General features: G+C 42.3%; 1 protein-coding gene across 2 annotated transcripts; it reads right to left on the bottom strand.

Moving 5' to 3' along the window:
- Positions 1–75,289: 75,289 nt before the first annotated feature.
- PDGFA (platelet derived growth factor subunit A) lies at positions 75,290–117,797 on the bottom strand. 2 transcript variants are annotated; one of them, XM_065412519.1, is made up of 7 exons: positions 117,735–117,797; positions 116,055–116,151; positions 107,869–107,973; positions 105,093–105,280; positions 94,490–94,620; positions 79,520–79,533; positions 75,290–75,402 (listed from the first exon to the last, which is right to left on the bottom strand). In XM_065412519.1, the coding sequence occupies exons 1-7, from the start codon at positions 117,795–117,797 to the stop codon at positions 75,290–75,292; spliced, it is 711 nt and encodes a 236-aa protein (XP_065268591.1). The 2 variants fall into 2 exon arrangements, with proteins under 2 accessions (XP_065268591.1, XP_065268592.1); XM_065412520.1 differs by lacking the exons at positions 75,290–75,402; positions 79,520–79,533 and adding an exon at positions 91,059–91,114 and having other exon boundaries at positions 94,494–94,620.
- Between the last annotated feature and the right edge of the window lie 26,382 nt (positions 117,798–144,179).

Genomic DNA, 144,179 nt, shown 5'->3' with positions numbered 1-144,179 from the left:
CTAGTGAAGACCCGCTAAATCAACCGCCGATCGCTCTCCCATTGACTCCTGTACTCCACCTGATCGAGAAGAGTAAGGGAAGTCAACGGGAGAGCATCTCCTGTTGACGTCGCGTAGTGTGGACCCCACGGTAAGTAGATCTAAGCTACGTCGATTTGAGTTACTCTATTCACGTTTAAATGATAGGATGTTCCTTTGACCTCTGAATGATCAGAATACAGCATAGACAGGGACTGTTGATTACATTGTCGACCCTACTCATACATATGTAAATACACAAAAACACAAACATTATCTCCCCACATGTCTTTTGAGGGTTATTTATTTTGCAGGATGTTTAACCCTTTCTAGCCATGCATCACAGAAAGATTACTTTAAATCCAGCAGGGTTTGTTTGTTTTTATAAGAGCTTGCACATGGGAATATCAGTTTGTTCCATATGCAAAACTGCAATCACAGTGCAAGAGACCAAGTTAGGTCCCCTCTGAATATGAGGCCCTTTTTCACCCCTTACTAATGAATCATTCAGGATATTCTGGCCCCAGTTCTTTACAGTGTTGCCATCTCTCATGATTTGATCACAAGTCTCACTCTGTATGATGATTTTCTTAAAGTCCCAGCTTCTGGAAGCATGTGATTAGGTGAGACTCTCAGCTTCCATTTCTTAAATAAGTAAGTTTTTAACCTTTATGGTTGGGAAGAAAAGCTTGAAAACATCACCCAAGTGTAACCTTCAAAATCTAGGAGGCAAATAAAAAGAATCCCAAGTTATGATTTTTAAGTCAATATCATGATTTGGCAGAGAAGGGGGTTTCCTGGTGATTTTTGAATGCCTGGGTAGGCAATATCAGTTCCTTGATTTCAATAGAGTTACTCCGGATAGACACTGGTGTAATGGAGTGCAGAACTTGGCCCACTGGCTCTCTTGTCAATTCAGGAAATTTCTAATTTCCATCCTTTTTGCACCCAACCCTTTGTGTCTCACTCTCTTCCTCATCTCAGATCTTCTTCCCTTTTTATTTCATGCTCTAGATTGTTTCTCATTATCCCCGTGTTGAAAACTAACCTTTTTAAAGAGGTATTTCCTTACTGATGTGACACTGTCATGGTTTTATGGTACTGCAGAATGATTTTATTGTATCTGTTTAATGTTTTACAGCATCTCAAGAACCGTGTGACACACTCAGTGCCACAAGGAGACATTCTGCACCCCATATTTGCCATAGTGATATAATTATGATATGTTATGTACAAGGTATGCCTCCTGATATATCATTCTAAAAGTCTTAATCTGTTGAACATTAATATCCTGTTAAGTTGTATGTGCTATCATTGAAGTTAGCAAGTTTTGCTATGTATGTGCTACTGAAACATGTTGTGAGGTTGGGAACACCCACAAGCAGCCTTTCAGGTTCAACAATAAAATGGCCAAACAATGTTGATGGCCTATTGAGGAAATACACACATTCACGAGGATTATCCCAGGAACTGAATACAGTTGAAACCTCTCAGAAGTAGCACTACACAATGGGAACTGTTTGACCCAGGTCACAGCAAAAGATCTTTCCAGCAAGCTGGAAGAAGATATAAAAGGGGGAAGTGACATCATGACTGGGCCTCACTCCCTCTACAGCTCAACACCTGAAAACACCTGAGAAAAAAGACTGAACTGGGGGAAGTGCTGGTCCCAGGCTGGAAGAGAGGATTCCAGCCTGTTTATAAAACATCTACAAACTGCTGTACTAGCTAAAAGGGTGAGACACTGATTCAAATCCTATCTAGTATATTAGGCTTAGATTGTGTTTTTGTTTATTTGCTAGGTAATCTACATGCATCTGACAAAGTGGGTATTCACCCACGAAAGCTTATGCTCCAATAGGTCTGTTAGTCTATAAGGTGCCACAGGACTCTTTGGACGCATGTACATGTATTCACCCACGAAAGCTTATGCTCCAATAGGTCTGTTAGTCTAAGGTGCCACAGGACTCTTTGTCGCTTTTTACAGATCCAAACTAACACGGCTCCCTCTGCTACTTTGATCTTTTTGCTATCACTTATAATTACCTAAAACAGTGTGGTTTGAGTGAAGTGCTTGGGGAAAAATCTCAGCTCAGTTAACAAAGGCTTTGTGCATATTCCTCTCCACATCAAGGGAGGGGGCGGACTGGGTAATAACTAATATATACTGGTCAGGTTTTTGACCAGGGCAGGGCGGCATAGCTCCAGGGTCCTAGGCTGGGGGTATTTTGGCTGAAGCCTCTCTATTGTTGGTTCATGCAGTGGCTCATAGAGCATTCATGAACACAGCTGGGTATGGCCCCTGCCTGTGGATGTTGGTGGGAGTGCAAGCTTGGAGGGCTTTGCAGCTTGTCACAATGTCGCAGTGTGAGAGGCAACCCAGATTGGTAAAACAGAGGGCTCGGCTGTACTCCAGTTCCAGGTGGCACCCTGGAGGGGGACCCATCACACCATGGTTGGGGGACATTTTAAGAATTAAGATCCTGAAGATAGCCCCTAAATGTGGTCATGTTCCTTATTAATATTTAGTGATAGTCTAATAGTTACTATCCCAGAATTTCAATGTGTACAGACCAGTCAGGATCTATATTTGCATATTTGTCCAATAGCATTATGGGTATTGTTGGCTTATATTATTTAATGTGTTTGTTTTGATTGTACATATTTTATCTGCTTTGGGATTTCAGTTATTTGGACTAGATTAATATTTAATGTTACATGTACTTAAAATAAGAGTCAAGTCAAAGTCAAGGCTTTTGGTAACTCTAACTGCAACAGTGGCCTCTGGATAGAATCTGGCTCAATCTGAAAGGTTTTAATTTCTTATGCACAGGGAGGAATGGAGCCGTATTAGTTCTGGCTGTTCCATGACCATTTGGATATCGTTCTGGCTAATGCTGTGGTACAGAAGGACTACATAACTGAAAGAGCTTTGTACAAATCTTGATTTACTGAGATAAAGAACTCTTCAAAATGTAAAGGAGTAAATCTCTGCTGGAATAATAAAACAGATCATTCTATCAAAGCAGTGTATGTTTGTTCTTTATATTTGCTCTTTAGTCTTGCTAGACTTGGACTTTACTATGCTCAGTTACTGACAATGTAATAAAATATTATCTCCCTCTCCCCCAGATCCCCAAAAGGGGAACTTCCTAGATTTCTTTTCATTAAACACTGCAGAAAGATACTACTCCCCCCAGCTTCCTTCCCTTGAGAAACAGGGTTCTCCTGGGTCTTCTAAGTCTACTGAAATTCATAGCTGGCACACCTGTTTAAAAAAAAATCAGCCTATGAAAAGGGTAGCAGGCTTTTTGGCATAAGGATAAATTATCAGTATAGTACAGTTTGGTTCAGTCTATTTGCTAGGAAGCAACATGAAAGTGAGTGAGCTGAATCAACCAGCTGCTTTTCAGTTCCTCTTTCATTAATCCAGCATATCTCAGCTTGCCTTTCATTCCTTGAAAAGTGAAGAATATCCCTATGTCTACCTTTTGCGAACAAAATGAATAATTTGGCCTTAGGCTATGTATGTGTTCAGAAGTGAAGGGAAAATGTAAACCAAGCACCTAAAGAAAGAAAAACAATCTTTAGAAAGACACTCATCTTAACAATATAAGGGGCTGGAAAGCTGATGACAAAAAAACAAGGAACTTAAAGTGAATGTGCAATCAACTTTGATATGATATAGTTAAAAAGCACACAAAAGCTTTGTGCAAACTAATGAATTGATTTAAGGCTCCACTGGGTGATATACAATGACACAGTATTTATGTAACCTGTAGTTTTCTGTTCACATAGTAATTTCCACCTCCCACCCTGTCAAACAGAAGAAACGTTTTCACCTTAAATCTTAGATGATGATCAGCCCAAATAGCAGGAGAGGATGTATAAATGAAAGTAATTTAGTGAAGTGGGTTTGACTGACATGAAAAGACAATAAAAGTGATGATAATGTTAGGGATATCAAAGTGAAAGCCAGGTGGGGAGACGAGAGCAGGCAAGTTCCCAAGTAAATCTGAAATGCGTTCTTCAATGCTGGGGAAAATCCAGCCATTTATTTTCCAGCTTATCACTCTGTGGGTCAAAAACTATGTATTAAATGCGGAGCACAAAGACCTGCCTTGTCTAACAATTGTGCTTATTATATGGAAGGGGGGGGGGAGAGAGCTTTTTTTAATCCCAACAAATATTTTAGAAAAGATGCTTGAGTTTCTCTTTTTGAAAGAAAATAATGATGCCAAACAAAGACTAATTTGAATCTTGCCTTTTGGGATCTTAGAGGTGTTGTTTATTAAGACATGTTGCATCAATATTCCTAACTGCTTTTGGTTCTCAGTTCTTTGGAAGCCACTGGGGTAGAAACTGCTTAGCATCTCACAGGAGCAAACCACTTGTGTCCTGATGTTTGTCCTCAGGCACCTAGGTCACTGAGGCTGGGATTTTCAGAGGAACCTAACTGAGGTAGATGCCCAAATCTAATGGGAGTTGGGGTATCTAACTCCCATAGGCGCCTTTGGAAATCCCACCAAAGAGCCCAGTGTATCTTCAGCTGAAGTCAGTAGGAGTCTGATAAGGCCCTACTCAATAAGGGACAAATCCTGTGGAGCAGCTAAGTCTGTGGGTAGGAGCGCAAGGGATGATGGGCTGAAAGCCCCTGGCCAGAAAGGAGCTGCATTGCAGCCAATTTTGGTGCTATAGAGCAATCCACAGTGCATCCTGCTGGTTCAGGGGCCTATGACATCTGTCACCTCCCCCCCATACACACACACACACAGCCCCACACCGGAGTGCTGTTAGGTGCAGATCCCCCCACACACCTGCTTCCTGCCCACTTCTTCCTCCAGGCCATTTCCGTGACTTTCAGAACCACCATCTTGCACAGGTAAACCTTGTCTAGCCTCCCGCGATTTTGTTTTCCTTTGTCACGCCGTGTCTCTGTGTAGATTGTGAGCTTCTCAGTGAAGAGACCGCAACCTTCTGTTTTTCTCTAAAGTGCCTGGCTCACTTTTGTGTGTTGACTAAAAATAATAAACCACAAGCACATTAGTTTGGCCTGGGATGCTGTAACATCAGCCATCTTCTAGTGCCTTCCACTCCGATTCAGTGACAGTCCTGTCCACGCTTTATGTCTGTGCCCAACTAAGTGATATCAAAGGGCACAGTTTTCAGATGGGCCTATTTCTGTCCTGTGCTCCTATCCTGCCAAAGAACAGACATCTCAAGCTGAGAATGGGACAAATGACAGCCCTAGAGATTAACTCTTTTCTTTTTGAACATGCAGTCAGGTTTGAACATTGAACTGAGCCCCTCTAGCTTAATCTTGCCAGACTGAAAGAAACAAGAAGTACTTGCCTTTTTAAAAAAAAAGAGACATTATTCGCTAGTCCAGAAAGAGAATGAGGGCTTCTATTCCTGAACTTCTGTTTCTGGGGCTGGTCCAGTGAGTCAGTGGATAGCCCCTCAATGTGCTGCCATGATGGATATACCTGCTTTGAACTCACATCTGTGCTGAGCTGGGAACAAAACGAATGTGATGCTTTGAGCGCCAGAGGTGCAGCTTGGACTGGTCCCCTGGCTGGTGGGGGCACAGAATTGTAGTCTATGGATTAGCAGACCCACAGGATGCAAGGTGGGTCGAAGTGCAAGACTGGAATAGTATAGTGTAGCTCCTCTGTGGGTTGGGGTGTGAAATTCTATCCTCACCCAACCTTTGTGCTCCTCTCCAGTGCACAGCTCATTTACTCCGGCTTGGCTGAGCACCTGTTCTCCCCTATACTTGGTGACGGTAGGACTGGCCCCTGCCTTGAGGAATGAGATTAGATGTCAGCGGTTCTCAAACTGTGGGTCGGGACTCCATAGTCCCAGCATTAGACTTGCTGGGACCCAGGGCTGAAGCTGAAACCCAAGCTCCACCCCTACCCGGGGTGATGGGGCTTGGGCTCCGCCCCCTCCGGGGTCATGTAGTAACTTTGTTGTCAGAAGGAGGTCGTGGTGCAATGAAGTTTGAGAACCCCTGGATTAGATGGAGTAAATTATTTCAGTGGCACTTTTGGAAATTAAAAAGAGCTTTTTGTATATATCTGTCCAGGACTCGGGTCAAGGGACACATGTGTGCAGCCCCATACAGAAAATATCCTCATTTTTATTACAAAGGAGAAAGGGGACTTATAATGAATAGTGCATTTCTTTTGACCTCTCCTCTATGGCAAAGGGCAGACTTTAGTCCATCAGAAGAGATTTTTTTTCATGCACAACCAGAACATGGGCATGCACATCTGAAACAAACTCATCCAGTTGTAGAGCATGGGGCATTTTGTGGTTCTTTTCTGTGAGCTTTTTATTGCTAGCATGAGCCTATAACAAAGTTCACAGCAGAAAAGATTGTACAAATACCTTAAAAATCAGCTTAGAGACAACCCCAGGAAAAACAGTGGCTGTCTAGGGAAATACAGGAGTCCCATACCAGTTCTGGACTAAACCTCCTTTTGTTTGCTTCTGAACCTGATTTTTTGCTGCGGAAAGGATAGCATTAAAGCCTTGAAACTTGAGCTCTAGTTACATGTAAACATTTGAAGGCCCACAAATGCAAAAGGCTGTAAATCATCCTGTCGCTATCGCTGCTGTACAGATCCATCATGGCTTTGTTCAATTTATTCTTAAGGGGAAAAATACCATCTTAATGGGGTTACCATTTTCATTGTACAGTATCCATTTCTACAAACGAATGCCGGGTAATTAAAGTTGACTAAACTTTGCCAACAGAGTGTCAAGGGCAAACTCCAAATCAGTTTAGTCAAATTATGAGCAGATCTTGGTTTCTTCACATATATTAAATAAATATTTGACTCGCTTTTGAATTTTTTAGTCTATAGCCTGATTGTGAATATTCTAAATTTGAGCTGTGTTGTTTAGCTGTGATTGGTCAGATAGGTCACATTATATTGTTTCTGTTCTCTGATTAGCTGATTTGGCAAGTGTAATGGGAACGTGATGTGGGACTTCTGGCTATAACAGCATGAGGCTCTACTGCATGAGCTAGAAACACCAAGTCCATTATTAGCTGGGAGGCAGCAGTCAATGCATAAAACTCTTTATGTGAGCCAGCCACTAGAGGAGGACAAAGAGAGACTTTGTTAGCATGGGTTACACAAGCACTTCCTGCCACAAACTGGGTTTGTCAATCAAAAGCTTGGTTTCCATGACTACTTACAAACGTGACTCATTTGGATGTTTGCTTTCTGTGAACATTCATGCCAGTAAAACACTATCACACAAATGTTCATGGAAAGCAAATGCAAAGGGAATATGAAAATGGCTGAGCCAATTCATTTAAAATCCAAAAAAATATTCCTGGGGATAAAGATTAATTATTCATCCAGGCCTAATTGAATCAATAAACTCCTCCAACAACTATTGGGAATGTTGGAATGAAATGAACGAAGTTAAAAATATAAATGCTTGGCTAATGCCACTGATTTAATACTAGGATTTAACGCTAAGATTCCTCCTATCTCCCTGTAACTAGAATAAATCTTCTCTGGCATCCTCATTCGCCCGTTGATGGAGTACTCTTTTGAGCAATGCTTTTTCAGTGATCAAGGTGATACTGTTCCTCCTTGGAGCACCAGCTCGCTGTGAGGGTTCTGTTAGTGTCATGACTTGTTGGTGATGTATTGCTCTAAAAATGATGCCTTCTACAAAAGAACAGGTCCTGGAGCAGATTTAGCCTTAATTACAGGAAGGAAGGAACAAGAGAGGTATGTGGATACCAGGAGATTTATCATACCAAAATAGAATTTGCATTGCTGTAAGCAGCAGAGTTTAAATAGCGACGCTTTGGAGAGGAAGTCGTGCTAAGCAAATACATGTCCTCCATACAAATACAAAAATCAAGAGATATGCTAGCTGAAAGCCTAGAATACTAGTTCTCTCAGATAGCAGACTGTTTTCTAGCCATATAGAATTAAATACCTATGTGCTTCAATCTCTAACACAATCCAGTGCATCACACTGAGGGTACGTCTTCACTTACATCCGGGTCCGGATGTAAGCAATCGATTTTCTGAGTTCGATTTATCGCGTCTGGTTAAGACGCGATAAATCGATCCCGGATCGATCCCGGAAGTGCCCCGGATCGATCCCGGAAGTGCTCGCCTTCGACGCTGGTACTCCAGCTCGGCGAGCGGAGTACGCAGCATCGACGGGGGAGCCTTCCTGCCGCGTCTGGACCGCGGTAACTTCGGACTAAGGTACTTCGAATTCAGCTACGTTATTAACGTAGCTGAATTTGCGTACCTTAGTCCGAAGTGGGGGGGTTAGTGTAGACCAGCCCTGAGTTCATGACTCAGTATCACGTTTGTAACTTGTTTTTATTAGGGATTTTAGTTTTAAACAACAGCCAGAGAGGTCCCTCTTCCCCTCCCCCAGCCTTTTTGGATAGAGGCACTTCTCAGATTCCCTGCAGTGCTAGTCACCTAAGGAGAATTATGTGATACCCCTTGTAAGTGTAAAGTATCATTAACAGTCCCTATTTTAGCCTGATAATGATGATGACTTGCACTTCTATAGCAGCCTTCGTCCAAAGATCTCCCAGATAAGTCTGTGAGGTAGATACATAATATATCCATTTTACAGATGGGTAAACAGAGTTCATTGGTGTTAAATGACTTGTCTAAGGACAATCAGCAAATCAGTGGCAGTCCCACAAATGAAATCCAAGAGCTCTGATTCCCAGTCCCCCATTCCAACCATAGGATCAACCTATTTCGCAGCAACTCTATTTCACATTTCTCCAGCCTCGTAAAAACACCGTCTCTGGGAGCCAAGCAAATGCAGGATTTAAGTTATTAAAGGATCTTATCATAGAACAGACATCTCAATACTCAGACTTCCTCTATGAATCTGTTTGTTTTGCTCTATCTGGAGAATAAAAGATGTGGGCGTATGAAACATTTATCTGCTAATGAATAATTATCAAACAGTAATGAAGCTGCTGTGTTTTAAAATATGTGATAAGATGTCTGATTTCATGATTCATTTAGAAATATGACAGGGAATTAGGTCTATTTTGTAAGAACTCAGTTTTAAAGCAACCTGCATGAACGGATAATTGTAATTCAATTAGAAATAGACAAAGTGCATGACGAAAACAATGGCTCTTGCATATACGTTTGCATGCATGTGTATGTATAGACATAGACAGCAGGATGATAGCTTCAGTCTATGGAAGCATTGGTATCCCTACCTAATTCATTTAAACACATTCAAATGCTGTTGGGTGGGGGGGAGCTGGTTCCTTAATTAAGTTCATTAAGCAAAGATTTTATTATACTATCCCCTCCATCGATGATGTCAAAGAAGTCATACAATCATAGCACAAAATAAAGGAATAATTAATTTTTGCTGTTTGTTCAATTGTACTGCTTAGGGCTCCGGTTGCTTAACCTAATGGGCCACCCCAGCAAAAGAGCCTAGATCATCTTCTTAATATCAAGTGATGAGGGGAAAGGAGGAGAAATGCCTCTTGTTTGCAGCTCTGTTTTGCTTGCCACCAGTTCCAGATGACCAAACCCATCTAATGTGTGAACTTCAGCCTGGCAGGTCCTGCTGATCCTCATGAGCCAGTACACACCCACTCGACTCGCAAGCCTACATAAAAACCCCACATTCAAAATTCTACACTGAGCCAGCAGGTCACTGAAACTCTTGCAAGTGTGGTAGCCAAGGGAGCAGCTGAAAGGGGGAAAAATCACGTTCAGCCTAGGATCGCTGTGTCATGACTTCGCTGAGAAGTTGATTGCATTGGTAGGGGCAGAGGAGCTTGCTAACTGCCCCAGAAAAACTGAAAGCTAGAGAAGAGAGAGCAGGGCCTGGTACCCCAAAACTTCCTTTAAAGGATCCCTCCAAAGTGTTCAAAGGATAGAGGAAGGAAGACAGGAGAGGAAACATGGGATTGAGACCATAAATAGCACTTTTACATTCCTTTAAAATATCTGAGAGATCTAAGCCCCAAGCCAGTGCCCTTCTACTGAGGTGTAGTGGGCTTGTGACTGGAAGGAGCTAACTGTGGTAGGTTGCCAGGGGCACACTCAGAAGGGATTCCAGGAACCCATAGAGAGACCCTAACCCCCCTCCCCCTCCCGCCGAAGTGTCCTAGCCCTTTTCAGACACAACAGGGCAGACTGGAAAAACAACTAGACTGATCCTCTGTGCCCTGCCAGAGGGCAATGCTATGACCATGGAGTCTAGTCCAGCACGTTAGTTGCAAGTGGGGAAGAATTTCAAACCCCTTTGTCCATCACAGTTCCCAGCTGGGCAAGGGAAGGATTGCTAGGGAAAAGATTGGAGCCTAAGAGAGGAAAAGGGATAGGACACCATAGGCCAACACCGTTCTAAGTATTTCATTAATTTTATTATTGTATTTTATGAAAATCTCTGGCATTCTTGACATGCATGTATGTTGCTGGACAGTTTAAAACAATGATTAAAAAAAGTGGCCCTCATACGTCAAGCGTCAGCCTGGTAATACAGAGTTGGCAAAGAAAAGAAATAATCCAACAAAGAAAAAAAGCTGTTGGAAAAGGATCACATAGGAGCAGGGAGTGGCATGAATTGAATCCTACAGGCAGATAACAAAGTATCTGACTGACAGGAAGGGGGCCCCACAGATGGGATCCCTGAACCAACAAGGTCCTATCTCTAGCCTGGTACAGACCGAGCCCAGATAACTGAGGCAACTGTAATTGCTTTGGAAGGCCATTAATGGGGGGGGAAAGAGGTTCAGATAAAGCATCCTACCTCAGTCATTCAAACCTAGATCACTGTGGGCTTTAGGCACTAGGAAGAGGACTCTGAATAGAAGCTTGGATCTAATCATCTCTCTTAGGTTTTTCTGGGCACTCATCATTACAGTACTGGATGGTCAAATAGCTTAATAAAGATTCACAGACTCATCCATAGTTAATTCCAATGTTGCACCTCTGCTTACTGTGCTGTGGGATTTTTGTTGTTGTTGTAACTCCATCTTCACCTATTGTGGGAAGGGTTTTCTGCAACTTGCTCTGAAAATGGCTGGGGCCAGGCTGAGTCATTCCACAGACTTGGGTTCTCAGCACAGCATGCCTTGTGGCTCTTGAGAGCTTCCTCTTGGTCATCACTAACTGCCCTGCACCACAAAAACAGGGCTGGCTTGGTGGGTCGTGAATACAGAAACCATCTCTGATATCATCAGGCCCCAGTCCATTGAATGAGTCTGACCAGGGCTTTGAATTGGCCCCAGAAATGAACTAGGGAGCCAGTGAAGGGAGCATTGGGGTGGTGTGTCCTCAGCATTTTCCTGCTAAGGAAGTGAGGTATTGCATTATGTATATGCTTGAGTTTCTGTGTTGTCTGCCCCTTCAGCTCCAGATACAATGAGTTACAATAGTACATTGTGGGAGAGATGAGTTTATCCATTACTGCAGCCAGCTCCTCACGCAAGGGGAAAGGGTGGAGTTTCCTGGCAAGCAGGAATTGGATGCATTTCTTGCCATTATTGCTATCTGAGAATCAAAGATTAGGGGATGAGTCCAGTAGGATGCCAAGACTTCATATTGCCTTCACGAACAATGCAGATGCCACCAATGGATGATGAGAGCAGTGTCCTGGCTAGGTCCTTGAAACCTTTCCGCCTTCCCACCAGCATCACTTCAATCTTGCCTGAGTTCCTTCTCAGCCAGATGCTCTTTATCCAGGGGTCAATCTCTTGTAAGCATGATGTTGTCTGTGTGACAACATTGATCACATCTGTGGGAAGGAACCATAAAGCCAGCTGTCATGGAACTATAAAGCTGGGGTGGAGCTGTGGTATCTCACAACCTCTCCAAGGGGGTGCACATAAATATAGAAGAGGAGGCACGTCCAAAGTTCCCAGAAGTGCCTCAGAGAGAGCAAGATGGGGAGAGAATTAGAGGTTAGAACCTGTAACAGCGTGTTTCTCCCACAAGGTCCTCTGAGTTCCATTCCCCCCTTCACAAGTGACCTCTAACATGGCAACCAGCTGCAGGACTGTGCATTAAAAAAAATAAGCACTGCAACCAGAAATAATTGAATATTACATATTTTGCCTCATTCGTGGCTTCCACCAGTCCTCGCATTTTTCTCTCCCTGCTGATGTTTCCTGAGGCTCTCCCAGGGTTTCAGACCCTAGCAAGCTGGAGACATTTAAAAATAAAAATAGCCAGCTTATTCATCAAATAGATTTTTCTAAATTGAAGGGTTTTGAAAGTTCTGTGTACATTGGACACAACAATCACAGATCCCATTTCATTACTGAACCACGTACTGTGCTGACAACCAAAGTGTTCCAGGCCTTTTTCCTTAAAGGCAGATTAAAGGGGAAACATATTTCATGTTATCTGGGTACATTGGACACCAGTTGTGCTTTACTTCCACATAACAAGCTACCCTGACAGCAAAGTCACAGACCTATTTCAGAACATGGGTGTTGGAAGCAGGTGTGTTGACCTTATCTGGCTCAGTCCCTATGGGAGTCTCATAAGGGAGCCTAGCATCCCAGATGTCCCTCCACTTCCAATAATATCATCACCAGCTGTGCTGAGAGGGAAGTTACTTCACTGTGAAATAAACAGAAGAAGCAAAGAAGAAATATATGTGGTGTGGTTTCTGAAAGTTCTCTCTAGGTAAACTGCACATGTTCCATCTGACTGCATACCACAATATGTTTGCAACATCCCAGCTATAAGAACTAACGCAACAGCAAGAAGCTAACACAAGCTTTTCACTTACATTTTCTTTTAAATGTATAAGATCTGTATATGTGGCATATCTCAGGGAAGTTCCTTCTCTCTAGTCCACTGCTATAACATATAACATACAACAAGTCCCAGCGCCATTGCCTTATGAGAGAGTTGAGTACTACCCTCCCCACCCCACAAAGACTTCCTGTCAAGATGAGAAAATCAGTGATGCTACTGAAAGACAAAAATGACCTACCAATAACTGTTCCACAACTAAATCTTCCAAGGAAGATAAGAACCAAAGGAAAAGCAGCAGTATGTGTGCATTGTCTGAGCATAGTGGATTACCCCTAGACTAAACCCTCAAATGACCAGTCTAATTCAAGCCAAAAACCTGTTACACAGTGTGGTGCACTAAAAACGGTGTTAAAAATTGTAAGCTATCACTTGAAATCCTATGGGGTTGTCCTGGTCCTGCAAGCAGGCTAGGGAGCACCGTAGGGAAGCATGTGATTTGGGTCTAGCAATAGTCAATCTGCAAAGAGCCAATCTAGAGTGAGGTGGAGTGAGCTGTGCCTCACTGCCTTAGGGAGCAGCCTGTTTTCTCTCTCTCTGTTTTTGGTTCTTGTATGTTAAGGTTCCAGATTTTAAGAAACAAAGTCATGTTATGTTGTAACCTTCTAGAAAGAGAATTTTATATTTTTATCTAAGTTTTCATTTAGAATGCTGTGACCATAACACCCAATAGCAAAGAATATTATAGACTACCAGTTATTAATCACTGTGGAAGTAACTAATGGTTCTGAGCACACTGTGGAGAAGAATTAATGGCAATGGCCTGCTCACACTCTGTACGTAAAAATCAAATTTCTCAATGCCACATATGTATTGCTGTGGCAGGAATCACCAGGTGGTGCTAGTATACACAGTCTTCCAGGTTCTTTTTCTTAGCATGAAAATAAAAGTTCCTTCTTGAGAAGACGTGCTGTGTGTTGTTGCTAATTTTGTAGTGTAAGGGTCTCGATAGAGGGAGCTGTGTGAGCAGCATGAGAGTGTGCTCTCTGTCTGCATCTTGGATTGGAGTCAATTCTTGTGGTAGAGTTGCTCTCTGGAGACTGGGCATCAGTGTTGGGATGAGATTCCTGAAAAGGGATTGCTTGTATGCTGTTTGTGCCCACCATTGTTCTAGGACTGGTGGATACATCCATGTAAATAAAAAAAATGCACTTAGACTATACCCAGACTCCATGTCACTGATTTCTCCTCTACTGGGAAGCTGATCTGTAAGGCCCCAGATATCTATTTCTTACCACTTATAAGAGGGGCAACAGTATGTATGCCAGTGCTGCCCCTCCATGTGCACAGCACACCTAAAACCATTTGTTTGACCCACCATAAGGGTCCATGGCACGGCTAAGAAGCTCTCTTTCCTTTCAGGGCTTTTATTGTAGCTTCATTCCATTAGTTCCCATGCATATGAAGGGTCAAGGTAAAGTCTTCTTTCATGATAACTACAAAACCATAATGAGAAACCTGGCAGTAATTGTCTGGATACTTTGCCTGTGGAACATATGATTGTCACTTGTTCTGGCAGCAGGTGAGTTTGGTTGTCTGGTCACACGTAAGTACTATGGAGTATGTTGGAAATACTTCTGAATACCTGACAGAGCAGTTAGATTTACAGCCACCATCCCTGGGATTAAACATATGGTCTCTCTCACCAACAGAAGTTGGTCCAATAAAATATGTTACTTCACCCCCTATGCATACTGGGACCAACACAGCTATAACAACACTGTGTACATACAGCTGTAATTTGTATAGATGTACTAGTCATATGATCTTTTACTTCTGTTTATGGACAATTAAACATCTGCTTTCCACAGGGAACTCTCTCTCTCTTGCTTGCTCTCTCTCTCTCTCTCTCTCTAACCCTAAGGTAAAAAAAAAAAAAAAAGTCTAATTTTTTCACACCACATGTTTATGTCTCTTTAAACCTTGCTACAGTCTAAAGTAATCAGCACAAATCAAGCCTTCCCACTAATAATAATAATAGAAGGAGATTTTAGATTGCTGGCCACCTCTATTTCCATGTTATCCTTCTTCCCATCAGTTTAGTGACTGTCTTTACTTTCACTGCTTTCTGAGAGCTATTGGTGAGCTGTTAGCCAACCACGGAGTCCCATTCACTCCATTGGCATTATTTGTGTGGGTTACTGCTCACCAACATGAGCAGGGTATTCACAATCTGGCTCTAAGTTACTCCTGGACTCTTTGGTCCATTTCCAATCATTAGAATGTTTTAAAGTCATGCATCTGTGAAAAATAATTTCCATGCATGCTACAAAACCACAGGAAAAATAACTCGCACATTTGTACTGTCTTGAAAAATAAACCATTTCCAAGGGGAAAAACACATTTAGCAACAAAAATTCCTTATTGTTGCCCAGATTTATTCAAGCTTTACGATGCTCGGAGGTGAAAGTTCATGAACTGAGAGATGCAACACTTTCTCACATTATATTCCTCCATGTTTTCCTTTCCATAATGTGAATTAATCCCTACTGATCACATCATGAAAGGAGATAGATACAAAACTGCAAGCCCAGAAGGTGGAGATATCTCACAGAATTCCTGCACTTAGACTACGGTGGATAGAGAAATTCATAACATTCACTGTAGGTTGCATTTGGGCATAGATTGTTAAACAAGATCGATGCACCCATCCCTATAAATTGTCCATGCGATTTCTTTGCTTCCACACACACACTCAGAGGCTAACTGTACATGGCTAATTAGGACATTTGTATGCACAATTATCTGCAGCAAAGTGCATGCAGTTCCACATATGCATGCCTAACTTGCTTGACAATCTTGCCCTTGTTTCTGACCCTTACACTAAACCCTTTTATCCAGCCTATATTTAAACTCTGCTGAAAAGTTATTGCTCATAAGACTGGATCTGACTTTCAGTGTAGTTTCTATTATAATGCAAGTTAAGTGTGTTCTAAAACTTTTTTTTAGGTTTTATACACACACAAAATCTGCACAAGTTTCGTGTACCTTGAAGCTTTCAAGCAGAGTGAATAAAAGAGACAGCTTGGCTTCTGCTAAGCCATAATTTGGAGATGGAACTCATCCTAAATGGGTGTGTATACATGAGAGGGGAAGAGAGAGCACTAATGATCTCAGGTTGCATCACAGACAAAACAGTTACTCATTGCCATAAGCTAGTGGCTTTACCTGCTTGAGGAATTCCCAGTTCTCTCTATTATTTACAGATAAAGAGCCCCCCCACCACCATTCAACTTGCTATTCTAATTGTCCAACATCATCTTCTCATTTATCAAACACAAACAACTATCCCTAACAGGTTAACTAAAGCATCCCGGGAATTCCTAAATTCCCAGCTCTTAAACCTATCAGTTACAAGCAAAGAGCCAGTGGCTAAACAAATAGCCAAATAATCTTTTAGTGCCCAATTGGCTTTCTATCTATTCTGAAAGTGCCTGTAACTTCAACAGTGATTTATGAACTGCTACTGAAGGACATGCTTGCTAATAAGAGCTGGTTTACACATACCATAGACATGTTAATATACAATAATGCCAAGTTCCTATTATTCTCATTGAGTCCCTGACTCAGCATACCACTTAATCACTTGCTTTGTTTAAGTATGTGCTTAAGTCTCATTGACTTCCATAGGCCCTAGTGCTTCAGGTAGTTTAGCATGTACCTTACTTTGAGAAAATAGGTAGTCCCATTGTAGAAAATAGGACTATTCATGACTCCAGATCTTCAAGGTACTTAAACACATCTCATATATGCTTGAAGTTAAGATCATGCTCAGGTACCTTGCTGAATCAGGACTATACTTGAGAAGAGAGGAGCAAACACTCACACTTGCAAACATTGCCTACTTCTTATAGATATTTCAATTTAGGTGGACCAAATTATTTTTTAATTTACACCATGTAAATCTGGAATAGTTCCACTCATGTCAATGGAGTTACTCCAGTTTGCACTACATGAATGAGAGAATTTGGCTTCATATCTGTGAAAATGTTAAATGTGTGATCTCTCAAAACAGTCTCTCTCTCTCTCCAAATTATTTATTTGTATTACCATCCATAGCTCCTAAGAGCCCTACCCATGGACCAGAATCCCATTGTACTAGGTGGTGTATGCGTCTACAACAACTATAGGATTTTAATATTGGCCCTGTATATTTTACTGTTTTAAGCATATTAGTAATGCAGTTGATCCTGGAAGTGTTGTGGTCATAAAGAATGATTTGGTTAAACTCATGGGAAGGGCACCAAAAATTGTATTAACAAATGTCCATAATAAAAGTATTGGATTTAAGTTAAGGATTTCTGTAATAACAAGGAACAAAATGTATCAAGAGTATCCATTCCTCAGTATGACAATAACTAGGGAGAGATCACAAAAAGTGTAGAGGTTCAGTTCTGCTAAGGGTCCATGCACGGAAGTCTTCGCTGCTTTGTAGCTTGTGTGGTAATTTACACTTGTGCAAAATAGGTGCAAAATTCTACCAGATCAGGATAGTGGTCTTGTACACCCTCTAGGCATAGGTGAAAATGACAACAAAAATTACAGGCTAGGAGAGAATGAGGCATAAAGGCAGATGTTTAACTGAAACTCACCAAACGCTTTGTGATCAAAAAATTTGACTAAAAATGCATTTATAGCAGGGTTTCTGGTATATCCTGGTTCTAATCTAGTCAAAAATACCCCAGCAAAAAAGGTTTTCTCATACTTTTACAGCAAAGCAAGAAGCAGAGATCCAAACACAACAACGAAAGCAAATTTTAAAAAAATAACTAAACATCGGGTTTGGATTTTAGTAATGGGTAAGAGTTGAGTTCCTTCTTATTTTATCTAAGCTATTTTGTCTATTTCTTCTTACATATAGATCAGTAACTACAAAGTGTCTTTATTGTATCTAGTCTGAATATTCATTGGACTGTTAAATATTTATATATATAAAGAATCTGTATATATGCAATCTATACAGTAATAAAATGGCCACAGTCCAATATATGAGTTTATCCATTGCATATTAGTAAATATTAGGCAGAATATAAGTGATCTCAGCTGAGAAACTCCATAATTTTAGACACCTGAGGAATTCCAATGCCTTGCAATGCAGGACATGAAATAACATGCAACTTGTGCTGTCATTATGGCTTGCTTGAGAGATTTAGATAAAGGGGGGAAAGTGCCAAAAGCAAAGTAGCACTACAGAGGCACAGATAAAAAGTGTTTTCAGTTTTGGTTTTTGTTGGTGCTTTTTTTAAAGGTTTTTTCCCCCGATGAAATTTTTTTCCATCTGAGTCATCTTCACACTCAATTCTCAGTGTTTGGTGGATCTTTGCACAATTTATCACCAACATGTATTCTCAGCTGCCCAGTCTGACTTGGATACTCAAATGCACAATCAGTATTCCAGCAACAGCTAGCTCTGTTTTCAGGGGGTAGAAACTGAGTGGTGTGATTCGGTATGGTAAAAAACACCCCATTCTGTCTGGAGTTGGGTGCATTTGGGAATATGGAAGAATCCTGAAAAGCTGCCACTAAGCATCCGCAGCCCAAAAGAGACCTCACTTAACTCCCTTTTCACGGATCAATGTGTGAGGATCTGACAGCATAATGTGTGGGCTCTGAGAAGCACGAGTTTTCGGCTTCATTTTTATTTTTAAAGGAACTATTATACACAAAGTATTTCCACTCAGGTGCTCACTATTATAGCCAGGGAATGCTGGGCATTATGAAATAGGGACAGCATTTGTCTGTGGCACAGGAGCTTTTCATAGACATAGATGTCAGGGCCAGAAGAGACCACTGTGATCATTTTGTCTGACCTCCTGTATAACACAGGCCGTAGGACTTCCCCCAAATAATTCCTTTTGAACTAGTTTAAGCCCTTCCCTAAGAAAAATTCAAACCCCATCTCAAGTGTTAGTCAGAGAATGGTAGTGCTATTGTTTCTGGGTGGCCAGCTGAAGAAGAAGCAGAGAGGATCTTCTATTAGGTAGGATCTGGGCTGAGACTAGCAATGCCTCCAGTCCTGCTGCAGAACACAACTGGCTCCAGGGCAGTCAGAAACATTTCTGTTCAGGTAATGGAGACTGTTTCAGGAGGAATAGGGAAACAAAGAGGAGAAGAATGGCGGGTGAATGAAGAGAAAGTGAAGACTGTATGGGAGACTTAAAGAGAGAGGGGAGAGAAAGTCAGAATGTAAAAAGGAAGATGGAAAATGTGGAAAAAGACCAATGAAGGAGCAAACAAGATAGATGTGTGTACTCCAAACTCAGTAGCACCAGGTCCATGTGGGTGGACTGGGAGAAGAAGCCTGGGCCATGCTCTTCCTTCCATAGGTACACTATGGGCTGGGTCTCTGCAAGTCAGGAGGAAATAGCCTAATGGCCATGTGCCGTGGAATCCTGCTGCTGGAGCCCACAGGAATCTCTCTGTATAAGGTAATGCTGATCCCAGTGGAATGGGATTGCAGGGTCACCCTCTTCCTGTTGGTATTAGCAATCTACACATGATACACTACAGAGGGCCAGATCCTTAGCTTGTGCAAATCGGCATAGCTCCATTAAAAGTCATGCAGACTATTCAACTCCTTGTTAGAAAATTTTCTTCTGGCATTCAGCTTAAATTTCCCATTGCTTATATTCATCCTGGATCATAATCTTGGGCATCCCCCAGGCAACTTTTGCCTTTTTTGTTGCTTTTATGAATGAATCCAAGAATTCACCCTTGATCAGTGGCATTTCCCATCTGTTTACCTTCAGCAGAAAATATCTTTTACCAATAACTGCTTTTCACAGCTGACCAAACTTGCAAACCACTGCAACCTCAACAGCTACAAAGATGTGATTTTAGAGGGCCAGAGTGCTGCTTGGTTCTATATCCTCAATTTGCTCATCCAAAGGATCACACATACATCTGTGGATTTAAATTGGTGAGAATCCATATCTCAAGGAATGCACAAGCAGAAAATTTAACTGAGCCCTATGGTGAACCCCTGTAGGGATGAGGAGACAGATAACCTCTGAAGAAAAGCGATCAGGATTGCAGGACAGAGCAAATTTCATTGGGATATTTTTCATACTTTAACATTAGTCTCTTTCTTTCATTGGGAAATGTGCTGGGTGACAGCAACATTAGGTCAGTTAGGGTCAAAAAGTTTTGGGATCTAGCAACCTGGGAAACCTCTTTCCCACCAGAGCAGTTGAGATCAGTTAAAGCTCTCAAGCAGACAGTCTCCTGACAAAATGATAGGAGGTTGCTGGCAGCGTATTTCCAGTGTGCGACCTTTTGCCTTGGTCTGAGAGAGCCCAAGTTGGTTGGCTTTCAGGGCCTGCTTCAAGGCCTGTCTAGTCATCCAGGTTAAGTAGAGTGTTAAGGGCAAGTTTCATTCTATTCAATTTTTAAATGACTGTAATGTAAATGTAATGGAGGAGGAGCTTGTTATGTGTGAATATGTTTGATCATTGTTTTTAGTATGCATGCACCTAGAGCAGTGGTTTTCAACCTGTGGTCCACGGACCCCTAGGGATCTGCAGACTATATCAAAGATTTCCAAAGTGATCCGTACCTCTATTTGAAATGTTTAGGGGGCCGCAAATGGGAAAAGTTTGAAAACCACTGACCTAGAGCAATGGATAAACCTCTAACTTTGCATGATTACAATGAATCACACTAAATTTAGGGGAAGCAAATTTTGGCATGCCCCAAATATTCAGTTTTGTGCATTTAGACTTCCTGTTTTGAGTGTGTAGACATCTTTCGTACATGTAGATCTGACCTTTGGGGCACACTGAGCTTGATCATCCAAAACTACATGGCCAAAGACTGTGGAAAAACAATTTTGCATATGAATTTTAGACCCAAGATGTTGCTACTTGAAATCTTGGCATTTAACTAAAACCAAATTATTTGACCTGGTATTGCTTTGCAGCACTCAGAGTGTGCTACCTACTTCACAAGAAGACATACAAAGACATAACATTTGCCCCAAATGGGTTACGACATCACTTGTGTTTTTAGGTTATAAAAATGATGCCACGGCCAATTCAGCTGAGTTAGACACATTGGTGGATCAATATTTACAACATTTAGAAGCTACTACATGTGTGATAGCTGTTATGTTTGCACCATTAGGAGAAGCGGCAGAAATCTAATCCCATCCCTGACTATGCAGCAGCCCTGTGTTCAAAGATCAGAGCTGAAGCGAAAGGTTTAGATCACATTAAAGTCACATTTATGGATCGGCCTTCATTCTTTTTAACAGCTATACAGTGCTAAACGTTTTCCTATCCCTAGAGAATGCAGTTAGCATTAAATGCTATGCTTAAAAATTGTCATCTCTTCTAATGTATCATTAAAAATTCTAGAGTATTATTTCAAAGAATAATCCAAACACTAAAGAAAAATCTGTTTCTCCCATAGCAAAATTCAACGAGGGTCCCAGCTGCTTAAATTTAATTTATTTATTTAGGCCCTAATTCAGCAGAGTACTTAAATAAATGACATTAAGTATATCAATAATACTATCTCTGCTAAGCAGAGTACTTAAGCATGTGCTGAGTTTACAGTTCAACATGTGCTTAAGTGATTTGCTGAATCAAGGTCTAAGGAATAAGTGTGCCAGTAACAAGGCATCTAAGCACTGCAGAATGGAAACCAAATACACAAGCACTAAGGATATAATGTGAAGAGGTTCAGAGAAGGTGACAAGAATGATCATGGGCATGAAAAAACTCTCATATGAAGAGACATTGAAAAGATTGGGATTGTTAACCTTAGAAAGGAGACAAATAAGAGGGGACATAATAAAAAGTCTGTGAAATAATGAATCGCCTAGAGAAGGAATATCAGACCATGTCTATTCTCCCTGTCTTGTAACACAAGAACAAGAGGACATTCAGTGACATTTAAAGGTGGCAAATTCTAAACCATGAATAGGAAATACTTTTTCACACAACATATAATTAACCTGAGGACCTCACTGCCACAGGAAGTCATTCATGCCAAGAATTTAACAGGATTCAGAAAGGGATTAGATATTTATATGGCTTTCAGGAATATCCACAGTTATCGTAAGTAATGACAACAAAAAATTGTGGAAACGATATTAAATCTCATGCTTCAGGTCTTAAGCCAATTTCTAACTACTAGATATCAGGATGAGATCTAATGAGGGGGACAGATACTGGACTAGATGGACCTTGGGTCTGATCCGGTCTAGATATTCCTATTTTCCTGTGATAAATCTTTCAAATTTGGGGGTCTAAATATTGAGACCTAGAACCATATTTAGGCACCTAAAAAAAGCATTTGAATTTCAAAGGTGCTGAGCACCCTGAGATCCCAATGAAACTAATGAGAGCTCTGTGGGACTCAGCACTGCTAAAAGTCAAGTCTCCTAGTCAGGTGCCTAAATAAGGAGTTAGGTGCCTAACTTTAGAAACCCAAGTTTGAAAAGTTTGGCCTAATTTTCTAAAGTAAGACCAATGGGCCAAATACAATACACAGCCCTACCACACCAGAACACACACTCCAGTATGATGAATCTGTGTCTTTCTATGAGTACTGTCCCTTTCAAGTCCCTTCACATTTTTCATCACCCTTTCCTGAGCATGTACAGCCGGAGCTGGGACTGAGAGAACAGTCCTAGGTAGTTAGTTGGAGAAAGAAAAGGGACAGATGAGAAATCCAGTGAAGGGAGACAAATATAGACCAACTGAAAAAAGTGGGATTTGAAGAAACCAAAAGATGGCTAGGAAGCAACTCCTCTGGGAAGGATTCCATAGCTGAGAGGACACACTTATGGATGCAGACAGCTGAGAGAAACTCAACAGTGGAAACAGTGTGATACTTATAAATCACGCCTCCCAACAAAGGGCTTACAGCCCCAATAGAACAGTGGGCATATGATTCATTTAAACCGGAGTCCTGTTTTATAACCATGCTCTTCTGATATAGTGTTATTCCCTGTGACATCCTCCTTCCTTTCTGGAGGAGGGCACGTGTGATTTGAATGTCTGGCAGGTAACAGTGTATGAGAGACCATGACAACTAAAAACCGCAATAGACGAGGTGTGGAAAAGGGACTGCCATGTGTCGAATCCCAACTCTCAGATGCGTGAGCTGCTTGAACAGTACTAGAGCTGCAGAAATCGAAACTCTGAGGAATAAACCCTTCAACTTTCTCTCAGAAAAGCTCTGAGTGTTAGTGCAGTTTGCCCAGGAGACTCCAAACGGGAAGAAAGCCTAAAAGCCACCAGTGTCTGGAGATTTTAGCTGTCTCAGTCCAAGAGAGAGCGCAGACAGGGAAACAGAGATGATTTATTTGTGAAGCAAACACAAACAGCATATTTAAAAGGACATTCACAACCCTGCACAGGAAGAAATTCCAAGTAACCTTTACCAAGTCTGATATGGAATCACCTTCATAATATTAACATGTTTTTTCTCTTTGCACTATAGATTCTCTTTTTATTTTAGAAAGGATGTTTTACATTGTACTTAAACATATATAAATATTACATTTTAATTGTTGTACAGCACCCTGAGTTCTTCTGGCACGTACAGCAGGGTGGTCATGCTTAAAAAGTAAAATTATTCATATAGTACCATTCTCTACCCAAGGCACTTAGAGTGAATTAAAATTAAAATTAAATTCCAAAAATAACAACATGTGCAACAACATAAATAGGGTTGCCTGCTCTCATGATTTTATGGGCAGTCTCACGACAATGGATGTTTTTCTTAAAGCCCCAGCTCCTGGAGTCCTCTGATTAGGTGAGAATCTCAGATTTTGTTTCAAAAATAGTAAGTTTCTAGCCCTTGTGGAAAAAGCCTATAAAAGGTGACCCAAGTGTCTCATAAAGGCTCAGAAACAAGAAAGCCAATCACATGAGCCTAAAAGTTAAGATTTGTGTTTAAATCCCAGTATTTTTAAGCCCCTGTCATGATTTTTGAGGCTTGACCCATGATATTTGAATGCTTGGGGTTTGAAATACTGTAAATACACAATAAAAATCAACTTAGAAAGTGATACTGTTTAGTAGTCAGAGGGGTTGATTTGGGATCAAGACACCTGCATGCCATTAATTGTTCCTCCACTGAATCCCTGTTAGATGTTGAGCAAACCACTTAACTCTAGGTCACCATGCCACTGAATTCGGAAAGCACTTAAGTACCCACTTAAATCCAATTGACTTTAAATAGTAGTCTTCCCATTCACTTCAATGGACTTTGGATCAGACTTACTTTGCAGAGACATGGGCTGAGAACAAAGGGAACGTTTGGCAAACAGTTATCGTGAAATGTATCAACATGACTTGACAGTGTTCCTTTAAATGTATCGCTTTGGAAGATTTCTCCATTGACTAAGTTCTTGGATCACAGCTCCAGGATTATTGCAGTATCACACTGCAATTACTACAATAATTACTGTTGCAATTATCCACAAAGAAAGGAGACAACCTAATTTATTCTCCCCAACCCTGCGAAATCAGTGATCCACATGGGCTTCTCAGAATCAAAGGGTTTGCTCTGGTTCAACAGCTTGTTGTTCAGCCGATTTTATCACGTTGAAACAGCTATAGCTTGGAGGCCTTTCTTTCTAATTGCTCATACAAGTAAAGAGCAGAGACTAATTTTGTATTTTGCTGTTACCTTCAATAAAAATGTGCATTTAACGTGTCAGAAAGACCCATCTCTTTATGCCAACCCACGTCACTAAGCAATCTGAACACTTCAGTACAGTATGTTTCTGTTTTATTTTTCCAGCAGCAATTCAGCTCCCAGAATAAAAGAGGAACGACTCAGTTCCCTGTAATTAGTGACTTACAGCATTCCAAATCACTCTGTTTAACAAAAAGGCACTGTTTACAGGCATAGAAATGATGCCCTGGGTCTGGGCTTAAGGGCTACTAGAAATGGTCTCTAAACAATGGATATTTGGACAAATCCATACATTTGCCTGTGAAATGCCTAAAATGGTTTTAAAATTATACTTGGATACTTGAAATTAATTATTCTCTTCTAGCCTTCTTTTCAAGGACTATAAGGTTGGGATATTCAAAAGGGCTAAGAGAGTAAGACCCAGACTTCTAAGTACCTAAATGCTTTTTGAAAATGAGATTTAGGCTCCTAAATCAGTTAGGCATAGTGACGCTGAGAGCAGCAGCACATAAATACCTTTACAAATCTGGGCCTTAGTTCCCAGCTCTCCTAATTGGATTAGAGTGCCCAACTCCCTTAGACTCCTTTGGAAAATCTCACCATAAAAACCAGGATGTGTGAACTTTGGCATTTCCTATGTTCTTTCACTCAGCTTAAAGAGGGGGAATAGGAACCTGTTATGAGTCAAATCCTGAGCCATTTATTCAGGAAAACTCCCCTTGGCCTGATCAAAATCTAAATTAAGGACCTTAAGACCTGGGCCTTTGTGAATAAATTGAAATGAAAACAACAGCAGATGAACAAATGAGATATGGCTCAAACTCTCAAATGTTTTTCAAAGAACAGGATTGTCTTCATTTCTAAATAAGTATGCTTTTTCAATAATTTCATTGTCTTTCTGGGCTTCTATAGCTGTTGGAAGGATTTGCACATGCAAAAGAACAAATCTCCAATAACATACTACATTGAAGTTCAATCACTTTTTATCCCAAATGCCCTTTAAGCCTCTCCTTCACAGGAGAGAGAGAGATAGCTACTGCTTAGGTTAAATTGAAATCACACTACGGGACTGGTAGACTTTTTCTTTTATGCTGTATAAAAGTTTCCCAGAACTATGAGATTTTTCGTAACCCCCCAGAGCTGGCCTAACTCCAACTCCTATGGAAGTCCATGATAAAATTCCCATTGACTTCAGTGGAAACAGAGTTAGGCTAATGATGAGCTCATTTTCTAAGGATGTTTCATTTTGAAATTTAGTAGATTTAACTTCAAAAAATGAGAGTTTTTGAAAACCCCACCCTGTGTATGTCTTTTATCACTCGTGTTTGAAGAGAGTGTGACGGGAGAGTTATGCTTCACAATTCAGACACATTTCAGATACAGATCCTGAATGTAATGTAATGAACTTGATTAATTCCAAGCAAATATAATTACAACGTGTTTATAGGCAGAAAGCCATTTGGATGAAAGGAATATTTTCCAATCCTATCAAGAACAAGTCTTAACAGACTAGTGCAGGTTAAATACGAAATATGATTAATGAATTGGATTGTAGTTTTATCCATGAGCAGAGCATTAATTTAAGTCAATGATGAATAGCAAGAGGACAAAAATTAAATAAACATGCATTGCCTTCAAGTGCAAAAACCAGCCCTACAGCACTTGAATCAGTTTGTTTTAACAATGTTATGCAAGTCATGCATATATCCTACAAAGAAAGGCATATCTTTAAATTATATGAATTGCTCTTTTGAAACCAGGAGCATTAGGATGTTGTTTCTATATTTGAGAATTACCTGGCTTTTGCAGAAGTTATTTTGTGAGTTTTAGCCTTACCTCTGATAGATTAATAAACAGATTGCCTGCTTAAGACATTCCTCCATGAAATCAGAAACAGCACAGAAGTCCATCCAACACCCTAAGTGAAAAGCTCTGTTAAGTCATTCCCACGTTTAAAGCAGTACTTTACATCTGGGCATTCAAAGAAAGCAATGGGATTTATAGGCTTTAAAGTTAGTGACTACAAAAACTGATGAACGTACTTTTCAGCAGTTGGCAACATGGAACAAAAGAACAACTACACTCCAATTGGTTTCAGGAATCCAGCTTGAACTTTGACAGAATTTCAGAACTGAAAGTGGTGGGGAGGAAACTGGGGCTCTCAAAGCGTCATCCGATCAGGAGGGTTTTTTTCAACATAGCTTGCTTTGCCAAATGTGCTTCAATACGCAATATAGCTACATGTTTAAATGTCATACCATTTTCTTGAAACAAAAGATTAAAAATCTGTACGAGAGAATGAAAATCCATAGTCTATTACCACTGGTGACGGCTGATTCTGTTAATTGGTAACGTTCTCAGTAATTCAAGGGGGCTCACAAAAATTCAGTACATTTCAGGTTTGTTATAGCAACAGTAATAATTAAGGCTCATAATCTACTCGGAGCACTTTTACCTGTTCAAAGCCATGTATAAACCAAGACATACAAAGGCATAGAATCATAGAACTGGAAGGGACCTCGAGAGGTCATCTAGTCCAGTCCCCTGCACTCGTGGCAGGACTAATTATGTAGACCATTCTAGATATGTAATTAATTACCAGATGTTACGTAATTAATCATTTCTAAACAATGCTTCATTCAGATACTTAGATACACTAGTGAGGGCTACATGAGTATTTATATTATATATTACCATCATTATGAAACAATTTGATGTTTTTGTTTTTTAATTAAGTTTTTGGTGTTTCCACATGCGGTACAATGTAACAAAACATGATTCTACCTGTGTTTGACGGGAGAGGAACTAGTTTGGCCCAAGGGAATAATATTAGCAGTAATGGGATGAAACTGTGCAACGGAAAACTTAGGTGTGGAGTATCAGGCAACATTTCCTAGTAGCGAGACTTTGGAACTTAGTTACTGAAAAAAAATCCATGGCAAAAATCCACAAAACAGAATGGAAAACTCAAGGAAAACAAGGGCAAATTAGTATAAAACCGAATCAAATCCCAGAAATGTAATGGGAATTTAAGGCCTGGTGCAAAGCCCATTGAAGTCAATGGAAATTACAAACAAATGGAAGAGCTGATATAAGCCACCACTTGCCAACACAGGATTGTTTCATGCAACACAGTTTGCACGGCTTTGTCCAGTCCCTGCAATGTCACTTGTCTTTGTCTAGCCCAGTCTATACAGTGGTTCATCTGAGCATACTCAGCCACTGGTGATGGCATAGCAGTGTGGACTAGCAACAGCTATTAACTGATGGACATTTACATGTCTCAGAACTAAATTATACCCTAAGTTAGGTATGTGCTCATAGAAGACTCCTGGCTACTTTAGAAACTGCTACTTTCTTTGTGCTTTATCCTGACAGATGGGATGAGCCAAGGGGCTCAAAGTAACAGCTCCAAATATAAATATTTGGAACTGAGGACAGGATGTTTTAGAGATGGATTCTCAGTTCTAGAATTCATTTCTCCCTTGGTTCAACAGAAATACCACTGAACTTCTACATATCTGAATAGTAACACCAAGCAATATCCTGTACTAAACCTCTATCACAACCCTTCCCTTCCTTCCTCCTCCAATACCACTTTCAGCAGCTCCATGGGTTTCTCTCTGATTCTTGATACATCTGAAATGGCTTCTTAAGACCTTCCCTGCCCCACCAGCTGTGCCCCACATGCTCCCAATGGGATGTTCTGTAGAAAACTCAACATGTTAAAATATGTGGAGTTTCTCAGTCCTGCTAGTTAGAACATGATCTGGCCTTCATTCAAAGTGAAAAGGCAAGTATTTGTCTGGCAAGGGGACGCAAACCATTTACTATTTTTTACAAATTCACTTGAATCTTGGCACTTACCACTACCTCTCCCAGGGCCTGATTCTCTTCTGACTTACTCAGATTTTATGCTACTGTAACTCCATTGCTTGCAATGAACTTACTCCTAATTTACACCTGTATGAGTAAGAGGAGAATCAGTCTCAAGCTAAAATAATTTACAGCTGCAAGGACATGATGGGCCAGATCGTCATAGAGCTCCACCAGTAGACACCAGCTGGGGATCTGGCCCAATATTTTGTTCAGGGTCATCTCATCTGATTTAACATTCCAAGCTCTAGACCTTGTAGATTTAGATGTTCCCTAGATCTCTGTGATATTGGGATTGACATCTGAGCTCTTGCAGCAGCAATAAAGTGAAAGGAAGTGAAATATGGAATTCTGGATATTGAAGATTAATTTCCAAAGATTAAGAAAGATCCACTGAGCAAACTTGTAAGGAAAATGTTGCCAGTTAGCTTCCTTAATAACATATTCACATTTTTGCCCAAAGGCTTGCTGAAAATAGACTTAAAAGAAGAAGAATTAAGACTTAAAATAAATGCACCAAAATGGCTAGAGAAATACACCAGTATGATTTAAATTAGCTTCTCATGTGGACTACCTACTGGCCATGCTCTGGTTTTCAGAGCTTCTGAGCACCCACAGCTCCCTGTCAGCTCTATAGGATCTGCAAATCAAGCCATGGGGGCCCAGTCCTGCATGCCTTATTCTCAGTGGGGATGTATTGTATGAATAAAGGATTGAGAGGAAGGATGGTCCAGTGGTAAGCACTCTAACTCAAAAAGTGTTGCAACCAACATGGGGGACATTTTTATTAGATCTTGTCTTAACAGATAAAGAGGAACTGATCACACAACTAAAAATAAATGGTAGCTTAGATACAAGTGATCATGACTTGATCATATTTATAATGTGCAAGAAGAATAAAGTCAAGACCAGTTATATATATATATATATACTTTTTTTCATAGATTCATAGATTCTAGGACTGGAAGGGACCTCGAGAGGTCATCGAGTCCAGACCCCTGCCCGCATGGCAGGACCAAATACTGTCTAGACCATCCCTGATAGACATTTATCTAACCTACTCTTAAATATCTCCAGAGATGGAGATTCCACAACCTCCCTAGGCAATTTATTCCAGTGTTTAACCACCCTGACAGTTAGGAACTTTTTCCTAATGTCCAACCTAGACCTCCCTTGCTGCAGTTTAAGCCCATTGCTTCTTGTTCTATCCTCAGAGGCTAAGGTGAACAAGTTTTCTCCCTCCTCCTTATGACACCCTTTTAGATACCTGAAAACTGCTATCATGTCCCCTCTCAGTCTTCTCTTTTCCAAACTAAACAAACCCAATTCTTTCAGCCTTCCTTCATAGGTCATGTTCTCAAGACCTTTAATCATTCTTGTTGCCCTTCTCTGGACCCTTTCCAATTTCTCCACATCTTTCTTGAAATGCGGTGCTCAGAACTTGGTGCATTAATACAGCCAATTTCACAAAGCTGAAAACAATTATAAGTCAAATCAGCTAGAAGGAAAAATTTAATCAGAAAATTTTGAATGATAATTGGGAACTATTTCAGAACACTTTACTAGATGGCCAAAAAGCCACAATCGAGGAAGAAGGCTACACAGATTTTTAAAACGATCTGGTTAAGTGGGGAAGTGAAGACAGCTATAAAAAAAATTAAAATAATATATAACAAATGGAAGAAAGGGGAAGTTGAGAATAAAGAATAGAAATCAGAAGTTAGGAAATGTTAAAAATTAATAAGGGAAGCAAAGGCACAAGGAGAAATCTATGGCCAGCAGAGTTAATGACAATAAGAAGGAGTTTTTGAAATATATTAGAAACAAAAAGAATCCTGACCTAATGCTATTAGTCCATTACTAGATGAAAATGGTAGAATTATCAGTAATAATACAGAAAAGGCAGAAGTCTTCAATGCATATTTCTGTTCTATATTTGGGGGGGAAACAGGTGATATAGTCTTATCACATGGTAATGATAACACTCTTTCCATTCCATACTACCTCTGGAGGATGTTAAACAGAGTCTACTGAAGTTAGACATATTTAAAACAGCAGGTCCCGAGAACTTGCATCCAACAGTTTTAAAAGAGCTGGCTGAGGAGCTCACTGAACCATTAATGTTGATTTTTCAGAAAGCCTTGGAGCACTGAAGAAGATCCAGAAGACTGGAAGAAAGCTAATGTTCTGTCATTTTTAAAATGGGTAAATGGGGTGGCCCAGGTAATTATAGGTTTGTCAGCCTGACATCAATCCTGGGCAAGATAATGGAGCAGCTGATCCAGGACTTCATTAATAAAAGAATTAATGTAGAGTAATATAATTAATGCAAATCAACATGGGTTTATGGAAAATAGATCCTGTCAAATTAATGTGATATATTTGTTTGGTGAGATTATAAATTTGGTTGATAGAGGTGTTGATAAAGGTGCTGATGTAATATACTTAGACTTCTGTAAGACATTTGACTTGGTACCACATGATATTTTGACGAAAAAACTATAATGATATAAAATTAACACAGCATACATTAAATGGGTTAAAAACTGGCCAACTGATAGATCTCAAAATGAAACTGTAAATGGAAAATCATCACTGAGCAGGAGTGTACAGCGTAAGCTCATAGCGTTCACCCCCCGCCTTCAATGTGGAGAGGAATATGCAACAGCCCCGCTGAGCTAAAATTCCCACACACTTCACTCCAAACTCACTGGTTTAGAATAAATGTATTAAGTACAAAAGATAAATTTTAAGTGATTATAAGTGATAGCAAACAGATCAAAGCAGATTACCTAGAAAATAAAAATGCTAAGTCTAAGATACTAGAAAGATAGGATGTGAATTAGCAAATTCTCACCCTGGCTGAAGACACAAGCAGGCTGCAGATTCTTAAGGGGCAGGCTGCACTTGTTTTACAACTTGGAATCCCCAGATCTTTCATACACAGGCTAGAAATCCATTTAGCCTGGGTCCAGCACTTCCCCCAGTTCATTCTTTGTTCCTCAGGTGTTTCCAGGAATCTTCTTGTGTGGGGAGTGAAGAACCACAGATTATGTCACTCCCTGCCTTATATAGCTTTAGCATATGGGGGGAACCCTTTGTTTCAAAACTTGGTTCCCAGACTAGTTTGTGGAAAAATACTGACATTCCAAGATGGAGTCCAGAAATATGTGATCTGATCCTATGCCCTTGCAGGGTCATAGCAGCCACTACTTACAGGCTGTCTGGAGTGTTCTCAGAAAAGCTCACCAGGTGAGAGATAAGCTTCTCCTAAGGCCTATTGTTTTCCATGATGGCTCATTACCCCTCATTACCCTCATCCCCGGCCCCACCCCAGATCCTACACCCCCAGCCCAGAGCCCTAACCCTCTCCTGACCCCAACCCCCTGCCCCAGCCCAGAGCCCCCTCCCAAACACTGAACCCCTCATTCCTGGCCCTACCCTGCAGCCCTCACCCCTGCACCCCAACCCTCTGCCCCAGCCCTGAGCCCCTCCCACACCCCAAGCCCCTCATCCCCAGCTCCATTGGATCGCGGGCATCAACAATTTTCTTCAACTGGGTCCCCAGAAAAAAAGTTTGAAAACCACTGGTCTAGTGGGTGTCACCCAGGTATAACTACATTTGAAATACAGTTACACAGTCAATATTCATAACTTCAGATACAAAAATGATACATGCATACAAATAGGATAATCATATTCAGCAAATCACAACTTTTTCAATGACAGCTCATATGACTTATCTTGCACAAAATGCATCATAATTATGCCATAATCCTATCATAACAACATTACCATGACAAATATGGGGTGCAGTGTCACAACACGCTCCAGGAATTATTTTGGGAGAGTGCCCGTGTTATACAGGAGATCAGACTAGACTATCATAATGGTCCCTCTGGCCTTGGAATCTACAGTTCCTAGGACTTGAGATACCTGAATTCAGGTCTTTGCTCTCCCACAGGCTTCCTGTGTGATATTGGGCAAGTCATTTTGTCTCTCTTGGCGCCTTAGTTGTCCAGCTGTAACATGGAGATAATAGCACTCCCCTACCTCACAGCGGTGTTGTGAGGATAAATACATTAGAGATTATGATGCACTCAAATAGTCATATAAGTACTTTACATAGCTAGGGTTGAGTCCTAAAGTGGGATTGTCTTTCTTTTCATGAGGCTAACACAAACATTTCTCCTTTTTTTGTACCTAGCATGCAGAAATTAGTTCTTGTGAATTCTTCAGTCCTTCGATCTTCATTAGAGGATATTTATTGGCTAGTTCCCAACCATACTAGATGATTGTTGATGATTCCTGGACGACAGCCAGGCTGTGTCAAATCAAGGGGGCCCACTTTGCATTTTTGGCTCATATCTGATTTTGTTTTCAGCTATGGTGGATAATGTTTTCAAGTACATGATTCATCTGTGCTCTGCATCAAGCCTACAAATCTTTACTTACAAAAGCCATTCCTTAATCCTATATTCTATGCCAAGTAACGCCAGAAAAACAAAATTATCAGTCAGACACTTGCACGCAGCTCTAGCGCAAGTTAGTTACTGAGGGTGATCTCCCTTTATTATACCTATGCTGTCAACTGAGGGGGGTTTTATTTAAGTCCTATGACAACTGCACCCTATTTATACCAATGAACATCAACATATCAAAATAGTAACATCAAAACAAAATCCACAGTGATCAGTTTACACTTTAAAATAAATGTTTCTTTAACTTGCATTTGATTATCAGCTATAAACATTGGAGACGTGTTTAATGGCTTTGAAAATGAGAGATGATGTGGAACTTAGCTGCTGTCATTCAAGCAGACAATATCGAGTAGGCTGGTTGACTAGAGTAGGGGCCGCAGTTCAAGCAGTTAGGCATCCAGAGTTCTACACACTGGTTGTTGCACACTGCGTCAAAGGCAATTAATAGGGAGGGGAACTGGTGAGGAAAGGAGGGTTTTTATTTGATATCTTGTGTCATTTCCAAAGCAATGGGCATAAAAGTCATCGAGGAGCTACCATGCTCTCTCCTTGGCAGATGCGGAGTGGCCCCCACCTGGAACACAACATTCCACTGGATGACTGCGGGATTTCAGGAGTGTGTGTGAAGGCTGTGCACCCCTATGTACTCTGGAGCCAAGGGGTGAAATTCTGACCCTGTCGAAGTCAATGGCAAAACTCCCTAGATCTCAGATTTCACACCAGATCTTTAGGGGCTTCCTGAGCAGCTGAGCACAGTGGGGCAGAGCTATTGGATCCACTAGCTATTAAAAGAGCAAGAACACAAGGTCTGTGGAAAGTACTGCTGCCCGTGGAATGAATCTGCTGCTGCTTTGTGGCACACCCCCAGGGCTCAACATAGTTACTCAGGCTGGATGTTGCAAAGAGGATTTGTCTTTAGTGCATAGGCGAGGTTTGTTTACACCAGTGAAGTAAAACTGGTCCTTTAATAATTCCGTTTTCTCATCCTTACCTTCCTGGATTATTACTAGATTTGGGTCCAGTCCAAGTACCCCATTTGCAGGTCCCCCAGACTTAAGGAAAGGTCAAAGACTTTGCTGCCTATCTCTAATTACTACACTGTGCTATAATCAATAAGTTAAGGCCTATTAAAAAATGGAGCTGGGCCATTGCTTTAAAGTCACTGCATTTTTAATGCCAACAGCCACTTACCATTTGTTTCTGTCGTTCATTTAAGCCACTTTTAAATGAATCTCTCTCTCTGGTAGCTGGATCATCAGGGAAGGGGTTTAAGAGTCGCAGCAAAGGGGAAGTTCCAGTCTCCAGCACCGCAAAACAAGGATTCTTACAAAAATGTTCAAATGCATTTCCCCTAAAAGGGGCACCTAATTAATCACTGCAGCCGAAAGTACTCCATAAGCCGGCCATTATCGAAGAAAATCCCTGTAGCACATATATGGTTATTTATTTGTACAGTAAGTACTCTAATGTGGTAGCACTTACCCAGCAGACACTGGCATTCATTCCCACTCTCATTTCTGCAAGACAAATCCACACACTAGAGCCAAACAAATATTATTTAAACATATTTTTAACTCTCATTTTTGTTATTTATTATGGCAGAGGATGCCTCAAAGACATTCTTAAGAGGCTGAATCTTCTGGCATGCATGTAAAATGAAGCCGCAAAATCTAGAAAAATCAGAGTTAACAGACCTGTTAAAAGATTTAGATACTCACCGCTCAGGCAGGCCCAGTGCAGAACTTTGAAAGGAGCCCGTTAATACTAGGTAGGAAGGGAACAGGCTGCAAAATGTAACGAGTGAATGTATGCTGCTGTAACTCATATAAAAGAGAAATATTGGGAATCGGGGCGGGGGTGGAGACACACGGGCTCAAAGAGCAGAATAACAATAAAGCAACTTGTGTTAGGGCAAAGGATGACAAGGAAGCAAATCCAAACTATGAGACATATGAAGTTTGCAGGAGTATTTATGCAGAACTTTTTTCAGAGAACTGTGTTCCGGAAACACAAGAAATTGAGGGGTTTCTCCAGAAAGAACAAATAGCACAAATATCAGCTGAATCAAATAAACCCTACTTATTCCAAGTGAGGTAGATGCACTGTAGCTTAGACCATACTGGGAAAACTCCGGGTCAATGTGGAATCTTTATCAGACCTTTAAGAAACAATCTGGCCAAATTTTCCAAGGGCATCCCAACATTCACCAGCATGTTCATGAGTATACGCGTGGAAGTCCCGGGGATCCTGTCAGGGGGCGGGGGTGTGGATAGGGGTCAGAGGACAGGGAACAGGGGGGTTGGATAGGCGTGGGGTCCCCGGGGGCATGTCAAGGGGCGGGGGTGTGGATAGGGGTCAGAGCGGTCAGTAGACTGGGAGCAGGGGGGTTGGATAGGGGGTGGGGTCCCTGGGGCAGTTAGGGGTGGGGGGTCCCGGGAGGGGGGGTTAGGGCACAAGGAATGGGGGGGTTGGATGGGTGGGGGGTTCTGAGGGGGGAAGTCAGGGGGCAGGAAGTGGGAGGGGTCAGATAGGGGGTGGGGGACAGGCTGTTTGGGGAGGCACAGCCTTCCCTACCCAGCCCTCCATCCAGTTTTGCAACCCCAATGTGGCCCTCGGGCCAAAAAGTTTGCCCACCCCGTTCTATATTGTATATAATTGGCCTTGGAAGCCTAAAGTTAGAAACTTTCTCTTTTATGAGCTTGCAGTCTTGTTCATTTAAATGGGAATGTATGGGGATTGGATGTGGTTTCTGAACACACATTGCCTCAAATTTTTCAAATACCAAGAAGAACGAGTTACCCACAAGTCCCCAATGAGTTGGTTGTGTCAGCTGAAGCTGATCACTATACCTTGGGAAACCTCTTCATTCTGCACAGGGCATCTTGAATCCTAAATCAGTGTCAGGCTGGCATATATTTATCTCTATCAGTTTCATTGCCACTCTCAAAAGAGAAAATCGACGGACACCCATTTCTTTCACTTGTCCCTAGATTTACTGTGTATAGGTCTGTTTCTAAGCCCAGCCAAATGTCTGTTCATGGAGAAAACCCAGGATATGCACATCGTCCCAAGCTGGCTGCAAAGAAGTATAATTTCTAAAATATATGCTCTAGTTCAGACAGAAATTAATTCAGGGGTGAACAGGAGGTCAGACTAGATCAGAGGTGGGCAAACTACAGCCCGCGGGCCACATCCGGCCCATGGGACCGTTCTCCTCGGCACCTGAGCTCTTGGCCTGGGAGGCTAGCCCACGGCCCCTCCCCTGCTGTTCTCCCTCCCCCGCAGCCTCAGCTCACTGCGCCACCAGCACGATGCTCTGGGCGGCGGGGCAGCGAGCTCCTGGGGCAGCGCAGCTGCAGAGCCCGGCCTGACCCGGTGCTCTGTGCTGCGTGGTGCGTGGCTGGCTCCAGCTGGGCGGCGCGGCTGCCTGTCATGGTGCAGCCGCGCCGCCAGCCACCAGTGCTCCAGGCAGCACAGTAAGGGGGCAGGGAGCAGGAGACGGGGGTTGGATAGAGGGCAGGGGAGTTCGGGGGGTGGTCAGGGGCCGGGGTTGTGAATAGGGGTCAGGGCAGTCAGAGGGCAGGGAACAGGGGGGTTGAATGGAGGCAGGGGTTCTGGGGGCGGTCAGGGAGAAGGGGTGGTTGGATGGGGCAGAGGTCCTGGGGGGGCAGTCAGGAAGGAGCGGAGAGGTTGGATGGGGCGACGAGAGGCAGTTAGGGGCAGAGGGTCTGGGGGCGGTCAGGGGACAGGGAGCAGGGGGGTGGATGAGGCAGGGGTCCGGGGGGGGGGGGTTGTCAGGGAACGGGGGGGTTGGATGGGGCAGGGGTCCGTCAGGGGCAAGAAGCAGGGGGGGTCGGATGGGGGAGGGGGCCGGGCCACGCCTGCCTGTTTGGGGAAGCACAGCCTCCCCTAACCAGCCCTCTATTCAATTTCTGAAACCCGATGCAGCCCTCAGGCCAAAAAGTTTGGACTACATGATCACACTAGCCCCTGGACTACATGATCACACTAGTCCCTTCTGGCCTTAGATTCTGTGAATCTATGAAATTATACTTGTACCAGCTGCTCCCTGGCAGGGGATTCAGCCCCATGGAGGTCCAGCAGTGATACCAACGCTGAACTCCACCAGGGAGAAGCAACTTTAAGATAGAAAACCCACTGAAAGAGGCTGATACAGTGATGTGCTGAATCAGCACATTTCTCATCCACCCCCCATTCCTTGGGCTGTACTGTGGGCCACGCAACCGAGGAGACTTTACTGCACCACTCATTCTCCCTACCAACCCCACAGTGCGCTTTCCTCTCAGATCCATTGAACTCATTAACGTGTGCAGAGCCAGCCACACCACTGACCTGGATTTAACTCAGCATGGCACTAGTACTGACACAATGATGCACTAATGAGTTCAGCCTAGTTAGATCTTATTACATTTTCAAATGTGATCGTCCACAGCTGTATTACATATCCAGACTCCGCATCGCACACTCATGCCTCTGATAAGGAAACAGCTGCTTATGCAACACAGCCCTATTGCATTTGGCTGTATCCAGTGCATTTTGACAGTTTGGATCGCACTCATTCTCCCCAGCCTTGGCACTCTCCCCACCCTTTGGGACATGGTATGTGAGTCCCATCCCATGTCCCAAAATAGGGTGGATTTTATTCTGCCTCTAGGCAAAGACGAAGTCCTTCAATAATAGAGTTTATGGGATGCGTTTCAGCTTTAATGTCTATTAATAATAACAGTCTTCATACACCTAATGCCCAGTCAGTGCAGTGAAAAGATATATCACTGCTTCTGAAAGGTGCTGAATTGATAGCCTTCTGTTCATTATTAATAGAAGAGGTGCCTGGGCTTCATCTTGTATTCTTTCTGTAGTTTGTAATGTCTTGGGGGAAAGAGTATGTCTTAACCAACATCTACAAAGTGCCATGAAAACATAAAGCTTGTGTTTAAACATTTAACTATAATAAGAGTGATAATTAGACTTGATGCTCTTTGGCTGACATTTGGAGAAAGAGAGAACCCTGCGAGGTTACTTTAAGGTTCTTTAGAAGACAGGATACTTTGGTGGTGGAGACTTTTTGGATGATAGGCGTTATCACAAGTAGCTATCATACAGCCAAAGATCAGGAACTTCGCACTGCTATACAATGTGGATTCCCATTTTGGGATATGAGAAAAGGGACATCTCTGGGGTAACCTCCAAAGCCGAAAAGTACGTATCTTTTATAGTTATATGATCTTTATTATCCTGACATAGGACTATTTAAAAAAAATCACCCTTTGGTTATATAACCCCCAGGAAATACTTTGGAAAATAAATCCTGGTTAGATGAAAGTTGCAATATAGAGTTATGTTCTTAACTAAATGATCTGATTTTTACATTGATCTAACCCTCTCTTTCTCACTCAATTGGTTTATATATTTGAAAATTAAAAGTTAATAATTAATAACATCGGGAGGAGAATATGCAGGCTTCTCCACATTGCCAGGTCAATGTGATTCAGCCCTGTTGAGAGGCATCATATCTGTGGGTAAAAGAGTAGCTTCGTTTCTCTGTCCAGTCACTACTCATCCACGATGCTCAGATCCAATTCTGCTTTTTATGATGTTAATCATAATTAATTGGTTAATTGACATTGGACTGAGATCACTAATTCATTTCAACAGGCCACCAAACAGATGTTTAGTGGTAAAGGTTTCCAGCCATTTCTGACCTGGGCCGTATCTTACTTGAAGATCCATAAACTATTATCAGTCCTCTGAACCATTCAGTCCCCTCCCCAGGAGTTTATTTTCCAGTCCCTGAAATAGTGGAACAGGACTACATTGCCAGAGAAGTGTCCAGGATGATCTAATAGGTCATTCCTATCTTTAATTTCTATCATTTAAAATAGAAACAAATTCTTTTCCAATTATTTGAAAGTTCTCGCTGTGAGCAAAATAAAGCAAAGTTCACTAACCTTTCCGTTTCTTTGTGAGTTTCCCCCCTTATTTAAAGAAATCAAATGTGACAATCCCAGACAGTTAATGTCTTTGCGAAAGGTCAGAAATCTCCCAAAATAGAGAAAATGCAATGTCTCCAAAACTCTGCTAAATCCCTTCCAGTGTATTTTGAAATAAAAAAAACCTTATGTTCTTCTGCCAAGTGCCACCAAACAAGTCAATAATGAACCTGGAAACTTATATTACAACATATTTATATACACCAGAAGGATGAATTTCCTCATTTGAAAATGAATCTGAGTCATGTGTACATTTCAGTATTAGAAAAGAGCGCTTTACTCTTCTAGTACTGTGACTTCCTTGATTTCTTTGACTCCTTTGGACCCGAAAGAAACAGCCTGACCATATTTTTTTTAAATAAAGGGACACTGTAGCACAGCAGACATTACCACATCAGAGTTACACTGTTGTCATTGCAGCATGTGAGACATTTCAACTGCAATGTTCAAAGGCGTCAGGAGTTAGGCATCAACTCCCATTAAAACTCAATTAGAAATTCAATGGAGTTTAGGCACCAAACTCCCTTAAGCTTCTGATCCCAGCCTAAAACCATTGTGCCTGGACACTAAATCTGGCATCAGTGAATTCAGCTTGCACCACCACAGCAGCCCACCTATGGTACTGACTTGTCCCATTCAACTGATAATATTAATTGTCCTTATCCAGCAGAACTACTGACAATTGCAGACATCCTGTAGGGATGAAATCAGTCCAGTAAAGAGGGCCTCTGTACCACTGAACTCCGACTTATTCCCCTGTTTTGAATGTAAGTGGGATTCTCTTCCTAAAAGAGGAACAGAGAATATTTGCAGTCTCTAGCTATTGTATATCTCACTGCAGGTGAAAATCAGTCTATCTCACTTATTGTTTGCTTTCTGTGTAACCTTTTCTATTGTTCTTCTGTTAAACAATTCCAAGGGGTTGTGTCATCATGAGAAGAGACTAAAGGATGGGTCAAGCTACCAGTGCTCCATAAAGGCTGTGTTGTGGTTATACGGTTCGGGGTCCTCCACGGTTACCAGAAAGGACCAGGAGGTGTTGTAGCAAGGTGCTTAATAAATGTAGAGAACTTCCTAACCAAGAAGTTTCTCCATTTAGTAAGCTTCTCCCTCACTACAAGGGTCATTTAAGTGTCAGTTCAGTGAAACCAAAGGTGTCCTGTGTCAGGGAATCTCCATGAGGAGCAAGGTAGTTCTGTTTGCAGGATGGGGTGGGGATTCAGTGATCTGATTATGTTAGCTTTGTTTTAATGTTAACTTGCTAGTGCCAGACTCCAGTGTAAATGAAAATGGTCTAAACCAGAGATGCTCAACCACTGACTCTGGAAGCATAAAGTGGCTTTCTCCTCAGGTTTGAATACGTTGTATGCAAAGGCCTGATGACATGGGTGTGGCCATTGCATTGTCCCATGAATAAAATGGCCATTGAATACAAAAGACACAGATGGGCCCAGTCGCACAGACCAGTAGGTTAAATCTATCTCTGTAGTTCCAGCTAAGGCCAATTCATTTTTCACATTGCAACAAACTCTAGCATGTTGTCCATAGGCAGCAGAGACATTGATAACACCAGACTCTTTTAAACTGATGACAGATTTGCAATGTCAGATCTCCCATTTAGCCCTAAATAATACTACTCAGACTGTAGCCATTATGTATCTGTTAATTATTATCATTTTATTATTTGTATTACAGCAGCACATAGAGACCCTACACAAAATCAGAGCCCCATTGTGACAGACTCTGTAAAAGCACACAGTGAAAGACAATTCCTGTCCCAAAGAACTTATAACCTAAAAGAGTGGGAGAAAGGGAGTTTTATTATGTTCTCTAGATGAATCAGCTATTACTCCAGTAGTATAAAATTGATAATATGTTTTTGTATTCTAAAGGGCGATTTTTTTTAAAATGGCATCTAATTCTGTGGCTGCAATCTTGTGTGAATGCAAATGGCAGCATTTGGATGTCTCACTCAGGCAGTTAAACATCTAAATGCACCCAAAATTTTGTTCCTGCCCTTGATCATGGGTGGGCTGAGGCCCCTTTTAAAAACGTGGCCATGCATAATTTAATTCTTTTGTGGCACTCTGTTTAATGACAAAATAGTTCTGTGGCTGAGGACTGAATTCCAGCGGCCTAGACCTATTCACTTTGGAGGCGTCAAAGGTGCTACAGTATGTATAATACTATTCAGTATTAGTTTACCAATTATTATTTCTTATTTGTGTGCTTTTGAGCAATCAGAAATTATGGAGGCACATTAAGACTTGTTGTTTCTACTATAGTTATTGCCAAGCCCATTGGCTGTAATGCGGCTGTTGTGGTTTTATGGTTCTCTGTTACTCTGTCTGATGTTCCCTGGAAACTTTCTGTCTCATGAGATATGTACTACCTGGCCTAGAGTCAGAGGTAGACAATCATGTAGCCTTCAGCATTTTTCTTTTTTTTTTTTAAGTGATGCCATCTTTCCAGCAATGTCTGGTTTATAAAAAACAGGCCACATATTACTTACTAGGACACTGCTGAATTTGCTTGCTTGCCAAACTCATTCTAAGAAACATCAGAGCAATACAATATTTGCAAACTAATATTTTATTTCACCTTCCATCAATTTTTTTAAAAGTTTTATTATCTCAGCAGGAAATTAGGAATGATGCAGGGAAGCACATAGAAACATTCAGGTTACAGGAAAAATATATAGGCTAAGGAGAAAGTATAAGCAATTTATTACCTCTCTCCATTTTAGAAAAGGGTAAGAAATTAATCTATTTCTTTCATATGCCTACAAACCACACTTGTTTGTAGGACTTGACTCTGTTCCCTCTGAAATCTATAGGACTTTAGCCAGTGACTTTAACTGGAGCGGAATCAGGTCCATAGGTACTAACTCCTAGAAACTGTGACACTGTATTAAACTGAAATTTCCAGAGTTCCGCACAAAACTATAAAATACTTTATTTTCAATCAGATGCTGCCTATGCAAAAGACAGGAGAAAACAGAGCCAAGAAACTATTTCAGAGAAAGGAGACCCAGGGGAAGACATACTGCTGTACATTGGGGAAAAGATAACATGGATTGGCAAAATGTGGGAAATGTTAAATATAGATCAGTGGTTCTCAGCCTTTTCCATACCATGACCCCACATTACAAGAGAAAAAAGTTTTAGGCTCCCGTCCATAAAGTCGTGAAAAAAGGGAGGGTTGCAGTGACCCTATCCCTGGGGACTGCAAACCTCCAGCTTGAGAACTGATGCTATCAGTTGTGACTCAGAGCCATATGATACTGTAGCAGGGCCACTTGGGCATTTTAAAAGATCAGAGCAATTGTGAGATGGCTACTTTGTTCTCCTGACCTAGGTAGTCCCATAAACATAATCTACAATGAACAATCTAATCTACAGCTGTTGTTGCTGAAAAATGTTCAAGTCAAACAGCAGGATTTCAAGATCCAAGGGTAACATTTTCAAAAGCACCTAAGTAACTCGGGAGCTTAAGAGACTTAAGAGCCTAAATCTCATTGAAAGAATGACCAGCCATTGAGGATGACCGTGAAACTCTTAATAAGGTAGCTCAGATTTCCAAGTCAGCAGAATTTAGGCTCCTGAGTGCCTAAATTTCTTTTGAAGATGGGATTTAGGCACCTAAGTCACCTAGTTGCTTTTGACATTTTTACCAAGAAGGTCCTAAATTATTTAGATGCTTTTGAAAATGTTACCCCCCCCCATGACACTTCTTTCCTTTCCAGTGCCATGGCATGGGCTTGGTGGTTGAGGAAGAGGAATTGTAACTATTAGTTGTGTTATCTATACTACTTTCCCCATTTGGTTTGAGAAAGTAACTCAGAAAGTCGAGCAATTTAGAGTAGGACCATTCCCCCACATGTGACCTTGCTCCTCTTGGCCTGCTGATAGATGAGGAGATTGATTTAGTCACCGGCTTAACTATTGATGTGTTTATAGGAACTTGTATCCCCTGACCAAATGCTGACCTCAGTGGGAAATTTGCCTGTAGTGTTTTGTTTAAAATATGAACTGAGTACTTGTTGCCAACACATATTCTTCTTTGTCAGTCACTTCTCTTAGTCTCCTGTCTGTGTGAAGCTACAGGCCTATTGGCAGGGCTGTAGCGATGATGGCTTCTTGGTTTTCTCTTTCGGACTTTGGATCATATCCAGAGAAATGAGCGGAGGTCTAGCTGGATAGTGTCATTGACACTAACATTCTTCTCTGGCCACCTCAGCTGAGAGGAAGATGATCGTGAAATTCGCAGTGATGTAGCTCAGATTTCACTTTGGTTCTTGCCCATGCATCCCATATGCTTCCCCTTGATTTCTTGGAGTATACAGGGAAGTGGGGGGGCCTGTCTAGATAGGAAGCCTGGTTAATTTTTACAGATTTTTGTCTGTGGCAGTGTTCTCATCCCAAATGCAAGCCCGCTTCTCTCCAACTCTCCTAGCATAACCTTATTAAAGCTTCCAGATTAATATAAAAAGACTCCATAAAGGCAATCAACTTTCTTAACAAATAGCATTGGAGACTGACTTTAATAGCACAGTACCAGTGGAAAGTTTAACCCTAGGCCCTACAGCTCTCAGTCAAATGCCCAGTCGTTCAGAACCTTGTTCGTGACCCCCAATCTCCCAGAGCTAGAAAAGTGGTTTCACTATCAAGTAGGGGGAAATTAAGATGCTTCTGCCTCAAGATTAGCCATCTCCAGAAACAATGGTAAGCCTGTTTAGAAGAGCTGTTAACCTGGAAGGCTGTTTTGCAGCTCTGGGCAGCAGGTCAGCAAATCAATCTGAATCAATCATTCAAAACCTTCATTTAGCCAGGTTAAAAAACAAAATCTATTGCGAACAAGTGCTTTTCTGCAAGGACTCGCTGTGCAATCCATACTCACAAGAGCAGTTTACTCACAGGGGCAGCCCCATTGACGCCAATGGCACTGTCTGCGTGTAAGCTTTGTAGAACGGGGCTTCAGTTTAGTTCCCACATGACAGCACATGTGACTAAATGATAATCACACACAAATGTAAAATTAAACAATAAAACAGACAAGCTCATCAGAATGGCAGCCAGGCCCCGCCCCTGCCATCACTCCACACACACACACACACACACCAAAAAAGACTTTTATAGGTTTGATAATTTTTTTTATCTGCCTCAGACAGCCAAGCGCCGAACAAATTTTCACAGTCTGTGCAGACTTGGGTGGGCTCTGGCTCCTCACAAAGAGGGAAATGTTTATTGACGAACGGAACCCTAATGGTGTGTCTAAGTGGTGTTTGAATGAACATGATTTGGGGATGGCTGGTGAGTGATTCAATGGCCTATCACTCAGTGTCGGGGGAAAGCAGAGCTGTTCCTCTCACCATAACCTGCCTAAGGGAGACAGCTGGAAACTGGGCATGTGTTCTTTGTTAATGTGTTCATTGGCTTTCAGAGGAGCGTGTGTGTAATTTCCTTTTTCCCTTCTGCTGTGTGTTACGCCTGTATGGAACATGAGTATTACACAGACACGCCATCTTCACAAGAGACCTGACTGCAAGACTCCCACTTACCTTGCATAGCACCTTACTCCATGAGCAGCTCCACTGAGTTGTTCACACACTGCCTATGGGTTTCCAAGTGCAGACTAAGGTGTTGGACTTGACCTTCAAAATCTTAAATGGCTTAGAAGCCACCTAGCTGAGAGAGACTGCCTCTCTCCTAATGCCCTACTGCCACAATTGAGACCAGCAGAGCCTCCTGAGCTGGAGCTCTGTTGGTAGTAACAAGAAGGGATGGGTGGCAGGGCAGTTTCTGTGAGGACCTCAGCTTTGGAATCTGCTCTGACCTCTTGGTCCAAATTAGCCCAATCTGGTTACCTTCAGGGCATGTTGCCAGACTCATCTTTTCCACCCCAAAGGTTCAGAAAATGGGGAAGAGGTAGCAGGATTGTATAGATGGGGAACTGTTCAAGTGGGAGAGCGCTTTGAGTTTTTAAGTTGCTTTCTGGTGGTGGGTTTCTGAAATTACATTGCCACACTTACGGTACATTGTTAAGATCTCAGTGCTAATAATAACAACACTCAGCATGAGAAGGGGCATCACAATGCAGCTCAGGAGACATCCAGATCTTACTGGACAGAATGTCACCGTTGCGTAATTTAAATCCACAAGCCATATTTGGTGACCCTAGGACTTGCTGAGCCAAGTTCTCCGTTCAGTTTCAGCATTGCCATCCCATTGGTTTTAATACAGTTGCATTGGCGCGGCTGAAAGAAGTACTGGTAAGAGGTTTGGCAGAGTAGCTCAAGACTCATGAAAGTCAGAGGAGTTGCATAGGTATAACTAATCAGAATTTGGCATTTTTTTTAGCAGTTAGCAAGACAGGGTGAAGTCCATGAAATGTTCTGCAATGCCTGTTAAAGCTGATTTAATTTGCTGTTTCAAAATGTGTGATGTAATCTGGTTGATCAAAATGCCTTTTCCACAAACTATTACAGCAGGTCAGGTCCTTCCATCTCCCTGTCTAGTACCTGAGCCAAATCTTGATACCCTGATTCAGGCAAACTTCCCATTAAAATGAATGGGATTTGTGCCAGAGTAAGAAAGACAGCAGGATCTGTCTTCAGATGATAGGAATATCTTTATATTATTTCTTTTGTATCATTTTAATTCAATAGCAGCAGACCCACTTGAACATATTCAGGGGACATTTTTTATCTCAGATCTTTTAAAAAAAAAACCACATATCCAACACCATTTTTACAAAATTTTGTATCCATGCATTTTTTATATTATTCTTAGTTTCATATATTGTGGTAGTTCCCTCCATCCCCTACCGAGATCCTACCCCATTGTGCTAGACACTGTTCAAACACATAATGAGAGACAGATCCTTCCCCAACGAGTTTATAGTCTAAAAAGACAAGACAGGCAAAGAGTGGGAGAAAAAAATTATACCCCTTTCTCAAATGGGAAACTGAGGCACTGTACGGTTACATGACTTGCCCAAGGACAATCAGGAAGATCTGTGGCAGAGTCAGGATCTTTAGAGTCCCAGTCCAGGGATTTAACCAAAAACCATCCTTCCTGTATGCAATTTACATGCCTATGTTATTTTCCCAGCACCATTCAGCTTGGAAAAGAGGAGACTAAGGGGTGATATGATAGAGGTATATAAAATCGTGAGTGATGTGGAGAAAGTGAATAAGGAAAAGTTATTTACTTGTTCCCATAATATAAGAACTAGAAGCCACCAAATGAAATTAATGGGCAGCAGGTTTAAAACAAATAAAAGGAAGATCTTCTTCACACAGCGCAGTCAACTTGTGGAACTCCTTGCCTGAGGAGGTTGTGAAGGCTAGGACTATAACAGGGTTTAAAAGAGAACTGGATAAATTCATGGAGGTTAAGTCCATTAATGGCTATTAGCCAGGATGGGTAAGGAATGGTGTCCCTAGCTTCTGTTTGTCAGAGGGTGGTGATGGACGGCAGGAGAGAGATCACTTGATCATTATCTGTTAGGTTCACTCCCTCTGGGGCACCTGGCATTGGCCACTGTCAGTAGACAAGATACTGGGCTGGACAGAGCTTTGGTCTGACCCAGTATGGCCATTCTTATGATCTTATGTTCGTATTGTTTAAGGTTAAAACATTCCTCATGTCCAAACCTATATATAATCATCTCTCTTGTGAGGTGCCTTTCAGATGCCTGGTCCTGTGTCATCTCAGCCAGTCTTTCTGAGAGCAATGGGGAATGTCATAATGACTGTGGCTATATCAAGTCATCAGACTTTAAGGTGCACTGCCCACCAGCCTCAAGGATACAGCCCAACAGTTCTTCTAAATTCACTTGTACTTAATCTCAGCAATAGGCTCCTGAGGAATGATAAATAAATGATGGTTACCGCACTAATCTAGACTGTGAATCGTTAATGATTTTCCACTATTTTGTTATATTCATTCATTTGTGATGTGCATCCACATCACACAATGTCTCCGTCTTCCATGCTGCTGCAGGGAAGCATCTCTGGTGATTTTATATCATTTATATCGTTACAAGTTTCACGTGCACTAATACATGAAACAGATTAAACGACAGGAAAGTTTGCTGCTGGGGGAAAAAATGCCGTCAGCATCAGACTCGCACGTTTTACTTAATAGCTTTCCTAGACTATGCCCTTCTTGCTGATAGGAGATAGTCGTTTCAGTAGGAAACCATCTCATTCACACATATGGCAGCATGGAAAGTGTGGAAGATGAATCCCTATAGCTACCTTTTGAAATGTAATAGGATCGTCTAGCTCGCTGAGGCATGACGACTGGTTACAGATTTAACAGGAGGAGAATGAATTGCATCTGTATATATTTTCCACTGTATTAAATACTTTCTCTGCAGCGAGCAGGTTAATAACGCTGTACATCTTACTTTGGGCTCTCTGTGACAGAGACATTCGTAAGCAGCCAGCAGCAGCTACAGCCCAGGAGGCAGGGGACAGATCAACAGCTGTCAGCTGCCTTTCCTTTCCCATCCTCCACTTGAGTTGCTGCAGCAGCAGGGACAAGCTTGACTTTGAAAAGCCCCGAAGGAGCCAGCACCAGCACCAGTTAAGGGCACAGGTTAAGTCAGGGCCTTCCAGGCCCACTCACCCCTCCTATAGGAACCCCCCTAGGGCAATGAGTAAAGCGGCTTTACACCCACATGGCGAACAGCATCAGCAGCTGGGAGAGGAGCCATCACAGTCTCCAGGCATCATTCACTGAACCCGGAAGCTTAGATTCAGCGTTTGTTCTTCTTGTTTGGAGTATGGGCACTGGCTTCAGGGTTACCTCCAGCCTGCCCTTCTCCTGCCACTGTGACCTTTCAACAGCCCCACCTCACCCTCCCTGCCCACAGCCTTTTGCTTGCTCCTCCCCACTCTCTTTTCTGCTTTCAAATGCCTTCCTCTTAGTTTCCTTCTCTTACTCCCACACCCCCTTCCCCACCTTTTCTCTCCCTCATTTCAACCCCACATCCCTCTTTGGAACAAACTAAAACTAACGTTTACAGAAAGCGTTACAGGCCAAATCCCCAACGGACCTCCACTGATGTGCATGAGGAGAAGACCTAACAAAGCAAGGCCAACTATATAACTAACAAGACAAGGCCAACACTCTATGTCTATGTTTTTTCCCCTTTCCCCCCACTTTTCATATTTTCCCCCTTTAAACTGCAAGTTCTTGGGAGCAGAAACATTGTTTTCTTACATGTCTGTATAGCACCTGGAACTCTTTGGGTGTTATTGCCGTACAGAACTATAGGCATGGTTTAGTGCTGGTTGGAAAATGGGGTGTTCCAGAGGAAAAATGAAAACCCCCAAAATTTCAGCCAAAAACTGCGGAAGAAAAAGAAGCCAAAAGCCCCAAAATGTTCAGTTTTCTGATGAAAAATTGCAATGTTTTGAAGAAAGCAGACACTTTGTTGCGATTTTTGTACAATTGAAATCCCATTTTTGATGGAAAATATCAACCAGTCTTAGCTTTGTATTTTGTACCTAAGCTACATGTAGCTTTTTTTCATTTTTTATCATGTAGGGTTTTTACTCCCTGGATATTATTTATCTAGAGAAAAACAAAACATACTTTTTTTTCTTGATAAACTATTGACTTAGACTGACAAGATTTTCCATGGCTGGGTGATTTATTTCAACCTATGAACTTGCCAATTAAAAAAAAAGTTCATTGAAAAGTCACTAAAAAACAAAATTATGAAACAAAGGTCGGCTCATTACACTTTAATTATTGAATGCTACCAGAGTTCATAAATTCCTTATGTATTAAATCTTCATATAGTTGTTTTAAATACGTCAGGTTCTTTCCCCTCCCCAAATCTTGAGAAAATCTCATTTCACAGTTTCCCATAAAACCAGGTGCAAAACAGCTGCCTTATGCATGGAGTGATTCTTGAAGCACTTGGTTGGTATCAGTAGCCAGGGGAATACCATGAAATTGAGGGGATTTCAATAGGTGCATACACAATCACCAAGAAGGTAGTTAAGGAGGGTAGTTAAGCTGAGCTAATGTTTCTCACATTTGAAGAAAGAAAATTCATGCACTCTTCTTTTGCAAAAACACTTTGCATCTCCATAATATCGGCTTCACCTGACTACGTGCTGTGTTAACGATGCATTGCCTGCCAGCAGTTTGCAGCTCAAACACAAATGCAATGACCATACTGGTACCACTAGATCCAATGCAGACAGTTGCCAGGCACCAGGAAAGTTCTGCAGATCATAGAGTGACTATCTTTAAAGATCTGTTCCTATTATTGACAAATCTCATGTACTGTTCCTGAACAGTCCCTCCTGAGAATATTAACCTGCTTCTGTCACTATCCCAATACTCATTCCAACGAATCGCTTGTTCATGTATCTGTCATCTAACGCCTGTATCAGTGAATAACTCCTCCTGCCTAGTAATCAGTGTGTTAATGTAACTTGCTCTGTGCCATTCTGCCCTGCAACTGCGGGATGTCCCCTGGGCCAGACCCTTTCCCTTTCCCCCTTCATTCAATCTTTACAGCCTGGTTCTACTAGTAAAGAGGCGGATTTTGCCAATAGTGAACTCAATCCCAAAGCCACTGAAGTCAAAGGGAGTCTTACCATTGACTTAAACGGGCTTTGGTTTAAATCCAGTGTTTTCATTCCACTGATTACCTCTGATAATTTATCATGCGCCTCGCTTTAAAGCTGTTGTCTCCAGTCTGGTCTAATACGATCCATAATTTAACTTAGCAACAACATCAAGAGTTAGATGACTCATTTCTATAAACATTTACCAACTATGAATATTTCTGTCTCTGGCCCACTTAGTTCTGTTGCTTCACAGCAATGAGATTATCTCCACAGTCACGTCAAACTCTTTCATCTACCTGTTTCATGGAAAACATGAGTTCAGATAATTTAATAACTCCAGTAAATTAAATCCCAAACCATTGAAAAAAACAAATGAAGCAGCTGCAGTTTTCAGGCTGCTAACAGTTTTTTTCAGACCCATGTCCATTGTATTACTTACTACTCAGCGCTGATTTAAAAGAATGCAACTCTGAACTACAAAGGCATTTAGTTTGCCCTGTATGGTACGAAAGGAAAACATAACATATGCCTCAAAAAAAATCCCATAAAAACAACAAATCAAATTTTAATGTCTGAAGAATGACAGCATTTTTCCAATATTGCTTTAACTCAGAATTTTAAAGCAGGATGCTGAGAAAATTACAATGGCATTTAGATGCCAGGTCATCTACTCGAATAAATTACCACTCTACTGCATTTCAAAGAGTGTTTTCCTAGTGCTCACTCTGGAATTGGGGTTGATTCCAGAGATGCTCCTACTAGGAGGAAGGTACCCAATTTTCAACACAAGCTTTAAAAAACAAGTAAGGTTATGCTTTAACAAATGAGAACAAATATGTCCAGAATTATTATGTGCTCTACTGGCATGAGTATTTCCCAGTGTTTCTGTATCTCAGTCCATGAAGGAGAAACGCTTTGAATTTCTTACAATCGTGTGCTGAAATAATAACATCCATGATTTTAAGGATTCCACAACTGATCAGTGACATTCACCCCCTATTTAATTGGCATGAAACAGACTGCATCTACGTTCTGGGCTGAATCCTGCCCTCTGTACAAGGGGGGAAAGGCAATATAGGGGACCTCTTCTCTCACCAACAGGCCCACAAACATACTTTAATAATGCACTAGAGTCAACTGGGATTTATGCCCAGCTAAAATGCTGGCCCATGCACTAAGGGTGTGTGGGTGGCAGGAAATAGGGAATGTATGCTACCAACAGTGTGATTACACAGGGCATCTTGCTGCTGAGATGGCAAGTAATATTCTGCTCTCCATGCTTTATGTTTGCTCAGGAGAGTATGTCTCATGACAAGCCAACAGAATGTCTCAGTCCCTAGACCTGTGGCCACTTACTTACCCACCACTTGTTCCACCTCCTACCTCTCACACAGTTGTTTTTGATTAAAGGAGGGAGTTAGCCCATAAGTTATGAACAGGTATTATACAAATATTTGGGGGATTTATGTCTACATATAGATGTCATGGGCCCAGAGCCTTCAAGCACTGTTTGTGTTCCTTTTAATTGACTCCCTTAACTTTCTCCCCAGATCAGCAAAGAGTCCTGTGGCACCTTATAGACTAACAGACGTATAGGAGCATGAGCTTTTGTGGGTGAATACCCACTTCTTCATGCAGCCGAAGAAGTGGGTATTCACCCATGAAAGCTCATGCTCCTATACGTCTGTTAGTCTATAAGTTGCCACAGGACTCTTTGCTGCTTTTACAGATCCAGACTAACCTGGCTACCCCTTTGATACTTTCTCCCCAGAGGAATCCATATTTTGAAAGTGCTAAATGTTAACAAAACCCATGGTTAAAGGAGGTGTCGGGATGAGAACAAAAGAGAGACAACAGAGAAATGACCTCTTGAGTTTTCTTTCAGCCCTACATCTCTCTGAGTCTGTGATAGATAAATAGATAATGGCACTGTGGGTGACATTCTCTAATGTCCTTTATTAACAGAGGGCTAGACTGTGACATTTGTGCCCCTAGAGGAGTACTGGGGAAATTTATGACTCAGACAGATTCTCATGGGCTTCTCTGCATGCACAAAAGGTTTGCAATTAACTGCACTGGCTTCCAATGCAGATGCAATTCAAGGTGACCTATAAAGCTCATTAAGGTTTGGGTTCTATGTACCATAGAGGCAGCTTATTTCCCTCCCTCATGCTCTTAGCCAACTGTTGAACTTTCAAGCTTATAGCCTCCAGATACCAACATCTGCGGACTAGAGGCAGGGCATTTTGAATGGACGGTCTCAATACTGGAAGTCAATGCTCCTCCTTTTCCAAGAGAGGCCAAGCTTGCTGACCTAGGAGGCACACTTCAAAGCTTCTCTGTTCATGCAGGTTTTGGGGGTTTGGGGATATTGTTGTGTGCTGGAGGCAATATTTTTATTGCTGACATTACTGATGTAGATTGAATAGTGTGGATGTGGTTTGGTTTGATGTTTAACACACAGGCACCTATACATAAGTGACGGAGGAGGGGGGGCAGTGTAAGCTGAAGTTTGGGGGAAGTTTCATATAGCTCAACTGCTGGGGGAGCCTATGAACATTATGGGCCTGATTCTCCATTGCCCTGCACCTCATGTAGTCATTCACACCAGTGCCATGCAAAGTGCCATGCCTGGGGATTGGTCCTGCTTTGAGCAGGGGGTTGGACTAGATGACCTCCTGAGGTCCCGTCCAACCCAGATATTCTATGATTCTATGATATGATTAAAGTAGGGGTGAAAATCAACCACTCTGATTTTGCACTGGTGAAAAGACTATATAAGGTGCAGTGCAAGAATCGGGCCCTATAGTGAAAAGAGAACTTGATTGTTGAATTATCTGAGGGCAAAGAGATAAAGGGGTGGGGTAGGCAGGTGCAAGAGAAACAAATTAGACATTCTGTTTCCTATAGTTAATCTGAATGGGAAATGGGTTTTGTTCCGGGTGTTCAGTAAACCAGTGTAAATTAACTTCCCACACTTTTTAAATTTTGCTCTACGGGCATGTCTTCCTTGTACCATAGCTCATCACTTTGATGTTTTCCATTTCAAACATCAATAGCATCCCTACCTTCTTTTCTGTATCATATAAAATACCTTGGTATGTAGCTGTGCCTCAGGGAAAAGGGAGATTATTTAAATTGAGTGTAAAATTAAATTTTCTGTCTAGTTATCATGTAGGGTTCTTTCGGGGGGGGGGGGAGTTAAATCATTGACACTGACATATATACTGTTCTGTATAGCCAGCTAGTTCATTCATGAAATTACTCTTTAATCTAGTGTTACTAGCAGATACTATATTGCTTTTAAGTAATTATGCTGTTTATTTCCCTTTGGGATAGAAAGAGGCCCATACTGGAACTTCAAATCCTACGTCTCCACTATAAATTTCAGGTGGAGGTTCAAACTGGGATGCCTGGATGCAAAGCCACCCCTACAGTTCTGGATCTTGATCAGATCCAAAATGGGAATGGGTTCCATCTGGTTTGAACATGGCTTAAAAGGTGGAACGGCTGGTCCTGTAAGTCACCCATCATTTAAGAAGGAAAAATTATTGTAAATCAGCTTACACTGTCAAACTCCAATTCTGGCTCCAGTTTAGAATTGAACCTGAACCCCAACCTTATCCAAATCCCCAAGGGTGACCTCTCGGCCAGATCTGCTTTTGAAATGTCCTGCTTCTGACAATGATGATGATGATTGATTAGGGTATCGCATTTTGTCCAGGACAGTCCCTTTTTTAAGCCCTGTCCCGGCCATCCCAACTTCTTTGGCAAAAGTGGGCATTTTTCCCGTTTGCTCTTGTCAACGTGATCAGTTGGCAAGAGCAATAGGGACAAATGCCCACTTTTGTCAAAAATGTGGGGTACGGAGGAACATGTGATCTGTGATGCCAGCCCCACACGGGGCGGGGAAGCAGGACTCAGGCTGGAAGCAGGCAGGGCTCTAGCAAGCAGTGATGCCAGTCCCGCATGGGGGGGGAAGGGCAGGGCTCGGGTGTGCGGCTCAGGCCAGCCCGCATGGGGGGGGTGGTGCTTGGGTTAGCCCCACACGGTGTCCCGTTTTCCCTGTGGGAAATATGGTCACCCTAATGATGAGGGGGGTGGTGGTGGTATTGGGAATGGTGCTGCAGTGCTCATGGTGGCACCCATTGGCACCCAGGTAATTGTCTGGTAAGTTTTTTTATAAATTAGATTTTTCTATCTCCACCCTAACCCTAATATATGATAAATCATTTGCTGAGAAGCCCTGCTTTTCTTGGGTTCTAACTGATCAGAAACCTGGGAGTCTTTTAACACTCTAGACATCAAACCTGACCGTCATTTCCACCCTGCTATCAAAATACACCACGCAGCCTTCCAATACATGGGCCAACATAATTCACACTCATGAGAACAGCCTGTTCATCTACAGAATATTTGCCTTTGGGGGACCATTTCGGCAAATATGGTATCAAAAGTCATTTTGCTGGGAATACCTAACTTGCTATAATATCCATTTAATTTGAACTTTAAAGGCAAAGGGAAATGAATGTTTCCAATTCTGTTTATTCCTTATATGGTGAATGTTAGATAACTTGAGTTATTTATAGCCCATAGTTTGAGGGGGGCGGGATTCAGGAGGGAAGAAGGGGCTATGAGCAAGGAGAGGCTGGATTTTTTGCAGCCCAGCTGAAGAACTCTGAACTAAACTGCACTCTTCAAGAGCAGCTGGCTTTATTCATATACCCCATAGCACACTGAATCATAAGCTTGGCAATTGAAATGTATGTGGTTTTATTACTATAACAACAAGATACTAAAAAGGTGATACTAAAGAATATGATCAGCGCCAATGAATGTTGATCCGAAAGATTTGCACCAACAGCTAGTTCTTAAATGTTCATAATTGGAGACTGTCATAAAAATGTTACATGTTCTAATTGCATACTAATAACTACTACTAATAATAATGTGCTGGGAATTCGCACTACATTTAGAGCTTGAGAAGATATAATATAAGGTCATCCAGCACATCTACCTGCCACTGCAGTGTTTTTCCTTATACTGTATTTTCTATTATTTATTTGGATTGTGGTAGCACTTACAGTCCTCCGTGGAGATTGGGGGCCCCCGTGGAGATTGCTAGGTGTCGTACAAACACATAGCTCTATTAGGCTGTGATTAGGGACAAAGGTTTCCAGTCTAAATAGACAAGACAGGCAAAGGGCCGGAAGGGAAACAGGGGTGCAGAGAGGGAAGTGACTTCTGCAAGGTCCGATCAGTGGCAGAGAGAACAGAACCAGGTGTCTTTTTTTCAGCCAAAATAAATGTCTCAAGGAGTGGGCACTTTCTGGAGTGGGCACATTTCTCTTGAGAGACTACATCACAGCCTAATAGAGCTCCTCACTGGGAAACTGTACTGATATTCAGCCTAGTTTTCTTTTAATTAAATATCATCCCATTGCTTCTAGTTCAAATCCTTTATACTCCCCTAAATACATCTTTTCCCTCCTCGGTAATTGTACCATGTATCATAATTAACAGAGCTCTTCCATAGCCCTGGCATCACATAGTAGTCATGACTTGGCTATCGTACCTTATTGGCAAACTAGAGAGCTGATGAAGTGGAAGTCATCCCAGTAGTCCATAGTTTATCTCAGTCCACACACTTGGAGCATAAAGTTGCTGTTCTGCCATGCTAAGGAACTGAACGTTACTTGAATACATTTTTTTAAACTAGGAAACAGGCAATTTTACTTGAATAAAATTACTTATATAAACAGATGACCTCTACCTTAATGTGTATAATAAAAGCTCATTCAGGCAGACTCTGAGAGTACCTCACAGAAAACTCTGTGGATATGTCTCTGCTGCTTTGCAAACCCGAGTCCGTGGGACCCAGGCTGTTAACATCAGTGTTTCCAAGCCCACACTTGAGCATCCGCACTGGATTGTAAACCTGGGATTACAGATGCTGGACCCACGTCTCACAGCTGTGCTAACGTATCCATGCTGCACGACACAGACCTTCTCAGTGTGAGGCTTGAGCTGCAGCCACACTACAAAATAACAGGGCTTGGACACAAGTCACAGTAGGACTTGGGCTCTGACCCACCTCCCTAGCAGGGTCCTAGGACCTGGGTCCTGAGTGCTTGCTTACCCAAATCACACTGATTGGTGTGTGTGGATGGAAAGGGGGCTTGGGCTCAAACCTGAGTCACAGCCCAGGCTTAGTGTGCAGTGTAGACATACCATAAGAGTACCAGAAAGTTCTGCTCTGTTATTTTCCTAAAATATCAGCTATTTTCTGCTTAATGAGGTTAACTGGATAAACTCTTTGTTATGACTAACAATGACAAAGAATTGTTCCATGCAATGGCAAAGTTATACAGAAGATCACAGGTCATTTCCAAGACTGATACTAAGCCTAAAGAAAAGATAACTAAGGCATTTAATTTAAAGGGAGTCTTTAATTGTGGATAAAAATTGTTTACAGATGTTGGCAACCAATTTCCCCTTGTTCGGCCTGTCAGAATATTGTATGTAGTGTCATCGTTGTCTTATTAACTTGAATGCAACATAGTGCAAAAGGAAAGGTGGTAGATGGTCCTTTCTGCTGGTGCATGGCAGTCATGGAGGGGTGTAAGGTTTCAGAGATTGTAAACCATTTCTTCTGCACTGGGAGATTGACTGCATGTGGATAGAACCCATTAACTATAGCTGTGCTGACAATATCACTTCAGAGAGTTCTGTGGGAGGAAAAGAACCCCTGTCCGCACTATGTTGGTACCTCAAGCCAGATGGAGAGCTATCTTGATAACTCATTCAGCTAATGTATAAAATGTGGCATGACATCCATGCAGGGTCAGTGCCCTGCTGGTGTGAGAACTGCTTGCAAAACACACTACATGATCTTCCTGTGGCTGTTGTTTTAAGCATTTCAAATACCAGGCATTGTATATGCCAAAGTCAGGATGTTATTAAAAAAAATCAAACTCCAGAGTCAAGATACAATGCAGCAGCCTTTGAGCTGAGTTACCCTTATCACTGAAAGTTTTACAGAGGTGTGTTGTATGTGAATCTAGTTTACATAAAGTTCTTTAAAACCAGAACATCGTGTTATTTCTGCTGTGCATTGTAAAATCAGGAGAGGTATGTAGCAGCAATAAATCAATTATTTCTTGCAAATTAGAGCAGGACAGCATTGGCTAACAGAAGTTTTCCATATGGTCAGGATGGAAGGTATGGGATTTCTAGATAACTGTAGTAAATGGGTAACAGTGTAGGGATAGGTCCAGAGGAATGTCACCTGCATGTGAAGAAACAGATGTCTGCTAGCATTGAGCATCATGCTAGTGAGCGGTGGTTTCACCTATTGAATATTGGGAATTAAACAGAGGATGAAGAAATCAGCACGGGAGTACATGTTGTTTAAGCTGTTGAATAAGGAATAATCACTGAGTGGGGAAAGGAGATAATAAAATAGTATTAGGATGATTTTTAAACATAGAGGCCAAAACCTATTTTTTTCTGTAAAAATCCATTCTACACAGTAAATACAGGGGAAAGGGGAAGAATACTGCAAAGCAGAGAGGAGAAAATGGGAGGAAATGAAATTATCACACTTGAATCCAAAACATCCCAGGGAGAGTCTACATCTAACTCGGCAGAAGTCCAAATGCTGATTCAAATTCAGTTGCTGTGCCTCCAAATATATATAGTCACTGATCTGTTTTGCCCTCCTCTTCTTGTGCAAATGAGAGCTCTAGACCTTCAGAGGCAGTGGAAATTATTCACTTAGCACATTTTAAGGCCTTTTATGTAATATGTAGTGCTCGCCATATGGTCCACCACCCATCCTAAAATGACATAAAGCCCTTCCCAGTTGTGGCTAGTTTAAATCAGAAAACCTCCCAGAACTAGTTTGGGTTTTTTTTAAACATTTAGGTCCTAATCCTGCAGTTCCCTCAGGAAAAACTCCCCAAAGTTCATAGAACTTTTTGCTTGCAGGAAAAGAAGCAAAATTGTCTAATAGACTGGGGATGAGCTAGTAGCTCCTTAGTTTTGGCACCACCTGTTCCACTGATTTGCTAAGTAGCCTAGGCCAGATCACGTGTATCTCTTTGTTACTCAGTTTCCCCTTCAACAAAATCTAATTATTACGTATCTCATTCTTACGTATCTCATGCTTTTTTGGGCTAATCCTGTATCCCCTTACTCACGTGTTGAGATGTCTTTTTTGCCGCCCCCAAGCACGGCAGGCAGGCTGCCTTCGGCGGCTTGCCTGCGGGAGGTCCCCGGTCCCGCGGATTCGGTGTACCCGCCGCCTAATTGCCGCCAAATCCGCGGGACCGGCGGACCTCCCGCAGGCAAGCTGCCGAAGGCTGCCTGACTTCCGCCCTTGCAGGGACCGGCAGGGCGCCTCCCGCGGCTTGCCGCCCCAGGCACGCGCTTGGAGCGCTGGTGCCTGGAGCTGCCGCTGGAGAGAGAAGATAGAATCAGGCTTAATATCCTAATTTAAATAACACATCCCTAACTCTGCTGGTCATCTGAAAAAGAATCAGCTGTAGGAACATTTGACAGCTCTGAATGGTGATCACCGGTGTCTGAATGAGTGGCTTTGTATGGTGATCTAGTCCTAGTGCATGCTGCTTAAAGTGTGGTTTTGGTCAGAAGAGGGCTTTGAAAATATATGGCACTTTCCTTCTCAATAGCTCTGCTACCTGTATGTATCCCCAGACTCATTGGCTCACTTTTCTAGCAAAGAAAATATTTTTCTTTTTCTTTTTTTCTTTTGATACTGCGGAGCAATAGAGAGCTATGGGAGAATGAGCTGGTTTCTTTTCAGGTTCACGCATCATCAACAGAATTGTTAAATTCAGATTGCAGAATCTATGTTCCTGAGAATGAAGCATGAGCCAAGAACACAGCCCCAGACTAAATGTATTTAGGCGCCGAACTCCCATTGATTTCAATGGGAGTTAGGTGCTTAAGCACCTTTAAGGATCTGGGCCACAGATCCTAGATTGAATGTGCAGTGCTGGCTCTCATTAAAACTATCCATTTTGTTTCCTAGAAATCAGAGCAAATTTGATCCATATGTCATAGAAAGTTATATAAATGGGGAGCTTCATGGTGCCTTTTTCAGAGTCCTTAAATTTCAGGCATATTTTTGAAGAAATATGCAATACAGAAATGGTGAAGGAAAATAGGCCTCTCTAGGGTAAGTGGTGCTGGGGAAATCCAGAGAGCAAAGAGAGAGAAAAAAGTAGCTTATTCTAATTTTGTCCTTGCAAATGAAGACGGTGGGTGATATCAGGTGAAATCAGGAATTAGATTTCTCAGGGCAGATGGATTTGAAAAAAAACCCAACAGGCCAAACTAAAAATGGTTATCGCAGCGAAGTTGTGGGCTCTTCAAGCTGCCAAGACAAACAGTATGGTATGCAACCCAAAGTGGTAAAGGTTACATGCATGGAAAATGGAGCTGTCCCTGAGGACTAACTAATATAATGCAATTATTATTATAATTTTAAGAGAGCTTTGAGAAAACCAAGGGCATGTCAGACTACCTCCTGTGACTTCACTGAAGATGTAAGCCTTAAAAGTTATTTTAAGGGCTGCTCAAACCTGGGAATTGTTGCAATATACACTGGGTAAGGACAGCTTAAGTTGTTTCTGAAAGGGAAGTTAGTATCGCTTTAGTAATTAGCAAGAATTCTTTGAGGATATTGCTGTGCTAAAAATACTGGGCGCTTACATAAATCTGGTCTTATTTCATAGTGGGGCCATAAGCAATGTCTGGGAAGATTTTCCTATCTATTTCTAAGCAAAGTGTAATCTGTTCTGGATTTTCAACAGTAGATCACTGTGATTGTTGGATAACTAGGCTCAGCATCCATATGAATCTGATACTCTGAGTTATATTCAAGCCTCACTGTGGGTATCTTTATTTATCTTGTATAAGGGCGCAGAGATCATCAGGTGCCTGATTTTGAAGGGACTCTTTTTTGTTGTTGTTGTTGTTGCCAACCTGAGCATATCTTTAGCTATTTTGCTAACACTTTCAAATGATCCTTGTAGATCCAAAAGGCCTGCTTTGTAACCTTGCATTTACAGTTATAACGTTCATTCATCAGGGCTTACTGTAGGTTTACTTTCTGGAGTAATTTAAATGGTTAGAAAAGAAATGAAGGAATTTAGGTGTCAGCCCCAGTTTCCCCATGATCTCAACCCCCTTATTGCTGGCACATTCACTTCTTTTCCTCCTGGAGAGGAATTTTTGTCTAACGGTTAAAAAATGGTTAAAGACTGGGAGTATGAACCTCCTGGACTCCATTCCCAGGTTTGCCACTGAGTCGCTGTGTAATTTCAGGCAAGCCATTTAGAACCTGATCCTGCCCCTTAGAAGTCAATGAAACTTTGCCATTGACCTCACTGGGAGCAGGATCCAGCCCTTTCTCTCTCTTTGCCTTAGTGTCCCCATCCTGCAAGATACTGAGCACACTTGCGCTGATGCAGCAAAGCCTTAAGCTCAGGCTTAGTTTTAAGCACACGAGTAGAATTACTGAAGTTGTTGCTTAAAGTCAAGTATGTGCCTAAGTGCCTTGCTGCACCATGGGCAGAGTGCTCAGCCCTTTGCAGGGCTAAGCTATAAACTGAGGATAGAAACACTCCAGGGGGTATTGCCATCCTTAGCCAATATTGGACATCCATCAGTGAAAGATGCAATATGAAGTGCAGAGTACTGGATGTGTTATTGTCATCTATTTACATAAGTTATTTCTGCACAAGCAAAATACCACCCTAGGATAGAGCAGTCTGTCACAGAGACTAGGGGGTGGTGCATAAAAGGGTTTCAATGGGTAATAGGCTGTTTTAATTACTTGGGACTAGTCCCAAAGAGAAATGGGAAGGAAGAACCAAACCATAGGGTGTTTGTGCAGAGTTGGCTTCTCTGCTTCTTTCTCTAATATTTTTATTTTAGAATAATGGAAATGTGGATATTTTTGCTGGGGGGAAATGCATTGGTGAGATTCTACTGGACTTAGAAGAGGCCACAATGTTTGCTACTAGTTGTAATACTCCATTTTGAGACAGGTGGAGGGGGTCAATTGGTCAAAACCAGTGGGGTGGGGCTAAGAGTCAATAAGGCTTGCTCCAGCTGTTGAGGACTTGCTCTAGGGTAGGAGTTTAGTTTAGGTAGAAGGCTGCTCTGGTCCTGGGAAGCTCATTCCAGGTAGGGAGTTTACTGTAGTTAAGGAGCTTATTCTAATCTGTGAGTATGGTGTGGCTTTGGAGCCCAGTCTAAGTTGGAAATTTTATATAGCCCCTAAGGTTACTCTAGACTGAGTTTAGTTTAGCTCAGGGCAGGAGCTGTTTTGGGAGCTCATTCCTCAATTAGGAGCTGGCAGACTTCAGTTCAGGGTTTTAGTTAGAGGTTTCTCTACCTTTTAATAAGGGACTTTTAAGGGGTAGTTATATCTTATGAAGCTGCTATTTGGAGTTTTGGAAGTTAAAATTAGGATGTGTCCTCTGGGGTTTTCAATTAAGTCATTTATTTTTCTATATTTTAATGGACTTCTCATCTCTTCTGCTTGCTTTGCCTTTACTGCATTTATGAGTCTAGAACCCATAGCTGAAAACTTCGTGTGACAGATATACATGACTAAACAAGGGGAAGCTCTCTTGGTCAGCTTTCTTGTTCAGTACAGTATGTGGTTGAGAGCACCACAGAGCCCTGTGGAGCTGAGAGAATTATGGGGAGAATTATTATGTAAATATTTTATCACATAAAATATATATCAAGCCTGCTAAGCTAGATGAGTGAGGAGGAAATTTTCAATTTATTTGAAAACTTCCATGAAATTAACTGAATAAACTACTGGACAAATATTTGACTTGCTCTTGTTGACAAGTGTGTGATACCTTCCTATTTTAGGCTTGCATGTAATGAGACATGAGGGGGAAATTAACAAAAGAACAGGAAAGCATATGGGACTGCGATTTTTTTGTTAATGTAGGCCATGGATATCAGTCCAAGAGTCCACCTTTTCCTTTTTATCTTTATAAAGGATTTGTATGATGGAGCTGAGAGCAAGATGCCATAGTTAAGCGCTAAAAGATACCCTATCTAAAGGACAACTGAAAGAGGTAGAACATTAAGTGCCAGAGTCAGAGAATGGATGGAGGTTGATTGACACCAGCTGAAGTTCTGGGGCTGTAGTGCTTAATATGAGTGCAAGGAACAAACAGGCTAATTTACAATAAAACCTTGAGGACCTTATGCATTTTGTATGAGGGTCTCTCTCCTCATATGGGATGAGTATTTTGTGGCCATATAAAAAGCTGAAATGATCAGGTACTCTAGTTACACAAGAATACCAGGTCAGTGTGGGGGCAGGGGGGCATTCAGAAAGAAAATCTGATCTGACAACTCCATTGATGAGCTGTAGTTAACAAGACCTCTTGAGGTCCATTCCAGCCCCACATTTCTATGATTCTAAGTACACTGTACAACTCCAACCAACAGACATGAAAAAGCAAAGAGCGCCTTCCCCAGTCCTTCAATGGAGGCAGGATTGGGCCCTAGAGATAGGAGTCACATTAGTAGCTCTTACTAGGAGAAGTTTTAAGCATCCAGATGTGGCTGCTTGACACTCTGTTGTAGAGTCATAGCATCAGAGTTGCAGTTCTCAGATGAATTGCTTCATGCAAGCTATCCACTGGTAATTTTCTAGTCAACCCAGGATGGGCCAATAATACTTTTTCATTTGGAGTAAACATTTTTGAATGGACTTTCTAAATACTCCCCTTTTCTCACCACTGCATTGACTGACACTGCAATGCATAGGGTGTTAAACTGTTTGGTATGTTCAATAAACTTTGCTTACTGATTTTGCTGCATCATCAAACAGAAGTAGAAAATATTTCCATCTCGACTATTCAAAAGTGCCCAGTGAACTCTCTCTGTCCTGACATTTGTGATTACATAAGTTTCCTGTGGGTCAATCTAGCTATTGATAGATGCTAAATAAAAAGGATTGCAACATGCTGACCAAAAAAGAGAAATTATGGGTTATTTTGGGGTTTAAAACAAAATCCTCTCTCCAAGTCTTCAAGACCTCACCTTAATGCACAGCTGCAGTGTGTAAGGAAAACAGGATGCAGTGTTAGAGGAACTGAATGTAAATCAAAAGAGAAAAACCCATTGCTATATATTGCACTGGTTAGACTTCAACGTTTTGAGCAAGGTGACTAGTTGGCACTGGCTTGTTCAGGGCACTCCCCATAACAGGGCTGTCCAGCTGTTTTGTATGTTTATGCTGGGGTGTCACGTTTTCCTCCCACTGTGTCACCTCCTTCCCTTGTGCTGACAAGTGATTCAGACGGCCTGCATTGGGAATGTAAATCAAACACATGGGACATAAAGCAGGGTTTCAAAGTTGTCCATTAACCAGGGCGGAAGGGGTGGTGCAGCAAAAACAAACATTTCCAAGTTCAAGTCTGAAACCATAGAGTGTGCTGAAAAATCTTCCTCCTCCTCCATTGCTAGAAACCCTCAGGGTGAGCCCTTTCCTCAAGGTAGAAAATATTTAGTGGCTCCATGACTTCCCAACCCAGGTGCTGTGACTCCAAACAAAGCCTGACACCAGACTTCGAAGACAGAAAGAAGGTGCACATTAAAGAGGTTCGGCTTTTTCTCATTAGCATTCAGTGACCTCAGTCGAGTGTTTAACATTTCTTGACAGTGGGTTCTTGATTTCCTGCAGGCATTCAAAGTTGAGACAGGCTTGATCTAATTTCCACCACCTAGTGATGCCAAGTTAATCTGGCATTTTATAATCTGTTATAAAAGATTAATGGCTAAAAGCAAGGTTTGGAGACTCAGGGCTTGGGCCTGCTGAGTGCCTTCAACTCCATTTGACTCCAGTGGGAGTTGAGGGCACTCAGTACCTCACAAGAATAAACCATGTGGGCCCAATCCTCCAGGCTTCACTCAGCCAAACATTCTCATTAAAGTCAGTGGAAATTTTGCCTAAGTAAAGATGAGGGCCAGGCCCTGAATCCCAGGGAAGTTTCAGTAGAATTGATTGGGATTAATAGATTTCTAATAGGCAGGGAAGTACCCCTGGTCACTTTGAATACCTGATCATATGTTCTTGCTAGTCATCCAGGCTGTCAAAATTAAATCTAAAAGCAATTGGGTCCCCACGGCATCCTTCAAAATCATTTCTGAGAGGCTTCTCCTAAAATCAGATTTACATATGTTACCTCAGATTGTTCCGTAGTGTCATCATCACCTGCTGGGGTTGAAACTGCAGATTCAGTTTGCTACCGGTAGGTGAATCTGAAAGTACCCAAAGGTTCAGTTTGGTTCAATGACGCACACTAGAGTTTAGATATTTACCAAAGCCTTCCTTGTGAGATTTCTGGGATCCCTGGTTGCAGCCAGGCAGGAAGTAACACAAGAGCATCCTTTTTGGCTGTATTTTGTCAGTTTTACTTCCAGTCCTGACTAGAGCCACGAAACCCAGAGAGGAGAGAAACTTACTTTTTTAGAAAAGTCTTTTGAGTGAATGTAGTGCTGGCTGGAAGAGAGTGCCTTGGAAAAGTGACATTCATTCATTTCCTGAACAGGAACCACATGGGTAGCACAAGCTTCCCTCCTCTGGCCTACCATTGTGCAGCATCCGTGGCCTGGCGAGGAACCTCTTTTTTGGGGGGAGGGGCGGGAGAGTAGTTCCTTGTAAACTTATCTGGTTCTTGGCCTCTCTGCTGAGACTATTAGGAACTATATTGTGACCACCAATTCACTAGAGAGGCAGTTGTCCAGGGGCCAGAGCCCTTAATTTGGGGCTGAAGCGACTTGGGTTTTGTTCCTGGCTTTGCCATTGGCCTGCTGGGTCACCATAGCCAAGTTATTTCATGGTTCTGTGCCTCAATTTCCCCATATTAAAAATAATATCTGCTTTGAGATCGATAGATGAAAAGTGCTAGGGACTGATATTTCACGTGAGCCAACCATCAGCTGCCAGTTGGCAACAATATTCACTTGCTACTAGCCTGGGCCATTTTCAAACAGGCTGGCTGTATTGTTAGTCTCCTTGAACACTGGGAAACGTGGTCCTAAAACATATAGGATTATAATGATCAAGTAGCCTTTCTGTAAACAGTTCTGTGCCAAATTAGGCTGTATCTAAAGAACAAGTTGAAGGCAGTGATGGGGATGTCATTGCATGATCTCTTTTTTTTCATTAAACGGCTGGATCTAACTCTCTTTATTTTTAGAATAACCATGCTGTGCTTTAAAATTGCCTTGATTATAACGTAGCATTTAAATGATTTGCCCTAACTCATTATTTTGCATTTGAAAGTTGCTACTAGCTGGTAAAAAATAATAATAATAATTCCACTCTCTTCCTCTCTTGCTTAGCAAATTGCAATCCTCAATCTGCAGCTTCAAAAACATGTTGCCATGGAAATGACGATTGTGCTGTCGTAAATAAAAGTACTGTGGGGGCACTGGGGTCTGCAGCATAAACCGGGACAGAGCTACTAAGGAGGAAAATGCCAGAATGGAATAAACATATAGAAAGATCATTTTACTGGGTTTATATTTTCGATCATTATCCTCCAGGCTGCTGAACAGGAGCATCTCATTAGAAGCTTGGCACAAATAACAAACCGCCTTTAAAAACAAAAACAAAAAAGAAAGTCTCGGCTATTCGTATCCATAAAAAGTGAGACTAGAAGAAAACAATCCTGTGACCATGCTGACAATTTCTATGTTGAATCCGATCTGTATTTCTCACTGCAGCACATTCAACAAATACAGAGGTCTAGTCGGGATCTTTATACAGGGGCAGTTCTATAGCACTTGTGACCATAGTACCTGTGTGCTCCTATGTTATCTAAGCCCCTCAACACCAGGACATGCAAAGTGCAGCAGGGCATTAGTCTGACCTACAAAAATCAACTACCCTGCCTATATAAATGTCTCAAACAAGCAACTGCAGCACTGGTCCAAGAAGATGGTTGACCGGGTTGCTTAACTGCCAACACCCATTAGATGGAATAAGTAATACGAGAGCAGAGGGGAATTAGGTCCAAAGGCGCTGGCCAAAAAAGAAAGAGACAAAAAAAAGTAGAATGGAGCTCAGGGCAGCGTGAAATGCCCTCAGGCTAGTTCTACATTTACAGCAGCATGTACAGTACGTACACTGCATGCCCCCCCCCCCCAGCACAGTGTAAAAAGCAGCGTAGATGGTGAGATGCTGCTTAGGCAAGTAGAGTAAAACACACCAGAACTTTAGGGCATGTGCACTACACGGCTCTCTACATGCCCACCCAGTGCCTCCCACGTGTACACCGCTACTTTTAGCAGCGTAGTGTCCCGTGGCCTCCCCCCAGCCAGAGCCTTTCACTGCTGCATGCAGCTACATAGTGCAGCGGGGACACAGCCTGCCTTTCATTGCGGTGTGTACTACATGTACCGTACGCACCACCGCCAGCGTAGATGAGGCCTTAGAGACTTGGCCCCATCGTAATATACACAGGAAGGATCTGGTGGATCACTGGACCGAGATTCAAAACGTCTGGGTTCAGTTTTCACTGCCTCAGACTTTCTATGTGATCTTGGGCAAGTCACTTAATCTCTCTGTGCCTCAGTCCCCGATCTGTAAAATGGGGATAACAATCCTTCCTGTCTCCCATCAAATGTCTTATCTATTTAGAGCATAAGCTCTTTGGGCCATCGACTGCTTCTTCTATGTGTTTATACAGCACCTTGCACAATGGAGCCCTAATCCTGTTTGAGGCCTCCTGGTGCTACTATCATACAAATAACAATAACATTACTCCTATAGGGTCTTCAATTCATAATTGCAGAAGTAACTAAGAGGAATACAATAGACAAGTACTGTCGGGGGCATGCACAAAGGGGGCAGGCAGGGGCACAGAACTCCTCCGACCCCGGGGCCACGGCGGGGAGAGCAAGTTCCTCTGGAGCCAGGGCTGCAGCAGGGACACAGAATGTGCACCTCCAAAAGCCGTCAAATTTTTATTCCGGCACATGCCCCTGAGTACTGTGCATAATCCCATTAAAGCCAATGGTGCAGCATCTCTATGGGTACCGGGTCTGTGCTTGCAGATCCAGTTCCAGGTTTGGGGGAGGGCCTTAGGTCCCAATTCTGCAAGGACTTATGCATGTGCTTACCTTTCAGTGCATGAGTAGTCCCATTGACTTCAGTGGAATTATTTATTATTATTATTATTTATTAACACCTATTTGTATTGTGGTGGAGCCCAGAAGTCCTCCTCATGGACCAGGCCCCCGCTGTGCGAGGCATTGTGCAAACACAAAACAAAAAGATGGTCCTGGGCCCAAAGAGATTACAATCAAAGTACTGATGTGCATAAAATGAAGCACATACACAACCATTTGCAGGATTGGGACCTTAATCTGGAACTGAGCCAGTGGGGAAAAAATAAATTTGAGATCAAGCGCTCTTTTTAAGGCACAGACCTACACTGGAGAGGGTGTTCGGCACACCACCCCCCTCCCAGAACTCCCTTTGGGGGGACTATTAAGTTATGGTGGGTTTTCATTTTTCAGTGGTCTGCTCAGTGAGATTAAATGGGCCATACATAGGCAGTGGGGTTTAGGTGTCAAGGATACATGCCCTTCTCCTTGTATTGTAATATCCGTACAGGCACCTAGTGCTTGGAGACTCACTTCAAATAAATCTAAAGAAATAGCAAGTGCAAACCTGACATGTTTACCCTACCTAGTGATTCCTAGTCTGGCCAAAATGTGGAAATAATATTTCCTGAGATGCTGGAATTCATAAGCCTTTTAAAGATCCCGGGTAACACTGCATATTAAAAAGACGATTCATTTACTCCTTGGAGAAAGAAAGTACGGTACCAGCTGTATCACTTCTCCTTTGCTGAGTGACAGCACCAGTGGTGTTTCCACTGGGAAGCTGCCTGCCTGCTGTTTTTTGCCGCAGGTGAGGCCGACAGTTATAGAACAAGCAAAAGGGAGGCAAAAGGGAGAAAAGATTAGCGAGGAGAAGAAACAAAAGAGAATTTGAAGGTGTAATTGCCAAGCTAACAAAAAAAGTGTTTGTGCATTTGGTTTTCTACAAGAAAACAGCCTCAAATTTTCTGTCTGACGGGCTTTTTTCCTTGTGCTGTTGTGTGCGTGTGGATAGACAGCACCCGCTGCTCCCTCAGCTGAGTACTTAGAAGCTCAGATTTCAGACTATTATGATGCTACCTTCTCCAGTCCACTAAAGGATCATCCAGCAAAAAATAGAGAAGCCAAGTCCTAAATTAAAGATACATGAATGAAAAAACTTAAAGAAAAGAAAGCCCAGCCATATTGCCCTTGATTGTTCCTTGAAGGTGTATATAAATAGCTCAAAACACAAACGTTTTCTCCTTTGCACTTCACCTCTAAGAGAAGCCCAGCACCTGCAGAAAGGGAAACGTGCCGGGTACCAGACTGGTTCCTTGTACTTCCTGACAGATTGTCTGCAGGGCTGCTGGCCACCGCTTGGAAGGAACCAGAAGCTTCCTAGCTTTGTGGCTGGAGTTTTGGTATCATTACAGTGGTGGTTTGTTTATGGGTGGGGATGATGGAAAAATTGGGCTCAAAGGCTACCCAAACTATTGGTAAAGCAAAAAATTCCTACTGCCACTCCTACATTAATCAAAGGGACGTGGAGAGGAAAGCCTCAAGTTTGGATCCCGTGTGCCCTGCCCTGCCAAAAAAGTTGTACATATACCAGCCAATCAATATGTAAGCAAACGCATAACAGTTATTAAAAAGAAACTTGAAAGCAGATTCTGCTGTTGCACTTTAGCTTGTGGGATACGGAGCCAGTTCCCTGACTGACAGCGATTTCATATTTGAAAGACATTTTAAAGGGACATAGCGAATCTGATTTTATTTCAGGCCTTACCTGATGCATTAGCTGGAAGTTAGCATTCGAGATTTGCTTTTGTATGTGATCTTAACAGGTCAAAGTTCCTAAAGGTGTGTTTTTTTTCCCCTTCCTTCCTTGTGTGTTAGAAAAGTATGTGCCTCTGAGCTAGAACCAATGAATCAGAAATAAGTAACATTAAAACAATCTAAAATGTATGTTTACAAAGCATCTACACTAAGCAGACAGAAGCATTATGTAAACACAGAAAAAGCAGCCATTTAGAGCTCCAGTGGCAAACAACTCCGTTTATTTAACCAGTTTATACAAAGATGTTAACGTGTTGTTAGGGAAGCATGAGAATTCATGCACTTAGGTGACCTCCCTCATTGAAACCAGCCATGTGTACCGTGCAGAAATACAGTCCCTGCCGAGCTTAAGGTGTCTTTCATCATCAAAGCCAGCTTTGCTGTTTAAAACACCAACCCTTTTAGAGACATCGTTACTATTCTTTTTTGCAGAAACCACCTTAGGTGGGTATTTAAGAACCTTGGGCTAGAAACACTTTAACCCTAGAATATTAAGGCTCTGTTTTTTGTAATAGGGCCTGACAAGTCCAAGTTTGAGCATTGTTTAAAACAACAAAACAAAACATTTATGATTTTAAGACAGTATCCCAGTAACGACCAAGCTGAAAAGAGAGAGAGAACGTAAATTAAAAATAAAAAAAAATTTAAGCAAGAAACTTATTTGGACATCATGGAATAGAAAGGTGTCTCTAGGTTCACTTTAGCAACAAATAAAATGTGGCACTCTTGTTTTTCTCTTTTACCCATAAGGTATTTCCCAATGTTCATCCATGCATGGAGAAATTTATATAATAATAATAATAATTCTTAGCTCTTGTATCACACTTATTATCAATAGCACTCAAAGTGCTTTACAAAGGCGGTCCGTACCATTAACCCCATTTTACAGATGGAAACTGAGGCACAGAGAAGCAACTAGACTTACTCAGGGTCACCCAGCAGGCCAGTGACAGAACTAGGAATAGAACTCAGATCTTCTGGGGCCCAGTCCTCTAACCACTAGATCATACTGTCTTTGTTTAATTTACCTCCTGTTCTTGCAATCATAGACCTGTCATCTGCAAAACATGCTCCGGAAGAAATGTGCTTGTATGTGCAATACTGTTTCGTTTAAATAAAGCAGCAAATACCCTTTCTTGGTTAGAAGAAACTTTGTTTTCTTTCTTCAGAGATGCTACTGATCATTTTAGATTTGCACAAAATTAAATGGCTCTATTACGCAAGCAATTCTTGCATGGCTTTCACAGTGTTTCAGTTCTGATCTTCATGGCAAAGAAACATGAAAGTGTTATACTGCAGGATAATTATATAACACTGGGTGGATCCTGGTGCTACTCTGTTGTTCAAAACATTTAATTAGCATTATGGAATGAACTCTGAATCCTTATTAAAAGGAAATCATTAACCTTCACTTCTCATACCTTTGCTATGTTCACTATGTAAGAAGCAAAATATTAATCACAAGAGATGATTCTTATCAGCCAGAGTCCTGTAAAAACCCAATCTTTGAAATCGTCATGTGTTGCTCCTTAAATAATCATTAGCAGCTATGATAAAGTATAATGATTCTCAGAAAACACTTTTTTTTCCTACTGTACCATGACCTAAGTTGCCACTATCCGCACCTGGGTTTCTGCCACCCTGACAAACTGGAAAATGTTCTTCCATACTCAGTGACTGAAAAATAGAGATTCAAAGGAGGGCACCTGCATGAAAACAGGCATGTGCAATGCCCCTTCTGAAAGCTGCATTTCTGCAGGCATAAATGGGTAATTGCAACTGCCTGTTTATGCATCCAAATTGGTTGCTAAGGTATGCAACTTGAAGGCAGAAGAGGCTGACTCAGAGCTACGCACTGTCTCCCTCAGTAACTATGCAAGTCACTTGTCCTCTGTTTCCAATAAAAATAACACCTCCCTCACAGGGATGTCATTAGCATTTGCAGAGAACTTTGGAGGTCATCAGAGAGAAGGTGCTGTTTCAAAGTAATATTGTTATAGTTATCTAGTTTCAGGTGGCGTGAGTGTGTGCACACCCATTGGCCCGCCTTTGATCATTCAGCCATAAATGTATTGCTATTGATGATACTGTGCTGTCCTAGATCTATTTTTGCTGACCATCTGTGAGCCCTGAGCCAAAACCCCATGAACTCAATGGAAAATCTCCCATTGACTTCAGTGGACTTTGGATCAGGCCCTACGGCCCAGACTTCAATGGGAGTTAGGTGCCTCAATACCTTTGAGGATCTGGCCCTACGTGCTCAGATTTCATTCATATTTCTCATACAAAATTAAGGCTTTTTAGTGGGCAGTGTGGTCCAGTGGTTAGGGCACTGCACTAGGAGTCAGGGGCCCTATCTGTCTATGGCACTTACATAGACCTCATTACCATGTATTACCATAGTATCTGAGCACCTCGCACTCTTTACTGTATTTAGCCTCTCAACACCCCTGGGAATTAAGACACTGCTGTTATCCCCATTTTACAGATGGGGACCTGAGGCAGAGACTAAGGGTGGACTCCATAAAGAGATTTAGGGTTACAAAACTGAACATCATGGCGCCTAACTTTTAGGCAGCAAGAAAATTACAGGAACTGCACTGTGATCCACAAAGCTGAGTTCAGCACCTGGGCTCCCTATGCAATGAATTAGAAGAGACTGGTGTCTTAGAATGCGATCCACACAAGCCAGCATGCTCAGTGGCTGCCTGCCTAAACTAGCCAATGGGAGACAATGATGTGCTCCCCGCCCCTTTCTCAGAGATAAATCCCAAAGTCCAGGCTCCAGGGAGGAGCCTATCTCTGCTTAGCTATCCATGAATGGGAACCGGCCGCCTGGCTTAGGCGCCTACATAGTTTCTTGCAGGAATGAGTTAGCTGCCTGCCTCGCTCCACACAAAACAGCCAGAGGAGGTGAAGGTGCCTGCCTTATAACTTTTAGACCACGGATTAGAGCACAGTGGTTTAGACGTGGGGCACCCAGGTTCAATTCCCCCTCTGTGGCAGAGCAGGGGAAGGATGGGAACTGGGGTCTCCCACCTGTCGGGAGAGTGCTCTAGCCACTGAGTTATCAGATTGTCTAATGTGGAGCACTCTCAGTCTCTCCTGCTGAAGCTGTTCAGCTGTGGTTAAATAATGAAAGAGTGATTAGAGCAGGGAGACAGGACGCAGGGTCTCCTGCCCCCAGGTGGGTGCCTGAACCACTGGCATATAAAAGAGTCATTCTCTCTCTTGCTGGCCCAATCATTCTTTCCTCACTTTGTCCACAGTGGCAGACTTTCAACAGGGGATACTGGTGGAGTCCCACACCAGACTATCCCAAAGCCTGGTGTTTAGAGAATTCTCCTGAGAGATGGGAATCCCATTTCAATCTTTTCTCCCCCTCTGCCAGGGAGGGGGGCATTGAACTTGGGTCTCCTATATCCAAGGTGAATACTCTGACCACCGGGCTACATCTTATAAGGTGGGCTTCTCCTCCAGCTTTTGAATGGGGCCTGATCCGGTGGATGCCTATTGGATCAGGACCTGTGGGAGAGCCCTGAATATTGACTGATCCTCAGGTCAAAAGGGGTAACAATAATAATTAATACCTATTTCTTATGTAGCGCTTTTCATCTATAGACCTCAATGGTTATAATAGGTGCCTGAATTTCAGAGACCATTTGAAAAGGGGAAAGGTTACTCTCTTCCATTGTTGTGTGTCCTTGGTCTGATGCTAAAAACAGTTTTCATTGTGAAATAGATATGATAGTTCCCGTTACTCGTGATTGTAGGAAGGAGCTGTAGGATTTATATATGCCGTACCATCAAAACAGCAGAAGGGTAACATGCTTTTTAGTTACAGAATGAAATTCCTGCTTCCAGGAGCACTAGAGACAAGCCAGTGGAATATGAATGCAACATAGTGAATACCGAATGCGTGAAATTCTGATTAAATAAAGGGCAGACATTTGTGTATGCTGATAAAATGGGCCTTTATTTTCAATTCTTTCATTATAGCTGAATTTTGGAGACATCTGTGTCTCCAAATGCACTGCAACAAAATATAGTTGCTTTGATATGCAGTGAAATTGAAAACTGTCTTGCAAGTGCTACAAAACAAAAACAGGCCACAAAGAGAAAGTTATAGCATTCAAGGCACCGAGGCTTTCAGAAGGGCCAGTTTCCCAATGCAGTGAGTGGAAGGGTGGTCAGGCCTGGCAGCAGCTCAGTCATTCTGAAATGGACAAATACTTTCAAAATCCTGAGAATGAAAGGAAACGAGGGGAAATGGCTCCCTTGTTTTCCCTCCTCCTTGCTTTTCTCCCCCTCTCTTATTTTCAGTTTCTCTTTAGAGTTTTCCCTGAAGGCTTTTATCATTCTTCCTCCTCTCTGGAGCCTGTTGTCCATCTCTCTGTCCATCAGAGGCCTAACTCAGGTTGTTTTTTGGCTGTGAACTATGTTTCATATATTGGTATTTGTTTCTTAGCCTCTGGATCACCTAAATTTAGGGGAGAAATGTCACAACAGTGTTGGAAGAATACAGATCGTAAGGTAATAATAAGAAAAGAAGGAATATGGAGTAATAATTCAGTTCTGTTGTGCTTCTGTCTGAGCATGCGTATAAAAAGTGTAAATCCTGATAATGAGAATTTCATGTTAGGCATTCTCTGCTACTGCCTTTCACCAGCCCCCACTTCTCTCTCTCACACACACACACACACACTGCCCAGTTCAGAGGTGATATAAATGGCAGGTGGCAGCACTTTGCTAAGTGGGCATAACTTAAAGAGTGGAGGGTGGGACTGCAACAGGAAATGAATCCTGCAGGATGATGTAATGAACAATAAAATACAGCAGATGGTGCTATAAAATGAAGGTGGGGCTGTTTATCCTGACTCCTTCCTACACCCTCCTGGTGGTTGTTTTTAACTCCAATAAAGAATTAGGGTATGTCTACACTACAGCAGCTACAGCAGCACATCTATGAAGCTGCAGCTGGGCCACTGTAGCGCCGTAGTGAAGATGCTTCCTATATCAAGGGAAGGGGTTTTGTCTGTCAGTGTAGGTAATCCACCTCTCCAAGAGGCGGTCGCTTGGCTGATAGTATAAATATTCCATTAACCTAGCTGCATCTACAATGGGGTTTAGGTCAACCTGTCTCCCAGGGCATGAAATTTTTAACAGCCCTGAGCAAGATAGCTAAGTTGACCCCTAAGTTTTAGGTGTAGACCAGGCCATAGGCAAAATAAAGTCCTCAGGGCTCCTTAATCACATAGGAAAATGTCACAGAGATATGTAATTGTTACCATCCCCAAGTTGAACAAGTAATAGGTAGGTCTTTATTACTGTACTTCCAAATCTCATCCAACATCAATATGCCTCAGAATAGCCCTTAACAGCACTCCTAGGACTCAGAGTCCAACAGCAGCAAGCCATTAACTGGGCTTTTGAGAGCAGAAAGGTCGTTTGGTGCTAATCATCCAAGGTGAAATCCTAACCATATTGGGAATCAATGGAGTTTCATCAGTGACATCAACAGGGCCAGGATTTCACCCCCAACATTTACCTGAGCAAAGAGTGGCCCATCATGTCATGACATGCTATTGTGGAGGCACCGGAAGATTTGCAAAGGCCATCTCTGCAGGCAACACATATCTTCATTGCTCAAAATCAATCCTTCTGATCTATATTTTCTTCCCTAATATGAGAGAATACTGATTGAGTTGATGTCCCATTAGAAGTTTCATCCCTTGATAATGCCCTTTGTGGACAGCTTTTAACCATCTATATGACAACAACGTCTATATCATTGGCTTTGTGTTGGACGCTTCAAATGTGCTGTCCTCCCCACATACCTGTGCTAGGATTTAAAGGTCAGCTGGTTGTGGAAGTTAAGAAGTAACCTTTTATCTTCTGCCAGTCCAAGTGACTCACAATGCAATCAAGATAATAACAATAATAGATTCATAGAGTTTAAAGTCAGGGACCATAAGATCATCAAGTCTATCCTCTTGTATAGGACCGGATATGGAGCTTTGCTGCCTGTAACCAAACAAAAGAGGAAGGAAGTAGACGTAGCATTTCTTCTCGTTTTTGCTGAACAGAAGATTTGAGAAGGAATCCTAGAATGAGGCTAATCCTAATTCACAGACTGCAGTTCAACTATATTTCCATGAGTGAAATGATCCCAACCTGAATACCAGACCTCTTGGCACTGCAAGAGACATAGACAGCTATCATTCACAAAAGTAATTGTCAATAATTTTGTCCCTTCTATGCTGCGCACTAGTGTTGAATCTGGGCATGTCATTAGATAGCAGGTGATATCATAATCCCACAGAGGACCAGGCTCAAGTCAAGATTAGCAAAGAAACTTGTTTTCATCAGGGTCCAGCCATTAATGGACGACCATGTCTGATTTTGCTGGTTTCAAAAATGTGCAACCCCAGCAGCAGGTCGAACAGCACAAGGCATGTTTTTTCTCCAGAAGACTTTGAAAAATGGCAGTTATTACAACCTGTAATTTCATTTTCAAATTTATTCCCTTCTTTAAGCAACAAATAACCAACACAGACATGAGTGAGAGATGTTAAAATGTTCTCATCTTGAGGAGTTTTGCCATTAAGTTCAATGCAGTCAGGATTTAGCCTTGAGTGCATTTTGACTATGCAGCTTCTCTGCTTTGCCTTCCTGAGAACTTTTTTTTTAAAGGGCCCATGAAGAAACACGTTTCAAAAGAAACACATACAAATAAACACTAATACTTGCAGGATAAATCCAAACCGTAGATGCTGCATGCTCCTTTCATTATCAGACAAAGGTCAGGAAGGGTTCACAAGTGTAAAACGTTCACGTGAATTATGAGATTGCTGCTTGGTTTTCTTTCAAGTTGTAGTCTGGAAACAGATGGTGGCTGTAGCATTTATGACAGCACAACAAGTTACTGCAAGCCTCTCTGTTTCTCTCTCTCTCTCCTCAAAAATGCAGCTGCAAGGAAAGTTATGGAAAATCACATTAACAGTCTGCTCCGCCACATATTCCCCCAGACCCACCAGCCTCAGCCAGATGTACCCAGCTATCTTTCGTACCTGCTAGAGAAGCAAGGAGGCTTTTCTGAGTCCATCCCTGGTCCTAAGCAGTTGTCATTGACTGGCTTGTTAAAATGGCTAGTTAAAAATAAGTGGCTTGTTACACTTGTTACAACCTTAAGAAAGGACAGGTTTTTTTCCTCAAGAGGTCAGGCACCTAAGGCCATAATGGACACCATCTGACCTAGAGTATCAACCATGAAATACGCATACAGAGAAGAGATCAATAAAGCGGTTTAGCTAATTGTTTGTCATTATTACTTATGCAGCAAATCCAGGCGACTATAAGGTGAATATAAAGACAAAGGGTGATGTTTTCAAAAGCATCTAAATCTCTTAGGAGCCTGAGCCCCATTTTCAAGCGTGACATAGGCACTCAGAAGCCTGATTCCTATTGACCTTCAATAAGACCAGAATTTTAAAGATATTTAAAAATGCAGATAGGCATCTAGTGGGATTTTCAAGAGCACCTAGGTACTTCTGAGCCTTAGAAACCTACGCCACTTTTTGCAAATGAGACTTAGGTGCTTTCAAAAATTTTACCCAAGATTCTTATCTTCAGGGACTTAGTCTAAAATTAGACTGAAAACACAATGAAAGTTCAACAGACCATGACAGGGGTGGATGGAGTGGACAGGATAGTGGTAAAACAAACTGAGGGAACTACGGCTCTTTCAGAGGGCAGACAGTGGGAAATATTAAAGTTTCATGGATAGTACCTGAAACTTTAGATCTTTAAAATGATACATTCAATGAAGTATTTCTATGAAAAACAATTGATGCTCACCATTCTTTTGGTCACATTTCCCAACTTTCTTTGTTTCTGAAGGGAGTAGCCATTTGATTTATAGATGGCATCGTTGTTATTATTAATTATTATTATTATTAATTATTTGTTTATATTACAGTAGCACCTATAGCTTCCAAGACAGAACCCCATTGTGCTAGCTGCTATAGATACACTTAGTAAGAGACAGTCACTGACCCAAAAAACCTACAGTATCAATAGACAAGAGATAGAAAGGGTGGGGGGCGGGAAGAAGTGTTATTTGTGCCCATTTTATAGATAGGGAATCGAGGCACAGATTGCTTAAGTGACTTTCCCAGGTCACACAAGAAGTCTGAGGCACAACCAGGAGTTGAATCCAGTTCTCTGGAGTCCCAGTCCAGTGCATTAAACACAAGACCATCCTTCATCTGTTGACAGATACTGAATTGACAGCTCTGAAGACTGAAGTTCATAAGTCACAGAACAGATGCAGTGAAGGCTGCAATTGTAAACATTTCTAGGCTTCCCGCTTAATGTGATTCAGCCCTGATGCAGAGAATAAGGGCTTGTGGTTAGAGCGCTGCAAATCTGCAGATATCCACTTTATATCTGCGGACCATGTTTGCAGATCACAGATGGATGCAGATCTAAATTTTATATCTACAGCCTGCAAATCTATGGCTATCCACTCTATATCTGCAGAGCATGTTTGCGGATCAGATGTGGATACAAATTTTGTATCCGCGCAGGGCTCTACTTGTGGTCAGAGGGTATTCTAATCTCTAGACCCATTCAGTCATAGACTTTCCTGGTGAAACTGACAGCAAAGGTGCCAGGTTTTGATAATTACAAAGGTGTTTTGGGGGGGAGCTATGATTATCTATCTCTCTCATCATCATCATCATCATCATCGTAATATCTAAACACACAAAAATCCCTCATATCTTTCTTTAAAGCCCAGAATATGTAATTTTTGCCTTTGGAACCCTCCTCTTGAGCAATTCATTAATATTCTATAGAACAATGAATTCTCTTTAACTAATGAGCTGTAAAGTATGTGAGAAGTTTCCACCTCAGGTTTTAGCTTTTCCTGCTTTATAGACCTAGCTTGGAAATTCTTTTGAAGTCACTGTAAGGATTCTTCATCCCTGCTAGTTCTGCAAAATATAAGATCAGTGTGGGCAACCGTTTTCTTAATTAAACTCTAGAAAGCAATTAAGATGATATGATCAGGTTAATTTTCCACCTATTAAAATGTGTGTTATTTTTACACTCACTGTAATAAAGAAACATGCCAAGGAAAACAAGGTAGGAAGTCTTTGGTGGGGCTTGAAAAGGCCAACATTGCTAGATGCTTTATGTTGCAGCCCAGCTCACTGATATTAGGCCACTAAGTGGTTATGCATTCACCAGACACTATGGGACAGATTTTCAAAAGGTTACATGCCACTTGCATACTGAGCATCAGCCTGTGCATGCACAAAAGGAGAATATTAAGCACACACACAGGAGCAGCGCCAGGGGTTTTGCCGCCCTAGGTGGCAGCGCTCCTCCTCTGAGCATTCAGCGGCGGGGGTCCTTCCGCTCCGCGTCTTCAGGGCACTTCAGCGGCGGGTCCAGAGCGAGTGAAGGACCCGCCGCCGAATTTTCGCCGAGGGCGGCAAAATGCCGCCCCCCAAATCATGCCACCCTAGGCAACCGCCTAGGGTCGCCTAGTGGAAGCGCCGGCCCTGCACACATGGTATTATCAAAGCAGGCTCTTTATGGACCCAGTCCAGCATGATGCTTAAGACCATGCCTAACTTTAAGCAAATGAGTACTTCAGAGGGACTACCCACATGATTAAAATTAGGCTTTTGATTACATACCTTGCTGAATCGCAGCCTACACGTATCTAAGTAGCCAAGAAGCAACTTTTACGCCCACTAAACTCCAGGTACGCAATTAAATTAGTGCACACCACATCTGTGGTGTTCTGAAACTAAAGTTAGCTACACACTCCGAGTTTTGGGATTTCAGTGTGGACAGCTGTGCTCCTTGTTGTAAAGAGACATTGGCTGTTAGGTTACGCTCGTCTAAAGCACATGCAAGAGAAACATATATTTGTGTGTATCATTGAACATGTATTCAAAATACTGTTTAAAAGGTGACATTTGCAACAGCTACCATATACTGAAAAGGTATGAATGGCACATGGGGCATATCGACTAACTGTGATTCATTACGTAAACTACATCAGTAATTTGTTATACCTATGGGAAACAGATGCCATCGAGACAGAATTCATATTCTGATGACCTATTTTAATGGGATTCCTGATCTCAGGAAAACCTATGACAAAACTCCAATTTATTTTGATGTGGGTGGGACTAGACCACCTACGGGGCTTGATTCTCAGCTGCTGTCATAAGCATGTGCAAACTCTACCAACACATGCTGCCTTCACCTGAAGGTGAAGCCTTGGAGAGAGTCACCTTTAGCGAGAGCATGGTATGGGCCCAGTGCTGCAAACTGTACAGCTGGAGGCAAGGGCCCACTCTCACAGAGCAGCTTGTAGGATCAGAATCTGTATCTGCACTGCTGCGTTCCTAGAGGGGTTGCAAAGAGAGGCCAGCTTTAGGCTCCAGTCCCCTAAAGGAATCGGTGAGAAGGGCTTTAAGTTTGCACAGAATCCCCACAGGTATAAGGTTCTGCAGGACAGTGGACTTGGACCCTGAGCCTGCCAATACATGTGAATAGTTGAATAGTTCCATTGAAATCAATACAACGCTCGTTTTATTGTAAACCTCTTGGGACAGAGCATGTCTTTTTCTTCTGTGTTTGTACAGCACCTAGCACAATAGGATCCTGGTCCATGGCTAGCACTCCTAGATGCTGCGGTAATAGAAATTAATAATAATAATAGGCATGAAGTGAAGTATGTGTGTGTTTGCAGGGTTGGATTTTGCAGCTAGCATTCTAAAATATGAATCCAGGTTCTGTGTGGACGGACACATGCATGCAAATGAACCATTTTGTACATGCATATGGTTTTTAATGAAAGTCTGGCCCTGTATATTTTTCTCACTCCCGTGCATGATATGTACAGAGCTTCACAGGATAAATCATATAAAGAGTGGAAGCATGTTATACAGAATCATAGGACTGGAAGGGACCCCGACAGATCATCTAGTGCAGTCCCATGGCAGGACTAAGTATTATCTAGACCATCCCTGACAGTGTTTGTCTAACCGGCTCTTAAAAATCTCCAAAGATGGAGATTCCACAACCTCCCTAGGCAATTTATTCCAGTGCTTAACTACCCTGACACTTAGGAAGTTTTTCCTAATGTCCAACCTTAACCTCCCTTGCTACAATTTAAGCCCATTGCTTCTTGTCCTATCCTCTGCAGTTAAGAAGAACAATTTTTCTCCCTCCTCATTGTAACAACCTTTTATGTACTTGAAATCTGTTATCATGTCCCCTCTCTGTCTTCTCTTTTCCAGACTAAACAAACCCAATTTTTTCAATCTTCCCTCATAGGTCATGTTTTCTAGACCTTTAATCATTTTTGTTGCTCTTCTCTGGACTTTCTTTCTCCAATTTGTCCACATCTTTCCTGAAATGTGGCACCTAGAACTGGACACAATACTCCAGTTGAGGCTGTATCAGCGTGGAGTAAAGTGGAAGAATTACTTCTCGTGTCTTACTCACAACGCTCCTGATAATTCATCCCAGAATCATGTTTGCTTTTTTTGCAACAGTGTTACACTGTTGACTCATATTTAGCTTGTGATCCACTATGACCCTCAGATCCCTTTCCTTAGTACTCCTTCCTAGGCAGTTATTTCCCATTTTGTATGTGTGCAACCGATTGTTCCTTCCTAAGTGGAGTATTTTGCATTTCTCCTTATTGAATTTCATCCTATTTACTTCAGACCATTTCTCCAGTTTGTCCAGATCATTTTGAATTTTAATTCTATCCTCCATAGCACTTGCAACCCCTCCCAGCTTGGTATTGTCCGCAATACTGTCTATTTCATATGTTAAATACAAACATATTTAATCAGTGAGGATGCCACATTTGATATGTCAGTAGGCTGCTGTAAACATGTAGCTATAACAATGGTAAGTTGGGTATGTAATAATGACTTTTCATGTTACTGCTGGGAATCAGCTTGACTGAAGAGCAGAGACTAAACTACAGCCTGTCCCTTCTCCAACATTCATATTGTCTTAAGTAGGGCCACGATTGGTCTCCATTGCTCACACACAGGCTGTGAATGTCAAAACCATCTGGGAATTTTAAATCCCACTAAAATGAATGGGAACTGGATGTCCAAATCCTTTGGAAATCTCAGCCAGAAGCATCCACAGATTCTGGATGAGCTTTGCTGCAGGATGGGGTGCTCTGAGCACCCGCAACTGCCATTGATGTCAGAGACTGCCTCCAAGTTTGAATGTGACTTGCATGGGAGATAAGACCCTCAGCCCCACACAGGATCCAGCTGTACGTGAATAAACTCTTGCTACACGTGGTGGAACAAAGGATGCATAGAGTTTACTACTGCTACCCTGGCAAGCAAACGGACCAGTTTTAATGAGTAATTCTACCCAATGATTGTCAAGGCAAAGTCTGATAATGAATACTTGGCATTTTTAACAGGTCAGAGGCCTCTCTAAACAAAGTTGTTGGGTTTTGTTTTGTAATAGCACATTTTCACATCCGGATTATCAGTCTCGTAACATGCGAATTCCAGTGGGGATGAGTCTCTGTGGGAAATGGCCTCTTCTGATTAAGTTATTTTAGCTGCTCTGGGAATAGAATCTATTTTTACAGAAATCCTAGTAGTGAAAAATGAAATCATTATCTGAATCATTTCAAGAGTATTACAGTCTTTGGGCCCAATCCTCAGAGTGTATAAACCTCATCTCCATTGAAGTCAGTGGAGTTATGTCAATTTACTCCAGTTTAGGATCTGGCCCTTTATATGAGTAATTGGTTGATCAGTGACAAGAACATCCAGCTATCTTTAAGCTAAGGAGTGTCCCATTTTCAGAACTTTCAAAGTTCATCCCAGCCCTGATATATATGATAAGTGAAATACCTGTATTCAAGAATTATGGTCTGTGGACAATGATCATTAACTGCTGAGAAGCTCTAAACATTAACACATTTTACAAACAGCTACTTTCTGGCCACTGAATGATCATTAGATATACTGTATTTTCCAAACAGATTCTTTTCCAGCTGCTAAGTGTACTAAGGGCAAGATTTTCAAAGGTATGTAGATACCTAAACATGTAAGTAGACGCCTAGCAGATTTTCAAATGTACCTAGATACCTACTTCCTATTGATTTCAAATGCCTAGGTGCTTTTGAAAATCCCACTAGTCACCTATCTACACCTTTGAAAATTTGGTCCTAAAAGCTTGCCTACTTTTTCAAAAGTGACTACTGATATTGGAGGCCTTGATTTTTGAATGTCCAACTTGAGACACCTTAAAGGGGACAGATTTCCAAGGATAGGAACTCAGCCCTTTCTGAAAATTGAGCCTCTTGTGGTGTCTCTAGTTTAGCATCTCAAAATTGAGGCACCCAAAATCACTAGTCACTTGAAGATTTAGGCATCTAGATATTTCACATTTTCCAGAGCTTAAAAAAGGCACATTTATTGACATGTCTGTTTTGTCATATTTATTTTTTATTTAAGATCATTAAGGAAAGTTTGTGTGAGCAAAGGTTAAAGGTTCAGAAAGCTCTAGACATCTGAAAACCAAACTAACCAAGATTCAACTGCCTGCTAATGAGTGGAACACAACTAATGACTTGATTCCTCTGTATTTATACTCAGGGCATATCTACACTTACTGGGAATTGCCACTGCAGCGATTGATGCACCGGGGGTTGATTTAGCGGGTCTAGTGAAGACCCACTAAATCGACCGCAGATCACTCTCCCATCAACTCCCGGTACTCCACCGGAACGAGAAGCGTAAGGTAAATCGATGGGAGAGTGGCAGTGTAGACACTGCAGAAAGTCAACCTAAGCTACATCGACTCCAGCTACATTATTCACATAGCTGGAGTTGCGTAACTTCGGTCGACTTACCCCCATAGCGTGAACAAGGCCTTAGACTAAGACTAGAAGAAATAGCCTTAGTAAGAAAGAGACATGAGGTGAAATCCTGGCCCCACTGAAGTGAATGGCAAAATTCCCAATGACTTCAGGAAGGCCAGGATTTTGTGCATGGTCTAGTAGCCTTCTCACAGGAGTAGGAGCCAGGACTTCCTGAGTTCTGCCCCCAGTCCTGTCACTAACTTCCTTCTGTGACCTTGGAAGACACTTAATTTTCCTGTCTCACCTTCAGTACCTATAAAAAGGAGATAATACCTGCCTACCACATCTTAGGATTAATTAAGCAGTAAAAAATTGTAAGATGCTAGGTAGCATTGCTACGCCAAGGCTCATGAGATAAAATCCTATGTGGAAAACTGACAGAGGGGAATAATGTTGCTAATGCTTTTCTCATTTTACAGAGCAGCATGTGTCCATAAATGTATGATACACAGACTGTTTTGCATAGTAACAAGCAGCAATACACGGGAATTATACATTAAAGAATCAATAATAAAAGGGGAAAAAACACATGTATAATTTTTGGGGCAAGCGGCGACGGAACACAACATAACCGTAGAGACATTATGCAAGGAAAATAAGTCACTTCACCCTATGAGTTGTCCTTTTAATTTACAACTGATTTAATATTCCCCTCAAATATTGTAGCAATTCAAGGCGACATAGTCATATCCTTCTATGTGTACCATGATGATTCTGAGCTAGTTATATACATAGTTTACACAAATTTCTTTTCCTTACAAATCAAATAATTAGAGCTGAGTAAGTGGACAGATAAAATTTCACAATTTAAAAAAAAACCTTTTGCCCAAAATTTCTGTCCCATCAGATATGTTTGCCTTTAATGGACACACTAATACATGTTGGATGAGTGAAGAATTTGTTTTAAAATTTGACAATGCTTATCTCAACCTTAACTTTTTCATCTGGAGCTGAATGTTTCTCAAATTTGGCTTAGCTATAGAAATAACCTGTGTTTTCAAATGTCATTCTTTAGGTGTATGAGCAATAATCACTTTAAATGCCATCACTGCAGATGTTAAGATGGTCGTATGTACAGCAAGGGATAGAAACTATTTTTTAAAGCATGTCAAACACTGTGGGGACGTCTCACAGATTTCTCTTATTGAAGATACTCTTATTTTCTTTCTCTTATTCATAGAGGCCTTGTTGCTCCATATTTGGCGTTATTTAATTTACAACATACCTCAATACATTAAGGGCACAAAGGGCTCAATCCTGGAATTGTTGTGGTCCCGATTCACACCTATTCCAGACGAGCACTAAAGCACAACCATAGCCTTATCTGAAGCCAATGGGACGTAAGTACATGCTTAAAGTTACGCACATGCTTAATGTTGTGCTGAATAGATATGGATTTATGCATATGCTTAAGTGTTTTCCTGAACTAGGCCTGTGTAAGGAATTCATGATTGGAGCCACGGTAGAAAGGGATTTCTTAGGGAGGATACCAACCTCTATACAGGGAGTGCATGACTAAGAGCTGGGGGAAAGTGCCTACTACTGTCTACTAAACCTTTGTAGATTCCCATAAAATCTGATTCTACAGTTGCTGAACCTGCATTTGTTCCACTTGTGTAATTCCCCTTGATGTCATGGAAGGCTGAGTACTTAGATGGGCAGGAAATGATGATGGCATAACAGACTGTGTACATTTGCATGGGCAGAGAGCTGGATTTTCATCAATCACTACAGTATTTAGCCTTAAGGGTGAGAGCGTTTGTTCTTGGAAAGGAACGCTGGCCATGTGGTTTAGGGCATTGGATGGGGAAACTGATCTGGTCTGAGGGTGGGTCATCACTGCAAAGTGAAGGTGTGATTGTAGCATGGGCAGGCATATCCATGCTAGCTTCAATCTAGCTAACATGAGTAACAACAGTAGTGCAGATGTGGCAGCACCGGCTAGCCACGAGTTCAAACCCTCAAGGGACTCTAGGTATGTACTCAGGGTGCTATCCCGTACTGTAGCCCATGCAGCCACATCTACACTGCTATTATCCGTGCTAGCTAGAATTAAAGCTAGCATGGGCGTGCTTACCTGTGCTACAAAGACACTGTCACTTGCAGTGATGACACACCCTGAGGTTGTGCCATAGACTTGCTCGGTGACTTTGCACAGGTGCTTCTCTGTGCCTCAGTCTCCCCTAAAATAGGATAATAAAAGTTCGTGATCTCACTGGGGTGTACCAAGAGGAAATCCATGAACAGTTGTGAGGCACTCAGACACCATAGTGAGTAGCCTAGAAAAGCCCTTGAATAAATAATACATTCTTGCTACAAACTTGTGGACGGGAGAACAGCTACCAGTTAAAAAAGATAACAGAGCATAGGGAGAGATGAATTATTGGGCCTCCCTCCCCCAATTCCTTGAACTGAATCTTTGCTCAGAACTGAAAAAATTGCTTCCTTCCCCTCACCCTCTAATTTTTCATTTCAATATGACTGTTGTGCTTCTGGGATCAACTAGGACCAGGAGCAGAAATGTCAAAAAAATGGTTTGCCTTGACTGGAAATATGAAACCCAACATACGTTTTTTAAAGCAAGACTTTCAGCCTAAGAGGTGGTCAGATAAACATCCAGGATGGGATTTTCAAAGCCGCGTAGCTGACTGGAGCCCTAACTGCTGTTAATTACCCGGAGGAATTGAGCATCCAAATCTCTGAGGCAGTTTTGAAAATCCCACCCTCATGCTTTTGGTTCCTTATCCAAACTGAACTACAGGAGGGGGCCATCTGGTCTCAGTTACAGCAAAGTAAATGTGGCATCTCTTCAATGGCGCTATTCCAGTTTTACACTGGTGTAACTGGAATCAGAATTTGGCTGCAACAGGGAACTCTTTGTTGAGACAGTCTTTCCTAATGCTAAGCCGGTGAAAACATGCCTCTTTTTCTCCCATGCGTGTGTAACTGTGTAACAGAGCACTGGTTTAAAGGCATGTGCAATGAGGTGTCTGTTACGAGGCCTGGCTCTTTAAAGCTCAAAGCTGTGGTCTGAGGGTACATGAGTAGCAGCAATCATGTGAACTACAGGAAACCAGGTATAAGGCTATTCTCCTAGGCAGGGATAACAGACAGGAGAGATCCAGGGTTTGGGGAAGAATCTGAAAGGGATGCTTTACTTGGATCAGATGCATGGCCTGACAGAGTCCCAGGGAATTGGGATTCCCTAGGGTAGTCAGGAAGAGGGCTAATGGATATAGAGTGCAGTAGGGATTGTACAGCAGAGCCTAGAAGGAAGGCTGCAGAGTTTCATGTAGCAGAGAGACTACTGAACCCAAACTGAGGAACGATGGATTATCAAGCCCCATGAAACCGTGTTCCAAGAGGGGAGAGAGGACTACGCTCAAAGGGACAGAAGAAATGGACTTATTTGTGAACCAACTGCTTCCCCAAAGGAGCAACTGCTCCTATTTATTGTGCAAGTCTTATAAACCAGACCCCAGGTGGGGATGTTACTTGAACCAAATGGGGTGGAGTGGGGTTGGCTGCATTCAGCAGGTAGCAAAGAAGGGGGAAACTGAGATAGCAAGCAGGGGACCCAGGGGTTAAGATAACCCTGTTACAATTGATTTCACTCACAAAAGCAGGTGAAGGACAACTGAGGAAAGAGGAAGCACAGCAGCAGAAAACTGTATTAAAACACAGAATCGGTGACTGTAGCCAAAGTTATGCTGGAATTATATTTTCTGGCCAATGCCTTCCTATCACTATCATGTGCTTTAACCAGAAAAGACTGCAAACAGGATGACTATCAGACCAGTTTCCTACAGCCGGTGAGGACGGGGGGTATTAGCGGTGTCAAATAAAAACATCTGATCCTGAAATCACTGACGTACTCAAACACCAGAGCTATGACATTTCAGACTGAGAATTACAAAAAATAAAGACATGATTTCCAGATAACAATGATGTTTCCTACTGCTTCATTACACCCTCTGTAATCCCCCACCTCCCAGGAAAGCACAAATACAGGCCATCAATCAGATACCTCCTGGTTCCCGGGTGCCTGAACCTGTTTCTGTGACACTCCGAATGTTACAACTGAAACATCAGCAAAACATGGCTTCCTCTTTCCCTGACAATATCATCAACAATTCCCTCCTGGATTGATGCTGGAAGCAGAGATAAGACACCACTGCACAATGTTTGTGAATGCACAGAAAACTGTTTAATTTACAGCACAATGGTGAAACAAACCATTGCAAAGCATGGAAATTCAAAGTTAAGTCTGACACTCTTTCTCAAACTCACCTATGGTGCTTAAGTGTTGGAACATGATGTTACATTAACCATACACAATTATCTGAGATCCTTGCAAGATCTGAGTCCAAAGGGGATGAGTAAAGGGTAGAGGACCAGACCTTCAAGTGGTGTAAATTGGCATAACTCCATTGAAGTCACTGGAGCTGTTGATTTACGTGAACTGAGGATCTGGCCCTCAAAATGCCCAACTTAACTTTGAATTACTGTCTCTTGCTTATGCTATTTTGAGTCACAAGCCTTAATGTTACTGTTCCTCCTGGTTATATTTGTTATATCACAGAAATAGATGAGGACTGATTCAACAGACAGTAATGCTGGAAATGCTTGCAGATAACATTTCAACTGGAATAGAATCAATGGCACAAATTATAACATTCAGCAATATTTTAAAGACTGTGATCCAGATCCTCAGCTGATGTAAACTGAAGTCAATAGAGCTCGTCAATTTACACCAGCTGAGAATCTGGCCCTAAGACTTTGATGATTGCTACTGTGAACCATGTAAACACTGGGTTTGAAAATAAAGACTTTGTATGCTCCTAATTCCTGGTAACAAAATGAATTACAGATTTCAAATCTCAGACAAATAATTACCAGAAAGTTCTTCATTCAGTCTTCATTCTCTCCTCCTTTCAAACTTGGCATAATAGATTTCTATGCTGGCACCAGGAAAATGCATGCCTGTACTTGCATTTTCATCAGGGATTAAATATACTCAGGTGGTGTACACACACAGCGCCATTACAATCGATGGGGCTACACCAAATTAAACTGTCTGAAGATCTGGCCCAGGTGAGTGATTTAAATTAATCCCTATTGTGCCAGTGCAACCTTAGTTGAAAAATTCGCTCATGCAATATTCCACTTAAGTGACTTTGGCATCCTTTCAAACTTGCACAATGTCTGAGCGGGTCACATAATATTTTTCATCTACATGATTTTAATAGAGATATATGAATTCTTTTTTCATTAGCTATTTTAGACAACCGTCCCCAAAAGAAAAAAAAAAACCAAAACTGAGCAACACTATTGACATCCCACCGAAACATAAATATATAAATTACAATTTATACACGTTTCTTTTAAACGCAGACACATACATTCATGGGCATAACATTGTGAACAGTACACTTAGTGAAGAACAAGCACAGATAGTTTTAGTAAATGTATTTCCAGTTTTGGTGCTTAATGTAATACACTGGGAAGATGATCGCAAACAGGATAGTGACTAATGCTATCCCTGCATTAGCAATTGAAACCAATGCCTGTTCGTTAAAATTGCTTTGTTTGGTTGAAATTGGACATAGCTATAGTGGGCGGGGTGATGTGTTAACAAAATCTCTCTTTTTTTGTTACATCTTAAAGCTCTGGAGTTCATTCACATTTGAGACTTTTAATTCAGGGTGGACACATTATCCTCAAGACTTGTCTTTTGTCATTATGTACAAAGGAGAGAGAAATCTTTCATCTTATTGGAGATGTTTCATAAAGAATAGAACCCAGTAGTTTATTTTACATGTCCAATGTGATAATCCAAATACTGTAACACAAAGGGCATATCATCTAAACCACCAGGCTGGGGCAGTGATTTTGGCTAACAGGGTAGGCATGATATATATGGCACAGGCCTACATTTCCAAAGCAGCAGACAAGAATTAGCCATGTGGCTCCCATTACAGTCCCTGGAGGAGTTGAACAATTAAATTCCTCTGCACTTTGAAAATGTAGGAGTTGGTGCCTGAGTATTTTATCTGCCCTGCTATACTTAAAATATATTTTGAAGGTATTTGGGCTATTCAACTACAAAAATATGACCACAAAATGCTTTTTTTTTTTTTCTTTTCTTTTCTTTTTTTTTTTTTCTTCAAGAAAACATAGCAGGCTTTCTTAGGTATATAAAACTGTTAATTTTAGATAAAAATACAAACTTCACCTTTACAAAACACATATTTCTGTTGAATACACATAAAGCATAACATTTTACCAAAAATAAAGAATTTTAGGTTTTGTTCAACTATTTGCAGCAAGGGTTTTCCCATGCCACAATGACATTGTACAATGCGGATACAAGAATTTGTACATTTCACATAGCGCCAACATGTGAAATAAAAGTATTTGTATACTGATAAGAATGGCAATTGCTAACACAATATCACTATTAGGCAACTGGTATACGTTTCAAAGAAAAAAAGGATATTTGCATGGATATCCTATGATTTGTTTACACACATCAGGTTTTTTTTAATGGTTTAAATTACGGGGGAGGTTGGGAGACATAAACCAAGAAACGTCTAGAAAATTATGCATAGGTATACCATTTTTATTTTAATATATCTCATTAGTTTGCATCCCACTAGGAGAAATACCATAATGTTTGTGTTCTGCTTACTGTTACACCAGTCTTCTATATGTGTTATTGATAAATGTAGTCCAAGAGATAATAAAAAGCTAGGCAAAGAGTAAAAAGAAAGCTTAATAATCACTTTATGGTGTAAAAAAAAAATCCATTTAAGGCTCCCCAGAAGGTATTCTTTTTTGTATAGACTTTAAAACACCACCAAGCAAGGATGTACTGTTTCTATAGTGTTTGCGTGGCATTTGATCATTTGATACATTCCTGCTTTTTTGTGCCTGAAGTCCATTTGTGTCCATCCATCTTCATCAAGAAAGCAGGCACATTTCTTGACATAAAGCACCGTTGACTGCTCTGACAGAAATCCACTATTCACTTAAGATTTTTGTCTTTTTTTTTCTTCTTCTTCTTCTTCTTCCTCTTTTATTTTTGTTTTTTGTTTTGTACTTTTGGTATCCTCCATTCATTCAACTGTCTTTTTATTTTCTTTGTTTGTTTTGTTGTTTTGTGGTTTTTTGGACAGGGAAGCTTCCTATTGTTTCACAGAGTGCTACAATACTTGCTTTGATGTCACATTAAACAAATGTACATTGTCTCTTTGTTCTCATTAAGTGTTCTTTTCAGCCAGTTTTTTTCACATAGGAGAACAAATAAAGTATACAGTCAATAAAGCACCATACATAGTAGGTTCAGGAATGTAACAAACCATGTACATCCATGTCCCAGAGAGAAGTTCTTTTTTTTTTTTCTAGCTTATTTCACCTTACATCTGCAGGAGAGAAAAAAGATATAATAACTCCATGATTAGAATCACAGGACCTTTCCTCTTAGATGTCTTTAAAAAAAAACTATTCTGCATGAAATTCACTAACCTGGGACAAGAAGTTCTAAATGCTGTTTTGATTGAGTTTACATGCTGACTTTTAAAGTTGAATTTTACAAAATCTTTGCTTCTATCATACTACTCCCAATAAATACCTGTTAATCTGAAACAGGATATCAAGTTTAGCATTCTTTCAAAAAGATACATCCATATAAATGAAATCTGACATTGGGAGTTCATGTGCAAAAAAATAAAATAAAATAAAAAGTGCTTGAATTATTAAATTCCCCATCATCCAGCAGTTAGATACATTTACTGCAAATTCAAATTAAACCCCACTCAGAACACTAGAATCATCTGCAACTGTTGCAGTTCATATGACTTCAGATATTTTAGAAATATAAAATCCATATTTAATTTGGAAACTGTACAGCTGTCACATCAAACTTCGCTAATATGCTGATCAAGCCACTCTTTTGTATTGAGGGGTTTCTTGTTTTGTTTTTTTCCTGCATTGTAAACCTTATAAATTTTGATGACATCCTATTTTTGCATCCTAGTCTTCCTCTGAAAGCCCCCAGACCAATGAAGGTTCTTAGCTCTCTGATACAGGGCCTTGTTACAGAAGAACAGGTGTCCTCTTGTTTTGTAAATTATGCAGTGATTCCGATAATTTCAGATGCATATTTAATCAGTCCCCAGTTCGGGCCAAAAAATGTTTGATGGTCATGCATGTAATAAGAGTTACCATACATACTCTATGCTTTCACAGCTGACTGCTTGGAACATAAACCATTTGTAACCTGGCAATTCAATCATGCATTATTATGGGATGCTTAGACTTCAGAAATCAATAATGAAACAAAAAGCAGAGGAAATGGAACTTGAGATTTCCAAGAAGCTTAAATATTAGCTCCCTCAATAAATAAATAAATAAAATGCAAGAGGAGGAAGTAGCTGAAGAATGTAAGATGCTTATGGTGATGTGTAGCTTAAAGGGAAAATACCAAGCAGGTAGAATTATCAAAGCCAATCACATCTAATCTCTTTGCAGCCTTGAGGTAGCAAGTGTCAAGATTTTGAACAGTGATTAAGCTGGAGTGATGATATTTGATTACATTTTCCATTACTTGTGCCATTAGGGTGTTCAGCATATAGGTCCTACCTGATTAGCAAATAGTTCCAGTAGTTTTTATGTTGGTTTTAACCTTTTTCGTTTCCGTTTTTTACCTGTTTGCCTAGGCCTTCCTGTTAACATAAGGGCAGGCTGGTAAAAAGCCCTAAGATAATGCATTTTGTTGAAAACTGAAGTAATAAACACTCAGGTTGTTATCTCTCACAGAATACTCACAATCTTTTGCATTACAGGTATTTCTTTATAACTTCTGATTTTGAAATAATGTTTGCATAAATAGAGTAATTATATAAAAGCAAAGCTCCAGTAACCCAAGATGGTGTTGGTGGTGAGAGATCTGCCTTGAAACTACTGTTAGCATATTGTATTCAATATTTGCCTTCAGTCCCTGTAGTTTAGTTAAACTTGCCCTCCATAACATGTTCTCACCTATAACTATGGATATGAATCATTGTCTTCTGCCATTCTGATCATTTCCTTCACACGCCTGATTCTGAACTGACATTCCATTTTTCTCACATACACACAAGCTTTTCATCTTGAAAATTCAACTGCTTAGTCGTTGTCCACAATAAACATTTTGGAAAGTTGAGGCTGATTAGATAAGCTTTTTCATGTATGAAACATAGAACAATTTACAAAAATATGAAAAGCCACCAATTTTTCCTAAATGTTTTGGTCCATTCATAACTCAAATTAGCTTGGACTAAAATCACCCAGCTTAAGTTACCTGTTGATGGTCAATGAGAGCGAGTGCACAGGCCTAATTTTTCAGCTCTCCATGTATATTATAACTTCCCTGAGAGGCCTATAGGAGGTTATATGTAAAGCAAAGCATGTCAAGAGAACTTGAAAGCTCTTGTAAGACAAACAGCTAGGTAAATTCTGCTGACATGAGCTTCTGAGTCCAATAAATATAAAACTGCAGCTCATGAGCCTTGCATTTGCTAAGTACCTGCGCTAGTGAGATGTCCTCTGAAGAGGTTAGAATTTTCCCCAGGTGTCTGCAGGACATGGTACCCTCCAGCAGGTGCTCTCACCCAAGTTACAATCTCAGCCAGGCATCTGACAGAAATTGTAACCTCTGCTGGGAAACTGAGGCAAATTAAAGCCAGCCCCAAAAATAGCCAGCCAGTTGCTGTCCCACCTCAATGACATCAGGCCAATGGGCTGCCCACTTCTACACTCCAGAATAAAAATATAAAGGATAAATGGGAAGCCTGGACCTCCTAGGCAAAGGTGTGTCATCGCGGGGAGGAGAGAGTAGCAAGAAACTTGCCTAAAACTCAGGCCTGGGGAACCCTTAGCAAGTTTCCTATTTGTCAGAAATCCCAAAGCAGGGAAGTTTCACCTATTTACTTTCCTTATAAAAGTTTCAGACACTTTGGGCCTGATTCTCCCGTTCCTAACACCAGTGTAAATCAGCAGTAACGCTACTGAAGTCAGTGGGCCACATCCTCAGCTGGTGTAAACTGCCACAGTTCCATTGATATCAATGGAGTTGATCTGCACTAGCTGAGGCTCCGGCACAATGGAGTTATATGGTGCAAGCGAGAGGAGAATCAGGCCTTTTGTAATCAATAGGAGTACAACCTCTGAAAAATCCCTCATGGCAGAGAGACTCCCCCGGCCCAGTCAGAGTCCCTATGGCAGTGATAGTATCCATGGGCACACGCAGAGCTTATTGACCAAAATGTTCCACAGCAAGAGGCCACCCCAAACCCACACCAAGGAAACTGTCAGACAAAAGACTTTCAGATAGAGAATTGTGCCTGCAAATTTTTTTCATGGGAGGTGGGGGGGGTGGGGGAGAAATGGATGAATGTCACAGTTAAATAATAACAATAAAATGCTCAAGAGTAAGGAAATCAGAAATTAAGGTTCCTGGACCAACCTTAGCTTTCACTCGTAACCCTGCCCATCTGCTAGCTACTACCTAGAGACACCCCGTCCCTCCGTTTATCATTGTCCAATCCCTTCCTAACATAGAATACAGAAATCCACTCTCCCTGCCGAAACTCTACAGACAAATTTATAAACTAGCTAACCAGCTAGGCCTGATCCCAAACCCACTGAAGTCAATGGGAATCTTTCCAGTGATTTCAGTAGGCTTTGGATCAGGTCCCCTAATCTATATGGAATTAAGACTTGATCCTTCACCAGATCATCCTCCCTCTTACATCTAGAAATTATAACATCTTGTGTTTTGGTTGACTGCAATGGAGTTACACAGGCATCAAACTGGAATAACCTAATGGTTTATCAGGCCAACTATTTTCTCAGCAACAGAAAACACTACTTTATCTCCTGATATAGGCAAGACATCATACAATAACCCCATGTATGTTCTTACTACAGACTGCAGAAAAAATCCCTGCCACAGATAGGCCAAAGATCTACCTGTACCTGTCCTCCCTCTACATTATCCACCATCACCAGCTGCTACACTGACTGCCTCACCCCCAGTGGCACCTGCACTCCACCAAGTCTAAAACTGGTGTATGACCCTTTAGGGTGCCCAGTGACCTGGCATAATTTAAAGTAAACTGCTAGGCTGCTCTAACTTACACCAGGGCTGGGCCAAGGCCTGGGCAGCTGGCTACATACCCAGCTTCCTGAATGCCTCCTAGCCCCTGAGACCAGTGGATCTGGGTACAGGAGAGAACCTGGGCCATAGTTTTTATGAAAGCCACTTTGAAAGTAAGTATTTCTTCCCCCACACAGTCATAAAGCCCCTTTTCTGTAATTCATATTCTCAACAAGCCAGGCATACGTTTAATGTGACAACTGGCAACAATCTCTGTAAAGATGGGTAGAGAAATGGAAACCGAATAAAGGCTGCAGTAGGAAACTTAATTTCAAAATTCCTTACTTTTGAACAATTAAATTCTTTCTAAATAAAATGTTCTATTCATTTCAAACTTAGTTTTCCCTTTAGTAAAGTAAATTGTCAGCCTTAACTCTATCTCAAAAGAGTCATTACTTGATAGAATTTACCAGCAAGATACAAATACACCGCTACCTCGATATAACGCGACCCAATATAACACGAATTCGGATATAACGCGGTAAAGCAGTGCTCTGGGGGGGGCGGGGCTGCGCACTGGTGGATCAAAGCAAGTTCAATATAACGCGGTTTCACCTGTAACGCGGTAAGATTTTTTGGCTCCTGAGGACAGCATTATATCGAGGTAGAGGTGTAGTATAACCTTCAAATTAGTTAGGCAAGATTTTTATGTTATGCATTTAACGTTTAATTTAAAGGCTGCACTAAAGAAAACTGCTGCAATTTCAACTTTGAATCCAAATTCTTGTATACAACCCAAATCCTGTTTTAATTCCACACCTTTGAAACAGGGGGGGTTCTCAGTGGGGTCAATGGGTGCTTTCCCATTTAGTTCAATGGGAACAGGGTTGGGTCCATATTCTTTACTATAAATATAAGTTCCCATCTGATAAAAGTATGTGTACAAAAATAAAAGGATGACGTACCAGTTTCTTCTTCTCGATAATCTGAATTAGAATTTGATGATGTACAGGTGCATTCCATATGCTCTTCTAACCTCACCAGAACTTCTTTTAATTTTGGCTTTTTTCTAACATATTCCACTTTTGCCACCTAAAAAAAAGAATGGTGTTTGTACTTAGACACATTAATGCCTAACAGGACTTAAGACAGGTGGTACATATCTATATAAACCACCTCTATCTGGTAGAGCATCAGCTACTTATTTCATGACACATCCTTTATACAAGTTCAGCAGTTCCAAACAGACCAGGTTTCCTCCTCCCCTCCCCCCCCCCCCCCCCCGCCCCCCAAGAGCTTGATTTCCCATTCATGGGGTTTGAGCAATTCTATATTTCAGGATTTTTTCTAAGTCAAGGTAAAGTTTCATATTCAGTCTCAAATCTGCATTTGTCACTGAATTTACAGATTCTAATATATTGTTCTCTCTACAACATTTCACCAGGGTTATGTTGAACTACCCATTGTTTTTAAGACTAAGGCAAACAGCAAAGACATGGAAAAGCACCAGTGCTGTTTGAGAACCTAGATCTCAATGATATCTCATAAGGGATGCCCTCTCTCTGTCCTATAAGCTTCTTGCAGGAACTCTGGTGAATGAGAGCTCACTTACCTTTAAAGGAGAACTAGGAGGAAAATGAAAAGGAGATTAAAAGCTTTTTTTAAAGTCTTTGCTGAGACACATCCATCTTGCCTGATGTTCTCTCTCTATTGTATGGAAATGTTACCTCTTCAGATGCACTGAGTACATATTTCACTAGCATTTAGGTTCCAGGTACATTTCAGGTTCAAGTACAAGTACAGTACAAACAGGTTCTAACAGAGTTTGGTGGGCTAGCATGGACCGTATTCTAGCTCAGGAAGAGAGCTAAGGTAGAACACAGATTTTAAATCTTCTTCTAACATGCACTGGCCCCATCCATACTGGCCAGCCTAACCTTCTTAGAGCCCTGTGCAACCATCACTGAGATTAAACCTGAGTGAAACCAATATAGATAGGGCCTTGTGCTGAGGGAAGAACCACACCCGAAGGGGAATCTTCTAGCTGCTCTGCTTTTCAATACTGCTCGGCACTAGGGAGACATCCAAAATATGCCTCCCATTTGACTGTAGGAGGCTGTAAACATGGGCTGTCATGGAGAGCAATGAAACCAAATAGTGTGGATACTGTATTATTTTATATAAATTAGAGACAGAGAGAAATCGAGAGACTGGGTCTCTGATCCCATGCACAGCTCAGATGATTGACACACATGTGGTGCTTTGAGGACATAGCACCAGTCCATCTGTATATCAATGAAATAGGCAGGGTTGTTAAAAAATTATCAGTGTCCAAAATTTTTAATAGACCCTTTTGCTAATTGTGTATGGATTTGTTTGTTGGGGGTTTTAATGCTCCTTGATCTTAGCATTGAGAAAACATTGACCCTTGTCTTTCTAAAAGCGGCAAGTCGTTCTCATAACATGGCGGGGGGGATTATACTTCCCAGCTGTCAGAAACCATCCTTTGGCTTTCTGGACACACCTGACCAATGGACATCTGAATGAGAGCAGCAGAAGCCTAGAGTGAAATACTGGGCCCCGTTAAAATCAGTGGGAGTTTTGCCACTGACTTCAACAGAGCCAAGATTTCAAACCTACATTTCAGTCACTGCCCCCTTTGTCAACAAGATCTGGAGCCTATTTGCATTTACCCAGCAAACAATAGTTCTGCACGGACAGATGCAGTAGTTAAAATGTCCACATTAAAGACATTTTCTGAGGCTGTCAGATTTCCATACAAAAAGATTTAGAGCTGGCTCTAACATGTCAGAATGCCCTGCTGAAGGGTCAACTATGGGTCACAGCAATATGTTTCCGGCTCTTCTATCAGAGTATAACTCTAGCAAGGCTTTGAATGCAAAGATTTGAAAATCTATGGTACATCTGAGTCACCCAGCATCAAAGGATGACTAATCCTTAAAATTCACAATAACAAACAGCGATTAAGACCTCTATAACCAGAGACATAGAAAGAGACCCAGCAATTATGAAATGGCTTTGATATCTGTCATGCTTATTCCAATTGTTGGAATTAACCAGCGTCATCAAAAATTACTTGCCACTAAAACTGTAATCTAACTTTATTTTAGGCCATCTCTATTTTTTTTCCAAATTCAGACAACTATATATACACGCCTTCCACTCCTTACTTTGTACTACACACACTGGAAGATGTAGGAGGAGATACTTAGAGACTCTATGATGATAACCTACTTCACATTGACCAATTAAAAGCTACAGTTTTTAGTGAAGTGCATTGTAAATTAAAACAAACAAAAAAGCAGCCCCCGGACTCCTCTTTCTCCTTCAGGCAACGTAAGTGAAGGTTGAAGATTTATAAAGTGCTGTAAACATTCAATTTCTCAAGTTAAAGCAACATCAAATACAATTAAATTCCTAAATTTGTGTTGTCTCATAACACCTGCTGCCACCATGGGATCTATAATTAATGCTAAACTAAAACATTAGGCTCTGAGCCAGATTCTCAGCTGATGTAAAATGCCATGGCTATTTTGACATCACAGGATCCAACTCTAGGTTAGCATTCTTTCCCCCCTATCCTGTTGCTCGCAAGAGAAGGATAACCACACACTATTGTGTACTATCCATTGCTTTGACATGGTTAGTCCTCAGCAAGCCACTCATTTCAACATGGGCGTCTTTCATCTTTCTCTAATGCAACAAAACCAAGAACCTTCAACAACAACAAAATATATTACTTATAAAAACGATGGGGGAGATAAGTTCCATTTGTGGGGGGGGGGTTAATCTCCCCCTAATATTACATTTAAATAATTGTACCATAATAGGTAGGTTAGGGTCTATGTTTTGTACCTCTATGGTCTCTATTCCACATTCCTATTGTGTGTGAGGAGGGAGAGGGGGGGGAGTGTGGAGAAGAGGGGAAGGCGTGTAAGGGAAAGTTATGTTGCTCAGATAAAAATATCTGGTCTGGTGGGAACACTTGATGGTATCCTCAGCTCCAAGGGGAAGGCAATGTTTCAAATTGTTCAACAGTGATACATAAAGGATGGCAATCAGTTTTCCCAGGCCGGCTGCAATGCACAATCTCATGGAAATCAGGGACTCGAGCATAGGAAAAAGGCAGGACTCTGGGCATGAAAACCCTGAGAACCCCACCAGCATAATAACAAAATTAATTCTGTACAAGAACTTACAAGAAACCTCTCAGCATGGGAGATGACTTTTATTATAACACTCAACAACAACAAAGCCCACTTGGATGGTCCCTGTTTAACATACCAGGCATGAAATAAAATCCTGAATTAGGACACTTTTCAGAAATGAAATGACTAACAAAGGCATCCGTTTGCTCTAGCTCAGAAGTGGATTAGCAACGGTATGATGGAATGAAGCTCTATGGACCTGGGCAATTCTAAAAATTGCAACTGAGGGGTCAAGTTAAAGAACGAAGACAGAGGTCTACTGGGTTTTAATGAGACACAAAGAAGTCAGCTGGAGTCAAACCACAGCTGAGGCAAGGTGCATTTGCCTATAGTAGGTCAAAAAGTCATCGTACAATTGTGTTTTATAGAACAAGAACAATTATAACACTAGCTGTTATGGGGTTTGTAATTGCTCTTAAAGGGAAGTTAAAGATCAAGTTATTGCCTGGTCCCATTTCAGAACAAAACAAGAGAATCCTGAAAGATGTAGTCCCCAGAGGGACACTGGGAATTGTATGATGCTGCAAGGCATGATGGGAAGAAGCATCAGGGAATATAAGAAGCAGCTTTTCCTCAGAAGAGGAGAAACCGGGGTGAGATCAGACCTGATGTGTGGCTCTTCACCAAGAGAGCAGAGGAAACAGCCTGGAAGAGGCTGTGGCAAGGACCTAGGAGGAGGCCTAGTGAAAGAAACCCAGGGTAGTGACAAAGCACTTGAAGGAAAAAGTATAGGGTAAAACAGTATTGGTGAGGGCTTGAGGCCTGATTTTGGCTACACAATTAGGGACTCAGACTGGTGCTTCCAGAAAGAGTAGGAGGAAGTCCCTTTTTCACACCCCTACATGAATGGGGAGAGAGCTGTGGCCCATGGTGGACCAAGGAAGGAGCCATTTAGCCCTGAATCACAGGAAAAGAGAATACTTAGTCCAGTGAGGACAGAGGATCTGATTAGCTTTGCCTCAGGATGGAGGATTGTTGGGAGGACCAGAGGACCATTTTGCTTTGGATTCGTGTGGTTGCCCTGGAAGGGGAGGACTTTTGTTTTGGCTGGAAGCACTAAACCTACCTCAGAGGGAAACTATGGCCTGGCCCTGGACACTGGCAGGGACACTGAAGAGATAAGAACCCACCACACTCCTCAAGAAATGCTTTGTTACAGATGGATTCTTGCTACCTAGACGTCCATGGCCCTAAACCACACATGTGTGACCCCATGGACAGCCTACCAGGATACGCATAATTAGTCCAGAAGGCCTTGCTGGCAGAGGAACTACTACAGTTCCATTGCACAGTGTAGAGGAGGCCAGATAGGGGAGCCATGCAGGCTTTTTGGGTGTAGGCTTGCTGGATTTACTGCTGTAGGGACTCACCAGCCACTGACCCCTGCATGTGATGGGGGATACAAAGACTGTGGAGGCAATTGTCATAGTTACCGGGCTAGCTGCACCTCTGTTTCCTTTCTGGTCTCACTGAGTGCATCTGCTCTCTACTATACTATACTAGTTCTTATACTGCACTCATCACCATAGTATCTGAACACCTTCCAGTAGTGCACCAAGCAACACATATCTGTCATGTATCCCAGTCTTCATACCTTAACCCATGGCGGAGTGAAATTCTGCATTTCTCCATCTCTTACACCAGGCTCTGGGCTACAACACTCTGTGGATCAACCATTCTTACCCAGCAGGTCTAACTGAACTTGGGTCCCTGCAGTTCTTTCCTTCAGGAGTCTAGTGATATCCAGGGATCAGACTGCCTTCTTAAAACCAAAGCATTGTTTCTTTTAACAGAAGGAACAAGACATTTCAAGAAAAAGAATTTTAAAACAAGAAACACTCTATCTGCTTGCTTGTCTTACCTAAAGGCTTATCATCCTTTGACGGTAACCAAGATACCCCCATCAGGTCCCCGCATCTCAGTCTGCTTCTCCTGAGCAACTACCCCTTTCTCTTGAGGAAGTGCTCCTTTTTAATCAGCGAGAGTTCTTTTCATCTCTTGCATATCTGCCCTTTCCTGCCCTGGCACTGTCTCTGAATGACTCTCAAGTGTTGGTTTGCTGAGAAGTGACTTATCTTGGGCTACATTTTCCCTTCCTGCTTGTCTTTCCCAACAACCCCCTATTGAATTACACCAGCATATCCATACAGTAAACATCCCATTAACCAGGTCAATGTGCAATATTCATAAATTAATGCAGAGCAGCTCCAAATCCATCACAGCTATTACAGCTGAAGTAGAGGATAAGGATAGTGGATGGAGCCCTTCTGCTATTGCTCCACAGCCTGGAAAGGAAGATTGCTGCCTGCTGTTTCTGCAGCGATCCCTAGCACCCAGCTCAGCTACTCAGGCTTGGCACTGGGAACAGGATTTGCTCCATAATGTCCACATCTGCTCTCTTGGCTAGGAACACACCGGCAGATCTGCTGAATGAAAAGATGTGGTTTTTTTCATGACTGCTATTGGGTTGACCCAGTTAAGTAAACTTCAGGAAATGCCAAACAAAGGGATAATCCAGGTCCTTGGGTTGGTTAAATACTTCATCTACCTGACATATTTCTGGAACGAATATAAAATGGCCCCACAGTATGCCAACATTTTTATGGCTGACTTAGAACAACACTTCCTTAGCTCTTGTCCCCTAACACCCCTACTCTACTTGCGCTACATTGATGACATCTTCATCATCTGGACCCATGGAAAAGAAGCCCTCGAGGAATTCCACCATGATTTTAACAATTTCCATCCCACCATCAACCTCAGCCTAGACCAATCCACACAAGCAGTCCATTTCCTAGACACTACTGTGCTAATAAGCAATGGTCACATAAACACCACCCTATACCGGAAACCTACTGACCGCTATACTTACCTACATGCCTCCAGCTTCCATCCAGGACACACCACACGATCCATTGTCTACAGCCAAGCTCTAAGATATAACCACATTTGCTCCAATCCCTCAGACAGAGACAAACACCTACAAGATCTCTATCAAGCATTCTTAAAACTACAATACCCACCTGCTGAAGTGAAAAAACAGATTGACAGAGCCAAAAGAGTACCCAGACTATGCATCTGATGAAGAGGGCTGTAGCCCACGAAAGCTTATGCTCAAATAAATTTGTTAGTCTCTAAGGTGCCACGAGTACTCCTGTTCTTTTTGCATAAAACCAATGGAACCTCTAAGCATTATGAATTGAGTTTTGTTGCGGCAACATGCACAGTTAGAGAAAATACTTCCACAAGTGACATTAAAAAAAAAATCACACTCCACCAGCTGGCACTAGGGAGCGATTGGATTCCTTGCCATGTGCTAATCACAGAGGAATTCCCAAAGTCAAAATTCTGCAGGACTGAGCAATTTGCTTTTGCACCATGGTTCAGAGTTTGCAGTAGCCTGGTCAGAAAAAAGAACGAGTACTTGTGGCACCTTAGAGACTAACACATTTATTTGGGCATAAGCTTTCGTGGGCTACAGCCCATTTCATCGGATGCATGCAGTGGAAAATACAGTAGGAAGAAATATATTCACACAGAGAACATGAAAAAATGGGTGTTGCCATACCAACTATAACGAGGCTAATCGATTAAGGTGGGCTATTATCAGCAGGAGAAAAAAAACTTTTGTAGTGATAATCAGGATGGCCCATTTCCAACAGCTGACAAGAAGGTGTGAGTAACAGTAGGGGGGAAATTAGCATGGGGAAATAGTTTTTACTTTGTGTAATGACCCATCCACTCCCAGTCTTTATTCAAGCCTAATTTAATGGTGTCCAGTTTGCGAAAGCTTATGCCCAAATAAATTTGTTAGTCTCTAAGGTGCCACAAGGACTCCTCATTCTTTTTGCTGGTACAGGCTAACATGGCTACCACTCTGAAACCTGGTCAGAAAAGATACTCAGTGGTTCAGTAAAAGAAGCGGCAAACACTTCAAGTCTGCTCCAATTCCTGAATCCTCGAGTATGTTAGCATAAAAATACAAGCAATAGAACTTGTGCTTATAAGCACCTGAGGGTCAACAAGGGAGAATGACTTTAAAACAGGCATTTCATTTCAATCAAACGGATGTTCTTTCATGCTAGGTATGAATAGATTGTTTAAAACATATTCCCGTGGGGAAAGGGAGACCCATCCGACATAGGTGCTCTCTGTGTTGCCACTTCTCAGACCCTGCTTTTTGTTGATCGCTCAGCGAGGAAAGAGATTCCATAGTATCAAGTGGCTTTTTTTCAAGCTAAGAATAAAGGATCACGCTGTGACTCTTAAAACCATTGGCTGCATTTGGAGGTAGGGAGATTTCAGAGGGGCCTGAAGGCAGAGGGAGCCCCAAAGGGAGCATATCTTGGAGTGTGAGCTCTATCACCCTCTGCAAGGGTGCAGCCTGTGCCCGGCTGTATTAATGCCAGCCAGGTCCACTGGCTCATGCAGAAGTGGAGAAAGGTCAAAGCACCCCTGTCCCCCTGCCCCTTTGTGGGAGGCCAGTGCCACCAGCAGTGCTGGCCCAGAGCACTGCTTTGCTCCCCAGCTAGACTGCAGCAGTCCCCTGCCTGGTGTACAAGGGGTCTGATCCAACGCTTACTGAAGTCTATGGGAGGCTTTCCATTGACCTCAGTGGCCTTAGGATCAAGTCCAAGGAGAGGAATGTCCCTAACGCCTGCACCCACCTTCACTGCACCTGCATGAAGTCCTTGCATTCCAGCCCTAACACTCTGACTTACTGATAAATGATAACTTTGTCCACAAGGGCATAAAGAAACCTCCTTTGCTTTGGCCTGTGAGATAATACGTCTGCAAACCCACTCACTGACCTTTCTGGGTGGACATTTTTGCAGTGTGACTAGGCATGCTATGATCTCACCACCTTGTCAATGAAAGGGGAAGGAGGGAAGCCCTTTCAGTGCTAATCAAAAGAGCGCTTTTATCCAGCCTGACATCATGGAAAAAACAAGAGAGCTCTCAACTGCATTCCAGGAATAACCCAGACAAGCCCCCCAAAACAACTCCTACCTTTCCTGGGACCCTCATGCCGGGCTTTGCTAGATAATGGCATGCACACCCACTGAGCTCTAAATACAGGATTTCCAAAAGGCTCATCCAACAATTAATTATATCAAAGCCTACAAGAGAAGCCGACTCTGGAGGAAACAAATATAGATTCTGTTCAGAGATTTCTAATGTGACTGTGGGGTCAGTGGGCAACCTCGACAATGAGCATCCTGTTTCTGTTTGACCTCCTGTCCTTCTTGCTACTTAATTACTGTTTGGAGCAGGGGACTTGCCTTGGAATTTTCTGAAGAACTGGCCGACATGTATATCGATACCATTGGTGTCAACTTATTAATGCTGCCATAAAAATCATCTTGCCTGATAGGGTTACTTTTAACTTACCCCAGTAATAAAATGAATGTAATCCTGAAGGGACCAATGCTGCATCACTGAACTGTGTGAGACAGTGAGGCAGATTCCTTGGCACAGTAATGGTGGGGAGATGACAGCCCCAGCACTGACATAACTTAAAGCTGCTGCCTAAGTTTTAAACTCTATCACTGGCTTACGTTCCTTAATACATCCTATGCCAGTGGGGGATTGCTGTGGCAGACTACCCAGCTCACTCACTCCCTGCCCCCTACAGTTCAGTGGGAGATGGAGGGGTGGAGACTAGGTTGTGGTACAGATGCACCAGCAGGGAATTCTCATCAGCCAGGGAAATTCTCTGCTCAGCATATGCGGCCTGATTTTCACCTCTTTGCACCATGTCAGCATATTAACGATAGAATCTGGCCCAGACAACTCAATGGAAGCAGGACTGGACCCAAAGATGATAGCATTGCACTCACCAGTGACATCATGGTTACAGGTAGGGAGGCACTTTCATTCTAAGGCCAGGTCTACACTACCGCGGTAGTTCGACGGCTGGCAATCGAAGTTCCGGGATCGATTTATCGCGTCTGGTCTGGACGCGATAAATCGATCCCGGAAGCGCTCGCCGTCGACTGCGGTACTCCAGCTCGGCGAGAGGAGTACCGCGGAGTCGACGGGGAGCCTGCCTGCCGCGTGTGGACCGCGTCTGAACCGCGGTACGTTCGAACTAAGGTATGTCGACTTCAGCTACATTATTCACGTAGCTGAAGTTGCGTACCTTAGTTCGAATTTGGGGGTTAGTGTAGACCAGGCCTAAGTCTCTATTTTAAATGGCTTAAACTTTGGGGCTTAGACTTCTCCACTTTGTTCTCAGCCCAGCAGTTAATTGTGTTGTCCCTGATTTTTTTTTTCCTTTTTTTTTTTTTTTTTTTAATTATATTTGCAAAGAGTATCAAGATCCACAAAGGAATGATGCCATGTAAGTGTAAAGTATAATTATTTTTGGAAAGACTGAAAAAATCTGTTCAGATGTTTTCCAGCTTATCAAAGTGTGAAACTGTTCTTCACCCATTTAAAAAACTTCTGCTCAGACACCTTTTTGTGGGTTCAGATAATTCATAATTGGTTGGGATGTCACACTTTGTACTTGGAATGTGCGATGACCAAATAAATGTGTTAGCAGCAGCTCTTATAATTATTCAGTAAACCACAGTGGCTGCTGCACATTATATCCTATCAGGCAAATCCATATTTGAGTTTTTAAAAAACAGAATTTTGACCTTAGAATTTGCAGTCAAGCATGGGGCCCAGAGGTTAATGAAGTGTGATTCTGATCTCACTCATGCTGGTGCAACTCTGTTGACTTCAGCAGAGTAACTACTGAATTGCACTGATATAAACGAGAGCAAAATACAAGAAATACCATTAACTTCATGTAATATTTACCGGAAGCCTATGGCAGGGAGAAATGGATTTTGCTTAATGAATAAATATAGCATGAAGCCTTGAGTCTCTTATCCCCAGGGATACAATAATTTGGAAGACATTTTTTCAGATCAAAAGTGTTATATTGTCACATATAAAAGACCAATTTAGGCTGCACAATATTTAATTAAAGAAACGTAATTCTGTGCAGTGGATTTTGCAGTCCAACGCCCCTGGAGTCATTCTATCTTTTAAATTCAAGAGCTGTTCTGGAAGAGATCGTGGGAAAGACACAATCAAAACCATTTTTTATTTTTTTAGATATAAAGGAAAATGAAAGGAATCCATGAAAACCAAATCCAAAAATAACATTTTCCACTAATCCTATTTTATGAAAGGCATCTGCTCACTTACAAGAGAGCAAGATATCTGACTGACTTTGCTAGGACGAGGGTGGTAAAGGTAGATGCTAAGTGGGATGCACACAAGAATGTCTGAAGCTCCCAAACTCTTACATTAATGTCCCTACAATCATAATTTGCTCACCTTGACACTTCTGTGATGTATCCGTGACGGCTGGCATTTCACGCTGCTGGTGTTGCAACAGCCAGTACAACGTTTCACCTCCACGCACGGTGGCCATATCAGGAAATTAGCAGACGTGGGATCGATCTGACTCCGAGGTATCTCATATATAACAGTTCTTGTTTTGCAGACGGCAGGAATGGCTTCCTCTGCAAACAGAAGAACCCAAACTTCCAGGTGAACAGCTGTTCTCGCTTTAGAGCACACGTGCTTACACTACTACGTGCTTAAGAGAGTGATTCCCACCCAGGCTTTTGCGACAGGTGCTCTATGCTCCTATTGCTGACATTAACGATAAGCCTTTGTGCTGGGCTTGGATAAGCTGTTACTGCTTGCCTCCTGTTCAATTGTGCATGCTACCCCAGAGTGAAGCCTGAGTTGCTCCAAACACCCAGATCACGAGATGAGGGCTTTCCACCGCTCACGTTCCAATTCAGCTCAGAGCGTGGACAAATAAATGGGAGGCACAGACTGTCTGAAAGGTGACAGCAGGCAAGGACACCGTCTGAAACTCTCACTGTTGTACTAGTTCCTGATAAGTAGCCGGATAGGGACTGGTCCTGAACCACAGAAGTCAGTGGAAGCTTTGCTATTTTCCAGGATAAGGGCCATAATGTGCATCTATGTATATTTCACACATACAAAGCACATGTAATAAACTGCACACAATCTGCTTCTGTAATTTCTACACCATGCACCATCCCTTTGTTTATGACAAAACCTTCTCCAACTTTCAGTTCTGAAGTGGTCTTAACACCAAGCTGTCATACAAATGGCAGCACTCCTTATTTCTGAATGAAGCTGGGGAAATTATGCATGGCTTGATTTTTTTAACAAGGCGAAACCATGAGAATAGCATAACCAAAGTGACTATAATACTATGTTCAGCTGAGCAAATTATTTTACCAGGTCTCAATCTACAGCAACTTCCTGGTGCTGAAAGACCAGTTTACAAGCAAAGGTTTCAGGCTTTTGAGGGTTAGCTGTATAATGTTTGCTGTGCAATAAAGCAATGTTGTGAGATATTGCTAGGTGACAGCTTAGTCACAGTGCATTACGCTGACATATGAATAACCCAAGATCCACAAACCTGAGATCTCTTGCAGCCTGGGATGATAAGAGCTAGGACTACTCAAGAAGTGACATTCTTGACTCCAGGACCAGATGGGCTGGCAAAGAATGCTTTATCTCTGTTATGGCAGCCCCAACGGGGAAATTTGAATGGTGAGAATTTATTTGAAGGCAGCTTGTTTTTTGCTGTCCAGTTAAAGAGACTAAGCTGGTGGGGTGTGATGAAGTTGGGATGCTCTTCAGTACCCTCAATAGAAGTATAAAGAGAAGAAAATGTGATCTGGTTTGAAAGCCTAGGATCACATTTGCTTTGATTTGGTTTGGGAAGAGGTCCGTTTTGATGGGCCTGATAGTGCAAGATACCGGCAGAGCCCGCTCTACTGTTTTTGCCACCCCAAGCAGTGCGCCGAATTGCCGCCACAGACGGCGGGGGCAGTCTGTGTGCCGTTAGGGTGGCACACGCATTTCCGCGGCAGCAGCAATTCGGCGGCAGCTTCTGTCTTCAGCCGGAAGACAGAAGCCGCCGCCGAATTGCCGCCGCGGGCAGCTGAACATAGAAGCTGCCGCTGAATTGCCGCCGCCGCGGAAACGCATGTGCCGCCCTAACGGCACACTGACTGCCCCCTCCCCTGTCCGCGGCGGCAATTCGGCGCGCTGCTTGGGGCGGCAAAAGCACACGGACTGCCGCCCCTTGCAGACTGCCGCCCCAAGCACCTGCTTGGAATGCTGGTGCCTGGAGCCGGCCCTGGATACCGGGCAGCTCCTGCAAAATGCTAAGACCGCCATTCCCGTTGACTTTAAATGGGAAGCATTCAGCACATTACAGAATAAGGCGCCAAATGTAGCAGGTGGTTTCAGAAGCATTGTCCTCTAGAGGGGTTCAGTGTGATACGTGTGCAGTTGCCAATTCACACAGCAAATCCATGCTGACAGTGTGCTCTGCTATACGTTTCATGGGCTCTTAGCCTAAAGTTAAAATATACTGATTAGGAATTACCCACAGCATATAAGAATATGCATGTTTTCCAAAGATAAGTTAAATAGTAAATCAGTAAGCTCTAATCACTTGTAACAAGTGTAGTTGCATAAAAATGCCATTTTGAAGTCAATTAACATCTATTTCATTTTATATCCAGGCTTTTGTTTGAAACCATCATTTAATACTTATTAGAAAAATGCCTTGTAAACATGCCTGGTCCCTTGTGTAATATGGGAATTAATGTCATAGCACTCCAGTCTTGCTCTCAATTTTTGGATAAACTGGTTTGGAATTAAAGAGTCAAGCTGTTTCCTTTTCTAGAGCTTCTGTCCTGAAAACTCTACCAACTGTTGATGTTTTTTTAAAAAAAGCACATTGCAGTAGTTGTTCCCCACACTACAAATTATACATTGAATATCGCCACATTTTCTAACTAAGGTCTCCCTTTTAACATGCTGCAACAAGAAAGTGAATGTAAAGAATTTATTCATGCTTGTCTCTTGTGGATAGATTACCCAGCAGAAGGTGACTGATGCAACAACTGACTTTGGAAAAGTGACATACTCAAAGGAAAAGACCATTTTACTTTCTACTTTTTATTTTGCACAATGAAGTGTCTTGCATGACTAATCAAAGGAGCCCCCCACGATTTTGTTCTTTAAGCACAAATAGCTTGTTGTTTCTTACCAATGCTTCTTTTTCTGCGAATGGGTACAGGGTGATTCTCTTGGACATGTTTAGCAGAATGAACACTATGAGATCTCAAGTCTGTTTCTGAAACATCGTCATATCCTAAAGTAGAAAACACAATATCAGACCTTTACTGTGTCATAAGCACGACAGTCACTTTAATTCTGCACCATTAATGGATAAGAATATGCGTCAGCCATACTAACAGGATCAAATCCTGCCTTAATATACAATCCTGTGAGACTCCTGCCAATAAAACAGCAGGGCATAAGGGCAGAATTTAATGCAGAATTTCTCACACAAACATATGCATTTTTAACTCTTTAATATTTGTTTTATGGAAAAATATAGAAACTCTCTGTGTTGTATGATACAGGGGCAATTCTGTTTTAATTCCGTTGCATTTTTCCTGTGAAAGGCATAATTAACTTTCTAACTGAATCTAGGTGTAGAAATCAGAATAACAATATTTCATGCTGCTAATACACAGATTGAAGTTCTCTTATAAGAAGTTCCAAGAGTTCTGGCGGTGTGAGTCTACACAACACAAAATATGGTGATGTAGTAATAATACTGTTCCTATAAACTTTCTCTTGTCTGGCTAACTCAAGGACAAGCAATAACTAGTTTGGGTTTCCTTTTGGTCTCTCTGTTGCAGAACAAATCCCTTGTGAAGTATCCTAACCTTTGGAGGGGCATCTGAAGCTACTGCAGACTCTGGGATTGCATCCAGGCTTGTCTCGTTCCCTAAATAAGCCTACCACATGGGTTAAAGGGCCATGAGAAAGAGCAAAGATGGAAAACTTGGCATTTCATTTATCATATACAACAACAAAACGACCGCTCCACTATTTGGTTTTGTGAAGTGAAGCAGTCCAGGTCGTGTCACATGCAGTGGGTTTCTGAAGGCTATGAGCACATACTTACTGCATTGCTGGTATAAACAAAATGCAGACTGAAATGTAACTAAATTCCAACACATCTCGTATGTGTGGTAATCTGCCTATTGGAATGCCCTCTGTGACATAATGGGATATTTTATAGGTTTCACTGATGCCTTCAAGGAGAACTGTAATATGCATAAAAAATGCAAGTGGGTGGCGTACAAAAAATCAATTATACTCTCTGCTTGCTAACAGCATGTAATGGTCTCCTGTTTTCTATAGCTTTGCACGCCTTCTAAACTCTGCAGTCCTTTCTGCTTCCAGTACTTTTATATGCATGTTTCATAATGTATCCAGACTGTAGTGGAACCTGTTTTACACTCAGCTATGTTAACAGTATGGATCACACATGGCTGCTCTATAAATAAACCGACTCCTTCCCCCACCCCGCACCCCCCACATACAAGGAATCACACCCAACAGAGCGTGCGGCTGTGAAATAATTGCATGCCTCGGGTGCATAGTGAGACATAAAGACAGAGGCCAGGTGCCTTCAGCACCCTTAGAAGGAATCACATGCCCTCAAGTGTGTAATTCCTCTTTTCTTATAAGTGGAAAAAAGCAGACTAAGTAGGCTATGCAATTGTAGCCTCCAGCAAACACTTCCACTCCTCTGTTGGCAAATCCTGCCCATTTCCTAAGACAGTGGGACTGATCCTGTGTAAATCAGCATAGCCCCTTTGAACCCCATCTATCTAGGTACATATGTGGCCTTCATCACAGGAGTGTCTGAACACCTTGCGGTCACTAACGGCTTGTAGCCTCACAACACCCTTGTAGGGTAAGGAAATATTGCTCCCATTTTACAGATAGGAAACTGAGGTCTGGGGTGGATTAAGTGACATATCCAAGGTCACCTAGGTTATGTCACTTAATCCACCCTGTACCTCAGTTTCCTATCTGTACAATAATAGGAAGTAGGTAGCTGATCTGGGAACTGAATCCAGGTCTCCCAAGTCCTACCCCAATACCACTAGGCCATCCTTCCACTCTTAGCAGAGCAAAGCTATGTTGATTTACACTAGCTGAGCATCTGGCCTGTCAATTTTACTCAGTGGGGTCTGCGAGTACTCACCACCTCACAGGACCAAACCCTTAATGATTTCCCATATGCTGGGAGCTCATTAAGCGCTGGCTACATCTCTCTCTTTGATGCAAGAAACTATTGTTCAAAAGCAGGGCGACCATATGTCCCGTTCTGGCAGGGACAGTCCCTTTTTTAAGCCCTCTCCCAGCCATCCCGACTTTTTTGGCAAAACTGTGCATTTATCCCATTGGCTCTTGCCAACTGATCATCAGTTGGCAACAACAAACGCGACAAATGCACAGTTTTGCAAAAAAAAAGTGGGGTGCGACCCTTAGCGGGGTGTGGAAGTACATGTGGGGGCGGGGGGAGTGGCAACACCAGTCCTGCGCTGAAGGGAGGGCTAAGGAGAGCGGCTTGGGGGGACTTGAGCTGGCCCTGGGTGGGAGGGGACCTAAGGCCAGTCCCGGGTGGGCGGGAGAGGGTCTCAGGTGGCCCCAGGGAGGGGGGACCTCAGGCTGGCCTGCGAGTGGGTGGGCAGTGGGGCGGGCTCAGGCCGGCACGTGGGGTGTCCCGTTTTCTCTTTGGGGAAATATGGTCACCCTATTCAAAAGCAAGCTGCATTAATTCTGCTTAGCACAAGCGCCTGACTTGCACAGGGCGCCAAGTTATTCTGCTTACCTGCAAACAGTGTTTAAAAAGTAAAGACTATCTGTAAAACTGATACTCCTGAGCCTAGCCTCCTGCTGGTAGCAGCCATCTTGCTGAAAAAAGAAGGCAAAGCTCCTATTTAGCATAACTCAGTCATACTATATTGCTTTATGAATCGGGTAAGATCCAGGAAGTAATCTCATCAACTAACCACTATGTTAAACCCCGTGTTTATGGGACCACAGTTGCACAACTCAGAATTCCATTTAGCCTTATTCTACCACCAGTTTATAAGCAAAATGACATGTTGGATGTGCTTATTATAAGATAACTTGTAAGGCGCTGAGGGGTGCAATTCCTGAGAGCAAAAAGAGTAGCGCTACCCTACTGCTAACACAGCTGACTGTAAAACAAGTGCCACTGAAATCTAAATGCATTATGAAACATGCATACAAAATGCTTTTTTTTCACTCAATCATTGGTGTCTTTCTATAAGCAGAGTTGTGGCGCATGTGGTTATTGTAAGAACTGTGCTAAAGTGCTGAAAGCAGTTGGCCTATATTGTATCCCGCTTGGCATCTGGGCCCACAAAGGTATTTAGGCTCCTAACTTCCACTGAAATCAATGAAAGAAGAGGAATTTTTACCATTTTAATAGTTAGAACAATGCTGTTTCAGCAATCCAGAATAGAACTCTCCTGGTGACTGTTGAAGCCTGGAAATAAACTCGCGATTTGACAACCGGGCTCCTGAAAGAACGGTGTCAGAAATTATGTCAATTTTCCCACAAGATAGCAGTGATCAAGAGAATGAAGCTGCAGGGTACCAAGTGCCTCAGAAATGCAGAGTTTCCTGAACTCCCTATTAAGTCACTGAGAGCTCTGGGTGCTAAGCACCTTGCAGGATCAGGTCCTGAGAGCAGAGTTGAGAAATGTGACTATATAGGAAAAAGTATGATTCCCAATTTATAAATGTTGCAAAGTACTGGTCGCTAAGTCAACTTTGAGGATGCTGTGCTGAGCAAGATGAATGCCACTCTCTTTTAAGATGGGGTAGTTCATTTAATAAAACAAATGTTTTCATGGCAGCTGATCAAGTAATTTCTCTTTAATCTTTTATGCACTGATGCACTGACAACATTTTGATGATGGGTAGAAAAAAATCTAGCAATTAGCTCTGGTCAGTCCCTTAATGTAGTTGAAATTGTTCTTTTTGTTGGACTGGCATTTTTCCACTATGTCAAGGAGTAGCTAATACACAAATCTCAGCGTTCCTATGACACTCTGCCAATAATGTGATTACTGTACTCTCTAAATAAGCATGTGAAAAGTGCCCTAAAACTAAAGCAACTGTCATATAAATACTTATATATCTGTATAGTGTCCTCGTTTTCACATGTAATTTTTGTGCATAAGGTACAGTCCCAAATGGTGTGCTTACTTGTATTCTGCTAAATAAGTATCATCTCAATGTGTGTACAAAAAATGGAAGTCCAAGATTCCTGGTATCATCATCAGCTTATGAAATTCTCATTGTCTCTCTTTCAGGAATTCAATACAATGTACAATAACAAATACAATCTCTCTTACAAATCAGTCCTACTCACAAAAGCCCAAGGCAAAATCAGACAGTTTGATCATATTTCTATCCGGTGTAAAATATGCCCTTGTGACATCCAAACTCAGAGATTGTCTAAGTTTTAAACTCTGATCTACTAAAAGAAATTAAAATAGTAACACGTAGGATGCATTTTTCTGTACAGAGTTGTAATTTAGTATCTAAAAAGAATAACATTATAGTATTTAAGCTTTCCAGAGCCACATTCCCTACATCATGTCTGGGGGCAGAGGGCGGGGGGAGGGGGGAGAAGAGAGCAAAATACAGACACATATCTCAAAAGCTTGCCTCCTTCACTGTTTCCAGCTGGCCTAATAGAAGATAATATCTGCATTCTTGTCCATTTTTAAACTGGGGTTTGGTCCAAAGACCACTAAAGTCAACAGGAGATTTTAATGAATTAGACTCCTTGTGATTTAATGAACTAATATAATAGCAATTTTTCTGTATGTGTGTTATTTTATAATACACCATTAGAATTTAGCATTGTAGTAGCACTAGAATTTCCTGGTTGATGCTCCATCATCCACTAGTACAGGGAAACCATTGTTCCCTCTGTGGGAGATTCTCATCTCAGTCCAAGCAGTGATGAGGCAGGAGGCAAATCTAATAGATGATGAAATGAACTCTACCACCCACAGGAAAGAAGGGAGAGGGTAGTGTGTGAATGGTAAGAACTGCTAGCCAAAGAGATTTTGCAGGCAGAGTAAATGAAATGCCTCTGTTTTGGTGATTTATTCTCTTAGCTATTAGTAGTAAGTTGTGGACCTTGAATGCTAGAGATATTTACTTGCTGGGATCATGCATGCTTTATATTTTAAGTAGCCAGGGTTTGATTCTGTTCTCAGTGGAACTCAATGGATTTACATCCGTGTAACTTTCATAGGGACCTGTTTCTGGGATCCTTACTGAGACAAAACTCCTATTGCCTCCAATGGTAGTTTTCTTAGACTAGGGGGTGCAGGATCAGGCCAGAAGAGTATAACAACATCAGAATGGCCATACTGGGTCAGACCAAAGGTCCATCTAGCCCAGTATCCTGTCTTCCAACAGTGACCAATGCCAGGTGCGCCAAAGGGAATGAACAGAACAGGTAATCATCAAGTAATCCATCCCGTCGCCCATTCCCAGCTTCTGGCAAACAAGGAAGAATTTGGCCCAGATTTTCTTTATTGAAAACATTGATAAGCACCATGTTGGATAATGTTTTTCTTTAAGTAATATGCCAGATGGTGTGGGGGTGTGGTTTCTAATTTTATGAAGGGGTTATCAGTCATCCTTGCAGTGCAATATCAAGTCAAAATCTGTCAGAATGCAAGGAAGAGCTGCCCACTCTGACTTACAAGACTTACTTCTGAAAAACATGTACTGTGTTTGTTTTACAGTGTGAGAGAGAAAGTGATCTCTCTCCCATCCAATTTCCACCAACTCTGCCCCTTACTGAGCTATAGGTTTCTTAGGGAAGTCAGACATTTACTGCATGAAAGCCTGATTCTGCAAACCTTTGCCCAGGAGAGCAATTCTTACTCACTTGAGAAGATCTATTGAGTTTAATAGAGCTAGTCACTTGAGGCAGGATTTGCAAGGTTATACACTAAAATGAGGGAGAAAGTAATGATTGGATGGGTTATGTGGAGTTTTGTTTTGGGGTTTTTTGTGCAATCCATAATTTAACAGAGTAAATGCTGCAAAAACACCAACATGACTGCTGCATCGAGCTTAACTGAACCAACTCTTTTAAAATGCAGTTATTATTCTAAGTAACAAATACATTAAACTGAAAGAAAGAGTATTGAGTGAAATATTATCTTAGCAGTGCTAACCATCAGACATCTGACTTTCTAGCCCATGCTAACCTCACATACAATAACCACGCCCAATCCTGCAATCCTTTATCTCCAAACTATGCCCACTGAATTCAATTTTAATTGATTTTGTATAGCTATAATAATACTTGGGGTCTAAGGATTACTCGTTCCAGTAAAGACTTCAGTATTGGGCCCAGTGATGTGTTTAAGCATAAACTAAGATTGTAAATGACTATCTACCTCCATCAAGGCCCCGTCCTGAAACCATTAGTCAGAATAGAGTAATAGAGTTTAATGCTTGGATAAGGACTACTCACATAAGTAAAAATAAAGGTGCAGGACTGGATCCTTAATAGGGATTTTTATAAATTCATGCCCTAAAATATTAATGTTTCATGTTCAAATATTAAAATATTTATATTTCCTGTTTCTCTGGTGCTTTCTGACGGATGCTTTGCAGTAAAACAGCAAAATGAAATAACACACTTATGGTTAACTTCTTAATTTTTCAGTACTATTTCTGCTTGATATTTGCAATTAGGTAAGTAATGATAGCCTGGAATAAGTTCCTCTGATCTGCTCCATTCACTGACATATTTTAAAATAATATAGTCTTGTATCTACCAATTATTGACTCAAAGGCACAGGAAATTAAAAAAAAAATCTGTTCAAATTCCCAAGTGCTCAGGCATCTCCCACAGGAGCTAAAATACTCACTGACTCCAATGGGATCAGGATTAGGTCCTTATGCACTTGAATGGCATAAAGCACAATTTTAGGTGGGGACATATGGATTCCTTATTTTGTCCCTATTGTGAAAGCTTCTTTAATCCCAATGACATAAATACTAGCAGAGCAGAACTTCTGTCTCTAAAAATTTCAGCCCAATCCAAAATCAAGCTGGATAAGAGGGTTTTTGAAGAAAGAATGTGTTTAACGGTTTTAGTAATCAGCCATTATGGCAAAGCAGTGTGAATGAGATGAGTATTTGAAACTTCAGTTTAATGGGACACCAGTTACTGCTCAGCATCATGAAAAAGGAAAGCCGTGTCTGTAAACTATGTTTCTCGTACATTTCTGTTCACTATTACTTCGCTTTAAAAAAAATAAGATGATTACGTTAATATTTAAAAAGATGTTGCCACATTGAATGAAGGGGATTGAGCCTAGTCTATATTTTACCAGAATGCATCCCATATGGTTTAAATGGAGTTCTTCCAATACCAATGCAAGCAACAGTTCATTGACTTTTTGTTTGTGCTTTTAGAAAGGTAGAAACCTCCTTGGTTCATGGAGGATGCATCTGTTTGTTTTATTCTTTCACAAACTAACTGAAGAAACCACCAACTGCTAAAGTGTATCAACTGAAATGTAATGATTCTGACTCAATAATGTAATGATTCTGAGATTTGATTCAATACTGCAATGATTTGTTCCAGAGTAGAACATTAGTGAATTGTACAGTCTCACAAGCCTAATGGTGCAGAAAATAACCTCCTGCTATTCTCTTCTGAATGAGTATCTGTAAGCTCCATAGGAAGGTTCCTGTTTAAAATCAGTATGGACAGTTTATTTTCCTTTCAATAAGCCCCAGATCTTGGAGAGACATTACTTCATTCATAAATATTGTTGCAAATATTTTAAATGACTCTCACACAGTAGTTTAAAGATAACGGTGCGGTGGAATAACAACAATAAATATTATGGAAATACTTTTTTGCTGATAAAGAGGTCTGACAGTACAAAGGTCACCAACATTAATATTATACCGAGAAATATGTGCACCAAGTTTATTTGGTGTCTGCTCACTTTTTGATGGTTTCATTTTTAAATGCAAAATATGCCTATTTTGGAAATAGATCCTTGCCTGGGGTAACTGTTCTTGGACTTTTCTAAGAACCCTGCTGGGATTGGGGAGAAACGCCTGAGTCCTCATCATCCTCTGGTTTCCCTGCTTTGGATTCTGATCTTTGGGCTAGGTCTGTCGGCCCACCCAGCGCTGGAAACGAGTGAATGGAATATTCAGAAACCGTCTCTTTAAAGCCATCCCCACAAACAGACACGTGCTGATCTGTGGGCCCAGGTGCCACCCCTCTGAACAGTGGAATAAAAAGGGAAGGAAGGAAAGAGAATAATTTACCTACGGAATCAATCTCCAGGAGGCGCTGCAAATCGCGGATGCTGTGGATTTCGCTGTGAGCCAGTCTCTCGATTAGCTCCTGGGGGATTTCAGCTTCCTTCAAACAGACAAAACACCGAATCATTGCTTCCCCCGCCTGCTCCAGGATCACCTCCGAGTACATCAGCACTGCAGGCTGTGTGCCTATAGACACCCCTGAAAGCTCTGAGCTGATTCTACCCTGCTCCCCACTACGCAAGTGGAATGGGGCTTTGCGCGTGAAATTCTATTAAACAGGCTCCTTGCTTAACGTTTTCAAGTAACTCATTTTAGGCATCGCCTTGCGTTGGAGGGTTTTGCTGGACGTGTTTCGATTAGACATTTAAAATCTCCCCTCCACCGTGTTTGGTTTGCGTTCGCCGCCCCTTGATAGCCCCGCTGTTGTGCATAGGCCGGGGGAGAGAGAGGGTGGCTAGAGGTGTTTATGATTTCATAGAGCCATCACCAGCAGAAGAGATCAAGTTGAAATGCGCCACGACTCTGGAACCCAAACCCCTGAGCAATTGTTTAACACTTTCATCTTTGATCTGGTTTAAAGTTTCTGCCAGGTGGAGAGATCCTTAAATCTCCCAGAAACTTACAGGAAGGGATAAAACAAAGTTTTCAAGCTGTTTATAAACTCACCCCAACCCAGGGCGTCAGCACCTTTCCCTAACGTCTGTCGGGAAGCAGAGAGAAATCATGTATCCTAGACCGAAGGCGAGCCTACAAGTACCCACGCTGTAGGTACAAACGAAAATGAAACTTACAATAATAATAATAACCCCCCCAGGCACGATGCTTTGGGGGTGAGCATGTGCCTTGTGCCGCTAGCGAGAGGCAAAGTGGGGTTTCAATTGTCCTACAAATTCCCTCAAATCTTTCCCTACAAATGGCCACCTGTAATAATCCCCAGAGAGACAGAAAATCGTGTTTCTCTTAGATCTCGCTCCATAGGAATCTACTGACCACACGGTAGGAATATACAAATGGGTTTAGGTCAGACTAGAACCCACTTTTCCCTGGTTGGACTCCAAATAAATAGGTACAGGAAAATTTATTTTTACATTTTTGGCCGCATAAGAACAACTTCAGCTCTGAAGAGGGGAGAGGAGGTTTTAAATGATTTCGGTCTTAAACACAGATCGTGTGTGTATATCAACCCAATATAGTAACTGCTCCTCGGTCATTTTATTAGCGGTTTCATTCTAGTTTCTTGTTAGCAGGAAACTGCGCTATAATTCCTTCTCCTTGCCATGCAACAACAGGTCCGAGCACGGATTTCTTTGCAAATAATCCCAAGGCTGTTGGCGTTCCGATGGGTGTAGAAAACTGTAACAGGGGAGGGTATTTCTTTATTTTTTTCCCCAAAGAGCATGCAGCCAGCAAACAGCCCTGGAGCAAAATGCACGGTCATTCTGTTCACCCATTTGCACGCTACATGGCAACTTGTTTTGCCTTTGCAAAATTCTAGCAAGAGTGGTGAATCGCTTCCACCGGCCGCAAGACTGAGAGATGCCCTGGAGGACACTAACAAACGATCTCCCAGGTTAAAACTAGGAGCTTTTCCCCCCTCCCAAACGACCTTCTAAACACTCTTTCCAACCCCCCGCCGCGGCTGAGCGCTAGGAATTAACAATGCAAGAAGCCAGTCTCACCTACCTCAGGAAACGCGAAGGGAAGGTAGCAAAAACCTATCAGCAAAATGCAAGCCCAGGTCCTCATCGCGTTCTAATACACTTGGGGCACGAATCAAAGGCAAGGGTGCTGTGTCGGAGCTCCAGCCCGGCTCCTCTGGCTGGGGAATTCAGTACCATCCCTCGGGGAAAGACACGGGTGAGGCGTGCGGCTCTTCGTCCACGTTGAGGTGTGGTGCTGGGGGGGGGGGGGGCTTGGGGGGTTTGTATGTTCCCTTTGCTAGAGGAGCTCCGTTTCTGCTGCTCTCTCGCGCGCTCCTCTTGGCTTTAGGACTAGACCAGCCGGTAGTTCTGCATATTTGCTTAGATCAGACCAAAGTGAAACCCAAGGAGTCAATCCGGAGCGCAGCCGAAACGCCCATCACCTGTCTGAGACAAGCTCGCCCCCCTCCAGACGTGCGGGAGCGCTTCAAACCCGCCTCCCTTCCCCGGCAGGAGGCAAACCCCAGCAGCAGCAGCAGGTTCCTTTAATTATTTATTTATTGCAAGATCGCACCCCCCCCCCCATCCGGCCCTCCACTCCCCCCACCTTTCTTTTTCTCCTTGTCAATGGATCTTTATTTATAGGGATCGAAATGTTTCTCTTGCTGAAAAATGCCTCCCCCCGCTTTCCCCTCCCCCCCGGCTGGGGTGAGGTTAAAAAAAGATAAACCGGAGCAATATTGCAAGATCACAGGCTGCCTGGTGCAGTTTCTTCCCCACTTTGCACGGGAGAAAAGCCAGGTTTAAATCCCCGGGGGCCCGGCACCGGCTCGGCCGATCGGAGCGAGGAATCGGAACTCCCAGGGAGGGTTCTTGAGCTGTCTGGAGTGTGAAATAATCCCGAGGAGGAGAATATACCACAGGCACCCTCCCACCCCCATGCGCCTCCCTCTCCCCCCCCCCCCCCCCCAGTACTCCAGGCAGCAAACAACAAGTAGTGGGAGGGGCTGGGGGCTTCCTGCTGCAGTCTCCAACCTCGCACGCTGCAAAGCCACCTGGCAGCTGAGCCCCGCACCGGGGAAAGAGACCCTGCAAAACCGGGGGAGGGGGCTATCTGCCCCCTCCCGCTGCCAGCCCAAACCCTGTCACCTCTGCGGCACTGGGAGGGAGGGATGAGCCAGCAGCTCCAATGCACAGGGAAGGGCTGAGGAAGCTTCTGCGCAGATCTAGGCTGCAACCTTAAAAGCATCCACCTTGTCTTGCTTATAAGGCAAAGGAAAATCGCCATTATTCAGCAACCCCCCCCCCCCCCCCGATACACTCTCTCCCCACCTCCAAAAACCCCAAGGCTGTCTGGGGAGGGTCGGGTCTCCGACGGCGCAATCGCCAAGCCAAGGAGACAGCAGAGCGAGCTGAGTGTCTCCCATACAAGTGGGCAAGGAGGAGATTATTAATGGGTACTGACACGGTCCACTTCCCCACCTTGCAAATATTTTGGGTGTGGAAAGAATATTGTCCTGCTGCTCTGAGGATGCCAAGCTCAGAGGAAAGCGCTTGCAAAAGCTCTGGGGGTGACTGTGTCTCTGCCTCAGGGAGGGGAGCAGTGGTTGCCCCCCCCTCCCCGCACTAGAGCCAGAACTTCCCCGTTGTCTCCACCCTACGCCTGCGGCACCTTTCCCCTCCCACCCCCTTTTTCTTTGCACACGTATGGAGTGCAAGGTTCCCTCCCGAGGAGCCGCGCGCTCTTCCAGGTCTGCTGCAGTCCAGGCGCTCGTGATCGCGTGGGGAGGGTGAGGACGATCACTGGGGTGGGCACATGTTCTCCCCCCCTCACACACACACCAACCCCCTGCCCCGCCTCACTCCCAAATCCCCCCTGCAAAAGGCAGGCGGTGGATAGGGAGCTGGGGCCACAGTGCAGTAGCCGGGAGACTGCCACGGGCTGGAGCAGCTGCTTGTTGCGCCGTGGGTGTGTGTCTGTCTGGTCGGGGGTCAGGCCCTGGCGGAGCGCGCAGGGTGGCTTGACTTTGAGCAGCTCTCTCCAGTGGAAAGGTTCAAAGTCAACGCGCAGCAGCAGTTTTGTGCCCTGCCCCTTATTCAAGGGCTGACTCGGTTACATATTAAACCTGTACCCTATTGATTCAGCCCCTCCTTCCCGCGTTTTATGCCATGGAGCTGCAGGGCAGGGTTCCTTGGCCACAGTTTACACAACCGATCGCCTTGTGCAAGTGTTCAGATTACACTCCGGATTGAGCGGACTCGTTAACAATTAATAATTGGCCTGGGATTTGGGCGCTTTCTCTGAGTGCTCAAGTCAAAGGCGTTTCTAGCCTCCTCCTGGGGGGAAAGGGGGGCACCCTGACATCTCCCTGAACTCATTGTGATTGAAATAACAGCCCTTTCTCGTCCCCACAAAGCATCTTAATAGCAGGAGCAAAGAATTCAGCTCATCTGCAAATCCAATAGCCTTTAAGTGGATTAACTGCAATAACACAACTGAGGAGTGATAACTATCCTTCATGGAAGACAATAGACTGTAACTGCACAGCCAGGAGACTTATCCTTTCATCTCGGCGTTTCCTGCAGCATTTCAAAAGGGAATGTTTTCTAGAACCCCTGAAGGGCTTTGCATGCTACTGGCTTGGGCATGCTTCTAGGAAACAACCTGTGCTTTAATGGGCACTTTGCAATTGCATAGGAGTTGCCACCAAAACAGAAGTGGCCTTTCAAGTGCGTTTACTGCTCTCTCATGCATGATGTCATATAGACCCACTGGGTGGTCTTCAGGACCAAAAAAAAAAAAAACCAAAAAAACACAAAACCTTGAAAGATTTGGACGCACTTAAACGGGGGCTCTTTCTGGAGATGGAAAACCATGAGCCAGGGGTGCAACCATTTCCAAATGTCTAGTGCTAAGGGACGAATCAAGTGCCACCTTACAGCACACACAGATGGATGGATGTATAATCAGCAGAGTGATGCAGATATGGAGTTGTGCAGGGTGGATTGTGGGTTACCATCCCTGGTTGGGAGGGCGACATCACACAAGCAGAAAAGTGATGACTTCATTTTAAACTGTTTAATTTCTTCTAATCATTTGTGGGGGTTAAAATCAAACCTGTGGTCAGTGTTGTCAGAGTAATAATAACAACAATGTCCCTAAAAGGTTGTGAAGAGTCTAACAATGCAAATCTCATTGAGCAATTATTCCACCCCCTCATTAGTTCATTGGCTAATGTTTATCTAGAAACATAATTGTCTGGATATTCAGTGGTAACTCCTTAAAAAGTTGAACCTTTAGTAAAAAAACTTCAGAAGTAATTTTAGCTGTTATCTAGTGATAAGAAGTCTTTCGTATTTCTTGTATGCGTCGTTTCATGAAAAATGTACTGCATCTGCATCTTTTTTAAATCTATCATTGTGATCAGATGGGCATCCTTCCTCTAGAAGCAATTTACAGTTGGCTGTTTATATGGTTCATAGCAAATATTTGATAATGGGGCAAAATATGTAAGAGCCAAAAGAGTCCAACGATCAGAGCCTAGTTTGCAGAAACTTCTGCATGCAGTTTTATTCCTCTCTGAAAAGTTATTTCTATGCTTATGAAGGAAATTCTGTATCTAAGTAGCCTTCTGTATGAAAATCCCTATGTTCTGTTTAAGAATTCTTACTAACAGGCCAGGACACTTTTATATGGAAAATGTCACACAAAAATAATATACAATGCAGTAGAGTGTTCAGTGGTATTGTCCATGTAAGTCTATTATACAAAAGTGTACCAGAGGTGGATTGCTATATTTTTATGTCATATCTATATCCATTTATATGTAGGGAGGGATGATGTAGGAGTTTTAAAGGGTGTGAATGAGGATTAGTGCGAATTATAAGACGCCATTGAATTAAGTAGGACACTTTTTTGGCTTTTATGGACAACAGCGACTCTCCATACTTCAGAAGCCACAAGAGTTCTGAATTATATTTTTACTTAATTTGTAAGCTTTTTGGGGCAGACACAATCTTTTTGTTCTGTATTTGTACAGCACCTAGCACAGTGGAGTCCTGAGCTGCACATAAAGTTCTTTTCATACTGTGGCCCAAATCATCTTTGCTGTACCCAGTTCAAACACCATTTTAAACCAGTGCAGGCTAAGTTAGTATAAACAGGGCTAGGTCAACTGGTATAATGAAACCAAATCATGTTTTTACAAAGTGTGCCCTGACTTAGTTCCTGATGAGAGAGGCCAAGGGGCTGTGACGGGGATTGGGAGGGAAGTGGTCTCAGAGCATTGGGAGAGAGCAGGAAGACGCTGCAGTGGGGAGGAGTGGGAGGGAAGGCACCTCTGGGTTCCGACAAGTTAGCCAGAGAGAACTAAAGGAAGCGCTGGAGGCAGCAGGTGGGACTTAGGACAATTTTAAAATGGCCACCAACCAACTGGCTGCAGCCACTCTAATGATTTGATTTAGTCATAGGCATTTCTGTGGAACCTCATTGCTCTGGTATCCGAGTGCCTGACAAACATTAATGAATGAATTTTAAGTATCTAAAACAAGTTTACATTTTTGTAATCAAATGTGAAAGTTAATCCTGCCAAACCTCCCAGATTAATGTACAAATTGATTTCAGTTTGGGGATTCGTCTGCTTCTTAATCATGTTAAAAAAATAATAAAAACATTAGTCACCTGTTTTGTTTGTTCTTCTTTGGATGGCCTATTTGTTTTACTGAAGGCGGAAGGACACCAACGCTGAAATTTACGGGGCACATTCTGTAACAAAGGCTCTGTCGCAAAGCAGATGCAAAATTACTTAGAGCAGAAAGCATCATGGCTCCAGAAATAGACCATAAAGAGCAGTCTCAGAGAATAGGATCCCAGGTCTTTCAGCAACAATCCCAAACATTTATAAAAGCCAGGGACAGTCTAAAAAGCACAATCTGGAAAGCGACATAGGCAAATGGCTTTAAATAAGGAGTGCATTTAAAAGGCAGCTCACCCACTTCTTAAAAGGAGAAAGAAGTCAGACTTTGAACACTCATTTTTTTGGCCTATGTTTTAAGATGGCCTGAGGCCTGTCCTCCCTCTCCAGGGGCACATTGTTTGGTTCTTCAAAATTTGCTTCTGTAGCTTTGACACTGCATAAATAAATTACATGCGCAAATCATCCTACCTACCGGTACTGTTGACTGCCTGATTTGTGCCTGTAGTCACATAGAGACAGGCTCAAGGTCTGCAGCAGGTTTATGGGCAAAAAAATTACAAGTGCCCAGTGTGGAAGGTCACCCCTTTTTAAAATGTGGCCTGTGACGAGGGACCACACAAGAACTGAAGAGAGCAAACAAGGACAGTTTTTGCCCTCATCCAGTTGTAACACCTATGGATATTCATGCCGCCCTTTTCAGCTCTTACTTTTGGGCTCTTCTGTTGGCCTATTTGTTCTGGGCTGAGCTCTGTGTTTATTATTATTTTGCACAGCATTCCAGATACTTTCCTGGGAGACAGGTACTTCGAAAAATCACACATGCAAATCAATTGAAATGTTTTGGTAAGAAAAAGTGATCAGTAAGGTGGAGTCCACTGAATTTTCACATGATCTATCCAATGAATGTACAGAGACCCTCTGGTCTGTACAACCTGTTCCGGTGCCTGTATTTTAAGTCAAAGTATTTATGGAGATGGACTAGTGTCTTTTCTAATGGGATGGTATCTGCATTCAGAGCCTGATCTTGTGCCATTGAAATTAATGGGCATTTTGCCATTGACCTCCATGGGAACAGGATCAAACCCTTGTTACATAGAAATCTATGGGCAGGATTTGTATAATATGCAAATAATATTTCCACTCTAGAGACAAGGATAAAGGATCCTGGTGGGTAGGAATCACTATTGAGTGACACAAAGTTCACCTTCAGGACTGAGTGTATGAACTGGCTGGGTTGCCAGACTGGATAGTGAGATACATTGTTTGGCATTAAACCAAGCTGTTTGCATAGCAGCACACTATTTTAGTAGTATATTAAGCTGTTCCCTACTCCCCTTCTCCACAGAACAATGGAATGACAGCAAGTCAAACTAACATGCCTACTGGAGAGATCTATTAAAAGTGCGCTGTGTTTTGTCATTGATAGTTAGCGCATTTAGTTGAATACCTGTAAGAGTGCCAACACAGTTTAAGGTATAAAATATAGTTATAGGATGTAAATATATCTTACGCCCTGGGGCCTGATCCTCCATAGCTGTGCTCCTTGTGTCGTCATTTATACCAGTGCAAAGTCAGTGGGAAACACCATCATTCTCATTTTGTTTTGAATCCAGGATGTAACTCAGCCCTGCTATCTACCATAACACTGCAATATTATTTCTTATTATTTGTATTTTGGTAGCACCTGACCCAGCTCAGGTCCATTGTGCTAGGCACCATATAAAAACAGCATGACAGTTCTTGCCTAAAAAGCTAAAGCTGCAAGCCTAAATTCTTACTCTCCTGCATCCATGCTACCCTGTAACTCAGCAGAGCTACACCATCCATACGGGGATAGCCCCACTGAAGGAGGGACTGCACACGTAAGGGCTTGCAGGATCAGGTCCACAGACACCAAATTAACAGGGACAATGAGCATTTTCGTGGAAGTGGCTAATTTGTGGTGAGTTGGAGATGCTTGTCGTGACTGTGAAATTCCATAGTTGGATCTCTGGCCCTTTGATCCACTGATCCTAAGGCAACATGCAGAGATGGGGGAGACAGTAATTCAAAGGATACAATTACAACACTGCTGTGCATCTTACCACTACACAGCTCCTTTTTGGAAGCATATTTTGGCTTTTTCTTAAAGCCCGGGGGCCTGATTCTCAGCTGGAGTAAATCAATTTGCTGTGGCTGAAGATCTAGCCCAAAGTTCCCAATCCTGCAAAACAGCACACGTTTAACTTTACTTAAAGGAGTATCCCCATTGGAATCCCTCTGCTTAAAATGAAGTATGTGCTCAAATACTTTGCTGGATTGGGGCCAACAACAAAGTCCTTCTGAAGGTAATCTTCTCTTAATCCATCTTTCTAGCTGTTGTGAGCTCTCAAATTATTACATTGTGTGTAATGATAACACTGCCCATTTCAGTCCAAACTACAGACACACAACACAATAAATAATAACAATGGCCCATGTGCCGTCAGTTCTTCGGCATTGAATTCAATGGGGCATTCTGCGTAAGAACTGCTGAGTCACACAACTCAATAAGAATAAGAATACTTTGCCCTTGTCTAGTATCTTACTCAAAGCACTTTCTAAATCCAACACTGCTCCTTTATATCCACTTGACAAGCTGGTAATCTGAAATACAAAGAGCCACGTAGGCTCAGATGTTAACATGCATTTAGGCATTGCTGCACTCAGCGTTGTAACACCTAATAGATTTAGGAGCCTAAAATCTCATTTTCAAAAGGCAGGCACTTAGGAGCCTAATTCCTATTCACTGTCAAGGGCCCCATTCCAGACCCTTGACCCCACACACTTCCGTTTTTCATAGCGAAAACTTGAATGGATATTCCGGGGAGTGTTAGGATTGCCATATCACAAAGTGCTGTTAACAAACTTGTAAAGAAGCACAAAACATTCAAACCATTTCAACTATGTCACATGTGGTTGTCTCGATCCTTGTTTCTTTGGTCTTGTGGCCTGTGTTACCTATTTATAAATCAGCAGACGAAGCAGCATAGCTGAAGGGTTACATATCAGAAAGGATACATTCTCTACTCGGATCTGCACGAAAAATGGATTTCCTATTTTTCTGCAAAAGATGAGCCACCCCCAGCATCCTCCCTTGGCTTTGTAGAATTCAGCATTTGTTCACCTTTAAATGGGTGACATTTGACTAATAGATCCTGCCATCGATCTGCCTGCTGAATTCCTTCCCTGTTGGAAATCAATGAGGAGAGCGGTGTAAAAGTCGATGGGAGGATATGACCCTTTAAGCTCTGTCTGTGTTTAACTGTAGTGTGATCTCTCGTGCTCCTGAGTGCTTTCCATAAGCAGCAAGTTATCCTGGAAAGGGAGAGGATGATAAATAATTCTGTTATCCACATGACTGAATTCTTCCATGAAACTGGGAGGAGGCAAAGCACAGGGATGGCTCTGCAAGGTTTGAGGGAATAAGGCCAAGGGAGGAGATGGATGGGGGAAGGCTAGTAAGATGCTAAAGTTACCTTGTGTTAAAATAAAAACATGAGCAAAGAAACAAGGGTTAAAAGAAGAAGGTCAGAAGATAACATAAGTCTGTCCCTGAATCTCTGCTTTGCGTCTCTGGTTAGGGCCAGGTCTTGACTCTGGCTATGGGCCCATGCAGAAAAGTAAAGGGATATAAAAGTCCCTTAAGACCCTGCACAGGCTACCTATAACATGGCAGGGAGAGTAGCTGTCAGGGGATTGTTACTGCCATACCGTGCAGATATGTGCAAAGTGAGCAGAGTCTTCTCCATCCCCAACATGCTAGCCAGCACATCTAAGCCAGTGCAAAGGGGGAAGTAAACCGTGCCCAGAAAGGAACTGGTACAACTTACTTCTCATGGAGCAAGGGGGGAAAAGGGAGTGAATTGTGAGTCTCAGTCCATGCTCTGCCTCTGGCAAAACACACCTGCATGCTAGCTCTTCCTGGGGCTGGATTGCAAGTTGCTTATGCAACCTTTAGCTCCTTGGGATACTTTCTCCTGCATGTCTGTAAAGGGCTGCAGCACTTCTCAGTATTAAATAATGAATAATGATACACTTCAGTTTTATTGCTATGATGTTTTCAATATAAAAACAAGAGAGCAAACTGTTTTCTCCATAAAATCCCGTTCTGTAGCAAACATGTAGGAGCCAATTCTCCTCTCCCACTAGTATAATTCCATTGACATCACTCACTGCAGTTACTCCAGGTTTACACCAGTGTGATCAAGAAGCCCTTGGTGTCTAGGATCTATAAAGACAGAAATCCTCTCAATACCCTACATAGAATAGAATAGAATATTTAGGGGTCAGACTCTCTGCTGGTGTAAATGGGTGCAATGGAGTTTTGCCTGTTTACACCCGTCGAGATTTTGGGTTTATGTCTCTGTTTCACCTTTTGATGTGTATAATTCCCATTAAGGTAAATGGGAATGACACGTGTGTTGAGAGAACAATAGATGCTTTATTAAATAATGCAAAATCACTAGGACTTGTGTATCTTTCCTGGGACACCATGCCAAACTGGCAGGTGGTTTCTTCATCAGGCATTATATTAACACCCTGCTAGGTATCTTTGGTGGCATCTGTTGCGTTAATGATTGTGTGATGTATAATGGCTGCTGTAGCTTGCAAGGTTATGGGCAACACACCAGCCACTGTGTGCATGCATTTCAAATCGCTAACTACACTCCTGTTTATAACACAGTCTATGTCTCCCATTTCTTCTTTTCTACTCTGTACCCAGTCTGTTTCTTTCTTTCCATTCCCTTCCTTCCTCCTCTCCCTACATCTTAAATCCTTTGTCCCGCCTCACTTGCCTTCCTTGCTTTTCATTCCCAAATCTCTGCTCAGCTTTCAGGGCCGCCCAGAGAATTCAGGGGGCCTGGGGTCTTCGGCGGCGGGGGTCCTTCCGCTCCGGGTCTTCGGGGCACTTCGGCGGTGGGTCCCGGAGCGAGTGAAGGACCCGCTGCTGAATTGCCGCTGAAGACCCGGAGCGGAAGAAGCTCTCTCTAGTCCAGCTTTCTGACCTCATAACCGCACATTCCCCAACTTCTATGTTCCCCATATCTTGGATTCCTGGTCCCGCCCTATAGTAGGAGTTTGCTATTTCATTTCTGCTTTCCCAACCGTCTGGAATTCAGTTTCTCTTCCTCCCTCCAAGTCCCAGAGTCATTCATTCACCCTAAATGTCATCAGAAAAACCTTTTGCTATGACTAACTCTCTGTATCGCATCTTGCAATTCTTTATTTTGGGCTCAGAGAGCTCAAAAGTGGCTGTAAATTCCATTTGAAAAGCCATTACTTCATAATGGGGGCTAATCATTTTTGGCATTTGGAAAAGAAGTGAAATGGCTGAGATGGGAGACCAGATGGCTCGAGGGACAGGTAATGAGATCAGGAGGCTTTTACTTCTGTGTCACTGCTTCAAAATTCAGCTTTGATCTTCGGTGACCTATGTGGTCTCAGTCCAATTTCTAGCATACATATGTTCACATCAGAAAAAACACCCCCATAACATAACACCTTTGGCAGAGAGGCCCAGGACTAAAGAGTCATGAAGGCACAAATTACCTTCTCGGCACTCCAGGTGGTCTCCCCAGAACAGGATTAGAGCTCAATGGCAGAATGGGCTCAGAGTGGCACTCTCCATACTTTGCCTGCTCTGTGGTTAGGGAAATTCAGTTTCCAGTGCTGTCAGGCTGCCAGCTTCCACAGGGAATACACTTCATTTTTTTTCAAAGTTAACTTTCTCAGCCATTTTTAGAATAGCTAATTCTCATAAGGATTGTAACTGCATACACCAAAGACCTAATTCTGATCCCACTTATGCTGGTTTAAAGGTCTGATCCTAGATCATTTGATGTCTGGGAGGGTCTTTCCATTGATTTCAATAGGTTTTGTAACAGATCCTAAATAAGAAATAATCCCATTGAAGTCAGCGGAGTTATACTAGCATAAACCCAGGGTGCGATCAGACTCTAGTCCTAGGCACATGACCCAAGAGGCTGTAATAGATCCAAAATTTCAATTTATTGTGGCCAATTCACTTTCACAGCAGAGTTTTTATAATTATTTTTTAATCTAGCTGCAAATTAAGAAGGAAGATGAATGTACACAAGAAGAGGCAGCATTAAATGCTACTAAGGATCTAATGTAAGTGAATACAAGACAAGCCATTCAGCCTTGATGCTGAATTTTGTCCCGTTATTATTCTATTTTGTCTAAGCTGTACGGTAAGGGTGGCATTTGAAATCTCTCCCTGCAGGATTTAGGTGCAACAGAGCAGATTAAGGGGGATTTTCAGTATTTTACTTCAGAGGTTCCTTGGCTTTTGTCAGTTTCCAACATTTTCACCTCTGAGGGGATACGTCATGTCCACTGAATCTTCTGATCCCCACTTTCCCCTTATCTCTCTTCCCCCCTATAAAGGCTGCATCTCACAGCGCCCTTCCCTCATGATGAGGAGGGCTGGAGTGTGAGTTCACCACGCCAAACCCTGCTCCTGGAGTCATCTGGAGGACTTGCTAGAGAGTCGCACAGGTGCTCTGTCACCCAGCTAAGGGCCATTTCCAGTGATCCTCGCGGGGACAAAACTCCCAAAGGAGCCACCGAGTCAGACAGGTTGTTTAATTGGATAGTTAGGCTGCTCTCTTCAGGAGCCTACACACCTCCCGTGTCAGTTCCATTTCATCTCCTTTGCCTTCACTCAGGAGTGCCCTCTCTTGATGCCCACACAGATCCCATGAATGTTAATAGCACCGCGGTGCATGCACCACACAAGGCATTTACAATGCCTTTGTATGTCCTTTCAGTCTTTTCATGCTGTACATAATGGGATAATGGTCTGCGTCAGACTGTGTTTTTTTACCATTAGGAGTTGTGTTTGGTTTATCGCTATGTATCACGCTGAGAGCCAGAGCCGGCCCTTTCAACTGCTTCCATCCACACTGGCTACAAAGCCGCGCTGAGAAATGAAACTTGGAAAAAACCTTCACAACAAAATGTTCTCCTCTCCCTCGGCATCAGTGTTGGGCACCGTTTTCCCGACACTCCTCCACTGCTTGCAGCAGAGTCAAAACAATTCAGTCTCATTCTCTCTGGCCAGGGAGAGATTAGCTGGAAAGCAGCCTCTCCCATTCTGAGGGAAGAGGCACATTATATGAGACCATCTTTCCCAGAACTTTCCTGACTGGCTGAGAAAAGGAGCTTTACCCCACCTTATACCACAAGACTCCTGGTCCCAGACTCCGAAGAGAACACTAGCATGGGGTTTTCCAGACACCAGCTGTTACCCTGGGACTGCTTCCTCTCTCCCAGCATCTGCCTCTGTCGGTCCCTGAGTCTCTGTCTGCTGCAAAACGCCTGGAATGGGGTAGCCTGGCCCCTGAGATTTACCCTTCTGGGCTTAAAGGGCCAGTATAACCCATTACAATCTCTCTCTCTCTCTCTCTCTGGTTTGCATATATGACTGCCATTATATGTGTTTATAAGCATGGATATAAATTTGCATTTGCCCTTATTTTGATTTAGTGCCATCAGCATCTGCAAGTTCAGCTAGTTTACCTGTGTGCGCTCTCTCTTTTTCTGTGGGTCATTTATTCAGAATAAAAAAGAGGAAAAGGCTTTCATACTGACCCCTATTTCCCACCCTCCCCCCACAGGCGGACACACTGTTAACTGATCTCCATTGCTCAGTTTTCTATTTTAAACCATGTATTTTATCATTTCCATGTCCTACCCTGAATCCTTAAAGCTCAGACTTTCAGCTGCAGGCTCCAGGCAAGACTTTCTGAAAGATCAAAATAAATTATGTTGTGTGTATTGCTGTCATCAGCCTTCCCAGTAGCTTCCTCTTTCTGTAGCTATTTTTGGAGGATTAATCAATTAAAATAAGGCATGGTAAAGCAATGGTTAAAGGGACACTGCAGATCTCATTTAGGATGGAGCCCGCTGGACAGCCGCAGTTGAACAGAGTTCTTTACGTGCTTTTTCTTTTTTTAAGCAAAAAAGGAGTTTTGTTGTTTTTTTAAGTGTTGTCAGAAGAGGAATTTTTCTTTTGTAGCCAATTCCACATACTTTTTGTTATAGGAGAAGATTGGTCCGAGGGTTTTAGCAGAGGCTAAAACAGGGGAAGACTGGATCTATTTTGGTAACATATCAAGTGAATAGGAAATAATCAAAAATGCTGTATTTAAAAAATGAGTTTAACAGCAGCTTGAGGCACACACTGTTCAGTAGAAAGAAATCTCATTACCTGTGCACCACTCAGCAGAGCAAGTCATTGGGTGCAATGTTTTTAACGTTAAAAAGGCAAAAGCTTTTGGCTACCATGGGTTGATGCAATGCTGCTTACAGCATTCCACCTCGCCTGCTCTATCAGAGGTGAATTCACATGACTCTCATAGGGCTCAATAAGGACTTTGTCACAAGTCCTGTGTAAGGTTCTTCCCTTACTCCAGGGGGAAGGAATCTGCATCAACCTTATCCCTTGCAGAGATTACTTCCCTCTCTTTCAGCTGCTCTGTTGTGCTCACTGGTGTGTAGGGGCATGGGTGGAGTCAGAGCACAAGCCCCACCCACTCCATCAGTTTTCAATTTTTTGATGACAACTCAGAACATTTTTGCCAAAAGTGGACCTTTTTTCACAAAAATTTCTATTTGGTCAATAAGGTGTTTTGTACTGAAAAAGAAATGGATGAAAAGAATTTGACTAGCTCTTTAAATGACAGGGTGAGTTCTGTGTGGTGATTCGGGGGGGAGGGATAGCTCAGTGGTTTAAGCATTGGCCTGCTAAACCCAGGGTTGTGAGCTCAATCTTTGAGGGGGCCACTGAGGGATCTGGGGCAAAATCAGTACTTGGTCCTGCTAGTGAAGGCAGGGGGCTGGGCTGGACTGGACTGGACTGGACTCAATGACCTTTCAAGGTCCCTTCCAGTTCTAGGAGATAGGATATCTCCATTAATTTATTAGCCTATTATCTGTATACACAGTATTGGGGACAAAAGGCCTAAGGTAGTGGTTTTCAACCTGTGGTCCATGGACTCTTGGAGATCCACAGACTAGGTCTAAGAGGTCCACCAAAGGTGATGATGAAAATAAAGGGTCAGATCCCAGAAAAGGCATACCGTTTTTCTGATCAATCAAAAGTATGTGAATATCCCCACCTACAGGTCAAAACCTGGAAGTGTTGTCGTTACCATAGAAACCCACAGTTTAGTGCCCTTTTTTATGCTGCATCAAATGCCGTGCCAAGCCCCTGGAACATTTATAGTTGAATTCTGTTCAGTTTTCAGCCTAAGACATCTATGGTAGGGGTCAGCAGACCACACATTGAATTTCCAAAGGGGTCTGCACCTCCATTTGACATTTTTTAGGGGTCTTCCAATTAAAAAAGATTGAAAACCACTGGCTTAAGGGAAAGTCTTGGAGGAATTTGAGTTCTTGGAAAGTATCACTTGATGCCAGTATGCTGTTTGAGATCCTAATGGATTCAAAAAGCAGAAATCATGGACTAAAATTCACTGCTGGTGTAACTGCCTTGAAATCAGTGGAATTACACCAAGGCTGAATTTGGCCCTATAGAGTCAAGATGGGGTACAGATTAGCTTGAAACTCAAGATGAATGAAATAAGGGAATTAACTGCTAAGGTCAGCAATAAAATCATGAGTCCATTGCAGAGGAAGCTGGATACATTTCTGAAGAGCTAAGGATAGAGCCATTAACTAGATTGATGGGGGTAAGGTGATGAGATAGAGGTCGACTGGTAACCTTTAAAATCATCAAGGCAGGCCACATATGCTCTGTTCTCTTCCCCTAGCTGTTCAGTGTGTGCGTGTAATGATTGAAAAACAAGGCCCTTTCTGTCTCTGCAGAAAGAGGAGCAACAATGTAACATTGCATATTAGGGAAAGGCCAGACATAAAAAGATAATTGAAACATTCAGCTTGGCAATAAGGTGGGATAAGGACAATAAATCTTTAACACACATTGAGTTATATAACGAAGGAACTGCTAGCACTGGCCGAAAGGGCTCTCTGGCGATCTTCTCGTTAGCTGGGCAAGTTTTCCTTGGTTTAATTTTTATCCTGAATATTGTTGCTTTACCCAGTGTGATATCCTTACAAGTCTGTAATTGTACTGTATAGGAATTGGGTAGTATCTCATCCTCATTGCCAATTGCTGGGTCTTTATTCCCTACACAACATTAAGAATATGCCGACACTGTTGAGTACCAAATAACTGTGTTTACTGCCTATAGACAAACATACATGACCTCGCTACTTATATACACTGCTATTCTGTTGGGTTCTGGTGGCTTCAGCTATAGAGACAGGATGGCATGCAAGAGGGCTCCTGAACTACTTAAAGAGATACTATCCAATTCCTATACACGACAGCAGGGGTAGGCAATCTATGGCACACGTGCCGAAGGTGGCGCGCGAGCTGATTTTCAGTGGCACTCACACTGCCCGGGTCCTGGCCACCAGTCCGGGGGCTCTGCATTTTAATTTAATTTTAAATGAAGCTTCTTAAACATTTTTAAAACCCTATTTACTTTACATACAACAATAGTTTACTTATATATTATAGACTTATAGAAAGAGACCTTCTAAAAACGTGAAAATGTATTACTGGCACGCGAAACCTTAAATTAGAGTGAATAAATGAAGACTCGACACCCCACTTCTGAAAGGTTGCCGACCCCTGCTCTACAGTAAACCATTGTGACTCTGAGTTACTCGTGATGTAAACAAATACAAACTAAATGGTCAGCAACATACCACATCAATTCCAGCATTTGGGAAAACAGAGGAAGGGTTGGTTATCTCTTTTTATGTATAGTCAAAATGTCTGAGCAGAGCGGGGTGGGTGGGTGGGTGGGTGGGAACAAGCTATTGAGCTATTTTGTTCATTGTATGAGGAAATAATGGGGAAAAGTTAAAGGTAGGATTTTCAGAGCCTAACTCTGCTCTCACTGAAGTCAGCGAAAGTCATGCTATTGACTTCAGTAAGGGCCGAATTAAGCCAACTGTGAGTGCTTTTGAAAATCACGCCCCAAATTTCCCACTGTAAGAGAATATCACACTTTCCAAAATTACAATACAGAAGGCTTTCAATACTTTAGCTTTGTAGATCCTTCTGAAATAAGACTATGTACCATGTAATTGGCACTCTAGCCAGCATTTGCTTGGGTAACAGTTACTCATGCTGGAAGTAGGATTTTCCTTCCCCCCTCCCCTGCCCCCCCAAAAGGTTCATCTCTCGAGACAGGGGATGCAATAAACCACAGCAATGCTCCATTTAGTCTTGCCAAGGAGGTTTCTGAGACCCCCACTACCCCTATGTCTGATTTAGATTCTACAGATGAAGACAGCCTTTCAGAATATTAGACCAGAGGCAAAAATGGGGAGGAGACAGATTTTTTTCTGTCTGTTAAAATCAAAGGGCCTGATCCTGCAACACTTTCTCAGGCAAAACTCCCACTGAAGCCAGTGGGAGCATAAGCCTCATTTTCCAGCATGGAAGAAACACATGGTCATTTTAGGCTGGGCAACAAACATGTAATGATAAACTATTTGTTGGTAAAGCAAACTGTACATGCTTGGGTCCATAATGCACTGTTATCATCAAATAATTATCATAAGCCTTGGTGGAGGCCATGTTTTCTTATGTGTTTGTACAGACCCTACCACACTGGGGCCCCAGCTTGACATCTCTGGGCATTACTGTAAATATAAACATTACATTGTATAAATTAAATAATAAATTGCCAACCATTCAAATGTTCGTCTTCTGATAACTACGGCTGCTACAAAACCCAACCCTTTTTCTTTTCTGCGTGTAGTAATTTGATTGTAATGCTAAATCACCATCAAGCATTTCAAGTTCCCAGCATTAACACAACAGAGAATGCAACAATATCATTTCCTCCTTTACCTTTGGATGACAACACATATCAGATGGTGGATGGATGATCTAAATATGAATCATTGTTTCTCCAACCTAGATTCCTATAACGTAATCTAACAAAGAGAACAGAAACCATATCAGAAGTCATTTAGCAAATGAGTGTGTCTGAGAAGACTCTAGAAAGCTCTTATTTTAAACAGATTGTCACTTCAATAAGAGTATGAAATGGTGCTAATTATGCTATGGGTGGGAAGGGGCTGGCTTCCATACGGAAAGGTGGTTTCTCTTTTCCTAGGTTCCTAACAGCTGTTTTCATTGTAACTAGACGCTCCACTGATAGTGTAATAGACACAAAATCCTCCGAGTCACAACCCAAAGCTTCACGAGCCCCGCCTCACTCTTTGAGAAGTAACAGTAGAAGTGGTACTGCTCCGTGGGCCACCATGATGAAAGGCCCACACCTGATCAGTGTCAGACACTCCTCTAAACACCACGGTGTAGGCATGCTGTGATGCTGCTGCCAAAGGTTATGAAGCACTGGCTTTTAGGCTCTGCTCCTTCAGAAACTGCATCTTGTGCCTTGTTTTTTGAAGTGTAAGCTCTGCTCCTGACACCTACTGCACATAACCTCACTCCCCTTCCAGCTCTTCCCCCTCACTGCACAAGGTCTGCAGATTAAATGAGATTCGGCACCAGAGCACGTGTCACAGCAAGAGAATTGTACTTGTTGACCTTTAACTCCCTGCTCCAGAGAGCTGCACGATATTCACACAGGGATTTTTTGCCTCCCTCTCCAATTAAATTTTGTATTTGGAATACAGCATACACAGGAGCTTTCATACAGTAGAGTTACTGGCATATGCAGTTCTCTTAGGGGTCAGCTACAGGGTCTTTTATCTCATACACTAAAGAGTTCTCTATACAGCCGGTGAGTCAGTGAAAATCCCACATCTGCAGGAAAATGCACCACTAGTCTACAAAGATTTCCGCATTTTCTGCTCTCGTAGGAAAAATAGTCTTGCCAATGAATGGCTCAGGTTCACAGTCCTGCTGAAAGTCCTGGAACGGTGAAGTCCCAAAATATTAAACATTTTCAGCTTTCACATTACACCCAACTCTTTATGGATTTCTCTTTCACAGGTGCCACTCAGTTGAGGGGCCAGTACCTGCAGAAAATGACTTTGAACGGACCAAAATCATATTTATCCACTTACAAAATGTGAAGCTACTGTTATCGCTGGTGTTCCAGCCCTAAGGCTCAATCCTGCCTTCAGGGTAGCCGCGTCCTGCTTTCACAGGCATGATTTGCATCTAAAGCTCAAGTCTGATCTAAAACCATAGAACGTGGAGCCTCACTGACTTGTACTGATTATTGGTGTATTGGAGAGGTTTGCGGACTAATGCGTGCTGCAGTGGGGGGAGGAGCAGGCACAACACCAGCCAAGTATAAATGTCCTTGATCTGTTTCAGTACATTAATGAATGAAAGAGAAAGGGGCCAGGAGGTGTCTTGCTGCTCCCACACTGGCTATGACATCATCCAAACTACCTATACTCCAGCCCAGTATCAGAATTTCATCGGTCTGTGAGGATTAGCAATGGTCTGCTGTATGTCTGTGGCGCTTCTGAATGTATGACCAGATAGATTTAACTCCCATAGACTTATAAGGGTTAGAGGAAATGCCATATATTAATTGTAAAGTAGTTTGCTCCAGATGTTTAATAAGGGCTCAGATCTGATGAGCGGCCTGGAAGTTATAAGGTATGAATGATGCCCATGGTCTCCAAGGCAAAAAACAGTCAATTTTTGGTAGATTGCTAGAATTGTATTAATTTACAAGGGTAAGATCAATTAGTAGAACTCATCAGTTTCTCATAATTAACCTCACCCTTAATAAAAAGGTCTTAGATGTCTTGTTCCAGTAGCCTGATTAGGGAAAAAACTGAACTGTAAAGTTCTGAGAGAAAGGTAATTTGGTCATTTTTGTTGTTGTTATTTATTGAAGCATTTTATAGATTACGAGTGAGATTTTTTAAAAGCACAGAGCCTTTGTTCAACTGATCCTATAAAATTTGTGGTAAAATTTCCATTGATTTCTGTGAGAGCAGTTAGTTCAATGCTTAGAGCTTTTGAAAATCATACCCTATATGTATATATGCTCCATATTACCCGCGCTGCTGGTAGTTATGTCATCATTCGCTAAAATGAATTTAAACCTGTGGTCTAGTGCAGATTTTACAAATGCATTTTAATAATCCCAGTCAACTGTACTCTATACCAAGCAAGCAGCTTCCTTCCGTTTTAGGTAATAGTAACTTCCTATTTCAAACTGTTAACATGCTGTGTTATAACTGTACAGCCGATCTGCTTAAATGAAATGCTTTCTTGAAGACATTTTTCCTTTAGTAGGTTTTATATTACCAAACGTCGCATGTCACAAAGCAAAGCCACTGTTGCAAATATCACCTAACATTAATCTTAATATAATCCATGGTAAATATTTATACACAAAAGACAAGTGGCTGGATTTGTTTACATTTTGAAATCATTGAAGAAGGGATTCACTGTAGATTAGTTGGCTAATCTGCCATAATCTTCTTTAAAAGCAGCTGAATATGAATTTTATTTTACTGAATCATTTTATCCATACCTACACAATGTGAAAGGTTCCTTATCCCATAGGCTATAAAAGAAAGTTGCTTGCATTGGAGAAGAGCCATGAATCTCTTCTTCTCTGCTTTAAAGAATGGACAGCTAGAATGGCTGGAGGTAAACTGAAATGGGCATTCAGAGGCGTGATCTTTACTTTTATTTCTTGGTTGTAAGGTGTGAACTATGAGCCTAACTCATCATTAGTAAGACACTTGCAATACGTTATCATAAAAATGCTCATTTCTAATTTATTTTGTCTTGTTTTGCCCTCTACTGCTTGGGAGATGCTGCGATGAGCCTATCTCTACTAAAATGCTCATGGGTTACCAAGGGAAGCTTCATGCTGTTTTTTCTTTATTTTCCAAAAGTACAGGATAAATAGGATTCCCCCACCACCTCCCAATCAATTCAGATCTACTCTCAAGGAAATTGTAATGCAGGAGAAACATAAGAAGTTTTTAGCTACTCACCACATCCCAAAACAATCCCTCGAACGGACTTAGGCTCCAGAAGGTGACATGTCCGGCTCCCCTCTGCTGCAATGGCTGTAGCGCTAACATGAGGCCTTCTAGGATCAGGGAAGTCCAGAAAAAATTGGGCCGGAGATCGAGGCTCAGAGATCTGACTACCAAGGAAAAAGTAATTGACTTTGAATGTCAGTGATAAGATTTGTGCACCAAGAGGCCAAGGTTGTGTGAAGCGGTGATGAGAGATCTTTAGATCCTGTTGTGGATTCTCTGCATGTAGAGTACAAGGGTGTTGTCGGAGAAAAAGCTCTACTTCCACAGTGTTTAGTGACAGGGAGAGTTCTGCAAATCCAGGCGTAGTGCAGGGAGTTGCTGTGATCGACAACAAATGTGGGCTCAGGTGAGGTTAAGCGCTTGCCATAGCCTGACAGCTGGCTGGACGACAGTCCCAAGCCTGTTGTACCCCCACTCCCTTTTTCTCAAGTGTGCAGAGGGAAAGGGGCACAGTGAAGGTGGAGAGTGGAATTGCCTGAGGTGACATGGGTTTAAGTGTGATCCTCATCACACTAATGAGGCTGCATTCTTCCTTCTTGGGCTGGACTTGCTACCAAGCAGCTGTACTGGGATAGCTGTCAGCAGAGCTCACGTTCGTGAAGGAATGGCTTGCCCTGCATATCCTGCTTGTTTGCTACTTTTAATCTTCTGCTTATATGCACTGTGCTCTGCATTTGTCTGTGTTGTGCAGGATCAAGCCGATCCAGTAACCATGGGCCAAACCCTCACCTCACAGCACAGCTCTGCTACCACGGCTGAGTGCTAGTGCTTTCTTCGGGGAACCGGGGGAAAACTCCTCCCTCATCTTTACAAGTAGGAATCAGATCCTCCAGGCGTTAAGAATCAAACTTGGCGAATGAGTCAACTAATCATCTTTGCTGCTCTCTCTGGCCAAGACACTGCTACTTGGTGACTGTGCAGTAACTTTTTTTCATACTACACAGGCTAAATACTAGCACATTATTTCAGTGTGGGTCTCTGAATAATACATTCAGCTGTGTTCCTTCCCCCACCTCATCCTCAGCAAGGCCTTCATTAGCTGAATGCGGTGGCTTGGTTCCAGCAGCCACAGCTGCTGTCACTGCTGCAATTCTTTAGCCTTGAGAAAAAGCATATACAATTTAATATGCTCCGGGCATAACAGCTTTTCTGTAATGAGGAGGCGGTTTCTTTACGGCTATTTTGATGGGACAAAGTTTACCCAAGCACAGGTTCCACTACATCTCGTCAGCCCTTACAAATATGCCTTTGTCGTGCCAATTCTCATGCTCCTCGAGAACTGATGGAAACTCTGATGTTCAAAAAAAAAAAAAAAAAAATCCTGCTCATCTGATATTGTCCTGTCTTATTTCATTAAGGGCTAAACTCTGGGCTTAGAGCCTAAAACCCAAGTGCCAAGGGAGGGTCCAGTGCTTAGCTGGCCACGTGTCCAGGACAGGATACATTGATCCTGCCATTTAACAACAGAGTTTCCCACACTGGGCCATCACAATATGTGGTGGGTGCATCTGACTGACAACAATGGCTGCAAGTAGGAGCAATATGCGGGATGCTGCTGCTGCTGCTGGCTAGCACTGGCTGCTGCTGGCAATTTACAGCTTTGCCAGGTAGAAGAGCAGCCATGCCTCTTTCCCAGGTAGCCATACCCACCTTGCAATCAGAGGCCAGGCCTACCAACACGTACTTTTGCACCATGACAAGGTGCCTTTTGCCCAACTGTATGACCCACCACTTGCACCTGGATTTTATGCTGTATGCAAGAGGAGGGTCACAACAGAAACTGATTTTTGCTTGAAGCCATGGGCTTGCAATCATTGTTACACAGGCTAACTTGTGTGGAGCGACAGACAATGCTCACATTTCAGATTCAGGGTGGGGGCATAGTCCAGATATATATAATATTGTGTGACAGACCCAGACCAGTGGGGTACAGGAGTCTGGTAGAGGGCAAATATACTGGTCACTGGATGAGTAGTTTTCTGTTCCCTGAGTGACCAGAGCAGGGACTGCACTAGAGTAATCAGGAACCTGCTAGAACCAGTTAAGGCAGGCAGGCTAATTAGGACACCTGGAGCCAATTAAGAAGAAGCTGCTAGAATCAATTAAGGCAGGCTAATCAGGGCACCTGGGTTTTAAAAGAAGCTCACTTCAGTTTGTGGTGTGAGTGTGAGGAGCTGGGAGCAAGAGGCGCAAGGAGCTGAGAGTGAGAGGGTGAGGGTGTGCTGCTGGAGGACTGAGGAGCACAAGCGTTATCAGACACCAGGAGGAAGGTCCTGTGGTGAGAATAAGGAAGGTGTTTGGAGGAGGCCATGGGGAAGTAGCCCAGGGAGTTGTAGCTGTCATGCAGCTGTTACAGGAGGCACTATAGACAGCTGCAGTCCACGGGGCCCTGGGCTGGAACCCGGAGTAGAGGGCGGGCCCGGGTTCCCCCCAAACCTCCCAATTGACCTGGACTGTGGGTTCTTCCAGAGGGGAAGGTCTCTGGGCTGTTCCCCAACCCACATGGTGAATCTCTGAGGCAAGAAAATCCGCCAATAAGCGCAGGACCCACCAAGATAGAGGAGGAACTTTGTCACAATTGGAAAGACTCAGACAGTCTTCAGCTGGGGCCAAATCCTTAGCCCAGTGCAACTTAGCTAGCAGTTCCCCAGAGGGAAGGGGAAAAGGAATCCCACGCGCCACCACACTGTTAAAGTGTAAGTCTGTTGGTTTCTCGCTTTCTTTCTTAGTGGGATTGTGAGGGATTTAGCCAGTAGCAGACCATAGCCTGATTTGAGGTCTGTGCTATTTTGTCTTTGGACCACAACTCTAACTTAGAAGAGCAAACCACTCGAAAGCTAGTTAATCATCCCATTATCTTAAACACATGGTAATGTAACAGAGTCATTCTGCAGTACAGTCCATATAAATTCCACACGTATGAAAGAATGTAAAGCAGCTATTGTGCCCAAACTCTTTGCAGGGCCATTTCACCATGTTCACGGTTTATCTGGAAAATACACATGCATGGTACTGTACGTCGTATTTCACTGCTATGCACCATGATGTCTTCTAATGGAACAATCACCATACTTGTAGTCTAAGGGCAATACAAAAGTTCTTTCAAATAATGACAATACATTTTCTGTATAAAGAGGATAGGGAGTAGCCACTTCCCTGAAAGGCATTCAGCTTGATTTCCCTAGAGCCAGCAGCATACACATCCACAGCCAGCAACAGCAAGCAGTGGTGAGAAAATCCCTATCTCATCATCCATCTATAGTTTCCAGGTCTAAGTGCGAATTCTTGCAAAAGACAGGAAACTGTTCTCACCCAACGCTAATGCAGTCAGCTAACCTTATTTGGATCTGTTTTTTTTCAAAGAGGATTCTTTTTCATTTCAACCAAAATAGCAAGTAAAGTGGAAAATGTAAAAAATACGGCACTATCCTAATATTGTAGTGACTAGAGATTATGTAGAAACACTGGATCTGCCAATTCATTCAGCATTGTTGGCATTTGTAACAAGATGGCATGCTGTTGTTCCATGTTCGGATATGTTCTACACTGGAATATGAGCAGTTGTCTTGGGTAATGCAATTTTTGGGGGGGTTTTCCTTCATGAAAATTAATGTTTTTAAAGAGAAATCTGCAGATTTAATTTAAACTTGAGTAAATACAGGAACGTGGGTTACTTGGGATTCCAGCTGATGTAGACTGTAGACTCTTCCTTGATTCACATACTCTCAGTTGTGCTGTCTTAACTTAAAACAAAAACAAAAAATGGTTCCGGAGAAGTTAGAGAATTGTGACGCCAAAATTGATTACCTGTGTAGTTCTAGTAGGCGACCCTACCGTATAGGATGAGATATTCATACTTTGCTTTGCATTTGCAGCTTATGAGGATGCTGGCAAAGGGCTGCCTCTTTTAAAAAGTTGAATCCAGACTGTTAGACATCAGCAAGATCACTCTGGTATTGGAATCTGACCAAGCACAAAACATCCGCAGCCTTCCCGGCAAAGCACAGATGGCTGCAGATGCTGGTGCTGTGGCTAGCCAGCTTTTTCAGAGGAAAGGCCAGTTTGTCATGCAAGCCACACTCCTCAGATAAAACCCTACTCCCCAACAAGAAGCTGTGAAAAAGCCCAGGAGGTGAAGAGCTCAAGCAGATGAGCTCCCATGACTCCAAGTTTCACAGTTGGATTCTCAAGCCCATACACACTTACGTACTCAAGGCCAATGCACACCCATTGTCCCCCAGGGCAGTGGGATCTGCAGGAGTTATTGCAGCTGTGATCACATCCGTGAGAGCTTGTGGGCAGGTGTGTGTATTTTGGGTACAGGGTGGGAATGGACAGACTCAGAATTGCCAGGATCACTCTGAAAAAAGCATGCCTGGGAGTTTAAGGTGGATTGTGGGGAAACTCCATTCTGACCCTTAAATGAATACGCTGCTCTTTGATTAGCTGAAATATATAATAGGCTGTGACGTTGTGCAGTCTATATGGTTTTATAAAAACTTGATAATAAGTCAATATAATGTAACTGGGATAGTTTTAGAGAAAATATGGTAATAAGTGACTATAACGTAACTGGGATATGCTTCATGCAAAAGATCTCTTGTAAGGTATCATTACAAAGCTTATAATCTACTGAGTGTGATCATCTGATTCGTATAAATGTACCACTCTTGTATCTAAAACTAGAAATATAAAATGTAACTCTGAGGGCCTATTGTAATTATGTAAAGTGTGGGCCATTAATGATGGTTTGGAATCTTGATGACTCCCATTGTCTGCAGATGGCTGTTTACCTGTGAGTCTCCCTGTATATGTGTGTGCTGGCAAGTGAGTAATGAAGTCTTGCAGTGACATGTGATCATGTCACCTGAACTGGAATCCATCTTTAACCTGGTGCTTTTCCAGTGAGGGGGGGTGGAAACCCAGAGGGACAAAGGGTTCCCGCCTTATGCAAAAGATATATAAAGGGGTGGAAGAGAAGAGAGGGGGAGAGGAGCCATCATGAAGAATCCCCTAGCTATGACCTGAGCTGCAACAAGAGCTGTACCAGGGGAAAGAATTGTGCCCAGGCCTGGAAGGTGTCCAGGTGAGAAAAACTTACTGAAGCATCTCTGAGGGTGAGACTATCTGTATTTAGTTTGATTAGACATAGATCTGCGCATTTTATTTTATTTTGCTTGGTGACTTACTTTGTTCTGTCTGTTACTACTTGGAACCACTTAGATCCTACTGTCTGTATTTAATAAAATCACTTTTTATTTAGTAATTTACTCAGAGTATGTATTAATACCTGGGGGAGCAAACAACTGTGCATATCTCTCTATCAGTGTTATAGAGGGCGAACAATTTATGAGTTTGCCCTGCATAAGCTTTATGCAGGGTAAAACGGATTTATCTGGGTTTAGACCCCATTGGGAGTTGGGCATCTGAGTGCTAAAGACAAGCACACTTCTATGAGCTGTTTTCAGGTAAACTTGCAGCTTTGGGGCAAGTAATTCAGACCCTGGGTCTGTGCTGGAGCCAGACTGGAGTGTCTCGCTCAGCAAGACAGGGTGCTGGAGTCCTGAGCTGGCAGGGAAAACAGGAGCAGAAATAGTCTTGGTACATTGGATGGCAGCTCCCAAGGGGGTTTCTGTGATCCAACCCGTCACATAGGCATGCTCTGTAAAGCAGTTAGCAATCAATGTGTCAGCAACAGTACAGCGAAACATTGTCATCCTACTTGCTCGTACATCCAGACACCAAAGTCAGTACAATAGTGATATAGTCATCACAGTAAAATGACCATAAAATCTATGGCTATTATTACAAGGCATGTCTTGGTTTTGCCTCTGCACTTATAACAAGAGATAATATTTCCTCCCTCTGACATTACACATAAATGTGCATTGGGGTGAAACTCACCTCTGTGCCAAGGAGGCCACCACCAGGGCTTGTGCACCACTTAAGAACTCAAAAAAGAACGTACAGGATGCATAGGCCTCGTGCTAAGATTCTGCACAGGGATGTATTTCACCCTTAGGTGATGGCTACACTGGAGGTGTAATTTCCAGCTCAAGTAGACAGTCCCATGCTAGCTGTGATTGAGCTAGTGTGCTAAAAATAGAAGCATAGGCTCTGTGGCACTGCCCAAGTACAATCCCATCTGAAACCCTAGTGGACATTTGTTGCAAAAAACCCAAACATGAAACTAATCAAAGTTTTTTATTATCCTCAGAAAACTCTGGTTCTCCCAGACATCCCCACCACCCTTGATGGCACAGAGTCCAACTCCGTTTGGGAGAAAAAAGAAACTGAAGATTGAAGGGTTTGACACAATTACACAGTTTTAGGGGCCTTGTACACCGATCTGTAGAAAGCAGCATACATTTCCAAAAATACATACATAGATCATACAACAACTATAGACTAAATCACGTTCAACCATGTATGTCTGTTTAAAAAAAAATTCTAGGGTTACAATTCCACAGAAAAAAATCCTCTACCATTTGTACTGGAGTACTGCTCAAATGACTATGGCGTAAACAAAGCCAGCCAAAACAAGAATCCTGGGAGTGACTCATAGATTTAAAGGTCAGAAGGGAACAGCATCATCATCTAGTCTGAATTCCTGCACATCACAGGCCACAGAACCTCACCCACCCACTCCTGTAATAGACCCCTCACCTCTGGCTGAGTTACTGAACTCCTCAAATCATGGTTTAAAG

The sequence above is a fragment of the Emys orbicularis genome, chromosome 10, assembly GCF_028017835.1.
Source record: "Emys orbicularis isolate rEmyOrb1 chromosome 10, rEmyOrb1.hap1, whole genome shotgun sequence".
NCBI lineage: Eukaryota > Metazoa > Chordata > Testudines > Emydidae > Emys > Emys orbicularis.
This window is presented reverse-complemented; position numbering and strand designations above follow the sequence as displayed.

Coding starts and splice junctions, on each gene's coding strand:
- PDGFA (XM_065412519.1), bottom strand. CDS start 117,797: ATGAGGACCTGGGCTTGCATTTTGCTGATAGGTTTTTGCTACCTTCCC. Junction 116,152..117,734: donor TTCCCTTCGCGTTTCCTGAG/GTAGGTGAGACT, acceptor GTCTGTTTGAAG/GAAGCTGAAATCCCCCAGGA. Junction 105,281..107,868: donor TCGCAGAAAAAGAAGCATTG/GTAAGAAACAAC, acceptor TTCTGTTTGCAG/AGGAAGCCATTCCTGCCGTC.